This window comes from Bactrocera tryoni, unplaced genomic scaffold (assembly GCF_016617805.1).
Source record: "Bactrocera tryoni isolate S06 unplaced genomic scaffold, CSIRO_BtryS06_freeze2 scaffold_7, whole genome shotgun sequence".
In the NCBI taxonomy this organism is placed as follows: domain Eukaryota; kingdom Metazoa; phylum Arthropoda; class Insecta; order Diptera; family Tephritidae; genus Bactrocera; species Bactrocera tryoni.
In genome coordinates this window covers 1624059-1768237 of record NW_024396366.1, presented here as the reverse complement: position 1 = coordinate 1768237, position 144179 = coordinate 1624059, and the positions used below count along the sequence as shown (strand labels likewise).

At 36.0% G+C, this 144179-nt stretch overlaps 2 protein-coding genes and 2 long non-coding RNA genes across 7 annotated transcripts; 2 read left to right on the top strand and 2 right to left on the bottom strand.

Moving 5' to 3' along the window:
- Window positions 1-16987: 16987 nt before the first annotated feature.
- LOC120781500 (cytoplasmic tRNA 2-thiolation protein 2) lies at window positions 16988-18298 on the top strand. The gene is given in 2 exon segments (XM_040113723.1): window positions 16988-17558; window positions 17561-18298. Coding segments are annotated over 2 exon segments (963 nt in total). The 3' UTR covers window positions 17953-18298.
- A 1648-nt stretch (window positions 18299-19946) lies between these two features.
- Window positions 19947-30960, top strand: LOC120781477. 3 transcript variants are annotated; one of them, XR_005706082.1, is made up of 5 exons: window positions 28381-28507; window positions 28662-28761; window positions 28818-28982; window positions 29047-29125; window positions 29203-30960. It is a non-coding gene; the product is annotated as an uncharacterized LOC120781477 (long non-coding RNA). The 3 variants fall into 3 exon arrangements; XR_005706081.1 differs by lacking the exon at window positions 28381-28507 and adding an exon at window positions 19947-19972 and having other exon boundaries at window positions 29047-30960; XR_005706080.1 differs by having other exon boundaries at window positions 29047-30960.
- LOC120781476 lies at window positions 23524-24739 on the bottom strand. 2 transcript variants are annotated; one of them, XR_005706078.1, is made up of 2 exons: window positions 24339-24739; window positions 23524-24208 (listed from the first exon to the last, which is right to left on the bottom strand). It is a non-coding gene; the product is annotated as an uncharacterized LOC120781476 (long non-coding RNA). The 2 variants fall into 2 exon arrangements; XR_005706079.1 differs by having other exon boundaries at window positions 24396-24717.
- Window positions 30961-53627: 22667 nt separating the features above from the next.
- On the bottom strand, window positions 53628-128362 carry LOC120781499 (nucleoside diphosphate-linked moiety X motif 19-like; the record flags this gene model as incomplete). Its single annotated transcript, XM_040113722.1, has 4 exons — window positions 53628-54044; window positions 54100-54307; window positions 109252-109333; window positions 127863-128362. Coding segments are annotated over 4 exons (978 nt in total), but the record flags the coding sequence as incomplete, so codon positions are not given.
- Window positions 128363-144179: the final 15817 nt, after the last annotated feature.

Here is a 144179-nt window from a genome sequence, read left to right as displayed (position 1 = left end):
GTGCTTTTACTATCAAGCGAGTCCCATTGACCAATATGTATTAAGATTGCGGATTAACATCACAACTGTTCCAACCTTAAGCCTTAACTCACGAGGCGCTACTCCACTGAAATTATGGGAGTTTAGAAATTCTGTAGGGAATCTGACATGCTCTTGAGGATCTTCAGAAACGACAGTATCCACGCTATAATATACCCTTTCTTCCCCGGGCAACATATTTACTATTTCGCTATTTATTATCGTACAGTGATCATTTTTTGGACACAAAATTGCCCGATCCTTCAGATGGTTTTGACTAATAACACCAGACTGAGGCTGAAATACCCAATCCACTAAATTTTCATTTAGCAAAATTATCTCTTCTGGTATATTGATTTTCGACTCTGGAGAGAGCTCTCGACCTCGAGCTCTGAGCACCGTTTCAAACAATTACCAACTATAGCGGCGCGTGAGCTATTGGGCACCACAGGAAGAACTTGCCTGAAATCACCACCTAATAAAATAACCTTTCAACCAAAAGGTATTTCATTTTGGTGAATATCACGTAATAATCGATCTAAGCATAGTAATGTAGTCCCAGGAACCATGCTATCTTCATCCCATATTATTGCTGTAGAACATTTGATTGCTTTTCCGAGGGTGCTATCTGGCTTAATTAGAGAAACAGAAGATTCAGTCGAAGGTATTGGAAATTTGAATATATTATGTGCCGTTCTTCCGCCAGGAAGCAAAATAGAGGTAATCCCACTCCAAGCCACGGATATCACCTCCTATCTGAGGCTACGAATATGGTGAATAATACTCTTATAAAAAAAGTTTGGCCAGAGCCGCCAGGACCATCAACAAAGAATGCCTTTACGATATCGTTGCTACTGGAAATTGCATGCGTTATTTGGTCGAATATCATCTGTTGCTCATAGTTAAGCTGTTCCTTTAGTGTTTGCGCCTGTGTCTTCAGTGGTAAGATCATCTGCAGGTAACCCGAAGTCTTTTAAAGATGTGTTATGTGATTGGAAAATGTGGCTAATATTTCTCAATGTTAAAAGCTCGCTGGTGTTTTCTGAATTATTTCTTAAAAAATTTCACAAAGATGCAATTTAAATTTTCTCCAGAGCTCTATTGGTGAGGTTGGTCCCCAAATATGCAAATCATTGCAAACATACGTCTCAGTTGCACAGGCATTTTAAAGACAGATGCTTCTTCAAGTGCAGCGGTCCACTCTGTGTCATCCGCTAGCAACTTTCTCTTTACTGCTGATTCCCAATAAGAAGAGAGATGTTCCCTGTTCACGGTTAATATATCTGAATACGACCTCGGTCCTTTTAACGAAGTAAGTAATAAACGTAAAGCAAAGAGTTCCCGATTTTTTGGATCGACCGTCTACATTCTACCAATTGCATTACTCGGTCGTTTTCTTCTTTGCCATGAGCGCGACGCATATTGCCAAGTATAGTACTCAGGAATTTGATAATACAACAAAGTATTCGCAAATGGATCTATCGCATTCAATTTAAAATATGCGGTTAAAGTGGTATCGCGGCATCGAGCAAGGGTATCAGAAATCGCAGCATTATCATCACGAAAATAAATATTTTGTGAGTCTGGAAGGTGAACGGCTAGAGCTTTTACCATGTGCGACTTTTCTTGCATTGAAAATTCCAAAAGCCTCCAACAGGCTTCAGGCGCACTAACATATCGAGCGTCTATAAATGTAGATATTTCATCATGATTATCCACGCGATCAATTGGGTGTTCAATAATTTGAACTGTTGCGCAATCATATCCTTTGTAAATATATTTGTGGAGGTATTTAACGCTTTTTATCGATGAACATATTTCGACATTAATATGGGCACTGTATTTTTTGGTCAGATATTTGTTGTATGGGGCTATCCATCGGATGTCTATTTCAATTAAATGTTTATTGGCACGAACAACTATTTTATTTCCATCATTGCGGCGGCGATATTGAGGATAGCCGTTAACGTTTGAAAGCGTATTATTGAGACAAATAATAAATTCTGCATATTAGATTTCCGTGAAAATATTCGCAAATTTCGATTTCCAGGTGGTTCACCATCCTCTGTTGTGAAAACGGCCTCAATTTCTGAGCAGTTTGGCAAATTATAACGTCGATCAGTGCTGTTAAAAAGAAGCATGCTAATTCGGCGAGCATTGCGATTTTCTTCTCTGGCCCTCTGTTCCTCTTCGCGTTCAACCTGCGCCATATGCTTATACTCATTTGCCAAGGGGTTAATATTTGAAAGCATTTCGTGGATTTCTCTCAGCAGATACCTATCGCAGTTTGAATTATGTTGTGCCCTTGTATCAGTTGCTTGATCCGTGTCAACAATAAACAGCTGGGCGTAGGAGGATTCCGAAGGATGATCTGCATGCAATGGACCTACCCTATGATATATTGATCCATGTATTCGGAAGCAATATGGTTCGCGCCCTGTACGCTCCGCAATTTTCGCTTTGAATGGTGCAAAAGCAAACGAACTGTTTAGCTGCCGAATATTCTCCAAATAGTGTCCCCGCCAAGAGCTCAAATCATTTTCTAACACAGCTTTCAAAAACTCAGGTACACGTAATTCTTGAAGTTTAACTTTTCCGCCATGACAACAAGTCCTAAAGCCATTTCTTACCTAGTAACAATTTCAACCAAATATTAAGACAATAAGTATGTATATACATTAGGGTGATTATAGGTTCCTAGACACCTCTAAGAAAGCCTCTCCAAATATGAGTTTTTAATTGTAACGGGAAGGTTCTCCGCCTAACGGTTTTCTATAAGCAACTTATTATCAGATAGAAAAATTTATATCTCGCTTCCAACTACTTGACCCTGTATCATGTTAATTAGGTTTTGTAGGAAATTGAATGCTCTAAAAACATGGTCTCTCATAATTTTTTCGTAAACCCAACCGTTTAAAAGATATTAACGGTTGAAATTTGACTATTTTTGGAAAAATTCTTTATTTCTTATTAATTTTATAACTCAATGAAAAAAAATTATTATGAATGATAAAACACATAGTTTTGTAGGAAATTTACTGCTCTATAAAAATGGTCTACTATGATTTTTCGATTAAGTTAAGCGTTTACGAGATATTCATCGTCAAACATCAATGCATATTAAGGTGGATCAAAAAAAAAAATATTTTTTTTTTTCGTTTGTTACTCTGAAAAATAGGTTCCTAGACACCTCTAAGAATACCTCTCCAAAAATCTATTCATAATAATTTTTTTTCATTGAGTTATAAAATTAATAAGAAATAAAGAATTTTTCCAAAAATAATCAAACTTTAACTGTTAATATCTTTTAAACGGTTGGGTTTGCGAAAAAGTCATAAGAGACCATATTTTAGAGCATTCAATTTCCTACAAAACCTAATTAACAAGATATTTTTTGAAGTAGTTGGAAGCGAGATATAAATTTTTCTATCTGATAATAAGAAAAAATAGAAAACCGTTAGGCGGAGGACCTTCCCGTTACAATTAAAAACTCATATTTGGAGAGGCTTTCTTAGAGGTGTCTAGGAACCTATTTTTCCGAGTACCAAACGAAAAAAAAATTTTTTTTTGAATCACTGTAATGTATATACATATATTACGAATATAAAACAATGAAAAGTACAGGTACCTTTTCACTTCCGAAATGTTTTGCTTTACAGTGTAAACATATATTAGTCAAACCCCCAAGAACTATACTCCAGAAGAACTACGGAGTTTAGGGCAGCTTTGAAATAACTTGCCATAGATCCTGCATGACTACGGCTCTAATAAAACAGGTCAATTCATATACATACATACATTAACAATTAAAAATTCCTTTTTATCTATAACATTCACCTCTTCTCTTCGACCTGTTGAACTCCTTTTTCGTCTAATTCGCCTTTGGGTTGGCATTTTATTTTTAATAACTAATGTGAATCTGAACTGAAATTCGATGTAGTATGTATGTATTCGCTGGTAATAGCCGCCTTGACTTTTGGAAGAAAACTGAACTGACTCAAAGCTTACCTAACGCAATAACACTTCTCTAATCAAAATAACGCCGACAACAATATTTCTGGTTAGGTTTTGCACTTGCGTCTTCGCCCATACGCTATGTATATACATACATATGTTTGTAAGGCATGTATGTGTGAATATAAAAAACAAAGTAGAGTGCGCATGTCAAAACATAGCAGTGTTCACTTACGGGCATCTCGACAGGATAAAAAATCTATGTCTTGCCACGGAACTGTATTGCCGTGCCTATTGCCTGTGGAAACTCCACATTGCTTATATCTTACAATATATCGTAAACTAATTCGTATGCCATATATCGTAAGTTATAAGCTGTCACTTCAGCAGTTTGACAGCGCAGTTTTCATTTCTATGAAAATTTCGAAGATGCAACATATCCCATTTGCACATATGCCGACGTCATTTTCATTTCGGTAATATGAAAATTAGAAGAGCGAGTATTGAGACGGTTGTGTTATATTACAAAAATAAAGTACATTTTTAAAATAATATTTTTTCAAAAAATTATTATTTAGTTTAATATTGTTAATTTACAGAAAAATTATGCAAATTGGTTTGGGAATAAGCGAAATCTTAAATTTAATAAACTTATACTAGCGAAAATCAAAATATCATTGCTCATTTTAAATTTATTGTTTTAATTGGTATATAAAATGTATGCCACAATTATGACATAGTAGTCCAAAAATATGAATTCTTATTTTTCCCAGAAATACGTTTGTAAAAAAGGATCTTTTTCTTATTATCTTATTTTTCCCAGAAAAATACATTTGTAAAAAAAAGGATCTTTATCCTTTGTTATTATTTCATTTTTCCCAGAAATACATTTGTAAACAAAAGGATCTTTATCCTTTTTTTATTTTCCACATAAAAGATTTAAACAGTTCAAGGGCTCAAAACATGCGCTACATCAGCTACCTACCCAAATGCTACCTTCGCAAATGATAAAATAAATTTTTCAAGAGCTCAAAGCATGCGCTACATCAACTCGAACCTACACCACTGCCCTACGCCTTTGCGCAAATGATTATCTTATGATAACAAATGCCCACATACAGTTTTAGCAATGGCAATAGTAATAGATTTGACAGTTCGCAAGACATAGAATTTACAAGTATGGTACAAGTTGGTATATAAAAGAAAGTCGTTTATAACAACTCAAGAACGGCTGAACCGATTTGGCTTAAAATTGGTGGGGAGGTAGTTTAGAAGCAGGGTAAGGACATAGGATACATTTTATCTTTTTATACTAAATTTCAATACAGCTTTTCATAAATACAAAAAATTATATTTCAAATCATAAACATTTGTTCAAAATTTATGTATGAATCATTTGAAAATTTTAGTAATTCAAAAATAGAAAGAAATAAGTAAAAATTTTCATTTTCAAACATGCTTAGTATATGGGTTATACTGATTTTAGCTTCTTAACCAGGTAGTTTTTTTTTAAGACGAGCCCGTCCGATATATTTAATATCACAACAAAAAATGGCATTGGAATTTTCATCGTCAAGGCACTGCAGATACTTTGCTAGATTATTGGTCAAGGACACAAAATGCATTCATAACAAACCAAACGCGATATCTAACGTAAAGATAAAGCGGAATAATTGAGTGTTGATAAAAAGGTTTATTATAATTTTAGATATACAGAAATCTTTTCGATTCTTTGCAATATACATTGAAGTATGTACATATATGCGTACAATTTCAAACTGATTCTTCCTAAAAAATTATAAAATTACTAAATATTGGGAATTTTAGAATAGAACTGCAAATACACAGTGCAATGGATTAACACATTCGCGTAAATTGCGGGAATTCCCGTCATTCATGTTTCCTTCAATAAAACAATTGCGGGAATTCCCGCGCTATATTCCCGCAATTTCTTCCGCACATATAAAAATGCCAGAAAATACCTCTCATCTGTAGGAATTTAAAGATAAAAATCAGGATTGTAGTGTATTTTCTATGGAAAATTTTTACATGCCTCGGTCCAGTTCTTAATGTAAATATTTAGGGCTAAAATTTTCAGGGAATTTTTTTTTGGGGTATTTCCAAGGAAATTTCGTGACGGGACTGAAAAAAATTAATAGTTCAAAAAAAAAAACACTCTAATGTATATAAAAAGGGGGAAAGTATATGTACATAGTTAAAATTAATTTCGAAAATTCATAGTAATTGAGTATTGTAATACATTTGGAATAGATGATGTTTTTGGTAATATAAAATTGGTAAATATTTTCACATAATAAAAAAATTTATAATTTATTCAATTATTATCTAATTCACTTTATTAATATATTTCTTAAAATATTTGATTTTAGATTTTATAAAGGCACTTGACGCAACAAGTGCCAAAATGATTTGCATAACATTGTTTTGTTTGAATTATTCAATTATTCAAATATTATGCCAGAAAATAGCAAAAAAGAAAAAAAAACAACAAACACATTCGGGAGCTGTAGCACATGAAAATTTTCATTTGCTCCGCTGTGCTACCGCTCCCAATTTTTTGCTACCGCTACGCCAGAGCATAGCGCAGAATTTAATTTTTTGCTCCCGCTCCAGCTATAGTTTTTTACCTAACAAAACTCGGAGCAGAGTAGAGCATATACTTTACATTGCTAAGGCTTTATTATGCTAAGGCTATGCTGCGGCTCCCGGCAAAGTGAGAGCGGTAGCGATAGCATAGCAATAATTTTAGAAATTTTGCTGCTACGGAGTAGTAAATGAGAACCCTGGTTGTGTGAAATCGGTAGCATTTATACAAATTAGTGAAGAAATATTCAAATCTTGCTTAGGTGAGTGCCAGCTGGAGCGCAACAAACATTCGAGACAATAAATAATAATTTTGTAGAATTAACCGTTTAACTCCCTAAGCTGTAACCATAACTTTTTCTATTTCTTTGTAAAGAGATTTCTCTATATTAATTTGAAATATTTTGTTTGATTAGGAAATGTTAACAACTGAAATTCTAATATTTTGTTTGGTTACCTTAACATAGGTAACCAATGTTAATATTTGTTTGGTTACCAAACAAATGTTAAGGTTACCAAACTAAATGTTACGGGAAGTAAACAAAATATTTTAGGAACAATTTTTGACGTTCCTTAACATGATATCCATGGTAACCATGATATATGATCGTATCATGATAAATATTGTATTTTATAACAAATAGGTGCACACTTATATAGTATAGTATTAGTAGTTTTAGCATTAATTTTTTTAATTTAATGTAGATACCTTAACAAATACCAAAAAATATATATTTTTTTTTTATTTTTATTTTATAAAAGCTTACATAATAATACAATTATTATACAAACTTAAGAAAATACGCAGCACTAGCATCATGGGCTATCGGCCGACTGGTTATGTTATATGCGTCGAAGAAGGTCGCTGTCTTTCAAAAAGTTGTAGATTTTCGAAATGTTGTTGCTTGAGGGATCCATCAATAAAATTATTGGATCAGTATTATTGAAGTTTGACAGTCTATGAGTTTGAAGTGCTGGACAATGTTGCAGAAATGCAATAGATTTAAATCTGAATCACAAAATGGGCATTGGTTGATCTGAGTGCCATTTAGTATGTGAGCGTGTGTGATAATGGAGTGGCCAATGCGAAGTCTGATATATGGAATGATATAATTAGATGAAAGCGATGACGGAAAGGATGGTTTGATACGATTTGAATTTATTCTAGAGTAGTGGTGTCTGTAATTCATCCAATCAAGCGCCAATTTAGTGGATCTTTGTTGAATAATAAGCCGTTTTATATCACTCTTAACAAACAAGGCAGATGTAGTTGTTGGAGTGATGCACACCTCGCTTAGCCACCGAGTCCGCAAAAGTATTTCCAATGATTCCAGAGTGACCGGGTATCCACATTATTTTTAGTCTATGTGCTAACGAAAACAACAGCGATCTAATGCCAATAATGACGTCATTGTAGTTACTGCGGTTTTTTAAAGCTTGAAAACACGATAGACTATCTGTACAGATGATGAATTTACCAAGGTTTTGTTGGGCATACTGGACAGCTTTGAGAATACCCGTAGCTTCAGCGGTAAAAATTGAACAAAATGGAAATAATAAACCATACGATATTCTTTTTTTAATGGTTATCATCAACTACAGCAAAAGATGTATAAGACGATTTGGAATACCATCAGTATATATAAACTGCCAACCAAAAGATTTGAAGTGCGCATGATAATTCCAAAAATCGAGATTTATACACAGTGCTTGGAGTGATGGATTTGCGAAGAAAAGTAAGATCACTAATGAAAGAAGATTCATTTACTTTCCACGGTGGAATATATTTACTGCAAGGCAGCAATATTTTAAGCGGCAACTCATTGGTTTTAGGCAAAACAAAGCACTTTTAAAAATAGAAGACAGTATTTTAGGAGACCTCTTTCTGCAAAGTGATGATTGAAAGTCCTTTTTTATAGTAAAGTTCGTGCTGAGTATGAGTTTTGAATAAAGCTTATTTAAGCTATCTTCCACTGCATCTTTTAGAGAAGGTAGGCCAGCTTCCGTCAGTATGTTTTTAATTGGCGATGTTGGAAACACTCGAAGAGAACAACGAACTGAAGAATGATAGGGCGCAGCAAGCATCTTTAGATGATTCTTAGAATGATGTCCATAAATTTCCAAACCATAATTAATTACAGATGAGATGAGGGCTTTAGTGACGTTGACCAGTAAAGCCGAACCGATGAGTGAGCGCTTACATGAGAGGTATTTAATAATATTTAAATTAACAAAAAGTCTTTTTCTTATATACTGACAATGTTTCTTAAATGTATACTTAAAGTCTAATACAATACCAAGGAACTTAATACTATCTGTACACAAAATGTTTGTATTATCAAATGTGAGCGTTGGGATAGTACATTGATGTTTTTTACAAATATGAAAAAGTTTCGATTTAGGAAAAGATATTGATGTGCCTGAAGTAGAGGACCAACGAGAAAGACGCAATAAAATTTCAGAGAAAGTAATTGTTACTGAAGTCAAATTTGAAGTTTTTGAGAATAAAATTAAATCATCAGCATAAATCTGATGCCGGATAGTAACAAAATCTGATAGAATGGTACTGACTGATTTCATCAAATGCAATAGTAAATAGGATCACCGAGAGCGGTGACCCTTGTGGGGTACCATTATCTAATGGTAGAACAGAGGATGAAAACATTGATATGATAACACTTAATTTACGGTTGGATAGGAAAGATTTGACAAAGTTAAAAATACGAGAACCCACTCTCCACCTACTAAGCTGTCTTAACACTACATGAATCCCAATCCTGTCAAATGCTTTTAGGAAATCTAAAGAAAGAATAGAAACATGATTTTTGTGGGACAGAGTATCAGAGATAAAGTGATCAAGGTGCAGGAGAGCATCCAACGTACCCTGCCCCCTCTTGAACGCAACTTGGTTGTGCGAAATGAGATTATTAGATTGAGCATACCAGGCGAGTCTAGTAGCAATAATCTTTTCAATCAATTTACCAAGGCAAGGAAGAAGGGAAATGGGACGATAACTGCTGACCACACCAGGAGGTTTACCAGGTTTTAAAATAGGAATAATCGCGCTAGTCTTCCAGAGGACAGGGTAGTTGCCACTGCGAAAAATACTATTGTAAAGTTTGACTAGACGGGATATAAGGAATGGAGGAAGGTGCTTGATGATAAGGTAAGAGATTTTATCAATGCCAGGAGTTTTGCCCTTGACTGACGAGAGGGCTAAATTAAAATCAAGTTCAGATATATCGGCATCTAAATATTCAGCTGATTAGAGATAAGGTGGAAGGAGGAAGGTAAGGAGAGCAAAGAGAAGAAAGTTTACTAGAGGAAAAATCAGAAGAGAAATTGGAGTCCAAAGAAATATTGGAAAAAGTGGGTGGCAAACTCTAAGGCTATATCTTTGGGATATAGTAGAGTGCCCCGAGGAGTATTTAAATAAGTGATAGGAGAAGAAGGTGATAAACCAGCCAGTCTTTTCATATCAGTCCAGATTTTTCTAGAATCCGAAGAAGAAGTGATATTATTCGTAAATTCTTGGAAACAATGAACCTGTAGAATATCTTAGCTTTATGGCGAAAAAGTGCATTGGATTTTTTGTAGCTATTAAGTTTGCACTAGAACGCAAACGTTTAAATTGATGCCATGCGATTCTGTTTCAGATTTCTTAGTGCAGAAAGCTCATTATTCCACCAAAGAGGAGCAAGCTTGACTGGTTTAGAAGAAGAAAGGTGAAAAGAATAGTTAGAAGCAGAACGTATAATTTTTTGGATTCTAGAAGCCTCTTGATTTATATTGGAAGAAAAGGGGAAATAACGTGAATGCGATAAACAGGCTTCTTAAAACCTATCCCAATCAGCCGAATCAGTTTTAAACCGAATCCTGGGCTTAAAAAATGAATGAGGGCGAGAAGTAGATATTTTGGAAAGGATGGGAAAATGATCACTGCCATGGAGATCATCAATACAACACCAGGATATTTTTGAGGAGGAAGGCAGAACATATGGAAAGATCAATATTAGTGAAGGTAAAGAGTGAGTGGAAAACGGGTGGGGAACCATCATTTAAAACAATGCAGTTGGATCTTAGTAAGGCATCCTCAATGCTACGTCCCTTGGAGTTAGCCGAAGCAGAGCCCCCAAAGGGGACTCTAAGCATTGAAGTCACCACACAAGATAAAAGGATTTGAACCGGAAGGAATAAGATTTAAAAATTCAGTAGTAGAAAATGATTGATCAGGAGGGGAATAAGCACAGATGATTGAAATTTTATAGGGGGCGAGGATCTCAATAGCTACAGAAGAAAAAATTGAAAGGGGTATGGGAAGTAATACGTGAGGTAGATTTCTTTTAACTAGGATGGCAACTCCCTGCTTGTTGGTGGTGTTATGTGGGAGATTAATAAAAATATCCCACATAAGCCCCTAGGGGTAAAAGCCTTTGAGACATTATATAGATAGGTGAGTTTCATTCAACAGGATAATAGATGGATTGTACGATCCCATAAGTAACTCTAAGTTAATATAATTATTAACATAACTGTTAATGTTCCATTGAAGAAGTGTGATCATATCATATGTAAACTTATAAAAGAAAAAAGTTAAGCTACGAATATTTTATTTAAACTAAATGTCTTCATTGTAAGAAGGAAAATTGGGTAATGCAAGAGGATCTTGCGAGCAGGAGAGGGTGGGGAGGGTGTGATAGGACAGGAGGAAAGGATATTGAGAGGAGAGTCAGAGATGGATAAAGGGGAAAAGAGAGGGGAAGGAGAAGTGACAGAAGAGGAGGTAGGATGGGTTGGAAGGGATTGTTTAGATGAATTGATGTCTGTAGTTGTTGTTAGATTAGTTTTGGTAGGATTGTTGGATTTGTTATTAGGTGTTGTTTCATTATTGATTTGATTAGTATTGTTAGAAATTTTAGCTATAGAGGCAAAAGAGTTTGCATTAGAAGTTGTATGAGAAAATTGAATTTTATACTTGGTAACAGCTTCACGCATACTACATTTATAAATAGTTTTAATTTTTAATATTTCTTTGGATTGTTGATATTTAGGGCAAGTATTAGATGATGCCGGGTGGTCGCCCGAGCAATTTGCACACATTATTCTCTTACATTCAGTAGGTGGGGTATGATCGGAAGGGAGGTTGCATGAGACACAAGAAGGTGAATTACGGCAGTATTTTGCTGTGTGGCCAATTAATTGACATTGCTTACAACGCATAGGATTAGGGTAATACGGACGGACAGGCAACATCAATTCTTTCAGGAAGTTTGTATTTATCAAAAGTTAATAAAACTACACCCGTAGGATTACGGGAGCCGTCAGCAATTCGTGAAAACTTATGTACAGCAGAAACACCCTGCTCCTTTAGACCATCAACAATATCTTCTTCTGATAAGTTATTCAGGAATGGGGCGTATATGGTGCCTTTAACCGTATTCAAAGTATTATGAAGCTTGACATTGATATGACCTCCGCCAGGTAAAATTTTTGCAGAAAGAAATTTGCTAGCTGTTTTGTTGTTATTTACAAAGAGCAGTAGGCTACCATCACGTAGCTCAGTAACTTTACTTACTTCCTTACTGATTGCTTGAATACCTTTATACGTAGCGAAGCATGATGACGAATTAAGTGGCTTGTTGTCGTCCAGCGATGACATGACCAAAAATTTTGGATCATCCGTGTTTGAGACTGGTAATTCTGGAAATTGGTCGAACGGGATCGGATTTGGTTTTTTTCTTTTCTTTTTCATTATTGGAGATAATAGGGAAAACCTATTATCCCCTAATTTGGTGGCCCCAGGGGCCATAGTAAACGCGAATTTTAGTTTAACAAATTAAGAAATTAAGTGATTGAAAAGATATAAAACGATAAAAAATTAATTCACAAACAAAGCACGAGCGTAATATAAACGCAGAACAAACCGTTATACCGTTTTCTTATCAATTAACCCCTCGACGAAAATTGAGAGAATTTTTTCTTAACTTTTCAAATCGCTTCTTAAGGATAGAAAGTGATCATTGAAGTTGTTTTTACAGTTTTCACCATAGATTCTTGTTTTGTTGATTCATTTTTTTGCTTTTGCGTTTTTGTTGTATATGCGTATGCGTATGCGTTTTTTATGTTTGCTTATTCAAAGTATACATTTGTCACAATTGAGGGATGTGACCAACCTTTTCAACTGGGAGGATCTGAACCGCCAAAAATATATATATAATAACTAAATTCTTTCTATTCATTTTAGATATTTGCAAATTTTCGGGGAAAAATCTCAAGCCGGACCCAGTCATTGTTATTTGTTTGATTTGTAAGATCAAACGATTAAAACTCAATAAAGATTTCTTAAATTCTTACCGGAGGTGGAGGCAAAGTAAGGACCTAATTACGTTGAGAAATATTTCATTTGTTAGAAGTACATGCGTACTGCATATAAATGCATATAAATATAGGCGTGTTGCATATGTATCTATATTTTCATGTTCAATTTATTTGAATATACATATTTACAATTAGGGGACTGTATGTTTTTGTTCCATATTTCTTACCTTATCTTATCTTATTTAGTATTCTTAATTTGGCGAATATATAAAAAAGGACTAAATATATTGCTGCAATCCGCCCTATTGAACATTATTATTATTATATTTAAATTACGCAACACTAATAGTTCCGATACCAAAAGTTTATTCAACGAGCTGAACTACCATAAATAAGTTCTGTTACAAAAACTTGCAAAATTCGGTTTGCAATGTATGTATGTATGTATATATAAATAAATATAGAAGGACGGCGCAAATTATTTCTCTACTCCCTTTTTCAGTTTGTACAATTTGGTAACAAAATGTTTAGCTTCACAGAAGCCTCAACATTATTTAACTACATTTTAGGGTTCTGTTGAGCTTAATTTTTGTGAAATCGCCACATCTAATTCGTATTTCAGTACGCCTCATATTGAAATTTATGTAAATTATCTAATTATCCGCGCGTTTATCACAAATGTAACGGGAAATCCATGTGAAGTGCCAATTCAGTGCGTACAGATGTCAAAATATGTAAACAAAGAGGAGCATGTTTCACTTGGTATTGTAGATTTTGCTCGAACCTTTTAGAAATTATTCGCGCTTATACATAAGTGTGTTGCAGCTTAGCTAAATGTTAAATAAAATTGTCTGCCTAAATTTGACATTCTCTGTTATAACTAAGTAATGATTTTTTTTTGCATCGACGCTCGTGAGTTGCTTATAAATTAACATTTTCTGATTTTTGATTTTGAACCATCTTCATTGGATTCCCTTCAAAGTGGTTAGTCAGCTATAGCGAACGACAAAAACCCAACTTATTTTTATATATATGTAAGAATAATTGGATTACAACGAAAGTTCAATAAGGATTTAAAGTGATGTTTGCACTATTTAATAGAAAAAAGTGTAGAACCGAATTAGTGAAGTTTTAGTGGATATAAAATTAAAAAATATATTTGTAAAAATACATTAAAATTGGAGAAACACGCATTTCAAATAGTTGAATTTTTGAACTTTAAATGCAAATATCTCAAAAGCCATAAGTCAGCGGCTATCGTATATATATATATATATATATATATATATATATAAATATATTCTTGATCTGGAGAACGTCCTCTATCCGTACATACCCATTTCAAACCCGAAATCGGGGGATGCTATTCCAAGTCCCAGCCGAGAAATTAAACGTCGCAAATGCGTTTAGTTTAAATTTAAAAAGCCAATTTTACTTTCCATTTGGCACATCAATAGCGGGGTTCTCTTGCTTTTGCAAAACCTTTGAATGGTGCATGTATTTCAAGAATTTTAGAATTTTCCAATTGTTGCAACGAGACAACAACCAAACCCACGCAGACAAATATTTGCAAGGACTGTAAAATATATCAGACCAAGATCCATGTTTATTTTTGTGCAAAAACACTTAAAAAAATAATTACAACCTTGTGCCAGCTGTTATTTCACATAAAGATATACTTCGTTGTTAAATTTTTTGCAGACAAAAAAGAGAAAGGATGAAATGCCTGAGTACGAAGAGCCGACAAGGGTAATGCAGGGGTAATGCTCGAAAATGCGGCGACTAACAGAAGGCTTTCAAGACCAGAGTAATACTCTTCTAGAACTCTCAGAGGTGATCTAGTGACTGATGCCCAGAGCATACTGAAATTATGGAGGGAACACTTCTGCAGCCTGCTTTATGGCAGTGAAAGTATAACGCCAGGAGAAGGCAAACCAGATTGCCCAATCGATGACGATGGATGCAAACGTTCCATTGCCCGACCATGAAGAAGCTCGAATAGCAAATACCCGTCTGAAGAACAACAAAGCGGCGGGGGCCAATGGATTACCGACCGAGCTATTCAAACACCGCGGCGAAGAACTGATAAGGAGCATGCATCAGCTTCTTTGTAAAATATGGTCGGACGAATCGTTGGGCAGATTGGAGTGCTAAGTGTGCTCCATATAAAAGAGGACCCCACAATCTGCGCCAACTACCGTGGGATAAGCCTCCTCAGCATCGCATATAAGGTTCTATCGAGCGTATTGTGTGAAAGATTAAAACCCACCGTCAACAAACTGATTGGACCTTATCAGTGTGACTTTAGACCTGGCAAATCAACAACTGACCAGATATTCACCGAGCGCCAAATCTTGGAAAAGTTCAGTGAAAGGAGAATCGACACGCACCACCTCATCGTCGATTTCAAAGCTGCCTTTGACTGCAGGAAAAGGAGCTGCCTATATGCCGCGAGAGAAAGTACTGCGAAAGATTTATGGTCCTTTGCGCGTTGACAACCGCGAATATCGCATTCAATGGATTGATGAGCTGAATGAAATATACGACAACATTGACATAGTTCAACGAAAACCTGGCTTTGCTTCGAATTTCCAATTGAGCGCCGCCTTGCGAAAAACAGAAACGACTGGCGCGCTGTTGTTATTTCGGCTATAACCGTGTAAGCGGTTTCTACCTTCAGTAAAGGATAAATATAAACTGTTAAGGAAGGTAGGCTTTAAATAGATTTATAATTTTAATTAAATCTTAAGATTTGTCACTGTTTTTTTGTTAAGAATGCATGCAGAAAGTGCGCCAATTCATAATTGTCATGCGCAATAGTCATTTACAAAGCATTGACCGAACCAGCTGTTCATATATGACTAAATACTGCAATGGGTGCTTTCATGGAATTGCATATTTCGGTATAGGATTTTTGCATTTTTATGTCATCGTGCAATCTTGCAGAGCAAAAGAATCCTCCCAGTCTGCAAAAATTGTTAATACAATAAGACATATTTTTCCCTCCAACTGTACATCGATATCTATGTTACCGTTTGTCACACAGCGTAACCCCACATCACGACAGGCTAACTGTGAAATCTATTGCCATTGCCGTTGCTAAATCTCGCCCTGCAAGACGGGTAGCTGTTAGCAAACTTGTAAGCGACTTGTTATTGTTCACTTTTGCCATCGTTAAAATATTTGTTACTTCTGTTCAGAGAGTGGGGAAAAAAGCAACACATTTCATATTTTTGAGCTATAACAACTGTAACATTAATTTTATATGTATATCAATTGAAATAACAAGTTTAATATGAGGAAAAATATTTTGATATATGCTTACATAAGTTTATTAAATTTATGACTTTGCTCAATCGGCACAAGCATTTTGTATAATTTTTTCTGCAAATAAATAATATTAAACTAAATATTTATTTGTTCGAAAAATGTATTAAATTATATTACTTTATTTTTATAATTTAACACAACTATATTAATACTCGCTCTACTGAGTTTAATCCTACCGAAATGAAACCGCCGTCAGTATATGTGTAAATGGGATGTGTTACCTCTTCGCAATTTTCATAAAAAAGAAAATTGATCTGTCAAACTGCTGAAGTGACAGCTTATTCCATAAGCAATAGCAAATTGCCTTGTCTCCACAGGCAATAGGCACGGCAATACAGTTAGTATGCCATAAAATTTATCCTGTCGAGATGCCCCGTAAGGTTAATGTTATTGAATTAGAAAAACGATAAATTTGAGAATTTTAACCCAAAGTGCATAAAGTGTGTGCTAAAGCTAGTGATATTGGTATATATGAAATATGTGTAGTATAGGAGATGACGATGTTCTTGATGATGGCATCAGCAGCCTCATGACACCACAAGAACAAATAGTACACTATTTGCCAAAAGGAACTTGTTATAAATGCGGTCAAAACGGACAATTGTATAAAATACATTTTCGCGAAGCTGAATGTAAGAATTGTTTTCTCATTTTTGTGAACCATAAATTTCGAGCAACAGTTGGATCTTCTAAAGCTCTTCCAAGAAATGCGGATATTCTTTTAGTGTTTGATGGAAGTGCTGAGTCTGTAGTCTTGCTAGATATGTTACAAACGGCGCAATCGGGATCAAATTTTAAGAGACTGCATTGCTACCTCAAAGTTCTATTTATTGATGATTACGAAGCCTACAAAGGCACTTGTGAAATAAATGATTATAAATTGTATATACAGCAAGTAAAAGATCTTTTATTAAGCTACGATAATATAAAATGTTATGTTACTAATTTAAGATCTGGCATACATCAAAAGCCATTTGATATTAAAGATATGGACCTATATTTGAACAGAGAAATTAAAAAAGAAAAAGTATTTTCCAACGACATCAATAACATTCAAACGTCAACAAGTCGTAACGAATTTATAAAACTTTATCGAAAAGAACTTAATAGCTTCTATGGCTACGATCTTAAGTTGCAAATACGCTTTTATACCTACAATAAGTACATAAGTATAGCTACCGATCTGCTCTCAGCCATTGCACTTGGACAGGGAAATAACGTCGCATATGATGTTGCCTTCAAAGATGATCGTTTGGTTAATGGGATCAAAATCATGCGTCCAATTAAAGATCTAAGTGAAACAGAGGTCTTGCTCTATATACGTGCACAGAAAATATAAAATGGTGGGATAGACGAGATCATGTCATAAATGCTTCAAGCAGTATACAACGAATAACTGGGTCATTTATACGTAATCTACAAAAAAACTACAGCTCCACCGTTTCAACTATAATTTGTACAGGAAATAAAATCACCTCAAATAATGACCGTTATGAAGAATTTAAGGAAAAATGCTGTTTGTGTAATTCTTCAATAGTTAACTCGGAAACTCTTTCAGCTGTTAGGTATTCTCGATATGTGTCTGAAAGAACGTCAAGTGATTTTGATTTAGACACAAACTTCAAAAAATTCTTGAACTTAACCCAAAACCAAGATCAAAAAGTATGCCACAGTTGTCAAAATATAGGACGGGATAGCGATATTAATTTAATAAAGCATTATTTATAAAATAATGATTTAAATTCATTCAATATAAAACTTTTAAAATTTGTTAATTATAGGTGTTATTAATTTGTATGATGTATTCACAGCCAAAATTACGATAGAGGAACACCTATACACACATTTACTCTCCTCAGACTTGAAGTTTTCGTGTTATTTATATTTAAAGTTAAACATTTTTATAAAGTAATTTAAGCTATTTCACTATGTTTTTGCACACATGCACACATTTCCAATTATTATTTTTAATAACATTGTAGATACTGAAATAAATCTAAAATTTCCATTTGTTGTGTATTTTAATAAAAATAAATATCCTTAAACTATTTTGCGCACCTACAGATACAAGAAATTGTGTGTTTTATTTATGACAAAAAAACTGGGTTACATATTTTGTGTCGTGAAAAAATAAAAAAAAAAATGTTTCGTTTATAATCTTTATTATTATTTAGTGCAAAAAGCTCGACACATGAACTATGAACACCCCGGTGTTGGACCGGCCAGGGTTACTTTCTTTTTTTGAAATACTCTAAAAAAAATTGTCGGCTTCAAAGAACTATGAACACCGGACTAGTGTCATTCTTTTGAAGAGCGGCCAAAGACCGCCAGGGCGGAAAGGGCGTTACAAAAGAACCATGAATTTATTTTTGGACCAACCTTGGTTAGTTTTTGGAAGCGCAGCCGAAGCCACGATTCCGATTACTTTGGTGGTCGGATAAAAAGCACGAATTTCGGTATAAGTGGAGTTTCTGCTGATAGGGAAGCTTCTCCAGATAATGAATATGCAAAAATAATGTTGCATACATTTACTCTTTTTAAAATATGCTCGATTAAAAATTCAAAAATTTGTATCAATAACAGGCACAATTCCGATTTCTTTGGCGCCGCGATTTGAAGGTCCCGTTGGAAAGAGGAAGACCTGATTAAAAAATATTTAGGGTTATAGCTACCGCAAACGCTTAGTTTACGAGATATTAGACCTTAAAGTTAAAAAATTTCCAAAATTCGAATATCAAGAAGCTATTCCACCACATTGGCACAATTCCGATTTCTTTGGCGCCGCGATTTGAAGGTACCGTTGGAAAGAGGAAAACCTGATTAAAAAATATTTAGGGTTATAGCTACCGCAAACGCTTAGTTCACGAGATATTCGACCTTAAAGTTCAAAAATTCCCAAAATTCGAACATTTCAACAAGCTATTTTACCATATTAAACACACTTTACTCACATGTTTCACTTCAAATTAATTAAATTTAACTATAAACTTTTAAATAAATCCACATTTTACACTTTTAACAGTTTTTTTTACCGAAGAAATCTTTATTTTACATTTTACACTCGTAGTGAACACCATGTGTGCTAAAATTGACGACGAAATGGAGCGCTGCCATGTGATAATAAGGAAATTCGCTGAAATGCCATCTTTCCCAAAAATTCCTCTATCCATTCATGTGGATATGTTCTTTATTTAATTTAATAAACAAATAAGTAATATTATATAGTAATATTATTAATATTATTATTGTCACCTAATACACAAAACAACGTATTATTAAATATAAATGGAAAGCGCTGACAGATATAATAACCAAAATTTAACCATTTTATAACGAAAACTCAAATTTTGTTTCAATATGATAACCAAAAAATATAACCACTTTATAACGAAACTCAAATATATTTTTTTATTTTAACGCAGAAAGGAGTACTTCGCGAAAGTACTTCAGTCACATATTACACATATACATATGTATGTGGAAAGTATTTTTTTTATAGTTAGTAATAGAAAAAAGAATCATGCGATAAAACAAACAAAGAAAAATTGTTAAAAATCCCACATATTTGCTGTTTAAGATGTGGCATGGCTCGTTTTCCTCATAAATGTAAACAATCTAACCTTTTCAACGATGAGTGTGCTAAATGATTTTAAATTAATAAATTTAGGTAAAATATGGTAAACTAAAAGTGAAATGTGAACTTGTTTCAAGGTTTAGAGTGTATATTTAAATATACAGAGTGAAAAAGGTGAAAAAATTTAGTGAAACATAGAGATATACCATGTGTTATTAGTGCAAATTTGTAAACTTTAATCGTGAATATTTTAAAAAATAAAAGTTACTTTTATATTATTTTTGGATATTTCTTCTGTGGAGAAGCTCCCCTATCCGCACATACACAATTTATACGGAAATTCGGTTTTTTTTACCCCTCCGCCAAAGTAATCGGAATCGTGCCATCACATTAAACACGTTTTACTCACATTTTTCACTTAAAATTAATTAAATTAAACTATAAATTTTTAATCCTGGTCGAGACCAACCATCTGATACACTTAGTCGAGATCAATGGTGCTTGGCTAGGCCAAGTGGTGTTTTTACGCTCAAATATGTACAATATAGATACATTTTTGAAATTTCTTACCTCTCGATTTGGTTGAAATCAAATTGACTGCCTTGTTCACGCTTGGCGTGGCAATAGCGTTCACAAAAAATGTAACATTTTGAGAAAAATTATATTTTTTCTTAACCTTTTAAAACGCTCTAGCGGCTAAAGTATTTGACCTAGGTAGGTCAATTGCACCGGTTAGGTAATTTAAAGAGCCTTCAGGAAATGTATAATTCGCCCCACCGGCCCCATCGCGGGCGTGGCAATAGGCGAAAATGGGTTTTCACCATATCCCCCCTTTTGTTTCACTACAGTTGGGGGGTATGGGGCCGGGGGGATCAAAACCATTTTGCGAGTTAGTTCACCCCTGGGGCTTTCAGGAAAGCCCTCAACCTTTTTTCTATCCCTACCAGGGGCGTGGCAATAGCGTTCACAAAAAATGTAACATTACATTTTTCTTAACCTTTATAACGCTCTAGCGGGTAAAGTATTTGACCTAGATAAACATAGAAACCAATTTGGACATGTAACGAACATGAAAACAGATAAATCAACCGTGCGAAGTGATAGAAACATACCAAAGTTCATATATTTTCATACTAAATATATGGGGTCTAGCCAAGCATCATTGGTGCACTAAGGTGTAATATTATAATATCCTTTTTTCGTCCTTTTCTATACGATATCCTCGAATTTTTTTTTCTGAATTAGACATAGAATATAGACAATAAAATTCTAGGAAGCTACCTGGAAGCGCAAGTCGTTTGCTACACTCTAAATATATTTAAATAACATTTAAAAACAAAATATGCTTGGCCAGACCCGAGGGTCTCGATGAGGGTTAAATAAATCCACATTTTACACTTTTAGCAGATTTTTTACCTAAGAAAAATTACATTTTACACTCGTAGAGAATATCAATCGTGTGCTAAAAATGACGACGAAATGGAGTGCTGCCATGTGATAATAAGAAAATTTGCTGAAATTCCTTTTATCCCAAAAATTCCTCTATCCATTCATAGGGATATGTTCTTTATTTAATTTAATAAATATTATATAATAATATTATATATACGAGTATTGTCACCTAAAATACAAAACGTATTATCAAAAATAAATGGAAATCGCTGACAGATATAATAACAAAAATTTAACCATTTTATAACGAAAACTCAAATTTTGTTTCAATATGATAACCAAAAAATATAACCACTTTATAATCAAAACTCAACGCACAAAGGAGCACTACGCGAAAGTACTTCAGTCACCCCGGGATTTTTACTTATTTGTGTTTATTACATATATATCACATATTATACATATACATATGTAGATGGAAAAAGTGTTCACAACTCAATTATAACTTGAAAAATGTTGGAAAGTATTTTTTATTATAGTCAATATAGAAAAAGAATCACGCGAAAAAACTTTTTGCCGCCCTAGGCAGTTACAATTTTGCCGCCCCAGACAGCAGCCTAATTTTTGCCATTTCAGTTATTGATGCACTGACCTCGAGTTTTTTGAATGCGTTCATGAATTTGTACATTAGAAAAATATGTACAATTAAAAAAGTTGGGAGTGATGAATTAGGATATGTCAATTCTATCATTTTTCATAATATTTATTGACAGTTGTACATAATGCTTTTGTAGCTCAGTCCGTTTGTCTATTGCCTAAATGGTAGTCGGTTCATGTTCACATATTCTTACGTCGTGCTTTACGAATCGCAAAATCACGAATCTATGTCACGTAAAATTTCCGCTTCTAAAGTCAACAAAGCCAAAGAATTCAAGCGATTTTGTCCGATAGTTGATCTAAAATAATTTTTAACTCGTTTCAAACAAGAAAACGATCTCTCACCGCTGCAGTTTGTGGCAGCTAAGGAAAGGAAAATTCTGTAAGCAATGCCAACATTTGGAAAAACTGCGTTAAGATCTTCACTTCTGAAAAACTTGAAAGTTTCAATAGGCTTGATTGTTTTCAAATTCTGATCACATTCAAGATATGCTTTGAAATGAATCAATTCATCATCTAATGAACTCTCCAAATCTTCATTAAATGCTTTTTGCAAAATTTTTGCTTTTTCCCGGATGTCAGCATTATTCAAGTTCCCCAAACCAATCAAAACAGAGAATTTTTCGTTAATTCCTTCATATTTTCGGCACCTTTCCCGTAATTCAAGTAATATATTAACTGAAGTCATCTTTCCCAAGCAATGTTACCTTCTCTGTTTTCGTTTCATCGTGATAAATTTTCCGACGCTTTACCCTACCCTGAATTGTTTTGTATTCTTGGTTGACTGACAAATCGAATGCTCTACCCTCAAAAAAGTCAAAATCTTCACGTGCATCATCCACACTTTTATAAGACTTTGATACAATTGAACTACTTCATTCAGGTTAGTCTGCGTTGATTGTAATTTTTTACTTACAGCATTGAATTTGAAAGTAAAAAACTCCACAAAGATTGCATAAAAGCTGTTTCTAGTAATTCAAAACGTTTTCGAATACCTTTGGCTTCACTTTGTGTGACAGCTTTTTGTGAAAGATCGTGTTCTATGCAATACAAAAATTATAGTATTTCAGTGTAATACTGATCAAGAGTGCAAACGGCATCGTTGCGAGCGGACCAGCGTGTTAGTGAAAGGGATTTTACAGTAATTTTCTCAGATTTCTTGCAGTAAGATTGTAGAATATCCCAACGACTCGTAGATGCTGAGAAAAAGTTATACAAACTTTGAAGATCATTAAAAAAAGCAGCAGCTGTCGAACTGCTTTCAACTGCGTGATTTCCTACTAAATTGAGAGAATGAGCTGCACAAGGCACGTATTCAGCGTATTCATTACGATTTTTAATCAACTGTTGCAGTCCTGCATAAATCCCTGACATATTTCGTGCAGTGTCGTACGACTGACCTCGACAATTTTTAATGTCAACTTGTAAATCACCTAAGGTAGAAACTACAACGTTATCCATTTCTACAGCCTTGTGGCCTGCATTTGGTAGAAATTTCACAAAACGCTCTACCGGCATACCGTCTTTCTTCACGTATCGCAGTAAAAAACACAGCTGATCTACATGTGAAATGTCAGGTGTGGAATCAACAATGATAGAATATTTTGTACTTTTGACTTCTTGAATAATAACCTGTAATACTTTATCAGCTAGTATTTGAATAAACTCTTCGCAAATCGTTTTTGACAGATAACTGGTACTACCGATACCTTTATTTCCGAATTTCGAAATATGCTCAGCTAAAAATGGATCAAATTCAGATATCAATTCAAAAAGCATCAAATAGTTTCCGTTGTGAAGAGAACCAACTTTTCATCATGCCTTCTAAAAGGCAGTCCACGTGAAGCTAAACTCTTAATGACAGCGACGACTCGTTTTAAAACATTTTTCCAGTAAACTACTTCTTTGTCATATTCAGCGAGCAAAGTTTTGTCGATTCGACCAAAAGCACTGGCTCTATCTTTTTAGAAGTTTCAAGCAACTTTGATGCTTTTCAGAATTTTCATGCTGATTTATTCTTATTGCCGCATTTTTCCAATCACTATAGCCATCTTTTTTAGAAAAAGTAGAATCGCCGCCAAAAAGAAGGCATGGAGCACAACATATCGATCCTTTGCTCAGAGAATATACTAACCAATCACGGGGAGTTTTTTCACCATTTAAAAGTCTTCTTTCGAACGTAGATGAATTCAAATACCGGCTTGAATTTTGGCTGCGAAAAATCAAGATGGTCATTTCTTTTATAATTATGTTTAGCGATATAATCACGTAATGCGTCATTTATGAGCCATTCCGCAGGGTCGTCACTGAATGTGAAATTGAAGTTGTCGGATATGTTTGACTATATTTGTTTCGTAGATTCTGTAAAAAAATTGTATACCTGAATTTCATATTCTTGTAAATATGTGTACAAATTTTCGAAACAAAAAATATAGAAAAATAGAAATAGTAGGTTAGAAAAAAACGAAAATACATGAAATTCAGTCTTTACTTGCGAAGTCTATTGTTTCTCTAGAAATTTCGCTTTTTTCGGTAACTGATGGATTACCCGTGTCACTTTGATTTCCTTGAAGCACAAAATAAGAAGAGAGTTTTTTTGTTTTTGCCATAACCTCGTCATCTTTGATTTTTCTCTTCGCAGCTTGCTTGCGATATTCAGAACCGCTCAATCGATTCCGCCCGTCACTCATTTTATTGAAAAAATGACGCTCCAGTTAATGTATATAAATCTTCCAGTTAGAATACTTTAATACTCAAAATAAATCTTCAGTACATTGTCAACAATTCATCAACTCCAATCGCGGTGGCAGCCATGTATCGAATCAACGTTTCGAGAGTTATCGATTTTATAGTAACTGCGGTTGCCCGATTGTGGTAGCCCTGCATGTATTCGAATTTGAACTGCGCATTTGTGAGAATACAATAAAGGAGGCTAAATTTCATTTGACAAGATTGTTAGAAAAGTAAATTCAACAATATGGTAGACTTGTACACTTTTGGGTGAAAAATCTTATGGTTTTCATTTGAAAGTAGCATTTTATCTAGTGTAAACGGTCAGAATTTGCCGCCCCTAAAAATTTGCCGCCCTAGGCAGCTGCCTATGTTGCCTGTTCGGTAAATCCGCCCCTGGTGAAATGTTAACTTATTTCAATGTTTAGAGTACATATTTAAATATACAGAGTGAAAAACGTGAACAAATTTAGTGAAACATAGAGAAATACCATGTGTTATTAGTGCAAATTTTTGAACATTTAAACGTGAATATTTAAAAAAATATAAGTTATTTTTATATTATTTTTGGATATTCCTCCTCTGGATAAGTTCCCCTATACGCACATACCCCATTTATACGGAAATTCGGTTTTTTTACCCCTCCGCCAAAGTAATCGGAATCATGGCCAATAACACATAATATTTCACAATGTTTCACTAAACTTTTTACATTTTTCAATTTGTATTTTTAAATATACACTCTAAAGATAAAAATAAGTTCATATTTAACTTTTATTTTGTTATTTTTTAGCTAACTTCAATAATTTAAAAATCACTTAGCACACTCATCTTTGAAAAAGTAAGATTGCTTACAATTATGAGGAAAACGAGAATTGCCATATCTTAAACACCAATTATGAAGGATTAAACGATAGCGTTTTCTTTTTTTACATTTTCGCGTGATTTTTTTTCTTTATTAACTACAAACAAATTCTTTCCAACATTTTTTCAGCTTCAACTGGGTAGGTAAAGTACTCCTTTCAGCGTTGGCGGCCTTCGGTCTTGCTCTAACAAAATAACCCTTTTCGAGCCAATACCCTGTGTGACTGAAATACTTTCGCGTAGTACTTCTTTCTGTGTTGGCAGCCTTCGGCCGCGCTTTAAAAAAATAACCCTAGTAGAGCCAATAAAGATTGTTTATACTCATTTTAATTTGAAATATAATTGAGCGAATTGCTCATATTTGCTTATTATCATATGGAAGCGCTTCATTTCCTCATAATTGTTAGCACATAAATGATATTCTGTACGAGTGTAAAATTTAATTTTTAATCTATATATTTTTTTACTTATAAGACCTGCAAAAAGTGTAAACTGTGAATTTGTTTAAATGTTTACAGTTTAAGTAAATTCATTTGACGTGAAAAATTTGCATAAAGTGTGTTAAATCAGAGAACATAAAACATAGAGAAGGTGCAAATTGAATTCTGTATGATGTTCGATTGGACGGCTAACAGAGCTTATAAGATTGAAGTAAGGAATTCACCATTCTCGCTGCTATTTAGCAGATATGAGCACGTTCAATGGCGGAAATAATTGTAAAACGACTGAATTCTTGCGAGAATGAGTAAAGAGAAATGCTTTGAAGAAAAATATACAAGCTCACACAAAGAATGTAAAAAAACATTCTCTGAGTAACATATGCATGTATTATATGAACCATTGTCACATAAGTATGCGTGATTATTTTGTGTTATAAGAACCATTGTTTTCCGAAAAATGGTAAAAATTTTATGTTATAAAATTTAACAAAAAATAGTTTTCTATAAATTGTTATTTCAAAAATGATATTAATGTCGACTATTATAAAATGAACTTAAATGTGCTCATATAAACACTTTATTCCTTTCATTACTTCAAAAAGATTAATGACCTTCATGAAATATGTATGCATATTCGCATTAATTCGTTATCATTTCCATGTTTGTACCAAATAGAATTTCTATGAGACATGCATATGTACATATGTATGTATATTATTTCTTTGGCACATTTGTCTGTATGTTTACGAAATCAAATGCGAGCCACATACATACATACATATGTACATATGTACATTCATAATAACAAGTGTCGCACGCATCTTTCGCATCTTCGTTGTCACGGTCAACCAATGGCCGAAACTGGCGTTTTGTCAAAGAGTCAAGTGCTGAACACATTAAGCGCGAATACACACGTTCTTATGGACACAGTTATATAGTTCTTAGGGACACAGTTATTGAGGCAGCTTCACAACTACATAACTGTGTCCCTGAGAACGTGTGTATTCTAATATTTTACAAATGTCGCTCGCAGTCTGTTGCACTCATTGTGTTCAGCACTTGTGTGATGATAGAAAATCCAAGCTGTGCCGTAAAAAATAAACGAATGGCCGCCAATAGTCACCGCTTCCCTTGCCGCTATACAGGTCCGCCTACAAACCAGAGTAAATATGTATGAAGATGTATGAGCGTGCATACATATCGACGCAGATTTTGCGAGTCACGGAAAAATATTTTAGACAAATATTGTAAATCGACAACGGCTATGTTGCCACTTTTGTCACTTCTTTCTGTGAAGAAGCATCAGAAAGTTGTTCAATTTATGATTTTTAGCTTTTGCCATCGTCGCGAAAAGACGCTTGTAGGCGAAGGCATGCTCGGGGAGATGTTACGGCGTCTGTTTTTATGAATAAAGCGAGGTCGCTGGTGGAATTTGCGCCTGCGTTTATGAATGAAATCGTTTTTGTTGTAAAATTTACTACATTTGAGCTTCGCCAATTTGGCTGCCATATTGACTTGTGGTGCTTATGCTATTTAGGCAATTGTTGTTTTTGTAGAACAATGCTTCAATTTTTTGTTGGTGACATATTCACATGTGTACGCATATGTATGTTTGTATGCTTATGCATTAGTTGTTCGGAAGTGTATACAAATATATGTACATATGAATATATATGAATGCATGAACATGCAAATTAATGCGCGCGCATGTAATATACATATGTATGTATTGATAAGTGATAAAATCATGATTTGAATTTCTGAATGCGCACATGCGTATACATACATACATGCAATCATATGGGTAGATAATAAGATTAATATGATAGACGATATGTTTATATATTGTGATAAATTCAATTTCTATTACTAAGAAACATAATACAAAAATATTTATTAGTATAGTATATTATGTAAAAATCAAATAAAATTATTGAATATACAAGTCTAAATAGTACTATGCATGCATTCATACAAAACTATACTCATATCATAATTATTACATGCCAATATGGAAATGCCGACGGCAAAACGCAAAAGCATACATACATATTTGCATACATTGCGAAAGCAAAAATTGAAGCATGGAAATATCACAACGCTGTTGTAGGGAGTATCATAAGGAGCATGCATACATATGTATATTTATGTCTCTTCATATTCATGAGTATGTGAGAGAGCTGTATTTGTACACATTTTTCGCTGTTAAAAATGGAATATCAAAGAACTTATTTTTCTTCGATATTCCCTGATTGCGCATATGTATATGCTATGGCATCATAAGCCGTACGTATATTATTTCTCTTCATATTCTCTGTTTGAGTACGTGGAAAACTGTTAAAAATGTTAACATTTCACATCGTGAATTCTGAAGTTGTGAGGTGAATTCCTTACTCCAATCTTACTTGCACCTTCTCTATGTTTTATGTTCTCTGGTTAAATGTAGTGAAATAGCTTGTTGAAATGTTCGAATTTTGGGAATTTTTGAACTTTAAAATCGAATATCTCGTACACTAAGCGTTTGCGGTACCTATAACCCTATATAATTTTTAATCAGGAGGACTTCCTCTTTGTAACGGTAGCTTCTGATCACGGCGCCAAAGAAATCGGAATTGTGCCAAATGTTGTATGTATAATACTAACCAATCATAAACCACATTCCTTAAATCGCAATGAAAATATTTATAAACTTACACGTATATTTTCTTTGTTTATTTTCTCTTGCTCTTCTAATGTATATACATCATTCACAATGCGTAACCTGCTGTCAAAATTTCTAGACTACAGCTCAAGAAATAAGGAATTTTTTTTCTTGAGCATGTACTTGAGTGCTGGAAACTAACATTTATATACAAATATCTCGAAAACTATAGGTCTGAGGTGAGTACATGCGCATACATTTTTTAATCCTCATATATTCTTCTTTCTAACCATAGATTGAAATAATTGAAACCGTTTTCAATACGTTTTCGATGCAGCTGAATTTACTTGCCGACTAGATAAAATACATTCCGTGGCTAATAGATGGCGCTACTTTCGAAATCATTGAATCACAAAATCGAAAATATTTTTCGAAATCTATCCGCATCTATCGAGCATTTGTAAGTATTTATGTACAAAAAGAGCTGAGGACGCATTATATTATGTTTAAAATGTGTGATTTAGCGGAAATAAATGCTTTTTGAGAAGACACTTTAGAAAACTTGAGCGCTCAAATGTCAAAGACAAGACTGGATCGAAAAAGGTATAAAAAACATTACGCATTTATAGTACTAGTTAAAAGGAAAATGGTTGAAACTACAAAGCAAATTTCTGGAACAGGAGGTGGGCCCTTCAACCAAGTAAATTTAAGTTCCCTCGAAAAGGAGGTAAGTGCTATACTTTCCTCTAATACATCAGTAGAGGGATTGAAAGGTATACAAAGTCTTGGAACATCAACACACATTTGAAATGACATCCCTGGTACAAGTAAGAAGACACCAATCGACGACATTTCTTCCCAGCCCCAAATGCAAAATGAAATCAAATTTGTCGTCTGACCAGCTGTACACCGCACAAGAAACAGAAAATAAACAAAATAGGTCTACTTGAGGAGAAAATAAATATCCAAAAAAATATGCAGGACAATGTATCAAAAGTTCTAAACACGCTTATGAAGCAACTAGCGAACATGCACAAGAACAGTCTGAAACAAAAAGATGGATTAGAAAACTCTATGAAATTGCAAAAGATAAATTTAAGGAAATGAAGCGACATAATGCTGTGAGGGAAAAAATATCCATTGATAAATTAGAAACCAAAAAAAAATTAGAACTTGAATTATTTTTTTATTGTAACGTAACAAAGATATACAGACATGTAGTAACAATATCATAGTAAAGGTATCATATTATTCTGTATACTGCGTTGGTGACCCACATGACAATGTAGTAAACTCAAATACTAGCTTTGTTTCATAGGCATTAAATATTTCTAAAAAATTTTAAACAATAAATATGTTGTGTGTTATGGAGAAAATAAGTTCAATTATTTAAAATACTCTAAAGTTAATCTATTTTCAAGGCAAAAAAGCGATTTGGTTAAGTTTCTCTAGAATCCTAACATAAAATGAGGCATTTCCTGCTTTTCCGGAAGAAAAATTGTGAAAAATGTTTTGTTTTCCATTTCTTTAATTAAATTTTTAAGCCATTTTGACAGAATATTTCGAAGATCTTTTGTGTAAAAGCTTTTAGCAAAGTTTGTTATCTGTACTAGGGTAAACCTCCTACAACGCGTTTTCGCTCCAACGCAGTTCCCAAATGCGGACATTTTTTTACAACGCGATTTTTACGAAAAAATTTTCAAATATTTACTAATTTAATTTGAAAAAGGTTTTCTTGCCCAAATAAAATTCTTTGCATTTTGTCCATACTTTGATTCCGTTGAAATTGTTGATGCGTCACTTAAAGTTATTCGTCTTTCAACACTAAAAGCTTGCTGAAAAGCACTATAACCGGAAAAAGACGTTCAGGGCACTGTTTCAACACCAATAGAAGATGAATATAGGAACATAGTGAAATTGGCGCATGCAGTAGAAGGTGATGGATTTGATAAAATAACAATGGCTGATATTCAAGAATTAATTGCGGACGACGAAATAAACAACGCAGATTTAGTGACAATGACAAATGAAGAATCAGTTGGAGGTAGCTCTGGCGATCTTTAGGATGTTGAAAATAAAAACTTTTTGCCAAAAAATATCGAGAAAGTTTCAAATATGGCAAAGCAGTTGGAAGAATACATTTTGGAGAACGACCCTTTAAGTGACAGAGCAGAAATATTTAAACGAAATTTTCAAAACAATTTAGCTCCCTATCAAAAAATTTATAAAGATTTGCGAAATAAGAGCAAAAAAACTTTAATGCACGATTTTGTCAAATCAATAATAGTCGAAAATCTAATTGTGGATCAAGCTCAGATTTTGAACTAGTACGAACAAAACGTTCGAAACAAATCATACTAAGTGATGAGAAGGAGTAGAAAGTTATCGTTCTATTTTGGCTCTAATTTATTAAATCTTTTAACTTGAATATTTTACGTAGAATTGAAATTTAATTTTATTTTGTTTTGTTTTTGTTTAAGTAAATGGAATGTTATTAAATTACATAATATGTATGTTCTTATGACTCACCAAATAAATACACAAAATTATATTATATTTGCTATACAAATTCCAATATTTTATTGAAATTTTTTTTCCTTTGGAACCAAACTCTGATTTTTGTATGGAGTTAGAGTCTCCTATAACGCGGAGTTTTTCAGGAACCTATTCACCGCGTTGTAGGAGGTTTACCTGTATTTGGTGACACACACTACTACATGTCTGTCTCGGGTATTAAGGTACACTCAGTCCTTTTTTTACGCGATTTTCGGTTCTGCCACTAATCGCGTAAAAAAAAATCGTGTAAAAATGGTTAGTTTTCCAATATTAAATGATGAATTGGATCCGAATATAAAAAATATTGCCTATAACAAAATATACGCGCAAAAAAATATTCAAAAACAATACAATAAGTTTCAGATTTCAGACTTATGATTTATTCATTCATAACAAAATAAAAAATACAAAACAAAAACCATATATAAAAGAGAAGAAAATAGAAAATAGGTGGATTTATTGAAAAAACCGTTGAATGCTGTTTAATCACTGTCATTATCCGTAGTTTAAATTATTTTTAGCCGCTTATTTTGATGGCCGGCACTGATATCACTAGAATTTGTATCAGAATCAATAGTAAGAACTATGGAATGATGTTCTGATTGACTTAGCGTCTCCGACTGAGTTTGCACCATAAATTCAGTTAATTTTGTTTGAATGCTTCTTTTTGGACCCAATAAATTCTGATGTAGTTCTTAACATGCAGACACTCAATTCTTTTTCAAAAATTCGTGCACGTTCGGCATCAGTATCACTTGCTACAAAATAATTTTCCAAGTCTGCTGCAAGTTTAAGACCAAGCAAAAAACGAAAAAAAGCAATCGCGTTAAAGTGAGAAATTCGCGTAAAAAAAGGAATTTGCGATGCAAAAATAACCGCGTTAAAGTGAAATAGCGTAAAAAGAGGTCGCGTAAAAAAAGGACTGAGTGTACAACAATAAAAGCTCCATTAACAAACTTTTTTCAAAAGCTAAACTTTGTTTTAAGAAATAATACTAAAATAATTTTTATTTGCTTAGAGGGTCATGAAACGTTCTTTTCAATCTGCACCTGCTATTTCTAGTTTCTCCTAGTTGTCGGGCTTCAGCATTTACGTGATTTTGTAACCTTGTCCCATGTTCCGATGCTGTTTCGCGAATGATTTCCTGAACCATTTTTATGTGAAGATCATGATGTAGATCTGAATTTCGTATGTACCACGGGCATTTACAATTTCTCGCAGAATTTTATTTTGGAATCTTTGCACCGCTTCGATGTACAACGGTGCAGCGCATCCCCATAGTTGGATTCCGTGTTTCCAAATTTGCTTTAACGTTTGATTGTAGACTAGGATTTTATTTGAGGTTGTTAGGGATGATTTATTGCCGATTAACCAGTTTATTTTGTTGTATTTTAGTTTTAGTTCTGCAAATTTTCTTTGTATTTGCTCCTTCCACTTTAACTTTGCATCCAACGTCAAACCAAGATATTTCGCCGAGGTGGAGTACGGGATTACTTCATTCCCAATATTTAAGGGTATATACATAGCACTTTTGTTAGTGAAGTTTATATGTATAGATTTCAACTCCTTTAGAGTAATGTTCCATTTTTGTGTCCATTCTATAATTAGGCTGATTGAAGACTGTAGGCATATCGCTAGTAAATAAAATGTATAAGAGTGGTCCCGGGACACTTCCTTGGGGTACACCTGTTTTCATTGGCTGCAACGTAGTATATGATTGTCCCTGCTTGATCCTGAAGTAACGGTTGCTCAGGGAAGAGGCAAGTAGTTCAGTTAGATGCTGTGGAAAGAGAAGTCTTAATTTATGAAGTAAGCCATCCCCTGCATAGGGTTGTGCGCTGGGTTTGGGATCTCCAATGAAAAAGCAACAACAGCCTCGGATGAGAAACCCCCCTTTTGATGATTAGTAACCTATGTGCAGAGCATACTAAAATTATGGAGGGAACACTTCTCCAGCATGCTAAATGCGAAGTGAAAGCTTAACGCCAGGAGAAGGCGTACCCGATTTCCCAATCGATGACGATGGAGCAGACGTTCCATTGCCCGACCATGAAGAAATTCGAATAGCAATAACCCACCTGATTACCGGCCGAGCTATTCAAACACGGCAGCGAAGAACTGATAAGGAGCATGCATTAGCTTCTTTGTAAAATATGGTCGGACGAAATCATGTCCAATGATTGGAATTTAAGTGTGCTATGCCCAATCCATAAAAAAGGAGACCCCCCAATCTGCGCCAACTACCGTGGGATTAGCCTCCTCAACATCGCATATAAGGTTCTATCGAGCGTATTGTGTAAAATATTAAAGCCCACCGTCAACAAACTGATTGGACCTTATCAGTGTGGTTTTAGACCTGGAAAATCAACAACCGACCAGATATTCACCATGCGCCAAATCTTGGAAAAGACCCGTGAAAGAAGAATCGACACACACCACCTCTTTGTCGATTTCAAAGCTGCTTTCGACAGCACGAAAAGGAGCTGCCTTTATGCCGCGATGTCTGAATTTAGTATCCCCGCAAAACTAATTCGGCGAGGTTTCAGACAAGGTGATTCCCTATCGTGCGATTTCTTCAACCTGCTTCTGGAGAAAACAGTTCGAGCTGCAGAACTAAATAGAGAAGGTACCATCTTCTATAAGAGTGTACAGCTGCTGGCATATGCCGATGATATTGATATCATCGGCCTCAACACCCGCGCCGTTAGTTCTGCTTTCGCCAGGCTGGACAAAGAAGCACAGAAAATGGGTCTGGCAGTGAACAAGGGCAAGACGAAATATTTCCTGTCATCAAACAAACTGTCGTCGCACTCGCGACTTGGCTCTCATGTCACTGTTGACAGTCATAACTTTGAAGTTGTAGATAATTTCGTCTATTTAGGAACCAGTATTAACACCACCAACAATGTCAGCCTGAAAATCCAACGCAGGATAACTCTGTCTGTCTACGTCAATTCAGAAGAAGAAGAAGAAGCCATGGTGCCATACTCTATCGAACGCTTGGGATAAGTCAAGAAACAGCTGTGCAATTTTGCTTTTTTCCATCGCATCTTCTATTATATCTGTTGTTCGATGAACTTGATCGATTGTTGAATGATGCAATCTTCCCGGGTTTTTGTGCCATAATGATATTAGATACCTTCCATGGCAATGGGACGTATCTGAAATTTAAGCAAGTGTTTATTATCGATGTATGTTTTTCTAATGCTTTTCGCGATAGTTTTTTTAGCAATCTACTTTTAATGATATTTTCCACTTCTTTAATTGTTGCTGGTTGGATTTCTTCTACGTATTGCGATTCTTCCAGCTGTGGTAAAGTTCCAGGGAACACAAAGTGGCTAAACGGTTTAGTTAGTTCCTCTGAAAAAACTTCCGCTTTTTCTTCGTCGCTTTTGGCTTTCTGAGGGGTGCATTCGACAATATTGGTTTCCTAGCATTTTTTATAGCTTTCCAAAGGGAATAATCCGTATGTTTGTTCGGCGTTAATTTCTCAATAAAATTATAAATATTTTGATTTGTAAATAACTTTATTTTTGTGCTGAGAATCTTAGTTAAATTGTTTAGTTTTGTTTTATATTGAGGAAATTGCGTGATTTGCCTTTTTTACGTAGTTTTCTCTTTTTCTTTATGAAATCTAAAAAGTCTGGAACAGGAGTACTTTCCCAAGCCGATTCTTGAATAGTTTTCGTAAATGTATGAACTTCAAATTCTGACATATCTTGAGTAGTTATATTTACTTTAAAATCTATATTTTTGTCGAACATAACTTTGAAATACTTCCAATCCGTATGTCTATTAGAAAGATAAGGCGATATATCGATTTTTTTTAGATGACCATTTAAGATAAGATATGCTGGCGAGTGGCCGAATTTAATCCCAATCCATTTTCCATGGTAATAAAGGTCTTGGATATTTGTCGAGTGATGAAAAAGTCAATCAAGTCAGGTAATTTCTTGTGTCGGAAGGCCAGTAAGTCGGCTTGCCAGTAGACATGAAGTCGCATTCAGTGACCAAACCAGCTTTAAATAGCTCTCTCCCCTTCGGTGTCGTAACTCTTGAACCCCATTGGGAGTGTTTTGCGTTAAAATCACCACCCATGATGAATTTCCCAAATCTCTGATAATTATGGCATTCCCCCCTTTCGCATTGTTATTTGGGTGGTTCGAGCAATACGTCTTGTAGTTTTTGTAAAATGAGTTTCTGATATAAGACAAATATCAATTTTTTCAACATGGAGTAATGTCTCTAATTCTTTATTAAGTTTGAGCATTTGCATTCCAGGTCATAATTTTTATCGGTTTCATTTTTGCGCCTTTCGTTTTAAGACGTTCGTGGGTAAGTGGTATTTTGCTCTTCTAGCTTATTAAGCTTGTTGAGGATTAACGAAACATTACCGGTAATATCACCAATGTCATTCGTATTTGTTGCCTTTAGTTATGCTGGCAAATGAGGGCTTTCCAGATGATTTACATTAGTGTCTTCCTTCTGAGGATCAGTGGAATGGTTTTGGTTCATACTTATGCTCTTTATTTTTCTCAGTCGCGTTTTTGATTTTTTGAAGTTGCTTTGCCACTTCGCATCCCCTGTAGTTTGCAGGGCGATTTTGACTACATTTTGGCGGTAGTTCGGCAGGTTTTGTGCAGCTTAGAGTTGTATGATTTCCGGCGCACTTCACACACCTCGGCGGTTTACAACAATAGTTGCTAGTGTGTCCGAACGCTTGACAGGATTTACACTGCGGCACAAGATTCGATGGCTTGATGGGCTCGAGTTTAACAACAGAATTTAAAATATGCTTGATTTCGTAGATTTTCTTAATGTTCTGTGTAGATTCGAAGCAAACAATAAACATATTTATCGGATTTTTTATTTTATATTAAAGTTTGCTTAAGACCTTCGTAACTTTAAAACCTTGCTTTTGAAGGTCTGTGACAATACTTTCAGGCTCACATGAGTGATGAAGGTTACGCGTATATCACGCGAATGCTTGTCCTCGAACGAGTACCAAGGAATTTTCGATTCATTTAATTTTCTTGCAAGTACTCTATCTGAAAGATTTATTTTACAAGAACTTGGGCCAGTGAGTTTGAGTGTGTAAGATTTTTTTAAATCTGCGTTTATTAAGGAACGCATCAAGGGTTGGTTAAAATTTTCCGATATTATAATTGGCGGAGGGCGATGACTTGCTTTTGTAGCGTTTCACTTGTAGCGATTTCTTAAAGTTTTCATTTTGAAGTTTAAGTGTCGCATTTTAATTTTTCAATTCACTGTTCAGTGTTTCTATTTTCTTAATGCGTACCTATTTGGTTACATTGTGTTAACCCTCCAGGAGGCGGTGTTTGTATGTACATCACGATATTATTAAATTGTGGTTACGTTAAGTAAAAGAAATTGCCTTATAAAATGCTTTACCGACTATACGTGCAGATAATGTAGTGTCCCTGGCCACCTACAACTCTGCGTAGACAGCGGGTTTGCCGTAAGACAGAAATAGCTGATAACCACTTTAGATGTTCGGAGCAGAATTTTTGCGCGAAAATCAATTGAGTTTTTTTTTAATTTGGTATTATTTTTTGTTATTGTTTAAAATTTCCGAATGTTTATGTGATAAATTATTTATGTTTTTAAAATATTATTGTGGATAATTTCGAATATATTGATATACCTCGTGGTGCCAACGATGTTCAGGTGCTCCGGTAAATCTGCTTACGAATTTCCACAGCCTGAATTTCAAGTACATACATATGTATATTAAAAGAAATTAAGGAGCACACTTGACAGTTGACCAAACACCCGAACATGTCACTATCTTTACTTGAACTGCAACATATAAAAAAGCCATAAGTTTTTATTTTAAATTTCTAATAATTCGTTTAATAAATGTTTATGTTTGTTAAAATAATTTTAATATTAATACATATTATGAACTTATATTAAAATCAAGTCTAAAAAACTATCTTTGATTCTACATATTTGTTTCGTCGGTAGGCATATCATTTATATCATTATCATCTTTGTTGGAATATGCATTTTCAGTTGTAACAAGGTTTAACTCATTTATGTTTTCATTTGAATTAAAATGCAAATAAATATTATGCAATGCCCAGCATAAATTAACAATTATATGGTGCAGTATGTAGGGGTCGTTCACTACACGAAATACCGATTTTAATAAACCTATTGTTTTCTCAATAACAATTCGGCTTTTAGCATGATATGTGTGGAATCTCCTTTTTCAGACGCTTGTTATTGGTTCCCTAAACCGAGTTATGAGCCACGCATTTTTAGAAAATTATTCTAATCTAGTATTAACAGCCCTATTCTCATGCCCTCACAAAAGTCACCAACCTCACTACAGTGGTGTTTCTCACTATAGTGAGGGTTACCTTTTTCTGGCGAAAATTCAAAAGCTCAAATGCTCACTATTATCACAAATATCTGTGACGTGTGAAAGCAGCCATCATAATAGAAAACATCTGTGTTTGTTTTGTTTTACATCAATATTTGACATTTTTTAATAAATAGTTATAACTAGCATGTAGGAACAGTTCTTTGTGTATGCGGCAATTGTTGAGGAGGAGAAATCGGGGAGTAGGAGGAAAATTTTGAAGGGTTTACGAGACAAAAGCGATCCTTTTACTATGCAAGACACAACATTTATAAGTACATTTCGATTCCTAAAATCGCTATGTAAAGTACTTATAGGTGAATTGGTGCCGCATGATGTGCAGAAGTCGAGTCTTTTGATCTGCGTTTCCTGGCGTGTTTGTGTTTTCACGGGCATGGCTCTTACAAAAAATGCGTTGGTAATAGTTATATTCTTTGGGATCAAGGGCACAATCGGCGCAATCGATTGTACCCATATTGGGATTGTTTCACCCTCAAGCACAGACGCCACTACTCCTCTCTCACTTTTCATGAACCGGAAAGGATTTTATAAGTTAATGAGAAGTTAATTAGAACAGCGTGTGAAATATAATATCAAACTCTGCCTAATTAAAGCAAAAATATTTAAATTTTAGAAAGCATTTTCAAATCTACTGCATCTGGTAATTGAACAAATATTAAATGAAATATTTCATTAGGCACCAGAGTTCAATTTTATGATTTTCTACTATCGCTTATATTGTTTGCAACAATTATTTCCATCTATTTTTATGAATGCATAAACAAATATTGGATTTATTTTTGATTTATTGGTTATCAGCGATATGCATATGTAGATGATAAGCAATGTACGTAGTAGGTGGATTTTTCTTTGCTTATTTTTATTAAAACAGCTGTTTGACAGCGAAAAGCTTTTAACCTCACGTGGTGACTTTTTTAAGCTTTTTTCTTATGAGGTTTGAGCAAGCACAGCCTCACAAGAAATCTCTCACATTTTTCCTCTCAACTCAGTTGAGAGGTTTTTTCAGAATAGTACTGTAAATATGCTTGTTCTCTTTGATAATTTGATGCGCTAATGATTTTCAAATGACTCACATCCCATATGAGATCAGACTACTACTTGGATACTTAGCACAAACGTGTCGTATTTGCATATTGTGGTCGCACGTCTACTGAGTGAAAAGTTAATTTTGAAAAAAGCCTAACCACCATAACATTCAGACTTGAGAATCCTTTGCGGTTAAAATAAACATGTTTGTCTCTTGACGGCGACATCTTTTGCGTGAGTTCCATCAGCTGCCATTGCCATACAAGGAATTTTTGATTTGCCAAAAAAATAGCTTTTTGCTTCCAATTTCTCGCTGGCAGTCATGTCAACGGAAATCCACCTTGAACTCCTAGTCTGTACTCAAGAATGTTGAGTACTTCATCTAATACAATATATAATGTCGATTGGGCCAAATTTATATTGAAGTCCTTTCCAATACAATGTTGATAACTGCCTGTGGCTAAGAAGCGTAGACATACAGCAAGTTTAATTTTGAAGAAAGATAACCTTGTCTTTTGGCATTTCCAATTTCATTTTCGCATTCCCCTCTAAATGTATATATTATTTTTTGTTGATCCAAAAAATTTTGATGAAACTGCGTATATATGTACATACATACATATGTAAATAATTTTTTTTTTGTTTTTAGCTTAAATAGTTCAACTCACTTACAGTCATCCATTTCCAAAACGTCTTTTGAAATATTCCTCAAATTTCTGCGCTCACGACGAATGTTTACACTATTTTCATCATCACTATCATTTAAATATAATGCAATTGTATCCATTTTAAATATTTGTAAAAACGAACTAAACAGCTAATACTATGTTCGGACCGACATGGAAAACATCTTTTTTTTAGTAGGAGAAAGCATCGAAAGCCGGAGTGTGGGACATTAATCCGCTAAACCTAACCTACTCCCAACTCAAAACTATACAAATGCAGCTGTCACTTGATATTCTAATATTAGGGGCATTCCCCTGCTCTTGCAAAACCTTGCACGGTGCAGAAATTGCAGCATTTTCTTCTTGGTGCAACTGCACAACAACAAACACACGCAGAAAATTATTTGCAATGGCTATAAATATGTCAGACCAAAACCCACGTTTATTTTCGTGCCGTCATATATCACTAGATTCTGCAACGTGTGCACTCTTGGCCTTACATATTTCGGTATAGGATTTTTGCATTTTGTGTCATCGTGCAATCTTGCAAGAGCAAGAGAATGCCGCTATTGATAGTTGTCATTGAAAACTCATCGAAAACACACATTGTCGGTCCGAACGACTTAGATTCCACAACATACAAATTTGTTTTCAAAATGTTTTCAATGTCAGTCCGAACATGGTATAACACAATTTACTTATGGTATGGTAAAGCAGGTTATCGACGGTATCAATGATCGCATGAACATTTTCGATCGAATTCTTTCCGCAACGAAGTCGATATGTGAGAATCATTACTTCTGTCAGGATACTTAGCACAAACGTATAGTTTTTTTGCATCTTGTGGTCGCAAGCCTACAAATGAAAAACATATATGTGTATGTATAGAATACCGAGTGAAAAGTTAATTTCGAAAAAGCCTAACCACCATAACATTCAGGTCACGATTCCGATTACTTTGGCGGAGGGGTAAAAAAAACCGAATTTCCGTATAAATGGGGTATTTACGGATAGGGGAGCTTCTCCAGAGCAGGAATATCCAAAAATAATGTATATATAACTAATATTTTTTAAAATACTCACGTTTCAAAATTCCAAAATTTGCACTAAGAAAACATGTTATTTCTGTATGTTTCACTAAATTTTTTCACATTTTTTACTCTGTATATTTAAAAACACACTCTAAGCTTTGAAATAAGCTCACATTTCACATTTATTTTGCAGTTTTTCAGCTAAATTTAGTAATTTAAAAATCACATGTCAAATTCATGGCTGAAAAGTTTAGAGTGTTTATATTTACGAGGGCATGATTCCGATTACTTTGGCGGAGGGGTAAAAAAAACGAATTTCCGTATAAATGGGGTATCTACGGATAGGGGAGCTCCTCCAGAGGAGGAATATCCAAAAATAATTTAAAAATTACTAATATTTTTTAAAATATTCACGATTAAAAGTTCAAAAATTTGCACTAAGAAAACATAATATTACTCTATGTTTCACTAAATTTTTTCACATTTTTTACTTTGTATATTTAAATACACACTCTAAGCTTTGAAATAAGCTCACATTTCACATTTATTTTTCAATTTTTAAGCTAAATTTTGTTATTTAAAAATCACTTAGCACACTCATCGTTGAAAAGGTCAGATTGTTTACAATTATGAGGAAAACGAGCCTTGGCACATCTTAAACAGTAAATATGTAGGATTTTTAACAATTTTTCTTTGTTTGTTTTATCGCGTGATTCTTTTTTCCATATTAACCATAAAAAAATACTTTCTACCTATGTATATGTGTAATACGTAATTTATGTGACTGAAGTACTTTCGCGAAGTACTCCTTTATGCATTGGCGGCCTTCGGCCGCGCTTTAAAAAAATATCCCTGGTCGAGCGAATACCCGGGGTGACTGAAGTACTTTCACGTAGTACTCCTTTCTGCGTTGGCGGCCTTCGGCCGCGCTCTAAAAAAATAACCCTGGCCGAGCGAATACCCGGGGTGACTGAAGTACTATCGCGTAGTACTCCTTTCTGCGTTGGCGGACTTCGGCCACGCTCTAAAAAAATTACCCTGGCCGATCGAATACCCGGGGTGACTGTAGTACTTCTTTCTGCGTTAAAAATAAAAAACATATTAACTTTTTGCTGACAGATATAATAACCAAAAAATATAACCACTTTATATCCGAAACTCATATTTTAAATATAATATATATATCGTCACCTAAAATACAAACCAATGTATCATAAAAAATAAATGAAAATCGCTAACAGATATAATAACCAAAATATATAACTACTTTATATCCAAAACTCAAATTTTGTTTCAATATGAGTGCATGATAACCGAAAAATATAACCACTTTATATCCAATATTCAAACAATATTTAAGTTTTCGTTATAAAATTGATACATTTTGGTTATTATATCTGTCAGCGATTTCGATTTATTTTTTATGATACACTGGTTTGTATTTTAAGTGACGATATATATATTATTATATTTAAAATATGAGTTTCGGATATAAAGTGGTTATATTTTTCGGTTATCATGCACTCATATTGAAACAAAATTTGAGTTTTCGTACTATACTGTACACCTTACACTTTATTACGTAATATTATTATATAATATTACTTATACAAATGTATATAATATTATTATATAATATTACTAATACATGTATATAATATTACTTATTTGCTTAATAAATTTAAAAAAGAAAATATCCATATGCATGAATAGAGGAATTTCAGCGAATTGCCTTGTCATCACATGGCAGCGCTCCATTTCTTCGTAATTTTTGGTAAACAAATGAGGTTCAAAAGAGTGTAAAATGTAATTTTTAAAATAAAGATTTTTTATATAAAAAACCTGCTAAAAGTGTAAAATGTAGATTTATTTAAAAGATTATAGTGTAATTTAATTAATTTGAAGAGAAAAATGTGAATAAAGGGTGTTTAACGTGGTGAAATAGCTTCTTGAAATGTTCGAATTTTGCGAATTTTTGAACTTTAAGGTCGAATATCTCCTAAACTAAGCGTTTGCGGTACCTATATTTTTTATCAGGAGGACTTCCTCTTTCCAACGGTACCTTCGGCGCCAAAGAAATCGGAATTGTGCCTTTACGAGGAAAATCAGCTTTTCCACACCTTAAAAACCAAAAGCGAAGGATTTTCAGCATTTTCTTTGTTTGTACTTTCGAGGGATTCTTTTTTCTTTATTAACTATAAAAAACTATAAAGAAGATTTTTCAAGCTAAAATTGAATATGTGAACACTTTTCCATATACATATGTACATACATATACTGAAATAATTGAGTCAAATAAATGTCCCGTCGAAAGACTAAGGACAACGCTAAGATCCGTTTTTTTAATAAATTAAATACAAATGTTTAAAATGTTTTATTATTTATTAAAATTGTACGCGACGAAAGAAAGGTTTCGTGTGTGTCAATTGGATTTCAGCTTAAGACTAATTTACAAAGAGAATGAAAATCTTGGTTTTGGCTATTGGCTATTGTTTACATTAAAATGAGTGTGCAGTTGGTCGCTTGATTCATTGGATGAGAGCTTATAGATTATTTGGTTTGTATAAGCGAAGACGCTTAAGGCGCGATCGCCACTGAATATCGGTCATTTGTTTACATTAAATTCTCTGCACAGCAAAAATGATGCGCAGCTCTTGTTATTTGTTTACTTGACTTTAATGGATGGGTGTGAGAATGAATATGTCACCAAAATACTGATGCTGCAGTAATTGGATATTAGTAGATGGATGTGAGAGTGAATATGTCACTATATACATATGTATAATAAGTAATTTATGATTAATTAGCACAGATAAGTAAAATCGTGTGATAATATTATAATATTATATATGTATATGATAATACAATATAATATAATATAACATTTTTATATACATATTATTATTGGTTTCACATTTTTAAGACTTTTCTATTTCTATTATTAGCAAAATAGGCATATTATAATGTAGTATCATATATTACACTATCACCTAGAACTTATTATGAAATTGGCGGCCTTTGGTCTCTCTCTAAAAAAATAACTCTGGCCGAGCGAATACCCGGGGTGACTGTAGTACTTAATAAGTAATATTATATACATGTATTAGTAATATTATATAATAATATTATATCTACATATGTATAAGTAATTTTATATAATAATATTACGTAATTAAGTGTAAAGTATACAGTACAGGACGAAAATTCAAATTTTGTTTCAATATGAGTGCATGATAACCGAAAAATAACCACTTTATACCCAAAACTCATATTTTAAATATAATAATATATATATCGTCACTAAAATACAGTCATATACGTAATATATAAGTATATTAATATAAATAATAAAGTGTAAAGTATACAGTACAGTTTTGTCTTTTTCATTGGTACTGATTTTTACGTGGCGGGTCCCAAACCCAGCGCACAACCCTATGTAAGGGATGTTTCGCCTTCACACTTTAGCTCGCCTTCGAACGGATGTTCTTAGGCTACCCAGAGGATACTTGGTCAAAGACCGGAAGTAGTGAGCTGCTTGAGCCATGTGTAAAAGAATCGTTTCTGGCCATCAGAGAACTTTCCTCACTTGCGGGAACTTCTACCTATGACTCCATCCTCCAGCATGCATCAGCTTCTTTGTAAAATATGGTCAGACGAAAGCATGACCAACGATTGGAATTTAAGTGTGCTATGCCCAATCCATAAAAAAGGTGACCCCACAATCTGCGCCAACTACCGTGGGAATAGCCTCCTCAACATCGCATATAAGGTTCTATTGAGTGTATTGTGTGAAAAATTAAAGCCCACCGTCAACAAACTGATTGGACCTTATCAGTGTGGCTTCCGACCTGGAAAATCAACAACCGACCAGATATTCACCATGCGCCAAATCTTGGAAAAGATCCGTGAAAGAAGAATCGACACACACCACCTCTTTGTCGATTTCAAAGCTGCTTTCGACAGCACGAAAAGGAGCTGCCTTTATGCCGCGATGTCTGAATTTGGTATCCCCGCAAAATGAATACGGCTGTGTAAACTGATGTTGAGTAACACCAAAAGCTCCGTCAGGATCGGGAAGGACCTCTCCGAGCCGTTCGATACCAAACGAGGTTTCAGACAAGGCGACTCCCTATCGTGCGACTTCTTCAACCTGCTTCTGGAGAAAATAGTTCGAGCTGCAGAACTAAATAGAGAAGGTACCATCTTCTATAAGAGTGTACAGTCTGTCGTATGCCGATGATATTGATATCATCGGCCTCAACACCCGCGCCGTTAGTTCTGCTTTCTGGACAAGGAAGCACAGAAAATGGCTCTGGCAGTGAACAAGGGCAAAACGAAATACCTCCTGTCATCAAACAAACAGTCGTCGCACTCGCGACTTGGCTCTCATGTCACTGTTGACAGTCATAACTTTGAAGTTGTAGATAATTTCGTCTATTTAGGAACCAGTATTAACACCATCAACAATGTCAGCATGGAAATCCAACGCAGGATTGCTCTTGCCAACAGGTGCTACTTCGGACTGAGCAGGCAATTGAAAAGTAAAATCCTTTCTCGACGAACAAAAGCTAAACTCTATAAGTCGCTCATAATTCCCGTCCTGCTATATGGTGCAGAGGCTTGGGCGATGACAACAACGGATGAGTCGACGTTACGAGTTTTCGACAGAAAACTTCTGCGAAAGATTTATGGTCCTTTGCTCATTGACCACGGCGAATATCGCATTCGATGGAACGATGAGCTGTACGAGATATACGACGACATTGACATAGTTCAGCGAATTAAAAGACAGCGGCTACACTGGCTAGGTCATGTTGTCCGGATGGATGAAAACACTCCAGTTCTGAAAGTATTCGACGCAGTACCCGCTGGGGGAAGCAGAGGAAGAGGAAGACCTCCACTCCGTTGGAAGGACCAAGTGGAGAAGGACCTGGATTCGCTTGGAATATCCAATTGGCGCCACGTAGCGCCACGTGGCGCGCTGTTGTTAACTCGGCTATAATCGCGTAAGCGGTGTCTACGCCAATTAAGAAGAAGATGCAGTACAGTAAGAAAACTCAAATTTTGTTTCAATATGAGTGCATGATAACCAAATAATATAACCACATTATATCCAATATTGAAACAAAATTTAAGTTTTCGTTACAAAATGGATAAATTTTGGTTGTTATATCTGTCAGCGATTTCCATTTATTTTTTATGATACATTGGTTTGTATTTTAGGTGACGATATATATATTATTATATTTAAAATATGAGTTTTGGATATAAAGGAGTTATATTTTTTGGTTATTATGCACTCAAACTCATACTTTAAATATAATATATGTATATATGTATATTGTCACCTAAAATGCAAACCAATGTTTCATAAAAAATAAATGGAAATCGCTGACAGATATAATGATCAAAATTTATTAATTTTATAACGAAAACTTAAATTTTGTTTGAATATTAGTGCATAATAACCAAAAAATATAACCACTTTAACTACTTTATAGCAAAAAGTCAATATATTTTTTTAGTTTTAACGCAGAAAAGAGTACTACGCGAAAGTACTACAGTCACCCCGGGTATTCGCTTGGCCAGAGTTATTTTTTTAGAGCGCGGCCGAAGACCGCTAACGCAGAAAAGAGTACAACGCGAAAGTACTTCAGTCACCCCGGATATTTGCTCGGCCAGGGTTATTTGTTTAGAGCGCGGTCGAAGGCCGCTAACGCAGAAAGGAGTACTACACGAAAGTACTTCAGTCATCCCGGGTATTTGCTCGGCCAGAGTAATTTGTTTAGAGCGCGGCCGAAGGAGTTTTTTTACTCGACCGCCAAAGTAATCGGAATCATGCCGTACAACTGTATTCATTTTAAATATTTCAAAAACGAACCAAGAAGCTAGGACAAGTTGTTTAACTTTTTAAACTTGTAAAATTTGTTGATCAATGATCGCATGAACATTTTCGATCGAAAATTCTTTCCGCAACGAATTCGATTTCGATGTGGATTTAATAATTTGATCCACTATTAGGCGATTATTTTGCCTTATCCGAAGGTAATACCATGTTCAGACCGACACTTAATCACACGATTTCGGCTGTTGAGTTGTTTATCCCACTAATCTTATAAATTTATCAAGATTATCAAGATTTTGCCATACTAAATCTCTCTGTGTGACCCTGATTTAGCGCCACCTACTTGGCAGCATTGGAAATCTATTAGATTATCACAGCTGATTTAGACACTACAAAAAGGAAAAAATGTAAACAAACAAATTTTTATTAGAGCAATGAATCTAATTTCTGCTGAAAATCGACTTCCCAAATGAAAAAATTTGTCCATTATTTCCATTTTATGGAATATATTTAAAAGAATACGGCTTTTATTACAAAACACTATATGACAATGTTTTCTTTTGATAAATATTGAGCGATGTAAATTCTTGAATGGCAAAAACAGATGTTTTTAATGTTTTCAACGGTAGTGAGAACACTGTTGGGTTATGAAATGCTTAAATGTAATCTAATCTTTTAAATTTTCGGTCTGAACATGGTAGAAGGTGTTCTTTTTGGTTATGTATTAAAAATGATTTTACTACCCTTTAGTTCTGGGCACTAGCTCGATGCTTGTGAAACGACCTTACTGTACCAGGCCCTAGTTCGAAGCTGGTGAAATAAAAGCTTACTAGGGATCACCTCTACTTACTTTACTACCCCAAAGCAATGAATTTTTTCATTCCATTTATGAAATATCCGCAAATAGAGTCAATCGCCTCCACTTCCTTTAGCCGGTAAATGATGAGATAGTATATCATATTAGGGTTTCTAATATAATTTTAGGGTCGCTAAAAAGAGTACTTACATAAGAACCCATGTAAGAGTTGGTAAATGGGATAAGGGCAATTTTGGACGAGAAATCACGAATCATAAATTAAATAATAATAACCGTTCAATCATTTTGTGCTTTAATTTAAATGTTTTATTGTTGTTTCTAATTTATTCCCAAACATTTTTTCGCGATCTATTTCGATTTCCTTGTAGCTGCAATTTTGAAGTAGCACTTCTTCTGGAGCTGCGCTTTTCTTTTCCTCAGAGGGTTCAATTCCAAGGACTAAATTTATAGCATTTGGGAATACGAAAGATTAGAAAAGTTCTATCAGTTTAAAATTAATGATCTTGATGAAAATATGTGCATTTGAATTGCAGTTAAATTCATTACACTTACTACTGACCAATCGATTAAAATAATATATATTTTATGTATTAATGCTGTATAAGGAATTTGAGCAACATGCTAGTACACTCGAGTGGACCAAGAAGGTGCTGAGCGAGGACGATAGGGCAGGACCGGAAGCTAGCAGAACAGAACCGGCGGTCAAGCGGCAGAGGTCGTACGAGGGAGAAACATCTCTTGGTAAGAAACCGGAAACGCGAAGGGCGCCAAGCTTTAGCGAAATCGCTAAAGGCGCTGGTGCTATGGTACTTGGGGTGCTCGATCACATTAGGGAGGACAGTGCCATCTCCTATGATGAATGGAAGAGGGTAGCGGCGGCTATCTCGTCGGTCTTCCTGGGGGTGGTCAAGGAAAACCCTGGGCCACCCCCAAAATGTGTGAATGCCGGTTGGCACCAGGGGCTGCACAAGCTCACAAGTTGTGCTGACGAGAGATCGGCCATCTTATATTAGAAGGCAGTAACTCAGGTGGGGGAGGTTTGGAAGGGAGCCAGACCTGAGGTCGTGGCCAAAGCGGATCTCCTCTTCGACCTCACTTCCAACGCAGGATTGGAGAGTGTTAAGGCTAGAGAGAATCGATGAACCATATCGGCAAGCGCTGATAATGCTAAGCGCAGAATACACCGGTCCTCTCAGCAAAACAAGGGAGCCATAAGCTGTGGTTTTGAAATGGTGGTGCTGAAAGTACTTCCATCAGACGCCAGAGCTGATGGCACCCAAGCTGCGGCTGCGGTGGATGTGACAGAGGGCACTGACGGTAAAACGACCGTGGAAATCGACCCGAATCTCTCGGACGTGGCAAGTACTGGGGGCGGTTCGTCGATCGGCGACTCCGTCTTCAGCCTCGAACAACTGTTTGAGGAGGTGCGGGTCGATCACGACTTGGGCGCTGAACTAGCACTCCTGGAGAAGAGTCTGAAGGTTGAAATCCAGATTAACCTCCAGCATGCGAAGGCGGCCTCCGCCAACCTATTGCTTCGTCTGGAACAAGACGGAGCTGATGTCTTCCTGATCCAGGAACCGTGGCTGACTGGCAACGGGATATCTGGATTGAGGACAAAGAGCCATAGGCTCCTGACGGCCAAGGCTGCAGGTAGGAACAGAGCCTATATGTTGGTAAGGAATGAATTAACGGTATTTCTTTTAACCTTACGTAGTGACGGCGAAACTGGAGTGTGACACCGGAGATTTCTGGCTTATCTCCGCGTACATGCCACACGATGATGTGGTGGAGCCACTTCCCTTACTGCTAAGGAGGACCTTAGCCGAAGCGTCTAAGAATGGTACCGGCGTCATCATCGAGTCCGACGCTAACTCGCGACACCAAATCTGGGGTAGCTCGGATACCAATAATAGAGGTGAGTCGGTTTTTGATTTTATTGTTAGCGAAAATCTTCGCATCTGTAACAGAGGAAACTTTGTGACCGCAGGCAAGGAGGAGGTTCTTGACCTCACCCCAACCTCACAAGTGATTGCCCCGGTGATCTCGAACTGGAGGATCCTCGACGATTACTCCTTTTCAGATCACAGGGTTTAGCGGAGAAGGTCCGCCTAGGAAATCTTTCAGAAACCCTAGGAACATGGATTGGGAAGGTTACCGCAGGAGGCTTCGGCAAACTCTCCCACGCGCAACGGGGGTGGACTCGTTTGCCACTACCGATGCGGTGGAGGAGTGTGTAGAAGTCTTCAGATCGACGTGCAATGCTGCGCTGGAGAGGTCCTGTCCACTGAAAACACCGAAGGGCAAAGGGAAACCTCTATGGTGGAATACGGAGCTCTCAGATATCAGGGCGTCATGTAGACGTTTATTCAACAGCGCCCGCAAAAGTGGGTTATCTGATGACTGGGCTTTATATAAAACAGGACTTTCAATATACAAGTCCGAGTTAAGAAAGGCTGAGAGGATCTCGTGGAAGAGCTTCTGGGAAAAAGTGGAAGGCTGTCACGAGTCCTTTAGATTCAGGCGTATTCTCGCAAAAAATCCAGTGTCCCTTGGGTATCCCAAGGGCGCTAATGGGAAGTGGGCCCTCAGCAGTGAAGAAACACTTCAGATGCTTCTCGACGCTCACTTCCCGAGTAACACGTCCTCTGTAAGGGGAACTCTCGGGGCGCTGCATGACGATTATGCGGCCCTTGTCGGCATTCTGGATGAGTGACACTTGCCGTGGGCGATTAATTCGTTCAAACCGTTCGAGTCCCCGGGACCAAACGACATCATGCCAGCGCAGATGTAACAGGCTGTTAAGGTATCATGCAGCTGGGTGGCGCATATCTATGCGAACTGCATCAGATTATTCTACATCGCGGGGGCCTGGAGACGAGTCAAGGTTACGTTCATGCCGAAGGCTGGCAGGGGCTCCCATGTCACGGCCAAGGATTTCAGGCCAAACAGCCTCTCCTCCTTTCTGCTAAAAACTCTAGAGAGGCTGATGGACTGGTATATAAGGAGGCGCATTCCGAGAGACTATCTGTCAGGAGCAAAACATGCTTATCGTAAAGGCAGGTCAGAGAATACTGCCTTGCATACTATCGTGTCATGGCTTGAGTAAGCCATTGAAGCCAAGGACTTCGCTGTTGGGACCTTCCTTGATATCGAGGGAGCTTTCAAAAATGTCCTGCCTGAGGCAGTAGCAACTGCTCTTGACGGTCTTGGGGTTGAATCGAACCTCAAACACCTCATTCTCAATCTTCTGTGCAACAGAGTGATCTGAACAGAATGGGGCAGCGCGCGTGCGAAGCGTTAGTAGGGGAACACCACAAGGTGGGGTTCTCTCTCCTCTTCTATGGATCCTAGTCGTTAACGAATTGCTCAAAAAACTAAAGGATCGCGACTGTCTGGTGATTGCCTATGCAGACGATGTAGCACATATGGTCAAAGGAAAGTTCCTTAGCACCGTGTACGAGTTTACGCAGGGATATCTCAGCGAGGTAACGAAATGGGCGGTCGGAAGTGGACTCGCCAATAATCCAAATAAAACGGAAATGGTTTTATTCAGCAGAAAATATAAGATCCCGTTGGCACCGTTGCCGCAAATGGGAGGTATTTGCCTGCAACCGGCGGACATAGTGAAATATTTAGAGCTCATCCTGGATAAGAAGCTTTCATGGAAGCCGAATATCGAGGAGACAGCAAAAAAGGCATCTATTGCCTTATGCTGCTGTAGAGGAGCTATTGGCAAAAGATGGGGCCTCTCACCGAAAGTGGTCCTCTGGCTCTATGACTCCATAGTCAAGCCCATCTTGTTCTATGGTGTCTTTATGTGGTGGAAGGCTTTAGGGAAGACCACACTTGCCAAGAAACTCGAAACCGTTCAACGGGCTGCGCTAATTAGCATATGCGGTGCATTAAGATCCACCCCAACCATGGCACTTAATGCAATTTTGAACATAACGGGCAAAGCTTGGAGGGAAGGTCGGTGGAGGGGTCTACTGTAGGGAGCTCTCCATAAATTCCTGTTTCAGGCTTCCCGACTACAGCAGTGTATTCCAGGCTGAGGTCGCAGCCATCAAGGTAGCAGCAGATTTGCTGCTACGGAGTGCATCCACCTTCAGAGAGTGACCATTCACTCTGATAGCACAGCGGCAATACTAGCCTTGAACTTATTCACAGTGCGTTCAGGGTTGGTCGAAGAATGTCTAACGTCTCTATCTCTAGTAGCTACAGTTTTTGTGATTAGACTGGTATGGGTGCCGGGCCACAGCGGAATTGCAGGTAACTGCAAAGCTGATGAGTAAACAAGAAAGGGCACCCTAGAATCATTATCGGTAGAATGGGAATGGATCGGTGCTCCTGTATCCTCTTGTGTTCTACTATTAAATAGCTTGGCCACGAGGATGCTTGTCCAACGCTGGGCTTGTGCGGTTGCAAAAGCCTTTTGGCCCAAGATAGATCGCAGGAGATCTAGTGATCTCTTAGCCCTCAGTAAGGCTAACTTCTCATTAGTGGTGGGACTCTTGACAGGCCACTGTCCTATTGGCATACATGCGGTAAGAATGGGTATCTTACCGGATGCCGACTGTAGAAGCTGTTGGAAGAAGATGCGATAGAAACAACACTTGGGGGCGCATACCTTCGGACATCAACCCGAACTGGCTGGTGTTGAAGTTAAGCGTCTGTGTAATTATGCATTAGCTAAAAGGCGCTTCGCCAATCTGTAAGTCCAAACACGGGAGTTCTTTTCAATGGCATCACAAAGGACTACATTATTAATCTACGTGTGATCTCTGATCAGCCATCTAACCTAACCTATATAATTATTTAAGTATGGAAATTTAAATTCCCTACACTTCAATTAATTGCTTTAGAAATTAATCATTCGATTAAAATAATATATATTTATTTATGTAAGAAGTCCAACAAAAAAACAAAAACATTTTTTTTTTTTTAATTTTTTAAGGCAGCTTTCCCTTGAACCCCATCGATATTATACGTTTATATGATTATATTTTCTATTGCATCGATCTGTGAAGAAAATAAATAAGAATTTTAATTAAAGGAAACATTGCTACATTCGACTGGTAACTGGCGAATGACACGTGTGATGCTTTGCCCCAAAGCCTGAATGGAAGCGGGATTGTCCGTATAGGCTTTAGACTGTACATATTCCCACACGAAAAAGTTTAACGGTGATCTTGGTGGCCAATCGACCGGCCAAAAAGGTAAAATTATCTACAGACCGAAATGGTTTCTCAATAAATCCATTGATTAATGCCATGTGTGGGAACTGGCGCCGTTTCACCGAGATCACGAGCTTCAATTTCAGGCATCAAATAGTTGGTTATCATGGCGATATAACAGTCGTCATTGACGATAACGTTCTTACCTGCATCATTTTTGTAGAAATATGGACCGACGATTCAACAGTTCACAAACCACACCAAACTTTTTTTTTTTGATGAAATGGTAGTCAATGAATCTCCTCAACCTGCTCTTCGTCTAAAATGCGGCAAATTTTGCTTGTTTACGTACACGTTGAGCTAGAAATGTGCCTCATCGCTGACCCAAATTTGGCTCGAAATTGTGGGATCTTCTTGGAACTTTTCAAGAGCCCATAGAGCGAAGCGATGTCGCTTGAAGACGTCAGGCGGCGCTAGTCCTTTCACAAGCTGTATTTTGAACGCTTTCAATTTAATATTTCGACGTAAAATATGCCAAATCGTTCCTTACGTTAGTCCGAGTTGTTGCGAACGGCGCTGAATCGACTCTCAACTGCGTACAAGGTGTGTTCCGAATAGTACGCTTAGTAGGTAGGCTGTGTTGACTATGAGTTGAGCGAAGCGCTCGAAACACATTCTTTACAGAAAGTGAATTTTCGTAATAAACTGAATAATTTGTAAACGTATAAAACTGAACAAAAATAACGTGAGGGCAATAAAAAAACATAAAAAAAGGCTATTAAAAAAATTACCTCTACTTGGATCACCCGTTATGAATTAATAAATTTAAACGAAAGTTATATATTGAATTCAAGTTAGTTTTACACTATTTTATACCACCAAATGAATAAATAAACTTTTTTAATAAGTTGTTTCCCACAAATGTATAGAAAGGTGAAAATTTGTTTGGCTCGTGGACAAAAATGTCGAAATTGGAAGAGGCAAGCTACAACTTGGAAACAGTAAAAAGAAACTATGGAAGTGTTTCGAACAAAAAATACAGTACTCATTGCCTGGTAATGAAATTACATTTAAATTAATTAATTTAATTTAAATTCACTAGACTTACCTGGAATGCCACCACTATAATTCTGCTTCGAAATTTAAATGCCCCTGAAATTTTGTAATGGCACGAGATTAGTTCTAAAAAAATCATGGGCAACATTCTTGAAGCCACTATTTTGAGTGGAAAATTTCAAGGTGAAGTTGGATACCAATGATTCCTTCAGATTCACCTATACCATTCAAACGTTTAACATTCAACTATGCCTATAGTGGGGGCCAAACTATGACAATTTGTGGCTTTGATTTAGAAAATCCGTGTTTCTCTCACGGTCAATTATATCTTGCATGTTTGTTTACACGCCTCAAGGATTAACTAAAAATATTGGACATAAAATGGCATTACGATAAACTAAATTTATGTAAATTATAAAATCTATATGTTATAATATTATATAAAATAGTGTGAGTGTAAGTTTCTTCACCTTTAATAAAAACGACTTCAAAGTTTTACTAAACACAGCTTTTATTATATATTTCATATTTTATTTTATATTTCATTTCACTCATACAGTATACACATGACAGATATATGTACATTATACTACATTGCAATAACTTTTTAATAATAAATTTTATCAAAACGGTCCAGATTGTTACAGCTTATTGAAATTCGGATTAAAGAAGTGTGTACAAGACAACGTCTGTCGGGTCCGCTAGTACATATAGTATGTATATATGTATGTGCCCAAAAAAATATATACTTGTTAAAGCTTAGATTTGTCGAATATATCTAATCGGCTATTGCTTGACGAAAAATTTTTTTGAATAACGGTTTCGTGCATATTAAAACTAACTATTCGATGCAGATTATTTGCCATACATTTTAGTTGATTGCTGGAGTAGTTTAGTGTATTTGATGGACTATTCTGTTCGGAGGGGTACAGATCGTCACCTTATTAAAAAACTATTATTATTAATAATGAATTTTTGAATAAAAAATTTCTCACCGGGCAGGACTCCAATCATAGCATCTGAACATTTATAATAAAACGGTGCAAGTAGTTCTTTTCCTTGTCTGCTACGATAACTAGCGTAATTTGTTAAGTTTTGCAGCTGTGTAAATTTGGAAAGCCGTGAAAGTTCATACATTTGGGGAGGTGGCAACCATATTTTTTGGTATTTGTGAAGATCCAAATATTCTGAAGCAGTTTTCCACTACGAAATGAAAATAACATCATATTAATAGAAATATAATGTGGTATTGTTAAATAAGTGGGATAAATTTTAAAATAAAGTCCCCAGAATTGGGGGTTAAAAGGATATCCATATTAAGAAAATATGTATATATATACAGTGCTTGTCCGAAAAGTAATAAGACTGATTTTCTTTCGGTGCGACTGTACTTCGGAGCGTGCGCGTACCGACTGGATTCGGTAGAGGGAGTTCCTAGCTAACGAACAAGCGACTGGTCAGTTATTTCCGAGCACCTGAAGAGTCAGTCCTCAAGAGACTCAAACGAAGAGTCAATCGAGTCCGACAAGACATCGCAGCCGATTGGAAGTTGCCCCACGACAACGCCCCGGCTCACACCGCCTTTCTTGTGAACAGCTCCCTAACTAAGGCCGGCATCGCAGCGCTTCCGCAGCCGCCCTACAGCCCAGATGTGGCCCCGGACTTTTTTTGTTTCCTTGCCTGAAAAGGCTGATGAAATGCAAGCATTTTGAGACGACAGAAAGGATCCAAGCAGCATGCATCTCGGCTCTCAAGGCCAAGAATGCCTTCCGTGATGCCTTTAATGCTTTTTTTTAAAGATTTGTAACGAATTTTTAAATCGACTCAGTCCTATTACTTTCCAGACAAACCCTGTATATAGTTGAGCTATCTACTCTTAAAGTCCAAATTTTCAACTATTTAAAGAGCGTGTTTCTTTGATTTATAATGAATTTTACACTTATAATGGGTATATTCGTCGAAAAAGTTTTTTCGTATTTCTAATCAAACTTCAACTTATTTTTTTTTTTTCGACAGAAGAGCGCATCTATGGTAGCTGCCCCCGCCATGGTGCCAAAATCGCGCTTGGTGACTTTATCCCCAGGGTAGGAAAAGAAGGTATCTTTGGCATAACGGTCGGTAAGTTCAGGCTTCATGATAAAACATCCCCAAAATGGGTTGAGACTGGAGCCTCCAACCTCCAGAAGTGCTCTCGTGACTGATGCCCAGAGGATACTAAAATTGTGAAAAGAACACTTCTCAAAAATGCTAAATGGCAGTATAAACCTAACACCAGAAGATGGTGAACCCGATTCCCCAGTCGATGACGATGGAGCAGACGTTCCATTACCCGACCTTGAAGAAGTTCGAATAGCAATTACCCGTCTGAAAAACTACAAATGAGCAGGTCCGATTGCTTGCCGGCTGTGCTTTTCAAATACGGCAGCGAAGAATTGATAAGGAGCATTCATCAACTTCCTTGTAGAATATGGTCGGACGAGAGCATAGCTGACGATTGGAATTTAAGTGTGCTCTGTGAAAAGGGAATCGAGACACACCACCCCGTCGTCAATTTCGAAGCAGTTTTTGATATCACGAAAAGGAGCTGTCTTTATACCGCGATGTTTGATTTTGCAAAAACTAATTCGGCTGTGTAAACTGACGTTGAGCAATACCAAAAGCTTCATCAGGATCGGGAAGGACCTCTCCGAGCAGTTCGATACCAAATGAGGTTTCAGACAAGGCGACTCTCTATCATGCGACTTCTGTAATCTACTTCTGGAGAAAATAATTCGAGCTACATAACTAAATAGAGAAGATTCCATTTTCTATAAGAGTGTAAATCTGCTGGCGCACGCCCATGATATTGACACCCGCCAGTTCGATGAGATGACTGAAGGTGTGCGTACCCAAGTATTTAAGTCTTGACTTCCACCATGAATTTGTTTCTCCTGGACAAACCGTCAACGCCAAGTTGAAACCCTCAGGAGGCTAAAACAAAGGGTCAATCAGGTCCGACAAGATATCGCAGTCAATTGGAAGTTACACCACGACAACGCACCGGCTCACACAACCTTTCCTGTGAACACATACCTAACCAAGGCCGGCATCCCAAAACTTCCGCAGCCGCCCTACAGCTCAGTTGTGGCCGCCGGACTTTGAAAAGCCGATAAAAGGCAAGCATTTTGAGGCGACAGAGGGGATCCAAGCAAAATAAGCCTTTTTTGAAAGTTTTTAAAGAATTCTAACGATTAGTTTAATAAACTTTTTAAATCGTCTCAGTCCTACTACTTTCCGTACAAACCCTGTAATGGGCTTGACTATAGTGTCATAGAGCTAGAGAACCACTTTCGGAGAGAGACCCCATTTTTTGCCAATGGCTTCTTCGACGAATTTATTAAAATTGACTACCTAAATTCGGAGTCAGTGGCCTCAACTTTAAGAGCGCTACGTCCAAATTATGGTCGTCATAATCGTCCTGTGAGATAAACAATTGAGCGTATAGTAGAAAAATTTGAATTCACAGGCACAGTACAAATAGCGCATAAATTGAGGAAGATCCAAATCGGTCTGTCACACGTCGTTCTCAAACGTTGGGCATATCTATCATGTCGTTGTGGCGCATTTTGCCAATAGATCTTGGACTACATCCTGCAAACTGACGCAAGAACTGACGCCACTTGATCACCAGAATCGTCATATGTTCTTTAATTGGGCTGAGCAACAACTTGAAAATGATTCGGATTTTCATCGGAAAATCATCTTCAGGGATCAGGCTCATTTCTGGCTGAATGGCTTCGTCAATAAGCAAAATATGAGTTATTGGTCAGTCAGCAATCCACATGTACTCCATGAGCCACCATTGCATCCCGAAAAACCTACAGTTTGGTGCGGTTTATGTTCCGCAAACGTGCCCGTAGTGGCCATGCAAAAGAAGTCGAGTTCCATACATAATGTCCATAATAATCCAAACCGTTCTTGTTTTATTAAAACAAATTTTTGTGGCGCTCTTATTAAAAAAATAAAAAAAATATCGCTTACTTCGAGAAGAACAAATAAAAGTCAAATTTTAACACTTTTGACACATTTGCATAGTCCTCAAAAAATCAAAAATTTCTATAAAATATGTATATCAGACCCTTCCTTCACAGTGATATTTTTAGGCAAATATTATGCATAACTTTTATTTTCTGTCCTTGGTAAAAAAGGATGGAGTCATGTGTAGAAGTTCACGAAAGTGAGGAAAGTTCTATCATTGCCACTCACATGGGAGTGCCACAAACGATTCATTTACATATGGCTCAAGCCGCTCACGACTTCCGGTTTCAGACCAAATATCCTCTGAGTAGCCACAAAACATCCGTTTGAAGGCAAGCTAAAGCAAGAAGGCGAAACATTCCCTCCACAGGGTTGTGCGATTCCTTACTTGGGAAGGTGTCGCTACCCAGCTGCTTGATGTCCTCACTAAAGTAAAGGCTGACATCACCTCCGTCCAAGAAATGCGATAGACGGGCCAGGACTGAGGCGAGTAGGCGTTTACTACATTGGCCATATAAAGATGCGCGAATTCGGTGTGACACTCGTGGTGCTCAATCCGCATCAAAGCGAAGTTCTTCTACATAGCGCTGATTTGCGCCCACGCCCCGACGGAAGAGAAGGACCATGGGACTAAAGATGGCTTCTATGAGCGTTTGGAGCCTATCTATGGGAGCTGCCCCCGCCACGATGTCAAAATCGTGCTTGGCGACTTTAACGCCAAGATGGGTAAAGAAACTATCTTTGGCAAAATTCACCAAGCTACCTGGCTGTCTCCGGATTGAAAGACCACAACTAGATCGAACATGTTGTGATAGACGGACAGCTCCAGTGCTTTAGACGTGTATTCGCTTCGAGGTCCTAACATCGACTCGAACCACGTCAACAAACACAAGGAAGGTTCGACGTCGAGAAGCTGCAATCATAACAGACAGCCGAACGATTTTATACTCGACTTGAGCTCTTGTGGGACGGTATTTCAAGCTCCTTACGTACAGCTGCAACCAAAAATTCGGAAAATGCAAAAGAACATCTGGTACCATGAGGAGTGCCGCGTCGCAGTGGAGAGAACCTCAATCAACCAAATGCTCAAAAATTTTGCAAAAAAATGCTGTGACTAACAGTAGGTTTCAAGACCAGAGCATACTAAAATTATGGAGGGCAAACTTCTCCAGCCTGCTGAATGGCAGTGAAAGTATAACGCCAAGAGAATACGAACCGGATTCCTCAATCGATTACGATGGAGCAGACATTCCATTGTCCGACCATTTAGAAATTCGAATAGCAATTACCTGTCTGAAGAACAACAAAGAGACCGGCCGAGCTCTTCAAACACGGCGGTGAAGAACTGATAAAGAGTATGCATCAGCTTCTTTGTTAAATATTTTCAGATGAAAGTATGCCCAACGATTGGAATTTAAGTGTGCTCTGCCTAATCCACAAAAATGAAAACCCCACAATCTGCGCCCACTTCCGTGGGATAAGTCTCCTCAACATCGCATATAAGGTTCTATCGAGCGTATTGTGTAAAAGATTAAAGCCCACCGTCAACAAACTGATTGGACCTTATCAGTGAGGCTTTAGATCTGGAAAATCTACAACCGACTAGATATTCACCATGCGCCAAATCTTGGAAAAGACCCGTGAAAAGAGAGTCTACACTAGGGTGCTTCAAAAAAATTTTTTGAATTTTTTTTTCAACTCTTACCCACTTAAATGTTAGTGATTGACAAACAAAAAAAATTGTCCCTCAAGCCGGGCACTGTAGCTTAACTCTAAGGGGACGCTATTTTTTTTTAGGTTCGCATACATTTAACATAGGAATTTTCGTTTTTTCATTCAAACTAAAATTTTACCAACAAATTTTCGTTTCTCAAAAATAACCATCACACACACAAGACACATTCTTCATATTGATTTATACTTCACCGAAAGAAACCTTGTATTAACAGTTATTGATAAATTTTCAAAGTATGTTCAGACTAAAATTTTAAAATCCAGAGCAATAGAAAATGTAAAGGAACCTCTTCGTAACCTTTAATCCAATTTGACGTCCTAGAAGCAATAGTTATCAACAGTAAAACAAGTCTCAATTCCGCATCATTTAGCTTCATACTCGAAGATATTCTTAGTACTCAAAAATTAAAATTAAGCTCCGTTAACGGACCAATCGAACGATTCCATTCCACATTGACATAAATAATACTCTACCTAAAAGCCGAATGTAGCCTATTATCATTCCCTGAAATCCTAGACAGATCAGTTTACGAACATAATTTTACGATACACTTAACAACAGGTAGGGAAACGATAGAAGTATTTTTGGAAAAATGTTAGTACAGACCCCAGTCAATTTGAACAAGCTAGACAAGGAAATATTGACAAATTGAAAGAAAACAAAAATAAAGACATAATCCAATATATGTAATAAAAAACACACAGCTCTGAGGACATATGCAAATACCAGGAGATGTTGTATTTATAAAAATTAGTGAACGTTTAGGTTCAAAGATATCACCAAAATACTCGTATAAAAAAGAAATAGTTCAAGAAAATAGAAACACAACAATTCTGACAGTATTCGGTAAAATAGTTGGTTTTTCAATCATATAATTCAGCAACTCCTTAAAGGATGTTACCCATATCCCATCCTCAGACACGAAACCAACCATAAAAATAATAAAGAATAACAACAAAAATGTCATAAAAGACTTGCAAAGAAAAATAAGTAAAATTAAAAACAAATTTTTAACGCTATATAAAAAGGAAGGTAAAATAGCTTTAGAGAAAAGAAATAAAGTAAAAAAATTATTATTAATTAAATGGTAAAAATTCCACCAACAACTAATGTAACACTTAAGAAAATATTATTGTCACCAATTAGTAAGAAAACACCATTGTAATAAATATTGAATTTAATGAAACTTTTAAAATAAATAATTTAATATAGGAAATCCGAAAATCTGATGAGTCGACGTTGCGAGTTTTCGAGAGAAAAGTTCTGCGAAAGATTTATGGTCCTTTACGCATTGGCCACGGCGAATATCGCATTGACATAGTTCAGCGAATTAAGAGACAGCGGCTACGCTGGCTAGGTCATGTCATCCGAATGGACGAAAACACTCCACCTCTGAAAGTATTCGACGCAGAACCCGCCGGTGGTGAAGAACCTGGCCCAATTGGAATATCCAATTGGCGACACGTAGCGAAAGAGACTGGCGCGCTGTTGTTAACTCGGCTATAATCGCGTAAGCTGTGTCCACGCCAATAAAGAAGAAGAAATTCGAAAATCACATAACAAGTAATAAGGAATCTATATGTAATATAAATAATTTGATAGACCAATGGGAAGATAAATGCACAACCAGATTAATAAATAGTTTAAATCCAAGTCGTCCGATGACGACAGGTCACAACATATCCAACATACAAGGAATAAAACCATGAGTAACCTTCTTTAATAACCAAAAATTTTACGGTGCAATGCAAAGCCATACCTCCAGTTTAGCAGTTAAAGCTTAGTACGCAGCTCTCAAGAAATGTAAAAACTTCATATAAAAAAACGCTTAAGAAACGGTCAAGAAACTTTCCTGCGATAAATTTACTTGTGCTAGTACGCAGCTCTCAAGAAATCTAGTACTAATTTTTGATACTTTTTTCAGTAAAATGTGAATATGGCAAACCTGGTTTTGCGAAGAAACATCAAATCAACAATTGTTTCTTGAAGGAAATTCGAAGTAATCGTCAAATTCATCCTAAATTAGTTGAAATCATTATTATGAAGTATATTCCATTTTGAAATGTTGTATAAAACCTACCAATCATCAACAACATTTCTTAAATCTCAATGAAAATATTTATGTTACCATACACATACACACATACATATTACGCACAAAGTTTGTTTTCTTTGTTTATTCTCTCTTGCTCTTCTAATGTAGATCATTCACAATGCGTAACCAGCTGTCAAAATTACTTGAGAAATAATGTATTTTTTTTCTTGAGCAATTACTTGAGAGCTGCGTACCAACCTTAAATTCAGAAGGAGAAACACGGAACTATATGTCGATCAATCAGGGTTATGAGGTTAATACGGATCATTCTCCAATCTATTCAACCTATAGCGAAACAGTCTCCTTTAAAGAAAAACAACGGCCTTGTGCAATAATCTAAATTTTGTCCTACCGTGTTTTTGGATTTTGCAAAATCGTTCGCTTAAGTTTGTTACATACGACTGCTTACGAAATTGAAACTGATTTTACCGAAACAGCATTATGATATCATAAAATCATATTTATCATGTCGCTACTTCCGCGTTAAACAAGGAGACATGTATTCTATTCTTAGGGAAAAATAAGCAGGAGTTCCACAAGGTAGTGTTTTGGGCCCTCTTTTATTCGCGGTCATGCGTTAGTAGACTGCAATTATAAGAAAGCCACATTTGTAGACGATACCGCGTTGCTTGCGGTTGGTATTGGTGAACACGGGTCAACTATTAATTTCTAAAAGGCTGTAGTTAAAGTTCTACAAAAGTTCATGTAGAAAACAAATGGAAACAGCAAGACATTCGATTAAAAAATATTTATTGGTTAATTGGTAACAAATACTCCGACCGATATGGAGCTGTGGTGACCAACTCTAAGGATGTTCTAACGCAAATAACACAGTACAACAGCTAATCTGGGGGGTGAGAAATTCCAAGTCAGGGTGATGGTACTAGGTCAGCATAGTAAAACCCTCAAAGGGTTTGGCGTTCGTATGTGTCAGTTTTTTTTATGACCTTTTAAATTTCACAGTACAACAGCTAATCTGGGGGATGAGAAATTCCAAGTCAGGGTGATGGTACTAGGTCAGTATAGTAAAACCCTCAAAGGGTTTGGCGTTCGTATTTGTCAGTTTTTTTTATGACCATCACCCTGACTAGGAATTTCTCACCCCCCAGACAATAATCCCAAAAATGTTCCACAGGGTAATAAGAAAGTCATTCAACAATTTCAAAACAAAGTACTAAGACAAACTGTTAAAGCGCCTTGGTATTGTAGATCTGCTGATATAGAGCATGTTGTAGGCTTAAGCTCGGTTAACGCTGTATATTATTGTATATAAAGTAATAATAATTATTAAAAATTCCTTTTGCTCAATATCTCAAAATTGTATTTATTCCAAACTACCAAAATGGCGGCTATGTGGAATAAAATAATTAGGCAACCAACACACAAAAAAGAGAACATATCCTGTTCATAAAGATATGAACATGAAAGTTTTGTAACCTTAAGATAGAATTATATATACAAAATTATATTTTTGACACAACTACATTAATAAATAAAAATATACATGTAAACAATAAATTAAATAAAAAGTATATACAGTCCACTAAATGTCAAGTGCAATGGTAAGCAACAAAATTGTAATATGAGACTTGCTCATAAAAATGTGAAAATCATTGCACATAAAAGAAAACTCATAAATTAGAGTATACATAATACTAATATTAAAATACAAAATATACATACTCGAAATATTAATGCACACATGCAACAGATAAGAAAGTATCAAGCGTGTGTACGTATGTGTATAAGTGCGTTAGATGCACTAATCTAAAAAACTATAAAATACCAATGCGTTGGTATCTCAAAAATGCAATAAAAATATAATACATATTTACACATGTGTATGCACACTAAGCATACACACATATACATATATACATAGTTAAGAAATTAGAATTAAGAAATGTATTGAGGGAAGAAATTTTAATAAAGAAAACCAGAGTCAAAAGTGAACTCTCACAGTACAGACTTAAGCAAGGACTGTCTTAATCTGTACATTTGGTCCTTCGATCCTCTTTTTGAAAAAGAATCGAGCAAGTGCAAGTACTAGAAGCCTCTTAAAAGAAAAAGAGCATTACTTAGCCACGTAAAAATAAATGTAAGCCGGAATAGCAAAGACTACCCGCTTTTATAAAAATTACTTTTAGTAAAAGTTAAAAAAATTTTTTAAAAGCGTCCTTGTGGCTATAACAACAAGAACAGTGCAAAAAAAAAAATATATATATATGTATACAAAACCATCTATAAAGAAGCAAATATGAAGTATTTGCTAACACGACAGAAGGAGTTGGGAGATCTAGCTGCGTTGGAGGAGCAGAAAATCCTGAGCGGAAAAATAAGAAAGGCTTCATGTCTGGAATATATGGATCATATTCAGACTGTTATGAAAGAGTTTAATGCAAATCATAATAAAATAATGGCTAAGAAGAGTCAAGAAGCTGAGGAATACATTGCGAAGAACTACTTCGAGCATGTAATGCAAACAATGGAGAATTCTATTCAGAATTTAAGAATTCAAAGTACTGCCGAAGGTGTTTCAGCAGTAAGCAGCATGTGGCAAATAGAATCTACGCCACAAACTATTCAGGTCGCACCACCTGAAGCCGCGTCTGGCGTTGAAAGAAAATATCAACGTCGAGCAAAAATGCTCAAAAGCACGATGGATGAAATACGAAGAAATGCATTGGATTCTCTCGAGCAAATGAGAGAATTCAAAACCAAGCTTCAAATACAATTTGAAAATGTTGAAGAATCATATTTTGAAACTCAAAATATCAAATTAGTTGAAACAACTAAAGAATCTATAGAGGAACAAATAGATGTATTTCGTCAAGAATACAAAATCATCATCGAAAGGATAACGGAGAAATTAAATAATTATAATTCACCAAAAACAATGTATTCCAATATAAAACTGCAGGAAATTAAAATTCCGATGTTTTACGGTGAAATGAAACAATGGTCGTCATTCCACGATCTTTTTAAAAGTTTGGTGCATGATTCGAAGCACTTTACAGAAGTGGAAAAGATGTTCCGATTGAAGACATCATTAGGTAGAGAAGCTGGTAGATTAATTCAACATCTATCAGTAACAGCAACAAATTATGAAGCTGCTTGGCAAATTCTCAAGGAAAGGTATGAGAATAGAAGGCTACAATTTACAGCACAAGTAGACAGACTACTTGATCAACCGACAGCAAATGGAGAAAGTGCACAAAGCATGAAGCAGCTGTTAGATACCACCAAAGAATGCATTTATGCTTTAAAAGGGCTAAATCTAAATTTAAATGACGAACAAGCCATCATAGCTCGGATAGTGGTTCGAAAACTAGACAAAGAAAGTCTACGTTTATACGAGCAAAACGTAAAAAAGTAGGGATATACAAAGCCTAGATGACGTCTTCAGTTTTCTGGAACAGCAATATCAAGCTCTAGAAGCAATACGCGACAGAAAACCAACTAAATGGAACAATTAAAAGCAGCCACAGCGAACACCTACATTTTATACAGCGGCACAAAATAATTGTGTATACTGCAAGGTTCCTGGGCATCAAATTGGTGAATGCAGAAAGTTTCAGACATTGACTACGATGAATCGAAGAAGATTCATAACAAACAACAAGTTATGCTACATTTGCCTTGATCACGTATATGAAGGAAAATGTAATAATAAAAGAAGTGCAATAAGTGTGAAAGAAATCATCATAATTTATTGCACTTCAATGAATTCCAAAAAGGAAAAGGAGGAAGTGAAGAAAATGTCACAAAAACATCTTCCACAATGATGACGAAACATTCGGAAATGGCGATACTCCTAGCAACAGCACAGATAAGGGTGAAGGCAGCAAATGGAGAGTATGTGACATTGCGAGCTTCTAATCGATCAAGGATCCCAAAAACTACTATTTCCGAAGAAGCATCTCAAATACTTCATTTACCAAGAAGAAGAGAAGTAACTGAACTGCAAGGTTTAGGAAATACCACAGTGGGAGTGTCCAAATTTAAAATCAACATTAAAATCAAGCCGAGATTCCTAAGCAACGAGGCGTACAATGTCGAAGCACTAATTTTGCCGAAATTAGCGAGTGCTCAACCAGACAAAACGTTTAAATGGGATATAGAACAATTGAAAAACTACACTTTAGCTGATCCCAATTTCAATAAATCAGATCGAATCGATATTGTCATTGGAAGTGACATATATGCCGACATACTAGAAGAAGGTATATTTAAAAAGGATCGAATACTAGGTCAAGCTACGAAATTGGGCTGGATATTGTCGGGAGTTTTACAACAACCGAGAAAAAACAATACAATTTTAGCAGCGGTTACTACAACATTGGAGAAGTTTTGGGAAATAGAAGACACTACAACTCCAGCAGATACAGCAGATGATGATGAATGCCTAAGAATTTTTGAAAAAACAACGGTAAGAAATGGAAATAATCGATTTGTCGTCAATCTACCTTTTAAACAAAAAAAAAGAATTAGGCGATTCTCGCAAACAAACTATGGCGAGGTTTCTTAAACTTGAGAAAAGGTTCGCTACGAATAACGAGTTAAAACAACAATATGTGCAATTTATGAAAGAATATTCAAAAATGGGCCCCATGGAAAAAGCAAGTGAAAATAAATGCGGAAAATATTATTTGCCACATCAAGCAGTGATTCGAGAAGACAGTAGAACGACTAAATTACGAGTAGTTTTCGATGCGTCTGCAAAAACTACAAATGGAAGTAGTTTAAATGACATCCTCTTCATAGGACCGAGACTTCAAAGAGATATATTTGACATTATAATCAAATGGAGACTTTGGCAATATGTATTAACTAGTGATATTGAAAAGATGTTTCGACAAATTAAAATAACAGATAGTGATCAAGATTACCAACGTATATTGTGGAGAGAAACAAAAGGAGAGCCGATAGAAGAATACAAACTACAAACAGTTACATATGGGACAGCATCAGCTCCTTTTTGGCAACGAGAACTTTACAAGAAATTGCCAAACTATGCGAGCCCCACAACTATTTGCTTTCAAACATCATTAAAAACGACTTCTACATGGACGATTTAATGACAGGAGCAGATTCAATAGATGAATGTAAGGCCATTCAGTATGAAATATCGAAACAACTACAAAAATATGGATTTCACTTAAGGAAGTGGATGTCAAACAACAGTGAAATCATAGCAACAATTCCGGTAAATAACGCGAATGAAGTAATAAAATAGCAGAAGACGAAACAATAAAGACATTGGGTATTCAATGGGATCCTACCAAAGACATGTTTGGATTTAATACGAATCTTTCAACGCAAAAGCTGGTTACAAAAAGACAAGCTTTGTCTGATTTAGCGCGAATTTTCGACCCAATGGGATGGCTTTCACCAACAACCGTTATAGCAAAGTTATTTATACAGAAACTTTGGTTGATGAAACTCAACTGGGACGAGTTACTTGACGAGAATTTAACAAAAGAATGGCAAGAGTTTATGCAGCATATACCAGAGATAAAACGAATAAAAATTCCTAGATGGTTTGAAACTAAAAACAACTTTAAATTTGAACTACATGGATTTGTAGATGCTTCAGAGAAAGCTTATGCAGCAGTTGTATATACTAAAGTTGGATCAGTTATAACAATTGTTGCTGGTAAAACTAAAGTGAATCCAATTAAAAATAAGAAAACGTTACCAAAACTGGAACCATGCGCGGCTCACCTACTTGCTAAATTGCTGCAAAGGATAAAAACAGTCATCAACAGAGAAATGAAAATATTTGCTTGGAGCGATTCAACTATAACGTTAGCATGGATAAATAATTGCCAAAGTAAAGACAGATTTATTAGAACACGAATAGAAGAAATCAAATTACTTGTTTCCAATGCGAAATGGCAACACGTTGGAACAAAGGACAATCCAGCTGATGTAGCAACCAGAGGGTACTGGCGAACAAACTAATAGAACACGATCTATGGTGGAAGGGACCAAAATGGTTGCGAGAAGAGGAACATCATTGGCCAATAAAGAAGATTATTCAAATCGATGCAACGTATGTGACAACCTCAGAGGAATTACATTTCTTGGATAAGGTAATACTTAAATATTCTAGTTTAAGCAAATTAATAAGGGTAGTAGCTTATATTTTGCGATTTGTAAAAAGAATAAGAGGGAAAAAATGCCCTGAATACTTAGTTAAATCGAAAATGAAGGAAGCTGAAGAAATGTTAATAAGATATCAGCAAAAATTACAATTTAGAGAGGAAATTCAGAGTTTAGAAATAAAAAAAGAAATTAATCATAAAAGTAGCATTGCAAGCTTAAATCCAATTTTGGATAATAAGGGAATCCTTCGTGTAGGAGGTAGATTGGGTAATTCAAATCTTCAATTTAATCAAAAGCACCCAATAATATTAAATAAGTCACATTTGTCATCATTGATAATTGAAAATATTCATAAAATAACTTTACATGGAGGAAACAAGTTAATGGAATCAATGATTAGAAGGAATTACTGGATTGTTGGATTGAAGAATTCTATAAAAAAGACAATTCGAACTTGTAGTAGATGCGTACGTTACCGCAAAGAAATAGCAAAACAATTAATGGGAAATCTTCCAGAATTCCGAGTATCTATGTCAATTCCATTTACACACGTTGGTATAGACTATGCAGGACCGATTCATATGAAATGTTCAAAAGGACGAGGACAAAAACATTTAAAGGATATATAGCTGTATTTGTTTGTATGGCAACAAAAGCTATTCATTTAGAAGCAGTAAGTGATTTAACAACCGAAGCGTTCCTAGCTGCTTTGAAAAGATTTTTGCTAGAAGAGGTAAAAGTCAACATATATATTCGGACAATGGAACAAATTTTGTCGGAGCTTGTAGAAGATTAGACCGAGATTTTAAAATGGCAATCAAAAATAATTCAGCCGTAGCTCCCATATTAGAAGCAGATAAAATTCAATGGCATTTCGGGCCCCTGGCAGCTCCTCACTTCGGAGGAATTTGGGAGGCAGGAGTGAAGTCGGTGAAATATCATTTAAAAAGAGTGATAGGCGAAACTAAATTGACATTTGAAGAAATGATTACTTTGCTATCACAGATTGAAGCAATACTGAATTCACGACCTTTATGTGCGATAGATAGTGAAAGCGATATAGACGTTTTAACGCCTGGCCATTTTTAATAGGATGTCCAATAATAGATTGTCCTGAAGCAATTAATGATAACCAAATAGGTTCATTAGATAGATGGAAATTAATACAAAAACTTAAAAAGACTTTTGGAAACGATGGGAAAGCGAATATGTTGTAATGTTGCAACAACGCATGAAATGGAAAACCAAACAAGCTAATCTCGTACAAGGACAAATAGTTATTATTAAAGATGAAGAAACTCATCCAGCCAAATGGCCATTAGGAAAAATTATTGAAACTCATCCGGGAAAGGATGGAAATATAAGAGTTGTAACTCTAAAATTACAAAATGGCATACTTAAACGGCCCGTTCACAAATTATGCCCACTGGAGGTAACAAACAGCAGTAGAGCAGAGGAAGCAAATCATGTGACAAGTTTGCTGACTTCGAGAATAACAAAAATACTGCAACCTCAGAACGACCGAGTAAATCAAGCAAATTGATGATGTGGTTCTTAACGATACTCATGCTAGCAACACAAACTAAGTCATTATACATTAATGATACATCTAAATCAGGAGCTTCAGTGACTAAACTAAAAATAATACAGCAATATATTTGGAACCGATTAGTAAAATGGACATAATAAATTCAAAATGGAATTTAATAGTCTATTACGAATTAGGTACTTATTATGATCGGATGCATAAAATACAAGAATTTATTAACAGACTTGAAAATCAATGCAAAATATTGACCTATTACGAAGATGCCTGCATAATGATTACTGCAACTTTAAATGACAAATATAATAGTCTTAAAGCAAATAATGAATTGTTTATGAAAAAACAAAATAGAAAAAGCGAGCACCATTCGAATTCGTTGGTTCAATTTACCATATATTATTCGGAATTATGGATGCTGATGACCGAGAAAATATGGAATCAAATATTAGAAATATTTTCGACAACCAAAAAGATATAGCAAAATTGTTTAAAAGGCAGACATCGGTAGTTGATTCTACCATAAATATATTAAAAAAGACAACAGATGAAGTTAACCGTAATTTTGAGAAAATGAATCAACAACTTAATAAATTTTATAACGAACTAATAAAAGATCAAAATGCTGAACGAATGACCTTGATGTTTCAAATATTAACCATTTCAATAGGAATAGTTATGGACGAATGTGAAGAAATCCAAACTTCAATAATTAATCTTCTAATTGACATAAATCATGGTCGCATAAATCCAAAACTATTAAAGCCTTCGCAACTTAATAAAGAAATTGAATTTATTAGAAACAAACTACCACACAAATTAATACTACCTGGAAGACAATCGGGTAACAAATTAAAAGAAATTTGTAAATCGATGACTGCTAAAGGTTTAATTGTTGATTCACGGCTAGTCATAAACCTAGAAATTCCTTAATATCGTATGAACCGTCAAACGTATATAAATTAAATCCACTTCCAATAAATTACAAAGGGAATATGATTATTCCAGAAATAAAGGCAGAATATTTAATATACAAGTTTGATTTGAATCAATATTCACTTATAAACCAAGTAGATCTAGATAAATGTTCTACTAACTCAGAGAATCATTACCAATGTCCTGGAAATTTAGCTTGGAAATCAGCAACGGATAATTCATGTGAAGTAGCAGCTTTAAAACAATTAGAAAATGAAGCATGTGATTTCAAACCTTCTACAAATGAAAACGTTTGGATAAAATTATCTTCTCAAAATCGGTGGCTTTACAAATTATTTAGCAAAGCAATGATATATCTATAATGTGATAATAATCAACAAATGCATATAGAAATCCCTAGTCAAGGCATTATGACAATAAGAGAGGATGCACAGTCCGGCATGAAGGAGTAACTGTAACAGCATCTCATCACATACAATCTGAAATTAAAAAAGAATTGCTATCCTCTTCTTGGGTTAAAGATATTGAAGATATTCCAGAACTACAAATAAAACCTTTTGATTCAACATTAATAAACAATACCAAAGATATCGCACATCTTAAACAACAAATATAACTCCTCAAAACAGAAAATATAAAATTAAAAGGTATAAATTTTCATCACGTAAGTGGTCACGTTTCGCTAACATTAGTTTTGATAATAGCATTAATCATTACTATTTTATATATAAGATCCAAATGTGTAACAAGAACTGTGACTGTTCCATTTGAACTTCCAGTTAGACATAATTAAAAAATATTAATAATAAAACATAATACACAAGTAAAGTTAAGATACAACTTTGGCCCCTGGCAGAATGTTCATAAAGATATGAACATGAAAGTTTTGTAACCTTAAGATAGAATTATATATACAAAATTATATTTTTGACACAACTACATTAATACATAAAAATATACATGTAAACAATAAATTAAATAAAAAGTATATACAGCCCACTAAATGTCAAGTGCAATGGTAAGCAACAAAATTGTAATATGAGACTTGCTCATAAAAATGTGAAAATCATTGCACATAAAAGAAAACTCATAAATTAGAGTATACATAATACTAATATTAAAATACAAAATATACATACTGAAATATTAATGCACACAAGCAACAGATAAGAAAGTATCAAGCGTGTGTACGTATGTGTATAAGTGCGTTAGATGCACTAATCTAAAAACTGTAAAATATCAATGCGTTGGTATCTCAAAAATGCAATAAAAATATAATACATATTTACACATGTCTATGCACACTAAGCATACACACATATACATATATACATAGTTAAGAAATTAGAATTAAGAAATGTATTGAGGGAAGAAATTTTAATAAAGAAAACCAGAGTCAAAAGTGAACTCCCATAAGTAAGGAAGGGCTAAGTTCGGGTGTAACCAAACCATTTTATACTCTTACGACATGCAAGAATCAAATCAAAAATTCCTTCAGGTGCTTACGAAACTCTTAAAACTTGCAACACTCTTAGAACGTCAACCAGAAGATCGAGATCCAAGCATTTTTATATACACATATGCTTACACTATATACAAATAACTTATACATTAACGGCGTGTTCTACTCTAGAATTTTGAAAAATTCGTTTTTTTTTCATATATTTAAAGTTTAGACCCTTAAGAACATAGCATCCAAAAGATTTTTAAAAATTAAAATTACTTTTCAGGAGCTACAGTTACTTTAGTGACGCAGTACCCAGCCGTTTCGGCCGTATCGAATTTTTTTAACGCGTTTTTCTCGAAACTACTTTTTTCCACACGGTACTGGCATTATCTCAAGTTCTATTCAACCGATTTACTTGAAACTTTGTGTAAACCTTCTTTATATAATCCTTTATCGTTCCTACCAGCATCGTGTCAAAATTTTTGTTTTTAACATTTTAAAAAAATTCAGGAATTTCAAAAAAAAAGCGTAAAAATGATTTTTATTTTCAGGCAGTCGCCATTTTTCAAAAAAAAAAAATTCGTGTTCCCTGAAATAGGGACTATAACAGCATCCTTACTGATTAAGAATTTCTTTTGATTTTTTTTTCAGACCACCAGCTGAGTCAGGATCAATGTCACCAGGGTGCGCCAGTTTTTTTACACCTGTCTCTCAGACCACCCCCCCCTCCCTCTAATTTTTTTAATTTTTAATATTATTTTGTAAAATTTTTTTTCTGTGTTCTTAAGATATCAATAAAAACACCATACAAAAATTGATAGTAAAAATATGAATTGCCTTTTTTTACGACACTTCACAAATTACTTAAAAGACACATAAAAGTTTGTTAGAAAAACGAAAATCATTATATGCCGTATATGGGAGTTTGGGTAGAACCGACCCGAATCCATTTATTTTTCCCAATACCACATACTATTAACGTGTCGCATACTAAACAACCAATGAAATACATAGAAAGAAAATAAAGTCAGCCGGAAGTTGGAAAATCCTAATATTAGTTATATAGGGGACAGGTCAAGTTTTCGCTCAAATTTATCTGTTTTAGGGACAAAGATACACTGTTATGAGTTAAATACGATCTTTCATTTTCATTGAGATAACTCACATATTCGCCGATATATGAGGTACAAAGTTACTCGGAAGTTCCAAAATCTTTATATTAGGTGTATGGGGGCCGATTCAACCCATTTTTGACATACAGACATACCATTGTTAAAGGATTATCCCCGAATTAAATTATATACATATATCACACATTAACCGATATTTTCGATCAAAAGTTAGCTAAGTATGTACTAGGGTCCAAATATTCGGTACTTAGGGGCTTGAACATTTTTTTTTTGTATTTGAACAATTTTTGTTCATAAGGTGGCATATACTACACGCATTATTCGTGCAAAGTTTTATCCATATATATTAAGGGGTTACATGGGTTTGTATTGTCCTAAAGTTCGAAGTTGATCTGAGTAATAGTTTTGTAGATACTGCCTTGAGAACTTTACATGAACCGCTCACCTAACGAACTTTGACAGTTGACTAGTTTGGGTAGGTTTTGACGTTTTGCAATTGGAATGACTGGAACGGCCAGATTGAAATTATACCAAAAATATATGTGAACGGAGGAATTTGTTTCCGCCTTTCAAGATCACTAATAAAAAATGTGAAACAATGAATATCATAAAAATGCGAAATTTACATATATTTCACGAAATGTTTTGCAATTTGATGCATAGTAGCATTAATTTTCAGTTGCCAATGATTAAAAATATTTAATAATTGAGAACTAACAGGCTTAATTCACCTTATTAAGTATTGAAAGATCAAAAGTCAGTTGTTTTTATATACTATAAAAGCATAAAACAGGACTTAAGTAGTTTCGCCATATATTAAAAAAACCGCATATAATAATTTCGTTTTTTAGGAAAAAAAATGTAGTTTTTTTTAATGCAAAATTGACAATTTTCAACCAATCAAAAAGATCGTAGACCATTGTATAGCAAATGTATTCAACTATACCCAGTTTTAATTTGAAGTCGATCGGTCAATTTCTCGTTGAGTTATGATGTCAGCAATTTTGAAAAATTTCGTTTCGAGAAAAAGCAAAAAGAAAAAATTTTTTTTTGAAAGTGTCACACTGGTATGTCCCCTTAAACGCGAGTTATAATAATGCTTAAATCAAACACGATTTTATATTTTACCAATATATATGTATATGTAGGTATATTATTACAAAATTGATTGACACTGTTTAAATTTAGGTCTTCCTCCTTTCAAGATCGAAACAAGAATGAGAATATGAGTAATGAATAAGAATGGAAATATATAACCGTAAATAAATTAAAAATGAGAGTACTTAATTCTAAATGACTTGAAAGGAGAGATAAAAGTAAGGAACAAAAAGTAATGTAAAAAATAATAGGGTGAATATTACAATATGTAACTTCTCCATCGCTAGAATTGAAGATATATCTTAAATTCTAATAGAATTTTAAAATTTCAGTTTTCTCTTAATATTAGAATTATGAATATTTTCCAAATTAGAATATTTATATTTCGGTTGTTCTTTGTCTTAAAGATTTATAATTTTTAATGTATCCATTACACCTTTGTTCTTTGTAAAATTCTCTCTTTTCATTTCTTTTATTTATACAATTATTTTTTCTTATTAAAAGGTTTTCATAAATTTTTCTTTTATTAGAATTTCTTGTTCAATATTTATAGGTTTTTCTTTCGCAACTGAATGATAAGAATTGTTATAATATTCTATTGCTTTGTTAATTTTTTCTTTTATACTAAGAGATTTTGGTTCAATTATTAAAACTCAAATTTTTTCAGAAATAGTGTTATGCAATCTCTCAATATCGGCATTGCCAGTGTGGTTGTTAGGCTTCACTAGATGAAGACTTATATTTTCGGTTTTTAATAATCTTTAATGTTTACACTTTTGAATTCATTATCGCAAATTAATTTATTAAAACGTGCCTTTTGAGATTTATAAAGTCTAAGTTTTTCTATTATAGTTTGATTGGTTATGTCTTCAAGATCATAAGCAACAGCAAATTTTGAAAAGCGATCAATAAATGTAAGAAAATTTTATTTTGTATATGTGTATACATCCATATGTATTATTTGTTTTATGTCTGTTGGAGTTTCAGTTAAATGGAATTTGGCTTTAATTGGATTTCTATCAAATTTAGATTTAGTACAAGTGGAGCAATTATTAATGTATTTTTGGATTAGAAATTTCAAATTAGGAATATAAATTATCTTTTTTAGACCAAAGTAATTTTCGTCAATACCGGTATGACCAGTTTAATTTTTATGGTAATTATTGATTAGTTTAAAAGCTTCTTCTTCTGTTTCAACATCTTTTGCATGATATGAACAACGAACGAATGATATTTCTAAATCCTAAAAATAATTCTATTAATTTATTTTGTAAAATATTATATTGATTGTCATCTAACTCTGTACATATTCCAACTTTTTCTTTTGTTAAATGGTCTTTTAGAATTGGTTCTCGAAAAGGTTAATATCAATCTTTTTATTCTTATGTTTTAATTCCATATCCTTAGTTTTATGTTGTGTTAAAATAATTTGAGTTTTAAATCTATTTACAACGGTTTCCAAAATAGGAATGTGGTCATGAAAATCTTCAGACTGTGAGTGAACGGTATCTAAATTGTTACATTATTATATAAAGAACCAGTAGATGCATTTATCATGTTAATTTCGTTAGTGTCTGCATTAATTCTGCTAAGAAAGTCCGCTACTGAGTTGTCTTTATCTTTAATGTAGGAAATATTTATGTTGAATTCGCTTAACTTGATTAACCAACGATGTAACCTTGGACTCATTTTCCCCTGCGATTTAATGAAAAGCCATTTTAAGAACTGATGATCTGATAGAATATCAAATTTGACATCGTACAAGTATGGTGTAAAATAATTAGTAACCCAAACAATAGCAAGCAGTTCTCGCTCAGTAACCAAATAATTTTTTTCGTGATCGTTTAACGTTCTACCCGCATAACATAGTGGATGATTATCCTGTTGCAAAACAGCGTCGAGAGCATCTGAACTTGCATCTGTGACGAGCTGAAACTGTTTTTCAAAATCTGGGTACTTAAGTACCGGGACTCGGTTATTACTCTCTTAAGCTTTTCAAATGAATTAACATAATTTGTGTCATTTACGTTTAATTTAACACCTCAAGTATCTAATCATTGGGTAAGCTACTTTTGAAAAATCTGTTATAAATTTTCGGTAATAACCAGTAACACTATGAAACGACTTAATCTGTTTCCCAGATTATCTCAATTCCAATTTCAAAATTTTAACGATTTTACTAGTATTTGGCCTAACTCCTTCAGGGGTTAATATATGACCTAAGAACAAAATTTCTTTTGAAAAGAACTTGCATTTATTTATTTGGATCTTTAAATTTGCCTCACGAAGTTACGTTAGAACTCGGTTTATATCATTAAATATCAAAATATCGTCTAAATAGTCTACACATATTTTATTAATAAAATCTTTCAGTAGTTTGTTGATAAATCTTTGAAATGTGGCAGGCGCATTTTTTAGTCCAAATGGCATTCGGTTGAACTCGAAATGTCCATATAGAGTAGAAAAGGCAGTTTTCGACCGGTCTCCTTGTCTAACAAGAATTTGGTGAAACACTTTTGCCAAATCAATTGTAGTGAAATATTGCGCTCGACCTAGTTTATCCCAAATATTTTCAATATTTGGTATGGGGAATTTATCAATGATTGTAATATTGTTTAATGCCCTGTAGTCGACAACAAGCCTTCACCATCTTTTCACCTAAGCTGTCTAATTTCCTAGGAACGACCCATAAGGGACTATTGTATGGTGAATTACTTTCTCGGATTATACCTTGTTTAAGCATGTCGTCAATTTGCCTACATATTTCTTGTTCGTGTATCTGGGGATAACGATATAGTTTCAAATATACCGGCCTGTCTGATACAGTTTTAATTTCATGATTTATTTAGTATTTGTTAGAGTCTGTCCTTCTATGTAAATTAGGTCTCTAAACTTATTTAGAATTTTTTTAAAACTGATTTTTCTTGTTTGTGTAAGCCGCGAAATAAATTGTCAAGAACTTGCTTATCTACATTGATTTCTTCTAAGGTATGAATTTCACTAAAAATTAATGGTTGAAAAAAATTTATTTTATTACCATTCAATGTAATGGTTCGATTGTACGTATCAATAACACTAAGCATTGGAGTCAGTATATTCTGTCCAATAATTGCATTGAAATATTTAACCTTAAAATCGAATAGTTTCCAAGTCATAGTTGCGTTTTCACTAAATGCATAAGGAACATTTGTGATTATTTCCTCTGTAATATAAGTACTATTATTCAATGAATTAAGGCAAATGTTTTGCATAAGTTGTATTCTTTTATATTTGAAAGGGTTTTTTAAGATATTCGGACACTTTAATGTTCACAGGATGGCATTTTATTTAAATGTATATTAAAAATGAGTAATTATAATGACACAGAGTTTAGTTAAACAAATCATATTGTAACGCACGGGAGGCTGCGTTCACTTTGGCGGTTGAAAATCGAGTGTTGCTTTTGATGTGCCGGTGATGCCACACAGATGATAATTAATATCTTGCATAGGGTTACCTTACAGTCGGCTATCCTGGCAATATATAGCGCCCTCGCTATGCTCGTCGCTTTCGTCATCGGCTTCATCGCTGTTGTCTTCAAAACTGGGAGGAAGTTGACACCATGTCTTCATCTTATCGGATGCGTAAATTGAAGTATAGTGACGTGACGTTCGGTCTGCTCCTGGCAAGTCTTCAAGTAAATAACGATCTTTACCAAGCACTTGCTTAATTATGAAGGGGCCTTTGTAACGTGGCTTCAATTTTCTCGACGTTCCAGTACTAGAAGGTTCATTTTCGACTAGCACTAAGACATTAACGTGAAATTCTGTTGGTTTTGAATGATGATCATCGTATCGTTTCTTAGCTTGTTGTCGTTTCTGGTTTATTGCTTCACAAGTTGCTTCTCGTAGATTTTGTAGATCTTCTTCGCTTGTTATTTATTGTTTGTTGATTATTGTCGTGATTATTGTCGTGTAATGCCGTAGTTTTGTTTTTCATCGTGTTCATTTAAGTTGTTTGCAAAAATATTTCTAGTGTCGTTTATAATTTTCATTAACGTTGTTTTTACAGATTTATCATTTATTTCACATATAATTTCGTTTTCGCTAACGTAACGTTTTATTTCTTCAACTTCTTGTTCGTGTACGCCTTCGCGTTCGCGTTCGCGTTCGCGTTCTATTTTTATTTTTCCGTATTGAATATTTAACCGCACATTGTTTATAAAGTTTTCTTGACCTAATAAAATGTCACTAGGTAATAATTGATCGTCTACCAAATACAAGGTAACTGGTATGGTAATGCCATCGATTGTTAAAATTGCTTTCACTGATTCTTTCGCATGTCGACTACCACCACATAGACCTCTGATTTGTATATCACACTTTATGTATTTGCAATTAAGCTTCTCACATAACGATTTCCGAATCATGCTACACTGAGCACCCGTATCAATAAATGCTTTTAATTTCTGACCGTTTAATAATGCGTCAACTTTAAAAAGTTCATCGTTTACACAAAATGTATTTCGTATTTTAGCTTACAACAAAGTTGCTAAGGAGAGTATTATAGTTTTGTTCACATAACGGTTGTTTGTAAGTCCTAAAACTAAAAGAGTCAGATATAGGGTTATATACACCAAAGTGATCAGGGTGACGAGTAGAGTTGAAATCCGGATGTCTGTCTGTCCGTCCGTCCGTGCAAGCTGTAACTTGAGTAAAAATTGAGATATCATGATGAAACTTGGTACACCTATTTCTTGGCTCCATAAGAAGGTTAAGATGGGCAAAATCGGCCCACTGCCACGCCCACAAAATGGCGGAAACCGAAAACCTATAAAGTGTCATAACTAAGCCATAAATAAAGATATTAAAGTAAAATTTGGCACAAAGAATCGCATTAGGGAGGGGCATATTTGGACGTAATTTTTTTGGAAAAGTGGGAGTGGCCCCGCCTCCTACTAAGTTTTTTGTACATATCTCGGAAACTACTATAGTTATGTCAACCAAACTCTATAGAGTCGTTTCCTTCAGGCATTTCCATATACAATGGAAGAAATCGGATAATAACCACGCCCACCTCCCATTTAAAGGTTATGTTGAAAATCACTAAAAGGGCGTTAACCGACTGACAAAAAACGTCAGAAACATTAAATTTTACGGAAGAAATGGCAGAAGGAAGCTGCACCCAGGCTTTATTTAAAAATTGAAAATGGGCGTGGCGTCGCCCAGTTATGGACCAAAAACCATATCTCAGGAACTACTTTACCGATTTCAATGAAATTCGGTATATAATATTTTCTTAACACCCTGATGACATGTACGAAATATGGGTGAAATCGGTTAACAACCACGCCTTCTTCCAATATAACGCTATTTTGAATTCCATCTGATGCCTTCTCTGTATAATATATAGTACATTAGGAACCAATGATGACAGCGGAATAAAACTTTACACAAATACGGTATTTGAGCTGAGGTATCCCTTGTGGAAAAATTGTCGTGATCGGACTATAGCTTTTCAAGGTCCCTGATATCGAACACGAAGAATTCAGTGCCTAACATAACCTAACCTAATTTTTCACCGAAAATATCGTTAAATCTGTCAGATATTTTCATGTAATTCAGAGGGCATCATTTTTATATTCTCGCAATAAAGTTGCTAATAACGGTATCTCGATTATCACTTTATCATGCGAGAGTATGAAATGTTCGGTGACACCCGAACTTAGCACTTCCTTACTTGTTCATTTTGTCTACGTACGGCACTTTGCATTTCGAAATGTATTTCTGCTTCATCGGGATAGTTACCAAATTCATTTTTTAAGTCTTTCGCGAAATCGTTCCAATTGGAATGCAGTCTTTCTGTCGCATCGAGCTACAACCTTGCTGCTCCTTTCATTTTACTATACACGGCAAGCAATAAACACTTTTCGTCCCATTCATACGCACGGATAACACTATTTACTCGTTCAACGAACTGTTCTGATGACAACGTACTGTCATTTGTTGGATCAAAGTCTGGTATTGTTTCTGCTATTTCACGCACCGAATAATTGTTTCGCGTTACAGTTGCATTCGAATTTGCAAAAGGGGAAATATTTTTGACGTTTCTATTTTCAATGTTGCTTGTATTTTCAATTGGCACACTTCGAGGTTGGGAATTATTTTGCATATATGACAACACATTTTCTAAAATTCCGCGCATTTCGTCCATTTGTCTTTGTAACGATTTTTGTGTTCCGTCATCACACTCTTCACTATCATCACCGGTAACTTGTTCGTTTTCGTCCTTCGATTTCATCCGACCCGATCGTTTCACTCAAACGACTTATGAGTGTTGCCTTCGTACCTGACTTTGAGCAATTTCGATCTGACAACTGCCGTTTTAGTTGCACTACACTCAATGATGCAGTAGCTCTCATTTTTATAAACTCAACAATTATGTACTTCGTTATATATTATATATTTCGTTTTTGCATATACACACGCGCCGTTAAATCGAATGTTCAAGATGATGCACCGTTATGTCGAATGATCGGGATGATGCTCACTTTTACACGTTTAAATTGTAGGTTAAGTTATATCTTAAAATTTGATTTTTTTTTTGTAATACACTTTAGGTTTATGAAATCTGCAGGTTAACGTTTTGCAGTATTCCATACGTATGTAAGTATGCAAATGCGTTTCACTAAGAACCGTGTGTTCTTTTCGTTATACAAGTATGGTAGAAATAATGTCGTTTGAAAATGTACAGTTTAACGTTTAGCACATTTTCCGTTTATTAATTTCCACACATACATATTTGATCACTATATCATCGCGAAACCGTTTTCAAAATTGTGTACAGGTAAACGTATTAGTAAACATTTTGACGTTTTGTACGCGTGAAGTAATCCTACTTCTGATTTGAAAGGGTATTTTAAGATATTCGGACACTTTAATGTTTACAAGATGGTATTTTATTTAAATGTATATTAAAAAAGAGTAATTATAATGACACAGAGTTTAGTTAAAAAAATCATATTGTATCGCACGGGAGGCTGCGTTTACCTTGGCGGTTGAAAATCGAGTGTTGCTTTTGATGTGCCGGTGATGCCACACAGATGATAATTAATGTCTTGCATAGAGTTACCTTACATATTTTACTAATTTATTTGTATCAAGTAGCGATGTTGTTGCACCAGTATCTATCAATGCTAAAATTTTTTCGTTGTCAATAGTTAATTCTACTAACGGTAATGATTTCTTGAGGCTGTTGTAAAAAATTCAAATTGTCATCATTATCGGGAACCCAAGATCCACACTGAGCATCTGCTTGTAAATAATCTACTTCCATAGGTGACATGTTATTCACGTCATTGCTTCTGTTGTGAAATTGAGCGGAGAGAAATTGTGCATTATTATTCCGAAAATTAGCATTATTTCTCGTTTGAGAGGGTTTGTTTAAAAAAGCATTATTGTTGTGAGAGTTAGAAAATCTTCGAAAATTTTTATACCTATTCGAATTTTGATTATTAAATGATTGAGAAGGTTGTTTATAACAAACCTGATTTTGTGTTGGAAAATTGCAAGGAAACATTGAAATAGGATATTGCAAATTTTGATTAGAATTAAACTTATCAGAATTTTTTAATTTAGTTTTACTTTCAGTACGAATTAAATCATTTTCTTCTAATATCTGAAAACCATCCCTATTATTTGTAACTTTAGAATTAATTATAAACGAAGCTAAGTTTATATCAATATTATTTAAGGGGGTATTCTCATGTAATCTTTTCCAAAAATCGATTTTTTTTATGTATATTTTGACAGTAAAACCTATTGAAAACATGCTGTGAAAAATTCAGACCGAAATTCATAGTATTTGAGAAGTTACAGCTCATAGTCGCCGACGTGTCGTAAGAGACTGTCTACCAGGCGCCATGACAAGTCTGCAGCTGCCACGTTTCTAAACGCATTTTTCTCGAATCGTCATTTTGTGAAACTGTTATGGTCCTAAAAAAAAGTATTCAACCGATTGCTTTAAAATTTACATATGTTCTTCTACTCATTTATAGTTATCGTCCCTACCAGAATTGTTTATTTTCGAAAATAATTACATATTTTTTTTAAACGATTTTTAACGAAAAAACAAAATTTTCATGACTTTTTTTTTAAGTTCGACATTTTTTTTAAATGAAATTGATAATATTTAGTAGGGACGATAGCTGCGGAACTACTGAATAATAATCCATTCGATTTTTTTATTTCAGACAACATGAACAGCCGCTATCACCATGACCAGCGAACAACTGTTTTTGTTGTTTTTATTATTATTAAAAACGAAAAAAAAAAATTTTTTTCTACATTTCAAACTACAAATAAAAATATATTAAAAAATTAAAATGATTGAATTTTGTTTTCGCATAAAAAAAATGTTCCTAAAAAGTGGTAAAATGTATGCGTTCACATGAGAGTACCCCCTTAAAAAAGTTCGTAAAATAAAGTTATCAATACGTTGTGGTTCATACTCCACTGGCTTCTCATCGTCAAATTCAAATTTTTCGTTGATTTTACAACAAATATTACAAAGCTGTGTATAATAACTTACAATATTGTTGTTGATAATTGTATGTGCACATTTAAATGGCTCGTCATATGTCTCCTTCACTCCAAAGTTTTTTATTAGCGCTCGTTTCACACACTCCCACGTAGGCGATTCACCCAGCGTTCGTAAAATGTGAAGAGCCAGGACCTTGTAATTTATTGAGAATTACACGTTCATATATGTACGTTTGGAGAGTAGGTTGCTCTCTCACTAGAGTTTGTATTGACTCCACTTCTCTTATAAATGATAATAGTTTTGTTTGTAAGTCCTAAAACTAAAAGAGTCAGATGTAGAGTTATATATACCAAAGTGATCAGGGTGACGAGTAGAGTTGAAATCCGGAAGTCTGTCTGTCCGCCCGTCCGTGCAAGCTGTAACTTGAGTAAAAATTGAGATATCATGATGAAACTTGGTACACGTATTTCTTGGCTCCATAAGAAGGTTAAGTTCGAAGATGGGCAAAATCGGCCAACTGCCACGCCCACAAAATGCGAAAACCGATTCTTTATCGACTTCGACTACTGAAGATCGATTCCGAAAAATCGATTATTTCACGAGAAAACTCGATTCTCGAGTAGAATCGGAATCGAGTTTACCATCCCTACTGGCAGCCATCGCGTGCACATATAATAACCTCCGCACAATAACCACCACAAAAAAAAATTATTTTTTTTTTCATGTTATTTATACGGAAAACCGAAAATTTGAAACAGGCACCTCTTAATATTAATATTAAGAGCTCATCTTTTGAGTGACTTTCTTTTTCACATTTTCGAAAATTTTTGGCCTGTTTTTCAGTTGAAAAAAAGGTTGACTCAGAATGACACACCCTAATATACATATATATACTTACTTATGCCACAAAACTGTACAATAGTTTTTTATTTCAATTTAACTTTGGTTCAATTATTTACTAATGTCGAATTTTAGTTAGTTGAGTTAATTTACTTTTGAATACACATAGGTTCTTTTTTAAGAGGCTGCGCCAGTTACAATAATGTTTAAATCAAACACGATTTTAGATTTTACCAATATACTATATGTAAATATATACCTACATATTAAGAATTTACAAAATTGATTGACACTGTTCAAATTTAGGTCTTCCTCCTTCCAAGATCGAAACAAGAATGAGAATATGAGTAATGAATAAGAATAGAAATATATAACCGTAAATAAATTAAAAATGAGAGTACTTAATTCTAGAGGTCATTTTAAAGTTAAGCTTAGTACGCAGCTCTCAAGAAGCGTAAAAACTTCATATAAAAACGTTTAAGAAACGGTCAAGAAACTTTCCTGCGATAAATTTACTTGTGATGGTACGCAGCTCTCAAGAAATCTAGTACTAATTTTTAATACTTTTTTCAGTAAAATGTGAATATGGCAAACCTGATTTTGCGAAGAAACATCAAATCAACAATTGTTTCTTGAAGGAAATTCGAAGTAATCGTCAAATTCATCCTAAATTAGTTGAAATCATTATTATGAAGTATATTCCATTTTGAAATGTTGTATAAAACCTACCAATCATCAACAACATTTCTTAAATCTCAATGAAAATATTTATGTTACCATACACATACACACATACATATTACGCACAAAGTTTGTTTTCTTTGTTTATTCTCTCTTGCTCTTCTAATGTAGATCATTCACAATGCGTAACCAGCTGTCAAAATTACTTGAGAAATAATGTTTTTTTTTTTTCTTGAGCAATTACTTGAGAGCTGCGTACCAACCTTTACATATATTAAAGAAAAGGATGACTTGAAAGGAGAGATAAAAGTAAGGTACAAAAAGAAATGTAAAAAATAATAGGGTGAATATTACAATATGTAACTCGCGTTTTTTTTCGAAAATATGTTTTTGAAGTCGGTTGGCAAGATTTCCCGAGAGCTACTCAACCGATCTTTATGAAATTTTACACAGGTCTTTGAGATACAATTCTCGAAGACTTGGATTGTTGGATTTTTTCTTTGCTTTTCAGTTATTTTTGCGTCGCAATGGGCGAGTTTAAACTATTTTTTTCCAACAATTTCAGAATTTCTTTGCTAATAAATAGTGTATGTTTGTAACAAAAACAAAATTTCTAATAAAATATTTAATTTTTTTATGAGAAAAACATTGCTGAAAATGTAACCCCATAACCTAATGTAGTTTAGCATTTTATATTAATTATAATAACTTGATATGTACATATATATTATATGTAAGCCTCCATATCGCCTATATAATCTATATATTATTCTAAGACAAGGCGCTTATTTCCAGAGATCTACAAAACGTACAGTGACAAATAATACATCAAATTAAAGTGTGCGATCTGAAACTTTGCACAAATTTTACAGATTTTAAATTCATTGAACCACTTTTGATATATTTGCGTTTAAAGTTCTTCAATTTTTACATTAAGCTAATATAAGCAGCGCTTCTACAGAAAAGAGCATATATGTAAGAGAATGAATAATTACAAATGTTTCTGTAATTTGCTTTCGTTACATAGATACCCACATACGCGAAGGCGCAAGTGCTCGGTAGCAAAATGACAATAAGCATAGATAACTTGATACGAGACTCTCTGGTTCGAGAGAGCTGTCAAAACTCGCATTTTTTATAACATTTGCCAATGATGCCACTGCTGAAAAATATTAACTTGGGTATTTAATAAATTATAGAAAACACTAAATTAAACACTTTGAAAATGCATACATACATATATATGTAAATGCTAAAATGCAAAATCATTAATTAATTTACATAAACATTTATTTTGCCAAAATATGTTCGCACAGTTTCATTTCACACTAATTTCGTCAAGTAATTATAGCGCTGCTTTTCTGGCATCCCGCCTTTTTCACTAACTGCTGGTTGACGGCACCCTGATTGTGTTTTGTTGCCAGCTCAGAAAACAGATCAGCTGCAAGCGAGAGAGCAAGAAAAGAGATTCTAATCAAGTTATCTATGACAATAAAAGAATGACGAATATTACACATTACAAATGTTTGCTTTGGCATGTGCACTGGTACATACATACATATGCATGCGCTAAGGCGCTATCTACGATTTGACATGCGCTCTCTTCTATGTTGCACGAATATGTATGTACGAGCTAAGACATGCGCACTCTACTTTGTTTTATATTCACACATACATACTTACAAACATATGTATGTATATACATATGTATGGGCGAAGACGCAAGTGCAAAATCTAACAGAAATATTGTTGTCGGCGTTATTTTGATTAGAAGTGTTATTGCGTTAGGTAAGCTTTGAGTCAGTTCAGTTTTCTTCCAAAAGTCAAGGCGGCTATTACCAGCGAATACATACATACTACATCGAATTTCAGTTCAGATTTAGATTAATTATTAAAAATAAAATGCCAAATCAAAGGCGAATTAGACGAAAAAGGAGTTTAACAGGTCGAAGAGAAGAGGTGAATGTTATAGATAAAAGGGAATTTTTAATTGTTAATGTATGTGTGTATGAATTGACCTGTTTTATTAGAGCCGTAGTCATGCAGGATCTATGGCAAGTTATTTCAAAGCTGCCCTAAACTCCGTAGTTCTTCCGGAGTATAGTTCGCTTGGGGGTTTGACTAATATATGTTTACACTGTAAAGCAAAACATTTCGGAAGTGAAAAGGTACCTGTACTTTTAATTGTTTTATATTCATAATATATGTATATTAGGGTGGTTCAAAAATTTTTTTTTTTTTTTTCAATTGGTACTCGCAAAAATAGGTTCCTAGACACCTCTAAGAAAGCCTCTCCAAATATGAGTTTTTAATTGTAACGGGAAGGTCCTCCGCCTAACGGTTTTCTATTTTTCTTATTATCAGATAGAAGAATTTATATCTCGCTTCCAACTACTTGAAAAAATATCTTGTTAATTAGGTTTTGTAGGAAATTGAATGCTCTAAAATATGGTCTCTTATGATTTTTTCGTAAACCCAACCGTTTAAAAGATATTAACAGTTAAAGTTTGATTATTTTTGAGAAAATTTTTTATTTCTTATTAATTTTATAACTCAATAAAAAAAATTATTATGAATAGATTTTTGGAGAGGTATTCTTAGAGGTGTCTAGGAACCTATTTTTCAGAGTATCAAACGAAAAAAAAAATTTTTTTTTTTGATCCACCTTAATATGCATTGATGTTTGACGATGAATATCTCGTAAACGCTTAACTTAATCGAAAAATCATAGTAAACCATTTTTATAGAGCAGTAAATTTCCTACAAAACTATGTGTTTTATCATTCATAATAATTTTTTTCATTGAGTTATAAAATTAATAAGAAATAAAGAATTTTTCCAAAAATAGTCAAATTTCAACCGTTAATATCTTTTAAACGGTTGGGTTTACAAAAAATTATGAGAGACCATATTTTAGAGCATTCAATTTCCTACAAAACCTAATTAACAAGATATTTTTTCAAGTAGTTGGAAGCGAGATATAAATTTTTCTATCTGATAATAAGAAAAAATAGAAAACCGTTAGGCGGAGAACCTTCCCGTTACAATTAAAAACTCATATTTGGAGAGGCTTTCTTAGAGGTGTCTAGGAACCTATAATCACCCTAATGTATATACATACTTATTGTCTAAATATTTGGTTGAAATTGTTACTAGGTAAGAAATGGCTTTACGACATGTTGTCATGGCGGAAAAGTTAAACTTCAAGAATTACGTGTACCTGAGTTTTTGAAAGCTGTGTTAGAAAATGATTTGAGCTCTTGGCGGGGACACTATTTGGAGAATATTCGGCAGCTAAACAGTTCGTTTGCTTTTGCATCATTCGAAGCGAGAATTGCGGAGCCTACATGGCGCGGACCATATTGCTTCCGAATACATGGATCAATATATCATAGGGTAGGTCCATTGCATGCAGATCATCCTTCAGAATCCTCCTACGCCCAGCTGTTTATTATTGACACGGATCAAGCAACTGATACAAGGGCACAACATAATTCAAACTGCGATAGGTATTTGCTGAGAGAAATCCACGAAATGCTTTCAAATATTAACCCCTTGGCAAATGAGTATAAGCATATGGCGCAGGTTGAACGCGAAGAGGAACAGAGGGCCAGAGAAGAAAATCGCAATGCTCGCCGAATTAGCATGCTTCTTTTTAACAGCACTGATCGACGTTATAATTTGCCAAACTGCTCAGAAATTGAGGCCGTTTTCACAACAGAGGATGGTGAACCACCTGGAAATCGAAATTTGCGAATATTTTCACGGAAATCTAATATGCAGAATTTATTATTTGTCTCAATAATACGCTTTCAAACGTTAACGGCTATCCTCAATATCGCCGCCGCAATGATGGAAATAAAATAGTTGTTCGTGCCAATAAACATTTAATTGAAATAGACATCCGATGGATAGCCCCATACAACAAATATCTGACCAAAAAATACAGTGCCCATATTAATGTCGAAATATGTTCATCGATAAAAAGCGTTAAATACCTCCACAAATATATTTACAAAGGATATGATTGCGCAACAGTTCAAATTATTGAACACCCAATTGATCGCGTGGATAATCATGATGAAATATCTACATTTATAGACGCTCGATATGTTAGTGCGCCTGAAGCCTGTTGGAGGCTTTTGGAATTTTCAATGCAAGAAAAATCGCACATGGTAAAAGCTCTAGCCGTTCACCTTCCAGACTCACAAACTATTTATTTTCGTGATGATAATGCTGCGATTTCTGATACCCTTGCTCGATGCCGCGATACCACTTTAACCGCATATTTTAAATTGAATGCGATAGATCCATTTGCGAATACTTTGTTGTATTATCAAATTCCTGAGTACTATACTTGGCAATATGCGTCGCGCTCATGGCAAAGAAGAAAACGACCGAGTAATGCAATTGGTAGAATGTAGACGGTCGATCCAAAAAATCGGGAACTCTTTGCTTTACGTTTATTACTTACTTCGTTAAAAGGACCGAGGTCGTATTCAGATATATTAACCGTGAACAGGGAACATCTCTCTTCTTATTGGGAATCAGCAGTAAAGAGAAAGTTGCTAGCGGATGACACAGAGTGGATCGCTGCACTTGAAGAAGCATCTGTCTTTAAAATGCCTGTGCAACTGAGACGTATGTTTGCAATGATTTGCATATTTGGAGAACCAACCTCACCAATAGAGCTCTGGAGAAAATTTAAATTGCATCTTTGTGAAGATTTTTTAAGAAATTATTCAGAAAACACCAGCGAGCTTTTAGCATTGAGAAATATTTGTCACATTTTCCAATCACATAACACATCTTTAAAAGACTTCGGGTTACCTGCAAATGATCTTACCACTGAAGACACAGGAATTGAGAATTATAATATAGATGATGAAGTATTATACGCGCAAACACTAAAGAACAGCTTAATCATGAGCAAAATATTATATTCGACCAAATAACCCATGCAATTTCCAGCAGCAACGATGTCGTAAAGGCATTCTTTGTTGATGGTCCTGGCGGCTCTAGCAAAACTTTTTTTATAAGAGTATTATTCACCATATTCGTAGCCTCAGACAAAAGGTGATATCCGTGGCTTGGACAGGGATTGCCTCTATTTTGCTTCCTGGCGGAAGAACGGCACATAATATATTCAAATTTCCAATACCTTTGACTGAATCTCTTTTCTCTAATTAAGCCAGATAGCACCCTCGGAAAAGCAATCAAATGTTCTACAGCAATAATATGGGACGAAGCTAGCATGGTTCCTGGGACTGCATTACTATGCTTAGATCGATTATTACGTGATATTCACCAAAATGAAATACCTTTTGGTTGAAAGGTTATTTTATTAGGTGGTGATTTCAGGCAAGTTCTTCCTGTGGTGCCCAATAGCTCACGCGCCGCTATAGTTGGTAATTGTTTGAAACGGTGCTCACTTTGGAAATTTTTTAGGTGTCTCAAACTCTCAACGGATATGCGTTCTAAAGAATCCTTATACAACAGTTTTCTTTTGCGTGTTGGAGAAGGTCGAGAGCTCTCTCCAGAGTCGAAAATCAATATACCAGAAGAGATAATTTTGCTAAATGAAAATTTAGTGGATTGGGTATTTCAGCCTCAGTCTGGTGTTATTAGTCAAAACCATTTGAAGGATCGGGCAATTTTGTGTCCAAAAAATGATCACTGTACGATAATAAATAGCGAAATAGTAAATATGTTGCCCGGTGAAGAAAGGGTATCTTATAGCGTGGATACTGTCGTTTCTGAAGATCCTCAAGAGCATGTCAGATTCCCTACAGAATTTCTAAACTCCCTTAATTTCAGTAGAGTAGCGCCTCGTGAGTTAAGGCTTAAGGTTGGAACAGTTGTGATGTTAATCCGCAATCTTAATACATATTGGTCAATGGGACTCGCTTGATAGTAAAAGCACTACATTGTAATTGTTTGGAGGTCGAAATTTTAACCGGTGAATCACAAGGGAAACAAATTTTATTGCCCCGTATAAATTTACAGCCCAGCGAATCAACACTTCCTTTTATTTTAAAGCGTCGCCAATTTCCAATAATTGTAGCATTCGCAATAACAATAAACAAATCTCAAGGGCAGACTCTAGAAAGAGTCAAGATATCAAAGTTAAGACTTACGACCAAAATAATATCGGGGGTTATTACTAGTATATAATAATGTAAGAACCCATTTACATATCCATTTACATATTTACATTACCATATTATAACTAATACTACCTTAGTTTTAAGAGAAATTAGCGTAAGAGAAAAAGAAGATATTAGAAGAGTAATTAGTACTAAGCTTTAAAATAAGATAGGATAAGTGTAAATGATACAAAAATAAAAAAGGCAGTTCTTTAACAGACACCAACGAAAGCGTTGTTCAATTCCGAGAACGTGATTGCCGACGAGGAAAAAGTACCACTGAAGAAAATTCTGAAAAAGTACCACGTGGTCGATTTTTTTTTGTAAAAACGCAACATCTTAAAATAATTAAAAACAAAAAATATATGTGAGAAACATTTTTAATTAGCCGCTGAGAAAAAATTTAGTTCTTTAAATCAAACAATCTTTTCGTAAATCGTTCTGAGCAAAACAATTATAGCACTAAATAAGCACAGGAGTAGTATATTATAAAAGAATAGCAATTACAAAATAAAAAACGTATAATAATAAAATAAATATAAAAAAAGCCGAACTAAATAAAGAAAAGTATAAAACGCGCACATTCGAAAATAAGAGGATTAGAGGAACTCATCGAAAACCACAAACAACTAGCTGGCTGCAACGGTCATTGTGTCCTCTACGAAGGTGAAATAGTCGCGGTTAGAAGCGGATGACTATGAATTTGCGACCTCTGTGAAGGTGAAAGGAACTTTAAATCTCTTTGAAATGGTGCCTTTATTATCTAAGACGTTTCAAACGGGACACACAACGACAAAACTTTTCAGTGCAGCAGAGAAAACATAAAACAAAAGAGAAGTCAAAAACAAAAACAATAATTGTGCATTTATATTTGGCGAAACTAAAATAACAACAACTATTCTATATTCCTATAAGCAATTAACTGGAGCTTAATGCAGCAGCAACAAACGGCCAGCCAGGCAGCAAGAGTAACAGCAAGAACACAGGATTTACAAACCTATGCATAAGTATACACACACATACATATATATATATATATATGTATATATATATGTAAATATTATTTATTTTATTTATTAGTACCTTCTCTCGTTTCTTCTTTTAACAATATATTAGTTTCCCTTTTACACACACTTAGGTTGAATTAAACATTTTGCTATGGAAGTACAAATAAGTAGATTTAACCTAGTTTTAACTTGCATAAAAATATTGAAAGTTTTGGCGGCAATGACGGCAAATAGTTCGAGCTGCAGAACTTAGTAGAGAAGGTACCATCTTTTATAAGAGTGTACAGCTGCTGGCGTATGCTGATGATATTGATATCATCGGCCTTAACACCCGCGCCGTTAGTTCTGCTTTCTCCAGACTGGACAAGGAAGCACAGAAAATGGGTCTGGCAGTGAACGAGGGCAAGACGAAATATCTCCTGTCATCAAACAAACAGTCGTCGCACTCGCGACTTAGCACTCACGTCACTGTTGACAGTCATAACTTTGAAGTTGTAGATAATTTCGTCTATTTAGGAACCAGTATTAACACCACCAACAATGTCAGCCTGGAAATCCAACGCAGGATTGCTCTTGCCAGCAGGTGCTACTTCGGACTGAGTAGGCAATTGAAAAGTAAAGTCCTCTCTCGACGAACAAAAGCCAAACTCCCTATAAGTCGCTCATAATTCCCGTCCTGCTATATGGTGCAGAGGCTTGGACGATGTCAACAACTGATGAGTCGACGTTGCGAGTTTTCGAGAGAAAAGTTCTGCGAAAGATTTATGGTCCTTTGCGCGTTGGCCACGGCGAATATCGCATTCGATGGAACGATGAGCTGTACGAGATATACGACGACATTGACATAGTTCAGCGAATTAAAAGACAGCGGCTACGCTGGCTAGGTCATGTTGTCCGAATGGACAAAAACACTCCAGCTCTGAAAGTATTCGACGCAGTACCCGCCGGGGGAAGCAGAGGAAGAGGAAGACCTCCACTCCGTTGGAAGGACCAAGTGGAGAAGGACCTGGCTACGCTTGGAATATCCAATTGGCGCCACGTAGCGAAAAGGAGAAACGACTGGCGCGCTGTTGTTAACTCGGCTATAATCGCGTAAGCGGTGTCTACGCCAATTAAGAAGAAGAAGAATCAAAATATACTTTTTGGGTATATTAAAAACAAATGTGTTGGCAAAACTAGGGAAGCCATTCACAAGCACTCTAACGTAAATTCGTGGCATATTTTGAAACAACTTTAAACAAAAACTTTTGGCGAAAAAGACAGTAGTATGGATTTAATGGACGAATTAAAAACTTGCAGATTACATGGAACAATTGAAAATTATTATTTTAAAATACATAAACTGGCAAACAGAATACATAATGGAAATTTAACTCATGGCGACACTACTTATACGACTGAAGAAGTAAACAGAATTTCACTTAAAACTTTTAGAGACCATCTTCCTGAACCAACACGTACTATGATAGAAGACGAATTTAAAATAGTTTGGACCTGCAAAAAGAGACTATTTGAATACAAATATAAGAACTAACTTTAGCAATAATTCTAATAACCAAAACAATTCCTTTCAAAGGAAATCGTTTAATTTTACAAATATGAGTAATAAACATAATCAGCATTTTGAGACCCAACAAAATTTGCCATATCAAAATCCAGATTATTCTAATACAAATTATAATCCATGTAATGATAACCTAGGAAATTCAAATTTTACTAGTCAAACGAAGCGGACAAATTACTCACAAAACACAAATAGAAATAAACCAAATTCCAATAATAATAATTATGTTTACCAATTTAGACAGCCGATGTTAGGAAGTCAAAATGCACATAATATGAGAAACAATAATCAACAAGATGAACCAATGGAAATAGGAAATTCGAACGTAAATTTTCCAATAGCAGGCAAACAAAACTTCCATATATAATAATTAATAATCCAATAAAAAATTTAAAATTTAAAATTAATACTGGTGCTGAATTCAGTATAATTAACCCGGGTATATGTCATCCGAATTTGAAGCAAAATGTAAAAGTAGTAGCAAAAGCATTAGATCGCCGAGACCCCCGCCGATAGGTGCAGTGGGTCGGCCTCGGGCGAGTCGCATCAGGCAGAGCCTGACGGCACAAGAAGGAGGAGGAGAAGGCGCAGAAGAGGTGGGCAACGGCCCCTCCCAGAAGCTGGCCAACCCGGCGGGTGCGATGATCCTCATAGGAAAGGGATGAGTGGTTCCACCATGAAGTGGTACCTACGGCACCTCTGTGATGGGAAAACCCCGGAGGCAGCGGGGCAAAGGCAGCCGGGGGCCAACCATCTGGACCGGTGGAGGAGGGGCGGCGTAGATATGCGGATGCTGTCAAGAGGCATCCGTATGGCTGTTCTGCCTCTCAAATACCCGGCGGAGTCGCTGAAACCGGATGAGCTCACCGTGCTTCAGGACATTCTGATGGACGAGGTGTCTAAAGGAGAGGTCTACACGGCGTCCTTCCTGGGCATCGACTTCATGGGAGGTATGATGCAGGTAGACTGCCTGAACGAGTCGTCCGCCGACTGGCTGAGGGAAAACGCTCCAAAGCTGGGAAGCTGGACGGGCCCTGTCCTCTGCGCGAAGAGGGTGGAAGATGTGCCAATCATGCACAGCATGACAATGTTAATCCCTCGGAGCGGGAAGAGGACCTACGAGTATGCCTTGAGCCTGGTGAGGAACCAGAACCGGGGACTCAGTATCTCGGCCTGGTGTGTTGCCGGCAGAAAAAAGGATAAGCTAGGTGACATGGAAGGATGGAGGTTACACTTATACATAGACGACGAGTCGTATAAGTATGTCCGGGCCGCGAGCTTCCGCCTGATCTACAGGTACAGCACGGTCGTCATGCGGCCTTACAAGCCTGCTGACACCGGGAGCAAGGAAGCCAAAACGCCTGCGACTCCACAGGACAAGGGCGTCGATAACCAGGCAGTGCCGGAGTCCGCCCCGGAGGAAACAAGGATGGAGGGGGACGAGTTGTCGGAGCAGCCCTGCGGGAGCAGGTCTGAACAGGCAGTGCCAGCAACGACCACGGACGTCCCCGAAGATGGCCGGAACACGGAGCTACCCTCAACGCAGGAGCTCCTAGACGGACTTGGAGACCCAATGGACAGCAGTGCGGTTGTCGGCGGGGTAGAGGATCTCTCTTTCCTCGAGCCCATTTTATGATGGCCGACAACATGGAAATTGCCCAAGTGAACCTGCATCATGCGGCAGCAGCCTCAGCTGTCATAACAAGCAGGTTCACAGCGGAGAAACTGGGCACACTGCTGATCCAAGAGCTTGGGTCTATAAAGGAGAGGTAAAGGGCCTCAAGACGGAAGCAAACAAGGTAATCTGGGACCTCTCTAGCGAGAGGCCTAGGACGTGTATAGTTGTCAGAAGCAATATTGATTTCTTTTGCAGAGTTTCTGACGCAGGATTTGGTGCCGGTGCAGGCTAGGGATACTGCAGGCAAAGGCTTCGTCCTGGCCTCAGCATACTTTCCGGGAGAGGCAGCAACGGCACCCCCGGAGGCGGTGGAAAGGCTGGTAGAGCATTGCAGACTGCACAAGCTCCCCCTTATCATCGGTTGCGATGCGAACGCTCACCATACGGAGTGGGGCAGCACTGACTGCAACGCGAGAGGTGAGTCCCTGTTAGAATATGTAGTAGGCAGTAATTTAGCGATAGAGAATGTAGGGTGTGAACCCACATTCATAACTATAAGCAGGAGGGAAGTGTTGGACATCACCCTCAGTAATGAACCTGCAACCAGACTGGTCTCGCAGTGGAGAGTCTCAACGGAGCCCTCCCTGTCGGACCATGGAATTGTAAGGTTTGCGCTGAGGGCAGGGGTCAAGCTATTCCCTCCTAGACGCAACCCTCGAAGGACCAATTGGAGTGCCTTCAGGGAGAGGCTATGGGAGGCTACTTCCCGGAGACTATTCCGGTTTACCGGTGTCTGCCCGTAACTGAACACAGGCCATCCCCGCTGATTGGGCTATCGCTAAAGAATTGTTCACTGCAGACTCGATCAGGTGGGCAATGGCCTCGTTTGAAAGGTTCAAATCTCCGGGAGTGGACGGCATCTTCCCAGCGCTTCTACAACAGGGTGAGCAGATCCTGATGCCACACATCTGATTAGGCTGCTGAGGGAGAGCCTAGCCTTGGCCTACATCCCTGAATCATGGAGAACAGCTAAGGTAATCTTCATACTAAAAATAGGATGGAAGGACTACTCTTTGGCTAAATCCTTCAGGCCAATTAGCCTATCCTCCTTCCTACTGAAAACTATGGAGAAGATAATAGATCATCATTTAAGGTCAAAGGAGCTGAAGACTGTACCCCTGCATGCCGCTCAGCATGCATACAGATCTGGCAGATCAACAAACACGGCTCTGTACCAGTTGACCTCCGAGATAGAGAGTTCACTGGAGAAAGGGGAAGTTATGCTATGTGCCTTTTTGGATATCGAGGGAGCTTTTGACAACACATCTCATAGAAGTGTAGCCATGGCACTGGAGGGTAGGAATGTGGCAGCACCGTTGAGCAGATGGATAGAGGCAGTACTGCGCACCAGGGTTGCTGAGACCACAGCAAGGGGTACTAAGATTCGCCTCGGCACAACAAGAGGCTGTCCGCAGGGTGGTGTACTATAGCCCCTGCTATGGAGCCTTGTTGTGGACGACCTGTTAGCACTGCTAACCGACAACGGTATCCGCTGCCAAGGATATGCGGACGATATAGTGATCATAGCGAGAGGCAAGTTCGAGGACACTCTCTGTGACCTAGTGCAACGAGGTCTAAACCTGGAAAAGGAGTGGTGCAGGGGAGTTGAACTGAGTATCAACCCCTCGAAGACTACCATCGTCCCGTTCACGAGGCGAAGATCCCTACCCGGGCTTAGGAACCTCACACTTGGGGGTAGAGAGATCGAGATGACCAGCAAGGTAAAATATCTTGGTCTCACGCTGGATTCCACTTTGCGGTGGAAGCAGCATGTGAACCAAACCTTGGTCAAGGCGACAAAGGCATTAATGGTGTGCAATCGGCTGGCAGGAAAATCCTGGGGTTGCAAGCCAAGGATTGTCAGGTGCAACTTTTTGTTTTGAGATCGGATTGCATCTTCAACCCCAACTCCGGCCTTGAAATTTCGGAAATTCGCCTAAAATCGTGAAATTGTCTACCTAGCACCTGAAATACGCATCTCATGGCAAAATGTATAAAACAAAAGTTATTTGTCACGTCATTTGCTACCGAAATGGTACATGTGATCGTGGCCGCAAGACGAACCGTTCCCGAGATACGAGCGAAAATGCGATGCGCCACAGCGCAAGGTGAAAATTGTTGCAGCTCTCAGCTAACCTGTATTGGTCACCTAGAACCCACCGCGTGGAGGTGGCTACTCTTCGGGTTACTCCCAATCCCAACCCAACCAACCAACCATATGTCAGGCTTGTTTTAGTCTGAATCTGTGTCAAATTTATTGATAAAATCAGATTTTGTACTAAACTTTGGCACTTGTTGCCTAGATTTTAGTGTAGAGCGGATAAAACGATCACGATATTGGGAGCCAATAAGTTTAGAAGATGCCTCTGTCACCAGTTTGACGGTTCTCTCGACTGCCACGGTGTGAGAGGGGAATTCACTAAATTTCCATACCTCTGCAGTGTCTCCCGACAGCCCTTTTATGAGTTCTTCGTTAGAAAGTGAACAAAGATCTGGTGGAACAGTCAAAGTAATAGTCTTCCAGTTAATCATATCGTAATAATTATTAGCTTTGAAATTCAGCTTTGGCACTTTATTACATCTAACCCTTCCATTTACAGTGTCAGACTCTGGTAACAGGATGGAAAACTTTAAAATTTGACAACAGGCAACTTCTCACAATCAGGGAGCAGTTTACCTATGTCGCCAGAGAATGTAATTGGACTCTTTGAGACACCATCTATGTGTTCGGAAAGAGCACGAAATGGAAGTTCGTTGAAATGTAGAAGACAAACAACCCACTGTAATGGCCTACCTATTCCTTCTTCTAGTTTCCGAATGATTCCACCTTTCCAACCTGTGTTCGTTTTGGTGCCATCAGCACCGACAACTTCTAGATGTTCCACATCAACTGAATTGTCTTGTAAATGTTGCCATATAGCTTGCGTCTCATCCTCAGCTGACCCGGAAGGAGAGGTGACGTGGCCAAAGTAATGACAACCAGGTTCCGCTATAAGAGAAATATGTTCCTCTTTGACAGTGTCGAGGTAGTACTTTTCACCTTCGCTGACTTGTGTAAGTGTATTGTCTTTGCGGCCGTCAAAATACAGCCCATATACAGAGTCAATACTTTTTTTTGTACGACTAATCTTGCATTTGTCAGTGACAAAGCTAGCCTGATCCTGTGTTATCAAACCTGCTTTTTTGGCATCCAGAAAAGCAGATGAAACAATCAAGGCCGCTGCTCTATCACTTACTCCAAATCTTTGGGCAGCTAAAGCAGTGTGTTCTAATACTAGTGTGTTTTGCTTGGTTTTAGGGGATGGAAGAGAAAATTCATCATAAGCTTCGTTTTTGGAAGAATCCATGTGCGACGCACCTACATTGTTGTCGTCTGTATGAGAGTCTGGCTGATCTGAATGGTCACGTGTTCTAGCTGATACTTTTCTGGTAAGTATTGATGTTGAATGACGTTTTGAAAGCTTTTCTTTACGTTCATTTTTCTTTGTAATCTTTTTTGTTTCAGGTAGATCAACACTTCCAAAGCGACCATTTCTTCTGGTACTCTGGTCCAAGAGAAATGGTTGTTCATTGATAGAAACTTTCCTTTCCTTTGGACAAGTGCAAGAAGAAAAATAAATGCATTTACAAGCAGCGATGTCAAATAATTTTCCGGCAGAAGAGACAAAGTCGTCTCTTTTAGAGCTCAAACCTATTGGGTTCCTTAAAAATATTTGTTTAAGAGTCAGAAATTTCTTATGGTATGTGGTGAGCATTTGTACAACTCTGGTGAGTGAAACTATCGGAATAGATGACTTGTTGAAAGTATTTTCAACCTTTTTTGCAACTATTTCTGTAACCTCTTTACTCCTAGGTTCATAGTTTTCGCCTCGGAGTCGCCCTATACGAAATCTTTCAAACTGATAACACTAAAGAACAACTGGGACTCAGAGAGATTGTACGGATATATGCTAAACACAGGACATTTCTGTCTAAATTTAAATTTAGATACAGACATTTTGAGTTCTGTGTTCTGTTGAGAGAATATAAGTGATAGCACTCGGCGAAATCAACGTCAAGAAGTGTGGCCGCAAGCCGATTTGCACCTTGCGCTGTGGCGCGCTGCCTTTTCGCTCGTATCTCGGGAACGTATCGTCCTACGGCCATGATCACATATACCATTTCGGTAGCAAATGACGTGACAAATAACTTTTTTTTTATACATTTTGCCATGAGATGCGTATTTCAGGCGCTAGGTTGACAATTTCACGATTTTAGGCGAATTTCCGAAATTTCAAGGCCGGAGTTGGGGTTGAAGATGCAATCCGATCTCTAAACAAAAAGTTGCATTGGAATCAGGAAGTACTAAGGCAACTTTTACGCACTATTAGAAATCCCGAATCGAAAAAAGTCCCGAATCGACCCACCCTAACGCACAAGGCTATCCATACGGATGGGCAGATTCCCCAGTATCTTCCAGGCCGAAGTCTTGGCCATAAGTCGGTGTATAGAGATAAACCTCCATCGCGGCTATCAAAACGAGCGAATAACCATATTCAGCGATAGCCAAGCGGCACTAAAAGCGATCTCCCCTTACGAGATCAAATCGCTGCAAGTGCAGGAGTGTAGAGAACGGCTAAACAGCCTATCTAAATTGAACCAAGTACACCTAATTTGGGTACCTGGTCATAGAGGCATAGCCGGCAATGAACTGGCTGACGAGCTCGCCCGCTCCGCAGCCTCCACAAATATGGTAGGGCCCGAACCGTTCACTGGGGTGGGCCCCCACACTATAAAGGAGCTGCTCCGCAAGGAAGAGAGAGTGGGTAGAGAAGGTCATTGGCAACGGGCACATGGTATGCGGCATGCCAAGTTCCTAATAGGGGGGTACAATCTTAAAAGGTTTAGATCAATAATCAACCTCCCAAGGATTAAACTTAGGCTCTTGGTCGCATTCTATACCGGCCACTGCAAGTTGAAAAGGCACCTATTCAACCTAGGACTTGCCTCTTGCGCTAACTGCCGGTTCTGCGACAAGGAACCTGAAACCCCGGAGCACCTACTAATCGACTGTATCGCAGTCTGCAGACGAAGGTCTAAGGCCCTTGGAACCATGTTTCCGGATAGGGATCACATCAACTCACTTGCTCCCAGCAAAATACTAGAATTTATCGATTTTCTGGGGCTTGGTGAGTCCCTGTGAGTTAGGAGAGGGCACAATAGACCCAAGGTCGCAGTGGATACCTCAATTAAATTCTATTCTATTCTAAAAGCATTAGGTAGAGAGATAATAATTACAAAACTTTGCAAATTTCCCATATTTCGTGAATTTAATATAAAAGATTATAATTGCGAATTTTTAGAATACGCGTTCAATGAAAACTTTGATGGGCTTATAGGTAATAATATCTTACAAAATTTAAACTACATAATAAATATACCTTGTAGACAATTAATTACAAGTAATGCTGCAATAACAATGTGTTTATCTAAAGAGGAAGAAGATTATAATGAATTAGCTTATAAACAGAGCTGCTTTTCTAATTGCGAAATAGAAAAACCTGATATATTATCTCAAATCCAAACAGATCATCTCGAAAAATATGAAAAGGAAAAATTATCTAATAATTAAAAAGTATAAACATGTATTTTACAACAAGAACGATAATTTAACTTTTACCAATGAAATAAAGCATAGAATTCCAACGAAGCATGACATGCCAGTGTATTCCAAATTATATAGGTACTCTGAGGTACATAAAGCAGAAGTTAATGACCAGATTGAAAATATGCTAAAACAAAACATAATTAGGCATTCAAATAGTCCATATAATAGCCCAATATGGATCGTTCCAAAAAAAATTAGATTCTTCCAATGAACAAAAATGGAGTATAGTAATTGACTATCGAAAGTTAAACGATATTACAAACTAAGGAAAGTGTTTATATTTTTCTACTCTTGATGACATTTCAAAACCAGCTTTTTCTACAGCCACTGGGCATTATGAGTTTGTGCGTATGCCATTTGGCCTTCGTAATGCGCCGGCTACTTTCCAACGTCTGATTAACCATGTATTGAAAGAATACATTGGTTCAATCTGCTTAGTTTATTTAGATGACGTTCTGATTTTTTCGACTAGTATAGAAGAACATTTAGAAGCAATAGACAAAATTTTGAAACGTTTGGGTCAAGCCAATTTGAAATTACAAGTTGACAAGTGCAAATTCCTCTCAAAAGAAACTGAGTTTTTGGGCCATTTAGTAACTGCTGAAGGCATTAAACCAAACCCTAAGAAACTTGAAACCATAGGAAAAATACTATTACCTAAAACACAAAAAGAAATAAAATCATTTTTGGGTATAACTGGGTTTTACAGACGTTTTATTAAGGATTACTCCAAAATAGCTCACCATCTCATTAAATACCTCAAACAAGGAATAAAAGTTAATACTTTTGATAAAGATTATATAGCGGCTTTTGAAAAATTAAAAATGTTGCTTAAAAATGATCCTATTCTTATTCATCCTAATTTTAATAAAACTTTTACGCTTGTTACTGATGCGAGGTATTTTGCATTAGGAGCCGCACTTATGCAAGGAAATAAAGCTGTTTCTTTTGCCAGCCGTACTTAAAACGGTCACGAAAAAAATTACAATTAGAAAAGGAGTTATTAGCCATAGTGTGGGTCGTAGGTTTGTAATCAAAACAGACCACCGTCCATTAGTTTGGCTTCACAATATAAAAGAACCAAATACTAAAATCCAAAGATGGAAAATTAAGCTAAATGAGTTCGATTTTTATATTATTTATATAAAAGGAAAAGAAAACGTAATCGCAGACGGCCTAAGCAGGTTAAATTATGAATCATTAAATAGTGAAATAGTAATGAATCTAAATGAATTGCGAAATTTGATAGGACCCCAAAAAAGCATAGCTTTAACATTACATCTACACCAGAAAGGAACAATGATAACGTTCATTTTGATATATGGTATCCACAACGCGGCACGATATATCTTACAGGCATAGATAAACTTACGAAATACGCAACTGCTTACAACCTGGAAGACAGGACCTGGGTATCGATACTGAAGGCACTCAAGCAGAGAATACAATATTTAGGTAAACCAAAGTTAGTAGTTTTCGGCAATGAGCTAGATACTGCTGTAGTTAGGGAATTTTTAAAGGACCAACAGATAAACTCCCACACAACAACAGCTTATTTGAAAACTGGTAAAGCGGACGTAGAAAAATTACATGGTACTCTAAACGAACACATTCGACTTTTCAAAGCAGATCCTAATAATAAAGACTAGTAATAACCCTCGATAATCGGGGGACTCCGTTATTTAAAATGAAAAAAGTAAAAAATTTGTTTTTTATAAAAACTCAATTTATTCAAGTACTTCATGGAAAACTACATTCGTAGTGGTTTTATTTTGGTCGTAAGTCTTAACTTTGATATCTTGAGAAGATCGTACTCGACTCAATGCGACATACAGCTGGCCGTGCGTAAAACAATCCTCCTTGAGGAAAACACCAACTCTTTCTAGAGTCTGCCCTTGAGATTTGTTTATTGTTATTGCGAATGCTACAATTATTGGAAATTGGCGACACTTTAAAATAAAAGGAAGTGGTGATTCGCTGGGCTGTAAATTTATACGGGGCAATAAAATTTGTTTCCCTTGTGATTCACCGGTTAAAATTTCGACCTCCAAACAATTACAATGTAGTGCTTTTACTATCAAGCGAGTCCCATTGACCAATATGTATTAAGATTGCGGATTAACATCACAACTGTTCCAACCTTAAGCCTTAACTCACGAGGCGCTACTCCACTGATATTAAGGGAGTTTAGAAATTCTGTAGGGAATCTGACATGCTTTTGAGGATCTTCAGAAACGACAGTATCCACGCTATAATATACCCTTTCTTCACCGGGCAACATATTTACTATTTCGCTATGTATTATCGTACAGTGATCATTTTTTGGACACAAAATTGCCCGATCCTTCAAATGGTTTTGACTAATAACACCAGACTGAGGCTGAAATACCCAATCCACTAAATTTTCATTTAGCAAAATTATCTCTTCTGGTATATTGATTTTCGACTCTGGAGAGAGCTCTCGACCTTCTCAACACGCAAAAAGAAAACTGTTGTATAAGGATTCTTTAGAACGCATATCCGTTGAGAGTTTGAGACACCTAAAAAATTTCCAAAGTGAGCACCGTTTCAAACAATTACCAACTATAGCGGCGCGTGAGCTATTGGGCACCACAGGAAGAACTTGCCTGAAATCACCACCTAATAAAATAACCTTTCAACCAAAAGGTATTTCATTTTGGTGAATATCACGTAATAATCGATCTAAGCATAGTAATGCAGTCCCAGGAACCATGCTAGCTTCGTCCCATATTATTGCTGTAGAACATTTGATTGCTTTTCCGAGGTGCTATCTGGCTTAATTAGAGAAACAGAAGATTCATTCAAAGGTATTGGAAATTTAAATATATTATGTGCCGTTCTTCCGCCAGGAAGCAAAATAGAGGCAATCCCTGTCCAAGCCACGGATATCACCTTCTGTCTGAGGCTACGAATATGGTGAATAATACTCTTATAAAAAAAGTTTTGCCAGAGCCGCCAGGACCATCAACAAAGAATGCCTTTACGACATCGTTGCTACTGGAAATTGCATGGGTTATTTGGTCGAATATAATCTTTTGCTCATGATTAAGCTGTTCCTTTAGTGTTTGCGCGTATAATACTTCATCATCTATATTATATATTCTCAATTCCTGTGTCTTCAGTGGTAAGATCATTTGCAGGTAACCCGAAGTCTTTTAAAGATGTGTTATGTGATTGGAAAATGTGACAAATGTTTCTCAATGCTAAAAGCTCGCTGGTGTTTTCTGAATTATTTCTTCAAAAATCTTCACAAAGATGCAATTTAAATTTTCTCCAGAGCTCTATTTGTGAGGTTGGTTCTCCAAATATGCAAATCATTGCAAACATACGTCTCAGTTGCACAGGCATTTCAAAGACAGATGCTTCTTCAAGTGCAGCGGTCCACTCTGTGTCATCCGCTAGCAACTTTCTCTTTACTGCTGATTCCCAATAAGAAGAGAGATGTTCCCTGTTCACGGTTAATATATCTGAATACGACCTCGGTCCTTTTAACGAAGTAAGTAATAAACGTAAAGCAAAGAGTTCCCGATTTTTGGATCGACCGTCTACATTCTACCAATTGCATTACTCGGTCGTTTTCTTCTTTGCCATGAGCGCGACGCATATTGCCAAGTATAGTACTCAGAATTTGATAATACAACAAAGTATTCGCAAATGGATCTATCGCATTCAATTTAAAATATGCGGTTAAAGTGGTATCGCGGCATCGAGCAAGGGTATCAGAAATCGCAGCATTATCATCACGAAAATAAATATTTTGTGAGTCTGGAAGGTGAACGGCTAGAGCTTTTTACCATGTGCGACTTTTCTTGCATTGAAAATTCCAAAAGCCTCCAACAGGCTTCAGGCGCACTAACATATCGAGCGTCTATAAATGTAGATATTTCATCATGATTATCCACGCGATCAATTGGGTGTTCAATAATTTGAACTGTTGCGCAATCATATCCTTTGTAAATATATTTGTGGAGGTATTTAACGCTTTTTATTGATGAACATATTTCGACATTAATATGGGCACTGTATTTTTTGGTCAGATATTTGTTGTATGGGACTATCCATCGGATGTCTATTTCAATTAAATGTTTATTGGCACGAACAACTATTTTATTTCCATCATTGTGGCGGCGATATTGAGGATAGCCGTTAACGTTTGAAAGCGTATTAGCATGAAAAGTTTTCGGATAGTTTTTGGAGCAAATTCCCGTATCAGTCATGCAAGGCGATGATGGATTAAGTAATCCACATGGGCCATGAATCATACATTTTGAGACTATTTCATACAACTCAGGCTCTGCCTCCTTATTAGGAATCTCAGCGCAAACAACCAGGTCAATTTCAGAAGGGTCGCGAATAACATCTTCTTCGTGAAGTGCTACTAAGATGTGGGGATGTGGTAGACCCCGTTTTTGAAACTCAATGACATTTAGGTAGTATTTCACCTTTCCAAACACATTCCTCTCGGGAAATATATTTCATAAGCTCATTGAGCTTCTGCTTAAAAACCCGGCTATCAGTTCTGGACACATTTCCGGTCCCTGGTATCTCTCAATATTCTGAATGACTTCTGGCCATTTTGGGTTGCATGTAAAAGTTATGAAAAGCGACAGTTTTCCATATTTTCTAACCATAGCCATAGCATACTGGTAATGCATGTTCATATTTCGAGGAGAGCCAACAAAACTTGAAGGAAGTACAACTATACGACCAGGACGAACACTTTCCATATTTGCACCACGCATTAAGTAGTCATGCAAACCAGCATATGTTTCAACACGTAGCTCTTTCTGATGAGTTCGCAGAAATGCCAGACGTGCTCCTTCAATTCTGACATATTGGTCAACTAAATACTGTTGCCAAAGTTTACCTGACGCATGAAGCAAGCTGAAACCTTCTCTTATCGCCATAAGGTAAGCAACAAACTGCAGTTGGGTTAATTTAAATCTACATTCCGTACGATGACCCTGTTCATGCAGAAGAGTTTCATCATATCCTCACTCGCCATAAGGAAACAAAAGCGGATATACTAATGGATCACACAACCTATGTAGCGTTGAGACAAATAATAAATTCTGCATATTAGATTTCCATGAAAATATTCGCAAATTTCGATTTCCAGGTGGTTCACCATCCTCTGTTGTGAAAACGGCCTCAATTTCTGAGCAGTTTGGCAAAATATAACGTCGATCAGTGCTGTTAAAAAGAAGCATGCTAATTCGGCGAGCATTGCGATTTTCTTCTCTGGCCCTCTGTTCCTCTTCGCGTTCAACCTGCGCCATATGCTTATACTCATTTGCCAAGGGGTTAATATTTGAAAGCATTTCGTGGATTTCTCTCAGCAAATACCTATCGCAGTTTGAATTATGTTGTGCCCTTATATCAGTTGCTTGATCCGTGTCAACAATAAACAGCTGGGCGTAGGAGAATTCCGAAGGATGATCTGCATGCAATGGACCTACCCTATGATATATTGATCCATGTATTCGGAAGCAATATGGTCCGCGCCCTGTACGCTCCGCAAATTTCGCTTCGAATGGTGCAAAAGCAAACGAACTGTTTAGCTGCCGAATATTCTCCAAATAGTGTCTCCGCCAAGAGCTCAAATCATTTTCTTACACAGCTTTCAAAAACTCAGGTACACGTAATTCTTGAAGTTTAACTTTTCCGCCATGACAACATGTCGTAAAGCCATTTCTTACCTAGTAACAATTTCAACCAAATATTAAGACAATAAGTATGTATATACATATATTACGAATATAAAACAATTAAAAGTACAGGTACCTTTTCACTTCCGAAATGTTTTGCTTTACAGTGTAAACATATATTAGTCAAACCCCCAAGCGAACTATACTCCGAAAGACTACGGAGTTTAGGGCAGCTTTGAAATAACTTGCCATAGATCCTGCATGACCATGGCTCTAATAAAACAGGTCAATTCATATACATACATACATTAACAATTAAAAATTCCTTTTTATCTATAACATTCACCTCTTCTCTTCGACCTGTTAAACTCCTTTTTCGTCTAATTCGCCTTTGGTTTGGCATTTTATTTTTAATAATTAATCTGAATCTGAACTGAAATTCGATGTAGTATGTATGTATTCGTTGGTAATAGCCGCCTTGACTTTTGGAAGAAAACTGAACTGACTCAAAGCTTACCTAAAGCAATAACACTTCTAATCAAAATAACGCCGACAACAATATTTCTGTTAGATTTTGCACTTGCGTCTTCGCCCATACATATGTATATACATACATATGTTTGTAAGTATGTATGTGTGAATATAAAACAAAGTAGAGTGCGCATGTCTTAGCTCGTACATACATATTCGTGCAACATAGAAGAGAGCGCATGTCAAATCGTAGATAGCGCCTTAGCGCATGCATATGTATGTATGTACCAGTGCACATGCCAAAGCAAACATTTGTAATTTGTAATATTCGTCATTCTCTTATTGTCATAGATAACTTGATTAGAATCTCTTTTCTTGCTCTCTCGCTTGCAGCTGATCTGTTTTCTGAGCTGGCAACAAAACACAATCAGGGTGCCGTCAACCAGCAGTTAGTGAAAAAGGCGGGATGCCAGAAAAGCAGCGCTATAATTACTTGACGAAATTAGTGTGAAATGAAACTGTGCGAACATATTTTGGCAAAATAAATGTTTATAAATTAATTAATGATTTTGCATTTTAGCATTTACATATATATGTATGTATGCATTTTCAAAGTGTTTAATTTAGTGTTTTGTATAATTTATTAAATACCCAAGTTAATATTTTTCAGCAGTGGCATCATTGGCAAATGTTATAAAAAATGCGAATTTTGACAGCTCTCTCTCGAACCAAAGAGTCTCGTATCAAGTTATCTATGCTTATTGTCATTTTACTACCGAGCAGACAACATTGTTGTCGTTAGATTTCGCACTTGCGCCTTCGCGTATGTGGGTATGTATGTAACGAAAGCAAATTACAGAAACATTTGTAATTATTCATTCTCTTACATATATGCTGTTTTCTGTAGAAGCGCTGCTTATATTAGCTTAATGTAAAAATTGAAGAACTTTAAACGCAAATATGTCAAAAGTGGTTCAATGAATTTAAAATCTGTAAAATTTGTGCAAAGTTTCAGATCGCACACTTTAATTTGATGTATTATTTGTCACTGTACGTTTTGTAGATCTCTGGAAATAAGCGCCTTGTCTTAGAATAATATATAGATTATATAGGCGATATGGAGGCTTACATATAATATATATGTACAAATCAAGTTATTATAATTAATATAAAATGCTAAACTACATTAGGTTATGGGGTTACATTTTCAGCAATGTTTTTCTCATAAAAAAATTAAATATTTTATTAGAATTTTTTTTTTTTGGTCACAAACATACACTATTTATTAGCAAAGAAATACTGAAATTGTTGGAAAAAAATAGTTTAAACTCGGCCATTGCGACGCAATTTCCGGTGATTCCTCGAAAAAAGAGGATACCGAGTTGGCTGTATAGCTCCTTATAGAATTATCTAAAGTGAAAAAATACATATTTTAATTAAATTCTTAACTTAGAACTTGAACGAAGGAAAAAATAACTGAAAAGCAAAGAAAAAATCCAACAATCCAAGTCTTCAAGAATTGTATCTCAAAGACCTGTGTAAAATTTCATAAAGATCTTGCCAACCGACTTCAAAAACATATTTTCGAAAAAAACGCGAGTTACATATTGTAATATTCACCCTATTATTTTTTACATTTCATTTTGTACCTTACTTTTATCTCTCCTTTCAAGTCATCCTTTTCTTTAATATATGTAAAGGTTGGTACGCAGCTCTCAAGTAATTGCTCAAGAAAAAAAAAACATTATTTCTCAAGTAATTTTGACAGCTGGTTACGCATTGTGAATGATCTACATTAGAAGAGCAAGAGAGAATAAACAAAGAAAACAAACTTTGTGCGTAATATGTATGTGCGTATGTGTATGGTAACATAAATATTTTCATTGAGATTTAAGAAATGTTGTTGATGATTGGTAGGTTTTATACAACATTTCAAAATGGTATATACTTCATAATAATGATTTCAACTAATTTAGGATGAATTTGACGATTACTTCGAATTTCCTTCAAGAAACAATTGTTGATTTGATTTGATGGCCTCAACACCCGCGCCGTTAGTTTTACTGGATAAGGAAGCAAAGACCTCTCTCAGCGAACCAAAAACCAAACTTTATAAGTCTCTCATTATTCCCGCCCTGCTATATGGTGCAGAGGCATGCACGATAATAAGATATGATGAGTTGACGTTCCGAGTTTTCGCTGCGCTGGCTAGGTCATTTCGTACGTATGGACGAAACCACTCCAGCTCTGAAAGTATTCGACGCAAAACCCGCCGGGGGAAGCACAGGAAGAAGAAGACCTCCACTCCGTTGGAAAGACTAGGTGGGGAAGGACATGGATTCGTTTGGAATCTCTAATAGGCGCCACGTTGCGAAAAGAATCTCGTATGCGGTGACTACGCCAATAAAGAAGAAGAAGGTAAAGTCTGGTAATTGGAAAGTATAGAAAGAAAAATAAAGGAAAGCCTATTCACTTAGTATATAGATACCATAGATTGAACTTCCGGTTATCTTTATAACATACAATTTACAAATTTTCCCGGACTAGCAAAAAAGAACTTCATTTTCATCAGAGGCAAAACAAGCATGACAACTTTTAATCCAATTTTCTATACAACGATTTTATTCCTTTTCCGGCCTTCAGTAATTTTTTTCTTCCGGTTTCGGCTTATTTTTGGAGCACTATTTGCTAGATTGTTGGACAGTTTTGACGTCATATGCATAACTCAACGTCTTGTCGTCAGAGGATAATTTGCTATTTGCTATTTGCTACCTCTAATCTACGACGCTTTTTTAAAAGATTGAAGTCTTGTGGTAAGAGTTTAGAACTAAAACGGTTCATATTCAAAATATTACCAAAATTTAATGAATCGATCCCTAAGGGATGTTGAAATTCTCTGCTATCCTTATAATGCTAACACGAAGATTTTCAAGTTTCTTTTACTTTGTCGATGACGATAAATCATTAACAGTGGTGGGTTCTGAACTTGTATGAGGCAAGTTTTCGACGACTTCATGACTCTCACTGAATGGTTTGTGCCAACACACGTTCAATTATTTTTCTTTTTGTGTCTCATAAATAAATAGCCAAAACAATATAGGAGTCGTTTTCTCAATGTCTCGTTAGCAACCATATGTCGGTAAAATTAACCAGAACCTTCTTTCGGTAAAATTAACCAGAAAAGAACCAAATGGTTGCTAACCAGACCAGTTTGTAGATGTTACAGAGATTCTGGGTATCGATATCGTCTCGGCTTTAGTCCCTCCAGTAAGAATGGTGGCCTGGAAGATGTGCCGCTTTAGCTCTGTTATACGTAACCTAGTCCCGTTGCACAGTTTGGACGCGTTCAAGTAACGCATGAGTATGACAGTCACATTAACTTTGGGTTCCAACTTGTGGGAGGGTATCCCTGACAGGTCGAGGAAATTTAAGAATTCTACAGGGTATATAGATGCGTCGTCAGTTATCGTCACCGTGACTATTGACATGTAGGTTATCACCAATTGATCGAAGAGTGCACAAACAAATTATATCGTGTTTTAATTGAAAAAGTTAAGTTTAGTTCCCCCTTACATTATCGCGAATTCATTTTCATCGATTTTCACATAGAAATAAGATATTTTCTCGCAAAAAAATGTACCCTATGTACTAATTCAGCGTGTCAGCTAATTCCATACCAAATTTAATTAAAATCGCTGCAGCCATTTAGTCGCGAAGAAGTAACAAACATACACACTCACAGACTTTCGCCTTTATAATAGTATGTAATGAACAATTGTGAACATACATAGCATATATTATTCTCAAAAACTAACCATAGCTCTTTTGACTTCACTGTGTTCCAGAAGTAATGCCGGCTTTTTTGTAGAACTTACGAAGTAGAACACGGTGTCATATCTGTAAATATATTTATAAAAAAATTTGTTACATCGACAAACTAATATTCATGGTGAAGCACTACTATATACATATGTATATTTATGGTAGGTAAATAAATTGAATAAATATAACGAGGAAAGAACAAGAAGCTTTCCATAAAAAAGTCTGATGATGTCAAAGTGTCGTTTTGGCAATTTTTAATATGTCATAATCTGTATTTTTTAATGTATGTATTAAGTACTGTTTACTATTTCTTCACAGAAAGATATACGAAAGAAAAACGTTTATAAATAGTTCAATTTTATTATCAAAATCCCCAGTTGCAACTTGCTCTCATTCAAGAATAGAAGCCATTGGACCATCGAGAACGACGTGAATTTGTTGATTTTGCTTCGGAACAACTTGAAAACTATGACGATTTTTTTAAGAAAATCATCTCCTTAACTCACTGTCATCTGAGTAAATAAACAAAACTATCGATTCTGATGCGAAGAAAATCGACAAATTATTCATGAGCAACCATTACATTTGTCCAAATTAAAATTTTGGTATGATTTTTGGCCTCGTGGAATCGCCGGTCCGTACTTCTTTTCATAGGAAGCAATCAGTGGAGAGCGGTATAGATTAATGATATTAAATTTTTTATGGCACAAAACAAGGCTACGTTCCACACGGCACGAGAAAAAAACTAATTATTGCTAAAAACATATGGAGATTCGATTACTTCAAGAACCATTAGACATGTTCTTGTGAACCAGACTCTCTTCAAGCTTTAGAAGTCAATATTTAACGTGTTATTCATGACATACGGCATGATTTAGTGTAAAAAGTACGCGAGAATTGGGTTCATCGAATTCGTTCCTGCAAACGAAGTCGAGTATTTGAATTTCCTTCTTCTTCCTTTACTGACGTAGACACCGCTTACGCCTATAGCCGAGTTAACAACAGCGCGCCAGTCGTATATTCTTTTCGCAGCGTGGCGCCAATTCTCCACCTTGTCTTTCCAACGGAGAGGAGATCTTCCTCTTCCTGTGCTTCACCCGGCGGGTTTTGCGTCGAATACTTTCAGAGCTGGAGTGTTTACGTCCATATGTACAATATGATCAATTCGCTGTCTTTTAATTCGCTGAACTATGTCAATGTCGTCGTATATCTCATACAGCTCATCGTTCTATCGAATGCGTTATTTGCCGTAGCCAACGCGCAAAGGACCATAAATCTTTCGCAGAACATTTCTTTCGAAAAACGAACAACGTTAAAGAAAAATCGTCAAAAGAACTTTATCTTGGAACAATAGAAGTGCACTATCAGTACAACAAACAATAACAACCCAAATAGTTATTTACTATTAAACAACCAGCATCTCAATAGTATAAGCAGCACTAAGATTTATATAAACCACTGGAACAATAGCCTCTAAGTCACTTTATCATTATCGAAATGTATTAATAGAATTATGATAACAGCCTTGAGCAGCGATAAGCATAGCCTATATAAACCACTGGAACAATAGCCTCTAAGTCAATTTATCATTGTCGACTGTTGAGTAACAAGTTCTGTATACCACTTGTAAAGGTAAAGTTTGAGTTTAATATATTCAATACTTAAGTACATGTGTATGCTGTGAATTATTATACGAATAAAGGATCAGTCAATACCAATCTCATAGGCTGACTTAAAATTATATTTATTTTATTCCTAACCCGAGTAAATAAATTAACTGGCGCCCAACGTGGGGCACCCACAAAAAAATAATCATCAATAATATCCTTAGTCAGTCTGCCTGAAAGGGAAGAATCTAGTCCCTGGAAACGAATAAAGGATTAATTTAAACCATCCAAGAAGTTTACCAGTGCATCATCCCACACAACGTCAATGAAAAGGGATTCACATAAAAGTCCTAATACGACAATAAATTGCAAGTAAAGGATCAATATACCATCCTTGGAAAACAACACGCTTTCATAGAAAGAATACCATATCAAGCAGAGCTCCAAGAATACAACTGGAGACCGATCTTTGATAAAATAAATCAACAAATAAATCAGCAAGATGACTGAAGCAGCAAATTTAGTTGCATTAACCAACGCAGTCGCCGATCTGCAACGACAGTTATCCGAATTACAATTAGGAAGAAGTGCAACCATTCCACAACGAACAGAGCAAATATGTTGCTACACCAGACCAGAAGAAGTGGATCTGAATATGTTTAAATCAATAACACAATTTAATGGTGATTACAACGAGAATCAGCAACAACCACCACGAAATCCGCAGCCTCAACAGAATTATCAAAATCCATTTAAGAAAGTAGCAGGAGCATTGGGATACAACCGAGAACGAGACAATACAAGTTATGCTTATATACGAGTACAACCGAAAAATCAACGGATCAATCAAATTACACACGATCAGCAATCAAATACAGAATATGAAAATAATATTTTTTATTCTAAGGCATGGGCTACCAACGCTTGTAAGGACCTCAGAAGAAGGTAACTCAGTGTATATTTTAATTGATAGTGGTGCAGAAGAAAGTTAAGTAAATCTAAAAATCCCTCACGCAAAAAGGATAGAAGTAGAAAGTAAAAAACAAGGCGCTACTTTACACGGCAAATCATTAATTAAATATAAAAAGAAGTGAACATAATAGGATTCAGTATGGAATTTTTAGAACTCGATACTTTACAAGATTTTGATTTCTTGATAGGAATTAAAGGTTTTAAGCAAATGAAAGCATTGATAGATACAGAAAGAAATGTATTAATTGTGAAAAAGAATAAATTAACTAGAATAAACTATATGATAGGAGAAGAAATGTATAAAAAAGAAATAAATGAACTACAGTAGAGGCAGAAATCAGAACAGAAACAAATAATCCGATTTGGGTCAGCATTTGTAGAAACTAAAATAAAAAAATTATTAGATAATGAAATAATACAGCCAAGCAAAAGCCCGTACAATTCACCCATATGGACAGCTTCTAAAAAAGGGAATGACGAGCAAGGCAATCCAAAAAGACGCATGGTTATTGACTTCCAGAAGTTAAATGCGCAAACAATCGCTGACAGATATCCCATTCCGGACATCACCACTATGCTCCAAAACTTAGGAGAAGCACAGTACTTCACGACGTTAGATTTGGAATCAGGATTTCATCAAATTAAAATAAAAAAGAAGACAGGGAAAACAGTATTTTCAATAAATAATGCTAAATATGAATTTCTACGACTACCATTTGGACCGCCGATCTTTCAAAGATGCGTTGACGATATTCTTAGACCATTTATAGGAGTATGCGCATACGTAAATATAGATGATGTCCTAATATATTCAGCTAACCCTGAACAACATATGAAAGATATCACCAATATAATACACACTTTACACGCAGCCAACATGAAAATCTCGGGTGAAAAGTCAACATTTTTTCAAAAACAAACAGACTTTTTAGGGCATATAATTAAAAATGGTAGAATTACAGTATATCCAGAAAAATTGAAGCTATAGATAGGTACAGAACCCCTACAAATTTGAAAGACTTAAGATCTTTCTTGGGAATGACCTCATATTATAGAAAATTTATAAAAGGATTTGCATCCATAACGAAATCATTAACACTCTACCTACGAGGAGAGAATTGTAATATTTCAAAGAATAAAAAATACCACCGTACATATAAAATTAGATGACGAAGCGCTTAAAGCAGTTGAAACACCAAAAAATAAACTAAACGAACAAACAGAATTATTCGAAGCAAATTTTGGAAAAGGATTTGATTTGACTACAGACGCAAGCAATCATTGGCCATTGGAGCTGTATTGTCACAAGGCAAGAAATCTATAGCATTCATTTCACATCCATTAACGCGAACTAAACAAAATTACTCAACAAACGAAAAAGAAATGTTAGCAATCGTTTGGGCACTCAAGAAACTTAGGAATTATCTGTATGGTCTCACTAGTAATTAGTAACTATTTACACCGATCATCAATCCCTAATTTTCTCAATATCAGAGGACAACCCAAATTCAAAATTAAAACGATGTAAAAATTTTATAGAAGAATACGGAGCAAAAATTAAATATATTAAAGGAGATTTAAATGTAGTAGCCGACGCACTCAGGCGTCAAGTAAACGTAACCACGAACGAGTCAATACTCGGAGGAATCATCCTCACCAATCAGAATTAAGGATGTCAGCGCTCCACTGAACCAATTTAAAACACAAACTGTGATAAAAAAAATGTGAACAAAATGCATTAGAAAGAGCATGTTAATTATGTCACACCACAAGACTTGATAGATACACTAACGAAAATTATCAAACCTAAGATCACGGCCGCATTTTACACTACACTAGAAACCTGGTATGAAATTCATGATATTATAAACTCTTCATTCAATATAGAGAAAAAAGTTTTTTGTCAAAATCTATTAAAGGACATTACAAGTGAAGAGGATAGAGAAAATATACATTAATTAAACGTACGCATGAAAGAGCACATAGAAACGCAAAAAATAATACATTAGAGATACTAGAAACTTGCTATTGGCCAAATACATATAAAAAATGATGCAACCCGACTAACTAGAAATTGTAGCATTTGTAAAGAGAACAAATACGAACGCCACCCGACAAAACAAGTTTATGCAAAAACACCCATATCCGAAGGTATAGGCACACAAATACATATGGATATATTTGAAATCGATGGAACGATGTATCTCTCATGCATAGATAGATACTCAAAATACGCATATATGAGAAAATTAAACGACATATGAGAAAATACTAGAGGAGGTACTCACACAAATATTCCAATTTTGTAATAAACTTCTTACAGATAATGAGACTATATTTAATAGCATAGCAGTAAAAGCTCTATCACAACGGCTATATATTGAACATTCGATGACCGCAGCAAACCATTCAACATCTAACGCTCAAGTCTAACGCTCAAGTTCAACCATTCTGGAAATTACTAGAATTCGAATTAAACAACCTAAAGCAACCGCGACTGAAGAACTAATCAACGCAATCAAGCAATACAATAGGACAATACATTCTGTCACAAAAAGGAAACCTATTGAATTATTTTTTGAAAGGAGCAAGACTGAAGGAATATAAGAGTTGATTGAAAACAAGCAGTAGTATGCCATACCACAATAAAAAACGAACACAAAAGGAATATAAAGCAGGGCAAACAGTTTATGTGAAACAAAACCGACGAAATAAAACAAATCCACGCAATTTGAAGAAAATAGTAGAAGAGAATCGTGAGGACACAATTTTACACAAGGACTACCTCAGAAACAATGATGAATATAACGCTAACATTAATCCTAGCAACATTCTTAGCTCAGGAAATAACCGACTTACAAGATCGCAAGTACGTGCTAACCGAGACTTTTGTATCAAGATCATGAATACCTATTCCATATGACGAACTTAAGCAAAATACTGAAACCATACTGCGAGATCGCCGAAAATAAAGGAGAGATGCGTAGTGAAGACGCAACAGAAATAACATTGTTCCACAGAATAGAAATCCTCAGAAAACAACTACTGAATAATAGACGAGCCAGACGCTCAAGACGATCACTTGATTTCTAAGAATTGATTTTGAAATTTATCACAGGAGTCCCAGACCACGACGACCTCATTGAAATTAAAACAATACTCAACGACATAATTGAAAATAATAATAAACAAAGTCAAATTAATTCCAACTTTGAAATAATGATGAAAACATTTGATATTAGGACGATTAAACAAACAGTTATATTGCAAAAATTATACAAGGAGTTATTTGACTTAACTACGACAATTAATTTCGTGAAGAACGGAGATTTTTATTCAGCAGCAATAAATACAGACGAGATTGAAAGGATATTAGAAAAGGAACAAACTAGTATACCGGTTATTAACATACTCGAATATGCAGACACGCATGTAGGTAGATTAGACGACACTTTCATTGTAATTTATAAATATCCAGTCTTTAAAACGAAATGCACAACATATAAAGTTACTCCATTATCATATCGTCAAGGCATTTTGGATATGACAAAAATCGTAAGTAAGTGTGAAGATAAAATAATATTAACATCTAAATGTAAAAATAATTTAAGTAAATACATTTGTAAACAAGAACCTGATGACAATTATACAATACCAATAATCGAAGGTTATGAAGCCCATTGTAATGTTATCCAAGAAAATAATGCGACTACTATAGATTTAGGACATGGTAATGTCGTATTACAAGGAAAACATATTTTAAACGAAAAATCAATTGAAGGATTGAATTTAATCCAATTTAATGAAACAATTATTATTGACTCAGAAGTATTCCACAACCAGGAACAAGAAATTAAAGATTATAATGGGTTGTCAAAAAAGTCTTGCGGTATTTTTATTGAATTTCTTTTTTATTGAAATTGAAATTAATTTTTGATAACTCATGCCCAGCTCTTAACCGATGCTACGGCTGCTACTATGCCGGTCTCTTTCGACCAATTCAGAGATTTTATCGCAATTTTCGACGACAGGCCTTCCGGAGCGTGGCGCATCTTCGACCACCTCTACATCAGAACGAAAACGTTGAAACCATCGTTGTGCGGTGGAAATGGAAACTGTATCGGGTCCATAAACTGCACAAATTTTATTAGCGGCTTGAGATGCATTTTTGCCTTTATCGTAGTAGTACTGTAAAATATGCCGTATTTTCTCTTTATTTTGCTCCATGTTTGCGACGCTATAACTCCGGAACGACTTAAAAGAAACGACAATCAATCAAACACGGATTAGCGCGTAAAATGAGCTTTCCAAAAAGGTATAGCATGACTCGATGCGAAAAAAAGCTAGAACTACGCGCTTTCATCGCCAACTAGCGAAAATACCGCAAGACTTTTTTGACAATTATTAAAGCTAATGGAAACGAAAGAATTCACATACTTGAAATATTGGAATCAGAAATCGAATATCAATTTGACAACATTAAAAAATTAAATAAGTTTTTAATACCATTTGAGGAACACCCAATCAAGAATATGTTCATAACGATAGGAGTACTTGTAGTCCTAGGATTAAGTACATTTGTAATATTCAAACTATATATGTATAATTTATCAAAACACTGTATATCTGAGAAACTACAACCCTCCCATAGAACTTGTAGGAATGACTGATCTACTCAAGACTCCAGTATAGATCAGGAGATCTATTTTTCACAAGAGAGGGGAGAGTTAACACTTTAACATTTAACACGCCTTTGCTCAACTCAGCATAGCAACAGCTAACCACAAGTATAGCATGATATCACTACAACAAACAATCCCAAACAAATAAACATCAAAACAGCCTTATGTTTTAGTAAACGAACAACATTAAAGAAAAATCGTCAAAAGAACTTTATCTTGGAACAATAGGAGTGCACTATCAGTACAACAAACAATAAAAACCCAAATAGTTATTAACTAGTAAACAGTCAGCATCTCAATAGCATAAGTACCACTAAGATTTATATAAACCACTGGACCAATAGCCTCTAGGTCACTTTATCATTATCGAAATGTATTAATAGAATTATGAGAACAGCCTTGAGCAGCGATAAGCATAGCCTATATAAACCACTGGAACAATAGCCTCTAGGTCACTTTATCATTATCGACTGCCGAGTAACAAGTTTTCTATACCACTTGTAAAGGTACAGTTTAAGTTTAATATATTCAATACTTAAGTACATGTGTATACTGTGAATTATTATACGAATAAAGGATCAGTCAGTACCAATCTCATAGGCTGACTTAAAATTATATTTATTTTATTCCTAACCCGAGTAAATAAATTAACTGGCGCGACGACTGTTTGTTTGACGACAGGAGATACATATTTCGTCTTGCCCTTGTTCACTGCCAGACTCATTTGCTTTGCTTCCTTATCCAGTTTGGAGAAGGCAGAACCACTACGCCACTACGCCAGCAGCTGTACACTCTTATAGAAGATTGTACCTGCTCGATAAGTCCTGCAGGTCGAATTATTTTATCCAATAGCAGGTTGAAGAAGTCACACGATAGGCCGCCGATTTTGTTGTTCTTCAGGCGGGTAATTGCTATTCGAACTTCTTTATGGTCGGGCAATGGAACATCTACTCCATCGGCATCGATTGGGGAATCGGATTCGCCTTTTCCTAGCGTTATGCATTCACTGCCATTCAGCAGGTTGGAGAATTGTGCCCTCCATAATTTTAGTATGCTCTGGGCATCAGTCACTACATCACCTCTGGGGGTTCTATAAGAGTATGCTCCGGTCTTGGTCGCCGCATTTTTGCGTAGAAATTTCGAGTAATAACCCTGTCAGCCAGCTTATCAAGCTCTTCATATTCACTGATTTCGGCCTCTCTCTTTTTCTGTCTGCAAATTCGTCCCGCTTCCCTCTTTAACTCTCGGTTTCTATTCCATACCGTTCGTGTTGTGATTGATCGTAACGTTGCGAGGTAGGCAGTCTGTTTTGTCTCCACTGCGACACGGCACTCCTCGTCCTTCCAATTATACAGAGTTGTTGACGAGTGCTTATAAAAACACCTACCGTCAGTGCGAAAATGGTCTAAATGGGGAGATAACTCTCCATATAACCATACTGTAAAAAAGTACTAAATAACTAAATACATACGTCAGAGACACTAAATTTTATGAGAGCAGGTGTTAAAATTGGACTATGGCACCGCCCACATTCGCTAACCGACCGACTGATTTCGACAAAACGTGGCATTCTTCTCCTATTCATATGTCACAGTACGAAAGTGGATGAAATCGGACAAGAACCTACTTTCCATATAGCACAATTTTAAATTCCATTTGATTCTTTCACTTTCCAGTACATAAATCAAGAAGTAATTAATATAATGGGATACTAATAACTCTTTTAAAGTATACCACCTAATCAATACTTCCCTGAGCCCCCATATACCTAACATGAAGATTTTTCGAACTTTCAGGTGACTTAATACTGCATATTTCGGCCAATATTTCAGTTATCTCAATGAAAATGGGAGAGCGTATTTTACTCATAACAATGTACCTTTGTGCCTGAAATAGATAAAATTGGGCGAAAACCTGACCTATGTGAGGTACCTTAATGGAACCCTGAAACATTTGTTTAGAATGTGGCATGATAATAGTTAAAACAATTAATATTAAAAATGGCCGAAACGATAATTAGAAATCATATTACCACCATTAAAATTATAATACAGTGGGCGTCCAATATAACGAAACTTATTTTGCAAACCTTATTTGTATAATTTAAATCGAATGGTTTTTTTACCTGAGCAACATCCCATCAAGCGGACCTCCCATTGTCCATTTCATCACAAAAATTAAGTAAATGTATATTTTTCATAAATACGACTTTTGAAAATTAAATTTTTTACTATATTTTTTTTAATGAAAATTTTAGTTACTTTTACTTAAAAAATTGTTTTTAAATCAACCGTTAAAGAAATTTTCAGGATTTGTCGGAAAACATTTATTTTTTAATATTGTGGCGCAAACGATCTTAGTTCCCGGAATGTGTGAGTGTCGAAGTTTTGTTACCGATCTAGCACATATGTATGTATGTAAGGGCTGCCGGATTGTGCAGCAGAGACAGTTGTAATTACAGTGTTGCTTAGTAAAGAGCTATAAGTACGAGGTATAAGCATTAAGTTGTTTGAGTAATAAATAAAGATAAGAGCATAGCCATTAAGTTGGGACTTTTATTTTACAATACATTTCAATCCATCCGATTTCATCCATTTTTACAGCGTCATTAGGGGTGCTTCTGGTCTAGAGTCTTTAGCGTATCTAGTTATTGTTGCTTAAGTGGTTGTTTGGAATTTTAGTGCCAATGTCGGTATGTGGGAAGTGTACGCGGTTATCTTTAGATTTCGTCCATATTTACATTAGGGGTTCTTAAGTTCTACATCTTGAGCGAATTTGGTTATTGTAGCTTAAGTCATAGATAACTTGACTCGTTGGTTCGAGATAGAGCTGTCAAAACTCGCAGTTTTTATAACATTTGCCAATGCCACTGCTGAAAAATATTAGCTTGGGTATTTAATAAATTATACAAAACACTAAATTAAACACTTTGAAAATGCATACATATATAAATGCTAAAATGCAAAATCATTAATTAATTTACATAAGCATTTATTTTGCCAAAATATGTATGTTCGCACAGTTCAATGAAATTTCATTTCACACTAATTTCGTCAAGTAATTATAGCGCTGCTCTTCTGGCATCCCGCCTTGCCAGCTCAGAAAACAGATCAGGGTGCCCTGCCAGCTGACAAGCGAGAGAGTAAGAAAAGAGATTCTGATCAAGTTATCTATGGCTTAAGTGGTTAAGCAGATATGTACAATAACCCAATTAGAGGTCGGGCCACGACCGTTAAATTTTAGCCCAAAGGTATCTTTTTTTACTGCGATTACAGTTCTTAGTTATAGCTATTTATATGTTTGGCGTTTGGTGGGCGTAGCAGTAGTCCGATTCATTAATCAGGATATCTCAATTTTTACTCAAGGTGCAGCTTGCACAGATAGAAGGACGGACGGGTAGACAAACACGCGGATTTCAACTCGGTTACGATTTTCAAAGGTTATTATCGTCTACTCGTAAATAACAAAAGAAAATTAACAGTAAATTTAATTTAATCGTTAAATAAGTTTATTTATTAATTTGTTAATATTAATTTTATTTATATAAATAATAATAATTGTGCTTTAAAATGAGCCAAGTAGTAAGTGCTAAAATCCATTAAATAAAAAGAGTCATAAGCCTGTTATTAAAAATTTAGTACTAGTAACATTCAATTGAGCCTAAAGTTTTAAACCTTTTGTCCGCTGAGAATTGCGTAAGTATTATAAAGCGTAAACTTGAGAAAACTTGCTAAAAAATATAAATAGCAAGCTAAATATCGACGCGATTGATTCAAAAGTTGATAAAATCAAAGATTGTTGATCGTAAGTATTGTAGGACAGCAATTTATTTAGGCCTACAAATAATCCGACATGTTAGCAAATTTATACTATCAATTTCGGTTTTAGCAACGAAAAATTAGAACGCTACAGTCTCTAACATCACAGTCGCAAAATAACTGTAAACTAGTGTAATCAATTAAAATTAAAAAACTACTATTGGAGCGGGCGGAACCGCTCCAGACAAGTTACGAGCAGAGATAAAGAGATGTCCAACTCCTCTCTCACTGGAAGTGAGATAGCAATTGCTAAACGTCAAAACCTACTGAACTTTGACAGCTAATCGAGTTCAGTAGGTTTTGACGTTTATCAATTGGAAACGAGCGATGGTCAGATTGAAATCTTACCAAAAATATATGTAAACGGAGGGATTTGTTGCATCGTTCAAGACCACTTATAAAAAATGTAAAATAATGAAAATTAAATAAATTTGTGAAATTTAAATTTTTGATGAAACGTTTTGTAATTTGAAGCATCGTAGTATTATTTTCAATGGAAAATGATTAAAAACATTTAATGATTGAGAGCTAACAAGCTTAAATCCTTTTATTGGGTATTGAAAGCTCAAAAGTCAGTTGTTCTAATATACTTTAAAAAGATTTAAATAGTTTCTCCATATAATATATAACCACTATATAGTAATTTTTATTCGTACTAAATGTTGGGTATTGGGTTGATAAATGCCCAAAAATTGTTATTTTGTTCAATCTGGCAATAATGGAAAATGTTATAAAAAAAAACGCTAATTTTGAGGCGCTCTCACACTGGAATAAGTTTAACATCCCTTTATTCCTGTTACGAGTTTATAAGCGTTAAAAACATTGAGTAACGCTGGTATTAATCATAACAATACAAATGACATTCTTTTGAATAATATTAAGTATTATTTTAAACAAACAGATATTAGATCCGAAAAAATCCTGAGTACTCAAAGTCCCGAAAAGTATTGAATAATCTTCTAAAGATATTGGGATCAGGATTTACTTCACAGTAATAAAAATAATATTAATAGATTAAGAAATAAATTTATTTAAAGAAGAAAGTGAAATTACTATTAATATTCATTTGATATTTACAAGGAGACGATAATAATGATTGAAAATTGTAACAGAGCGATATATTTTTTCTCATAAAATAAACGCTTGGCGTTCGGAACACTGCGAGAAATAAAAGCTATTTGCGAGCAGTGAAATCTTCTTCTGGAATCTTAAACTTTGTTAAATAGCGCATCATACCTTAAAAGTTAGCAAAAAATATTTATAGCTATTTTTATTATATTAAAAAAGTATTTTCCGACAAATCCTGAAAATTTCACTAATTTATCATTAACGGTTAGTTAAAAAAAAAGCCGACAGTGAGTACATATAGGGTAGCAAATTGCTTTTGAAAGGTCTCGGGTTCTAAGATTTTCCACTACTAAGAGTGGTAATTTCTTCTTTCCCGAAGTATTGGCAGACGCTAAAAATGTTAACCTTTCTTTGGTGTTTTTTTCTGGTGCAGATAGTACTTCCAAAGAAGGTATTTTTTCAGGAAGCTATTTCCAACAAAATTAGGCTGGAGGAAAAACAAAGGTCATATTTAATCTTAATCCCCTTAAGTGGACACAACTTTTTATTTTTCAAAATCAAAACTTATATAAAGACATTTTTGGTTTCATGACTCTCTTCCACACCGATATTGAGTTATATATTGTATAGTATTACAGAGTTCATAGACCTTTCATTTGAATTTACTCGTTATATATAGTGTACCATGAATACAAACTGAGTGTATTGCACTAAATCTTCCTCTCTTGCACCGTAGCTCAAATATATAAGGGGTATTCTCTTGCTCTTGCAAAACCCGGTGCACGGTGCAAGAATTGCAGATTTACAACGGAACAACAACAAACACACGCAGAAAAATATTTGCAAGGGCTTTAAAATATGTCAGACCAAAACCTATGTATATTTGCGTGCAATGTCACGCAAAAATATAATTGCAACCCTGTTGTAGTTGCCATTTTACATAAAGACATATTACGTCGTTAAATTGTTGAGGAAGATAAGTTTTAAATGGATTTTATTATTTCTATTTAAATTTTAAAGATTTGTTACAGTTTTTTTTCTTAAAAACGTATGCAGAAGGTGCGCCAATTCACAATAGCCATGCTTAATAGTCATTCACAACAAATTGACCGAATTAGCCATTCATATATCACTAGATTCTGCAATGGGTGCTCTCGTGCTCTTGTATATTTCGGTATAGTATTTTTGCAATCTGCAATCTTGCAAGAGCAAGAGAATACCCCTATAGAAATAACTGCATTTACTCTAGTGAAATATTTAAAGAACTGCTTTAAATTAGTAAATTTGCCAAAGTTGTAAATACGGTACGTAAAAATAGTTAAAAATGTATGCTGCAGCTGGTGGCGGTTTTTTGGCTTCACGCCAGGCTCGTCAACAGAAGAAAATTCAGCAATTGCAAGCAAAACCACATCCACCGAAATTGTCAGCGTTATCAGGTAGTGAACATGGCGCTTCAACACTAACGCGCACCTAATCCCGTCAGTTCCACCAGCTGCCGACCAACTATCTGCGCACGCTACAAATACAGAGTACGAAATTAACTGCGAGCTATACAACACAATCAAAGCTTCTACTGCCTATCGAAGAAGGTGATAATCAGCCGGTGCTACAAATGCGCGTACAGTATGTACATACTCAAATGCAGCATTCTCATAGCCATGCTCATCCTATTCAAGCACATCCACATCCTCACTATCAGTTCGCGCATCAGCAGCATCATTCTCATCGAGGCATTTTACCGAAGTTGGTTCATCGGCATTCAGGCAGTGGTGCTAGTAGCTTTCATCAAACAAAGCTCCCAAAGTCGCCTAGAGGGACACTACCACTTGTCTCACAAATGGAAGCTACGCCATCTACGACGCCATTGGCTGCGCCCGAAGGTGCAATTACCACCTCAGAAAAGGTGGGAACTTTATCTGTAGATAAAGCTTCCATTAATGTACCTCACCATGATGCAAAGCACTGTTCAACCCGTTTAGTAAGATTGAGAGTAGTAATATATCAGGAGGAATTATTAACGACGAAGAGCACATGAAAGAACCACCGACTGCTCCATTAGAACGCAAGTGCAGTGTACATATATCGTATGCGACGAAATTACCGCTATGAATATCAGAACACAAACTTAGTTGGCGGTGTGGGCAGCAGGGTTAGGCGGCAGTTGAAGGACCTGCAATTTAATCAACAACTACAACACGAACCATTGCTCAGCAACGAGTCTCATCTTTGTTATAAGGGGCTAACGAATACACGTAAATGGCAAGTGTGTGCCTACTGTGAGGAAGGAATTTGCGTCTGTGAACATATCGAGGTAATACCTAATGCAAGTTATATAGCTGATTATGCTAAACGAGAAATGGATCATGCTTTTGCTTTAATCATTTAATGCTTTTTATTTAAAAATGTTCATATAATTGTACAAATTATTGCACATATACATATATTTATATATGTATCTATATCCTTATTTTATATATTTAGTGCATGAACTATGTATGTATGTATGTTTATTGCTTGGAACACAACGACGACTGCAAGGGAGCGAAATTTTCTTGTCTGCAAATACCAATTTTTTGAACATTTTCAAAACGGAAGCGCATATTAAGCAGCTGATGTACACAACTTCCTTGTAGCCGTACTAACACTGTTCACTCGATTGAGATTTAGATGTTTTATTAAAAAAGAAATTCTTTTGTGCAAAAAAAAAGTCCATTTATTTGTTTTAAATTATCAGTTGTTATTACAAATGATATATCAGATATATGCTTCTGTTGATAAAATAACTTTAGACTTCGAGCTCTGAATAATTTTACATTTCATATATTAAAGTCAACACTACAGCTACCAATCGTCGTCAAAATTAGAAATATTTTCAAATTAGCGACAGCGAAAACTTGACCTAAAATACTATAGGATTGAAACCAGTTTCGGCACCACTAATATTCTTTTTTGCCCATTTCACCCTTACCTATGATTGTACGACGATTAGACAATACTATTTTCTTCAATTTATTAATGTTTTCGTCTTTTCTTGGGCTTGGGCTCTTCTTTGTTCACATCTTCTCGACCCTCTGCGAACCGATAAACGTTACTTTTGTCCAAGGTAGCTTCACCATATGTCACAGTCAACATTCGGAGTTGCCCCCGCCACGATGTCAAAATCGTGCTTGGCGACTTTAACGCCAGGGTGGGTAAGGAAAGTATCTTCGGCACAGCAGTCGGAAAATTCAGCATCCACGAGGTAACATCCTCAAATGGGTTGAGCTTGATCGACTTCGCCCCCGCCCGAAATATGTTTACTAGATTCCAGCATAAGAAAATTCATCAAGCCACCTGGCTGTCTCCGGATCGAAAAACCACCAGCCAGATCGATTATGTTGTGATAGACGGAAGACACGTCTCCAGTGTTCTAAACGTGCGGACGATCCTAGATCCTAACATCGACTCGGACCAATATCTTGTTGCAGCCAGGATTCGCACCCGCCTCGGTGCAGCAAAAAACGCTCGTCAACAAACACAAGAAAGGTTCGACAGCCGAACGATTTTTTACTCGGCTCGCACTCCTGCTCTCTGAGAGCACTCGTCAACAACTCGGTATAAGGGAACTGTGGGACGGCATTTCAAACTCCTTACGTACATCTGCAACCGAAACCATTGGTTTTCAGAAAATGCAAAAGTACAGCTGGTACGACGAGGAGTGCCGTGTCGCAGCGGAGAGAAAACAGACTGCCTACCTCGCAACGTTACGATCGATCACAACACGTGCGGGATAGGATAGCTACGGAGAGTTGAAGAGGGAAGCGAGACGCATTTGTAGACGGAAAAAGAAAGAGGTCGAAATGCGTGAGTATGAAGAGCTTGACAAGCTGGCCGACAAGGGTAATGCTCGAAATTCTTAAACAAGATGCGGAGACTATCAGAAGGGGGATGTTCGAGTCTCAATCACTGCGGCAATATTGCAAAGCATCATGTTCGACGCAAAAATGTAGCGACTTTTGCAAATGTCAAACGTTCGAGCAACTCAAATTTTGATATTTCTTGCGCGCAAAAGTGACAAAATCGGCATCAACAAAATTTATGATGGAAAAAATGAGGCAAGCGAAATCGCTCTTTATTTTTGTCTATAACTAATTATTATCATTAATTGCGTTTCACGAGACATTCGAAAATGTGATAAATATATATCTGGAGGATAAAATTGAATCGACGGTGGGCTTTAATCTTTCACACAATACGCTCGATAGAACCTTATATGCGATGTTGAGGAGGCTTATCACACGGTAGTTGGCGCAGATTGTGGGTTCTTCCTTTTTGTGGATAGGGCAGAGCACACTTAAATTCAAATCGTTGGGCATGCTTTCATCCGACTATATTTTACAAAGCCGCCGCCACTTTGTTGTTCTTAAGACGGGTGATTGCTTTTCGAACTACTTCATGGTCGGGCAATAGAACGTCTGCTCCATCGTCATCGATTGGGGAATCGGGTTCGCCTTCTCCTGACGTTATGCATTCAGTGCCATTCAGCATGCTGGATAAGTGTTCCCTCCATAATTTTAGTATGCTGTGGGCATCGGTTACTTGGCTTGTACAAGAGTGTGCTCCGGTCTTGAAACCTTCTGTTAGCCGCTACGTTTTTGGTAGATTTTTCGAGCATTACCCCTGTCGGCCAGCTTGTCAAGCTCTTCATACTACGTATTTCGGCGTCTCTCTTTTTCTGTCTACAAATGCGTTTCGGTTCTCTCTTCGACTCTTGGTATCTATCCCATCCCGCACATGTTGTGGTCGATCGTAACGTTGCGAGGTAGGCAGTCTGATTTCTCTCCGCTGCGGCACGGCACTCCTCGTCCTCCCAATTATACAGGGTTGTTGACGAGTGCTTTCAGAGAGCAGAAGTGCAAGTCGAGTAGAAAATCGTTCAGCTGTCTGTTGTGATTGCAACTTCTCTACGTCGAACCTTCCTTGTGTTTGTTGACGTTAGTTTTTTTACTGCGCAGAGGCGGGTGCGAGTCTTCGCAGCAACGAGATATTAGTCCGAGTCGATGTTAGGACTTTGGAGCGTACGCACGTCTAGAACACTGGAGACTTGTCTGCAACTCTCATAGGTCCGCTCCAAGCGCTCATAGAAGGCATTGGTATTTGATCAAATCGACCTTCTTTTCCGTCAGGGCGTGGGGGCAAATCAGCGATATGTTGAAGTACCTCGCTTTGATGCGGATTGTGGCTTTATGTTCATCCACCGGAGTGAATGATAGTACTCGGCGACGGAGTCTCTCTCCCACCACGAATCCCACACCAAACTTGTGCTCCTTTATATGGCCACTGTAGTAAATGACACATGGACCTACTCGCCTCAGTCCTTGTCCCGTCCATCGCATTTCTTGGACGGCGGTGATGTCACCCTTCACTCTAACGAGGACATCAACCAGCTGGGCAGCGACACCTTCCAAATTAGGGGAAATTAATAATTAATAGAAATGAACCATATAAAAAATTTGCTTACGAGGTTTGTTCAAAAAGTATTGCGAATTTCTTAAAAAAGTGTTTATTTATTCATGAATATCTATAATTTCTCTTCAGTTTTGGAATCAAAAACGACACAGGGGCATATCTAGGGAATACACAACTAATGTATTGTTTTTGGCCAAATATTCGCGCACAAACAACGCCGCATGAGCAGGGGCGTTATCATGGTGCAATAGCCAATTTTAATTTTTCTACAAATCCGGTCATTTTCTGCAGATTACTTCACGCAAAGTACGCATAACTTGCAGGTAATAATCATTATTGATCGTATGACCGTTTGCCAACACCTCATGCTGCACAACTCCTTTGCAATCGAAGAAAACTGTTAGCAAAACCTTCACATTCGAACTAACTTGGCATGATTTTTCAGTCTTGGCTTTTGCGGAAGCTTCCATTGGGATAATTGAGCTTTGATTTACAACATGCTTCTTGATCAATATTTGCTGAATTATGTCAATGAAACGCTGTTTTTGGTCGGAAGTGAGCAATTTTGGCGCAGAAAGCGAAGACGAATCAAAACGCATTCAAGTAAAACGAAGTCAAATATCCAGGAGTGTTGTTTAATCTAAGACAACATAGATAACATTTATCGAATGACTAAATACGTATTAAGTTAATTACGTTTTGTAAAGAATGCGCAGTTCAAGATAAAAATATAGCACTGTTCGCAATATCGAATAAGCAAAATTCTTTTCGTTCGTAATATGGAAACATCAATAAGATAATTTTGATAGTCGTTAATCAGACGACCACTGTAATTATAAATTCAGCTAAGGAGTCCTCGCATAGCTGCATATTTATGTACATATATATTTAAATCTCGTCATTACTGAGGAATTTCTGGGATAAAGATAAAATAATGAATTTGTTCTATTTAATTACAGATGCTATGGGTAAAATATTGTATTGAGTAATTAAACCGATTTCAACAAACCTCTTTTCCGCAGTGAATGGTGAACGCCATAAAGACCATTCGTACAGGGACCATAGGTCCGGCACTACATGCAGACTCCGGCATAAATTAAGAAATTGTTTCGCGTCTTTATGAACGGCAAACTGCCATCGGACTCGATCAAAATTGACGTCTTCAAAATCTTCCCCAAAAGTAGGTGTTGAACTTAATTTTTTAAGTGTTTTATGGTTCCGAAAGAATAAAATTCCAACTTCCTCAAATGTTTCACGACAAGCAGTTATACGCAAAGAAATTTCACGTGAGAAATTTTTACCAGTGCTTAAAAGTGGATTTCTTCTTTTAGTAGTTGGCTCTTTGACAATAAGTCTATCTAATTGATTCGAGCTTACGCCGTACTCTTCGAAGTAATCCATCCATTCTTGACATTCATCTGATGCCTCCTCGAAAGTTCCTCCAGGAAAGACGCAGTGTCCAGGAGCAAAAGCCGTGTTCGTGGATCGTTCAAAAAGTAGAATCTGGAAATGTATTTATAGAAAAATACCTTTAAGTAGTTCCTTATATTAATTTATAATATTGCGAAATTTGGACTACAAAGAAAATATGTAGACTTAATTATTAATTTATTATGAATAATTTTTTGAAAAAAAATCGTGGTACTTTCTACAGTTAATGAATTTGTAAAATATCTTTAATTAAACACTTTTTGTAATTGTTCAGTGAGCGGCTTTTCTGAAAACATGGTACAATTTTGTTGGGAAATATCTTAAAATTTTGGTTCTTGAATTTACTTCAACAATAAATGATGCAGTTAAAAAAACATTTGTTTTTTAGTTTTAATGAAAAAATGACATTTTTCGCTGGTTAAATATATTCATTCCATTATTCTTCTTATTTTTTAGTGGAGGTCTTCCTCTTCTTCTGATTACCCCGACGAGTAATGAGTTGAATACTTTCAGAGCTGGAGTGTTTTCGTCCATACGTAGAATATGACGCGAATATTTGCCGTGGCCAACGCAAAAAGCACCATAAATCTTTCGCAGAACTTTTCTCTCGAAAACTCGTAACCTCGATTCATCAGATGTTGTCATCGCCCGTGCCTCTACGCCATATAGAAGGACGGGAATAATGAGTGAGTTATACGAGTTTTGTTTTTGTTCGTCGAGAGAGGACTTTACTTCTCAATTGCCTACTCAGTCCAGTCTGTCATTGTTGTTGCTGTTAATTCTGGTTCCAAGATAAATCTACAACTTCGACACTGTCAACAGTGACGTGGGAGCCAAGTCGCGAGTTCGACGACGATAGGGAGTCGCCTATTTGGTTCCAAACGACTCGAAGAGGTCCTTTCTGATCCTGGCAGAGTTTTTGGTATCGCTCAACGTCAGTTTACACAGCAGTATTAGTTTTGCGGGAATACCAAATTCAGACATCGAGGCATAAAGGCAATTATTTTTCGAGCTGTTAAAAACAACTTTGAAATCGACGAAGTGGTGTGTGTCTATTTTCTTTTCACGGCTCTTTTCCAAGATTTGGGACAAGGTGAATATCTGGTCGGTTATTGATTTTCCAGGCCTAAAGCCACACTTTCGCACACTACGCTCGATAGAACCTTTTATGCGATGTTGAGGAGACTTATCCCACGGTAGTTGTCGCAGATTCTGGGGTCTCCCTTTTTGTGACATAGCTCACTTAAAATCAAATGGTCCGACCACATTCTACAAAGAAGCTGAGGTATGATCCTTATCAAGTTTTCACCGCAGTAATTGAATAGCTCTGTATGCAAACCATCGCTCCGCTGCCGCTTTCTAGTACTTCAGGCGGGTAATTGCTATTCGAACTTCATCATTGTCTGTATACTCTCACTGTTATTTAGCAGGTTGAAAAGGTGTTTCCTCCATAAAAGCGGTAAACTTTAGGCATCAGTCAGTAGATCAACTGTGGGGGTGCTACAAGAGTATGCACTGGTCTTTAAACCTTCCGTTAGTTGCCGCATTTTTTCGTAGAATTTTCGATATTGACCCTTTCGGCCAGTTTGTTAAACTCTTCGTAATCACGCAATTTGGCCTCTCCCTTTTTATGTCTGCATAATACATCTCGCTTCCCACTTCTACTCTCGGTATCTATCCCATCCCGCACGTGTTGTTTCTGATTGTTCGTTGCCAAGTAGGTAGTTCTCTTTTACCGATTTGCTAATGAATGCGTTTTTTTCTGTACAGGGGTGAGTGCCTATATTTTTTCTCTCAATATTTCTTTATTTGGGTTTGGATGCTGTCGGAGCTTAGATGTATATTTCATTCAGCTGTCTTCTACTTCTTTCCTTACAATAGGAATACCAAGATCTCTATGGATATTTTCAATACGCATGTACCATGGCAAACATTTGGAACCTTAACCTCAATTTTAGTTGCACAGATCGTACCCCACAGTTGAATGCCATACATCCAAATCGGTTTAATGACCGCATTGTATAAAAGCACTTTGTTGCCTACGCAAAGTTTCTTCTCCTTTACTGGCGTGGAAACCGCTTACGCGGTTATAGCCGAGATAACAACAGCGGGCCAGTCGTTTCTTCTTTTCGCAAGATGTCGCCAATTGGAGATTCCAAGCAGAGCCAGGCCTTTCTCCACCTGGTCCTTTCAACGGAGTGGAGGTCCTTCCTCTGCTTCCCCCGGCGGATACTGCGCTGAATACTTCCAGAGCTGAAGTCTTTTCGTCCATTCGGACGATATGCCCTAGCCACCGTAGCCGCTGTCTTTTAATTCGCTGAACTATGTCAACGTCGTCGTATATCTCATACAGCTCAGAACTCGCAGAACTTTTCTCTCGAAAACTCTCAACGTCGACTCATCAGATGTTGTCATAGTCCACGCCTCTTCACCATATAGCAGGACGGGAATAATGAGTGACTTATATAGTTTTGTTTTTGTTCGTCGAGAGAGGACTTTACCTCTCAATTGCCTACTTAGTCCGAAGTAGCACCTGTTGGTAAGAGATATCCTGCGTTGGATTTCGAGGCTGACGTTGATGTTGGTGATGATGTTGGTTCCTGAATAGACGAAATTATCTACAACTTCGATGTTAGGACTGCCAACAGTGGCATGGGAGCCTCGTTCACCACCAGACCCATTTGCTTCGCTGCCTTATCCATTCTGGAGAAAGCAGAACTAAAGGCGCGGTTGTTAAGGCCAATTATGTCAATATCAGCAGCATACGCCAGAAGCTGTATACTCATTTAGAAGATTGTACCTTCTCAGTTTAGTTCCGCAGCTCGAATTATTTTCTGCAGAAGAAGGTTGAAGAAGTCACACCAAAGAGAGTCGCCTTGTCTGAAACCTCGTTTGGCATCGATCCTGACGGAGCTTTTCGTGTTGCTCAACGTCAGTTTATACAGCCTTTTCCAGGCCTAAAGCCACACTGAAAAGGTCCAATCAGTTTGTTGACGGTGGGCTTCAATCTTTCGTACACTACGCTCGATAGAACCTTTTAAGCGATGTTGAGGAGACTTATCCCGCGGTAGTTGCCGCAGATTGTGGGGTCTCCCTTTTTGTGACATAGCTTACTTAAAATCAAATGGTCCAACCATATTCTACAAAGAAGCTGAGGTATGATCCTTATCATGTTTTCACCGCAGTATTTGAATAGATCGGTCGGCAAACCATCGCCCCCCTGCCGCTTTCTAGTACTTCCGGCGGGTAATTGCTATTCGAACTTCTTCATGGTTGGGGCAATGAAACGTCTGCACCAAATTAGGGATCAGGTTCACCATCTCCTGGTGGTATACTTTCACTGTTATTTAGCTGTCTGAAGAGGTGTTTCCTCCATAAAAGTGGTAAACTTTAAGCGTCAGTCATTGTGGAGGTGCTACAAGAGTATGCTCTGGTTTTGAAACCTTCTGTTAGAGGCTACGTTTTTTCGTAGAATTTTCGAGCATTACCCATGTCGGCCAGCTTGTCAAGCTCTTTATACTCACGCATTTCGGCTTCTCTATTTTTCTGATTGCAAATGCATTTCGGTCCTCACTCCGACTCTTGGTATCTATCCCATTCCGCACGTGTTATGGTCGATCGTAACGTTGCGAGGTAGGCAGTCTGTTTTATCTCCGCTGCGACACGGCACTCCTCGTCCCACCATCTGTTCTTTTGAATTTTCCGAAAACCAATGGTTTCGGTTGCAGATGTACGTAAGGAGTTTGAAATGCCGTCCCACAGTTCCCTTATACCGAGTTGTTGACGAGTGCTCTCAGAGAGCAGAAATGCAAGTCGAGTAAAAAATCGTTCGGCTGTCTGTTTTGACTGCAGCTTTGCGACGTTGAACCTTGCTTGTGTTTGTTGACGAGCGTTTTTTGCTGCACAGAGGCGGGTGCGAATCTTGGCTGCAACAAGATATTGGTCCGAGTCGATGTTAGAACCTTGGAGCGTACGCATGTCTAGAAGACTGGAGACGTGTCTTCCGTATATAACAACACGGTCGATCTGGTTTGTGGCTTTTCGATCCTGAGACAGCCAGGAATGGAATCTAAATACAGATAGTCGTATTTCGGGCCCCGGCGAAGTCTATCAGTCTCAACCCATTTGTGGATGTTTTTTTTGCTCGTGGAGTCTGAATGAATTTAAATTTGAGGTCCCTCACCAAACTTGCGCTCCTATATATGGCCACTGTAGTAAATGCCACAAGGACCTACTCGCCTCACTCGTTGTCCCGTCCATCGCATTTCTTGGACGGCGGTGATGTCAGCCATAGTCCTTAATTCGTTCCCATGGTCGTCATCAATAGGGGAGTCTCTCATCCGAAGCAGTTGTTTAGTTTTCATTGGTATTGTTTTTTACGTGGCGAGTCCCAAACACAGCGCACAACCCTGAGAAAGGGATGTTTCGCCTTTTCACTTTAGCTCGCCTTCGAACGGATATTCTAAGGCTACCCAGAGGATACTAAAACCGGAAGTCGTGAGCTGCTTGAGCCATATGTAAAAGAATCGTTTCTGGCCACTCCTAAGTGAATGGCGATCAGAGAACTTTCCTCACTTGCGTGAACTTCTACACATGACTCCATCTTCCAAGTCGTTAAGTTTAGAGTATTTATTTAAAAGCCCATTTAAATTTCGGTTCTTATCTTCATGCAAGTTATTTTACTAGAGATATGTTTTCTTTACATGAGCCGTCTATCTAGGTGAATACCAAGATAAGTTGTTTCGTTTGCTTGGGGTACTAAAATATTGTTCACTTTTACTTCCGGCCACATTGCTCGTCTTACCGAAAATGTAGCTTTTGTTACACTTTTGTTCATTCACATTTATATGTCATGTGGCTAGCCATTCTTCGACAGAACTTAAGTGCTTCGCTAATATACTTGATGCTATTGTGTGTCATTTCTTACGGCTCACTAAAGCTGTGTCATCCACAAAAGTTAAAGTCAATACATTATTAGCTGTTGGAAGATATTATGTATAGAGTTGGGCCTAAAACACTACCCTGTACACCAGCCTTTATTTGTGGTTTATTAGATATAAAATAACATACTATTACCATAAATTGTCTGTTATTCAAATAAGGCTCTAATGTTTTATACAATACTAGAGGTAGAGCCTGAGCTACGTCTAGAAATATTGCTGAACAGTACTCTCTGCTTACTTGTTCTATAGTGCCATATTTCGTACGAACCCCGAATTGGTGGGTTGGTATTATATTATTTTCGTGGAGGAAAGGAGACATCTTTAATAGTAACACTTTTTAAAGTATTTTAGAAAGACGGGGTAGAAAACTGATTGGTCTGTATGAGAACGGCTGTATTTTCCCAGGTTTATCTATTAAGATAATTTCCGACTTTTTCTATAAAATTTAATAGTATCTGAAACTAGGAAATGCATTGAAGAGCAAAGAGCGCATCTCCACATCAATATTAGCATTTTTGGGGTAATGTTATCCTGTCCAGGCGACTTTTTTGGATTAAGTTCTTTTACGAATCTAATAATTTAGCTACGTCGTGTAAGATTGACAGCTTAAAATTGTTCTTTTAACAAATAGGTTGAAATAACTTTTCCTTTTATTCGTAAGATGAGTTTTGGACAATAGCATACCATTTATATTATTTTCATTGAGAAATCTAATAAGCTCCAATTTATGCTGGCTAACACCGTTAGCATTCCGTATATAAATGTTCAATACCCTCATTGTTTTGCTTTAAAAAGTTTGTAACATTTGGTCTTGCGATTTGATTATCTCTTGAATCATATTTTGCATTGTAGACATAAATTGTGTCATACATTGTATAGGGTTGAAAATCATAGTTTCAATGCTTCCAATTAGTTGGTTTTGAGGCAATTGCCTTAATGCAGTGTTACCTTTCACCACATTTGCAAAGCTCCCTTGGGTAGCTTTGGTTTTAATATTACCCGGTTTTGACACATAGAGAAATATTTATTACTAGCTGACCCGAACTTCGCACCGCCTAATTATTGGAGGCATATTTAGTAAGTCACAAACACACGACACAATACTTTTTTAATTTTATTGAAATTTGCTGCTTTTAGATTTTTAGGAATATTAAAGAATTATAGTATAGATGCACAGCAAAGAGACGTTAACATTTTAAGTGACATTTTACCATAGACAATTTTTTTTGAGTGAATACTGACAAATATTTACACCATTACTATCAAACTACATCTGTCGTTTTTTTTTGACGATGGCCATGGTTAGGAAAAGAAGAAGAACTACATCTGTCATCGAGAAAATAAAGAATTCAAACAACTATAATATAGTTACAGTGAAGCTATATATCCCTCAACTCCTTAAAATCCATTGTCCGTTTTGTAAAAAGCGGATGGAACGGCAGAAAAAAATAATAATTGTCCAGATTGTATTAAATTATTATTAAGATGCGACGAATGCTACAACATAATCGCTGTTACCTTCAAATTTTGTACCAAGTGTGGTAAGAATGTAGAACGAATAATACGCGTGAACAGGGCAAAAGTACAAAAAAATATGTTAAAGCAAAAGCTGCTATCTTAACAAAACACGTTTCTACAATGCCATCTTCATCATCTGAGGAGACATTCTGTGAATTAAATTTATCGGCCGAAGACATACAGGACATTCAAGTTATTGAAGACAGCCAAAAGCCCAACATCAAGAATGTTCTGGTAGATATTGATGTTATTGAAGACAGCCAGCAGCTCAACATTGATAATGTTCTGATCGAATCAGATTTGTCCGAGTCGCCTAGTACTTCCACCATATTATCATGTCCTGGCGAGCCAAGTAGTTCCCAAGTAGATGGAGCCAAGTTGATGGAAATAAAGAGTTACTAATACACGTTGACATTAAGGATCCAAATGCACATATTATATACATATTAAGTCATTTATTTATATTTATACACTTCATATACAAAAATTTAAAACTTTCTTGAATGTGCTCGTTTCTGGACTGTGAACATGATAAACAAATCTTTGCTTAAATTAAATACAACACAGTTATGATCATATACAGTTAATTAATATAGTGCTTTCTGGTAGACAATATTTTTAGCTTTTTTTTGCGGTGCGTAAATAAATAACGATGTTGGTTTTCCGACACGCGAACACGCAACGTATAATTGTCCATGTGCGAAACAGGGAAACTCTAAGTTTATTCCGCAAACTTGCAACGATTGACCTTGCGATTTATTTATGGTCATCGCAAACGCCAGACGCACGGGAAATTGCAACCTCTTAAAATCAAATGGCAAATCCGTTGGAATCATAGGTATTCGTGGGATTAAGACATACTCTCCTTTGTATTTTCCTTTGATTATTTTAGCTTCGATGATGTTATTCATGAGTTTCTTCATAACCAATCTCGTTCCATTGCAAAGTCGAGGTTGATTAATATTACGCAGCATGATGACAACTGACCCTACTTTTAATTTCAAATTATATGGTGGTAGTCCAGGCAAGTCCAATGAATTTAAAAATTCTGTACGTGTCAACTGATTTGTACGTAAACAACTCTCCTGGAAGGAAATTCTGAATGGTAGCATTGAGATCATCGACATCTTTGTTTTTTGCTGCCAATATTGCTCGTTCACTTAGCCAATCGTGGTTATTATATTGTTGTTTAATGTCCGGAAAAACACGCTGAATAAGCTCCTTTTTCGATTCTGTGAAGTGACAGAAATCTGTGGGAAAAGTCTTTAATCCGGTCGAGCTGTCAACTGCGACCTTACCATTGCCAATGTCCAGCAACTGCTTCGAAAACACAGTCTCATTTTGATCTTGTTGCAAAAACACTCGCATGTTAGTAGTTAATTGTAGTGTCTTTACGTGCCGCCACAAATTTGATGATTTTAGACATGCGTTTATTTCGTCAGCAGCAGTCGATCGAGGAATTACTGGAAGAGTCTGACGAAAATCACCTGAAAACAGTATCATAGCTCCACCAAAAATGTTTTGGTTATCACGTAAATCTTTTAACGTCCTATCTAGTGCCTCCAGCGACCTCTTGTGGGCCATTGTGCATTCGTCCCAAGTTATCAATTTGCATATTTGGAGAGTCTTCGCCATAGCGCTATTTTTGGCAATGTTGCAAGCTGGCGTTTCGTTGATATGCATGTTTAATGGTAATTTTAAGGCTGAATGTGCAGTTCGTCCGCCTTCTAATAAAGTTGCTGCTATTCCAGATGAAGCCAACGCTAGGGCTACCTCATTTTGCGATCGGATCTTTGCTAATAGCAATGAAATTAGGAACGTTTTCCCAGTACCCCCAGTACCCCCAGAATCAAGAAAGTAAATCCCCCTAGACCCACTGTTTACAGCTTGTGTTAAACGATCGTACGCAATCCTTTGTTCTTCGTTCAATTGCGGAACAGTTGTGCTAACTGCTTCGGTCATAGCTTGAGTATCGTACTGGAGTTCTCTTTGCAACTCATGGTTTAATGCATCTTGTATAGCACGATTGGGTGCTGTCAGGCCCAAACACGACAATACTTTATTTGCCATCAACAAACACATATCTTCTATAATGATCAATGTGTCATTGTAAATCTCTGCCGTAATTTCCAATGTAGGATTCAAAGTTTCATCCACAAATCATTCGGATTTGAGGGGAAACATGTCGATATTATAATCGCAAACAGTGTGCGAATTTGATGCGGCGATGAAGATACCACGGAAACCTTGAGCGTATCATCCCAATGCGAATCGTTTTCAAGCAACCGTAATAATTGACACGACTCACGGTAAGTCGCACACAGATGTCCATCAACTATTCGCAATTGTTGAAAAGATGTCGGACCAGGAACATTCACCAATAACAATCTAAGATAATAACATTCATCGTTATTAGGATGTACTGTATATATACGGCCTATAGCATCTGTGGCAAATACATTTTCATATCCTTCAAGTGGTGTTCCTTGTTTACGACGCTGAAAAGACTTTGATGATGCGTTCCATGTGTAGTAGCACGGCATATCAGCATACAACAAAGTGCGAGCGAATTGATCAGTTGCACAAATTGAGAAGAAACCTGTCAATGTGGTCACAGGTGGACGTGCCGCTCTATCCACAGCGTTGTTTGGCTTGAAATACACTCGTTGTCCATTTTCTAAATGAACTGCCAAATGCAATACAGTGGGATGTCTTTCATGAATTGCAAACGAAAATATGCGCCAAATAGCCTCATTGCTGCTTACATAGCGACCCATCTAATAGTGAGACACTTCATCATTTGTGTTTGTTACTGCGATCATGGCCATGTCGCTACCTTTCTTAACATATTTACATATGTACTTTATGGATTTCACAGAGTTACACGTTGATGTGAGCTTCAAATGTTTTGGACAATATGGGCGAGAACGGCACAATCCAACGATTGTCTACATGAAAATCTTGTCCTTTTATTTTGACATCTACAGATCGTCCACCGTCCTCAACTGATCGCCGACGATACAATGGGTAACCATCGATTCCCGAGAGGGTTTCAGCAAGGAAGTTTCTCGGGTACCGTTTGGAGCACTTGCCGTCGATCATACAGGGTGAGCTGTTGTTGAAAACTCCGCAAGGTCCATGTATCATGATGTTAGTTACTATCGTATGCAATTTTGGGTCAACCGTTTCATCGGGAATTTCGGCTGAAATAATGGAATCAATTTCTTCTGGCCTTATTTTGTCAAACCAACCAGACTAATATACACCGCATTTGTATGAAACACTATTAGCAAGAAATAGAATATTAATTGGTCAAATATCGAACTTGATACTTATAATCACATAACATACATAACATATTAGCTAAAGCGAATATAATAATTCCCACTATTTTTGACCATGATGATTTGAAATCAATTATGAATGAACACCCTGTCGGAATTCCCATAGTTAGCCTAACCGAAGCATCTAAAGTTGAGGTCCTCCGGTCCAAGAATATTGTCTATATTTTAATAGCGTATCCTATGTCAATCTTTTTCACCGAAGTGATGAACAACGACAAATTAAACAACTGGAGTTGAAGGTTTAATCGATAATCAGCCTTCCGTTTTATTTTGTGCTTTCTTAAAAATACTAATATTTTGCTTTCTTGCAATAACTTAAAAATAAATGCTTGCGTAAAAATTCTTAGGAAATGTGTCTTGTGCATTTTGCAAAGTAATACAGTTAATAAAGTTATTATACATTTTGTTAACTGTTGCATTTTCGTTAGCGGAAATGCACTTGAATGAACAATAAATACAAATTATTAAAATTCTTCGGAGTTGTTGACTGTTGCATTTTCGTTAGTGGAATTAGTGGTACATTTTATTAACTGTTGCATTTTCGTTAGCGAAAATGCACTTGGACAAACAATTTTTGGAAAACTCAATTAATAAATATTCGTATTCTTTGAAAATAGTATTCTTTATAACACCCCCACTGTTAGTTTGAGGCTCTGATGAAATTATATTATCTTTGCCGGATTGTTTATAGTAGTTTCATTTTTAATTGTACATTTGGAATATATGTTTTTGTATTCTTAAAGAGGTATATAAAAATAATTAAGATACATATTGATATAATAATTGAGATATCTATACCAAAACTAAGTATTTTTGAGTTCTTATCTGTATATAGTATATTTTTCAGTGTTTCTTCGTATTCTATTTGTTTCAGATATAAAGATTCAATTTTATATGTCTGCTAGTGTTGTATTACTATTGTCTTTAATTTTTGTAATGATATTAGGTAGAATAAACTTGTCTTGTATTTTTATTTTGACATTTGTAAAAGTCTTGTTTAACGCGTTTATTTCAGTTGCAATTTTCGAATTTGATTAAGTAATTTCCTGAAATGTTTAATTTAGCTTTGTTGCAAAGTTATGGGATATTGTGCTGTTAAAATGTTTAAGAATTAGTACTCCAGGAATTATTTCTGCTTATCTCTTGTGTATTTACTGTTTGCATTTTGCAATTAGCTTCTTCAAAGTTTAGTATTTTGTTTAAACAATCATCGTTAATTTTTATAAGATTTCTTTTTAGATTATCTTTAATATATGTGCTATAAATATTGCTTTCTGAATCTATGAGAACATCAGAGTGGCTAACCGAGGAATGGGTACGAATGTCACCATGGATAGTGAATCTTGCGAATATTGTGGTTTAGAGAGAATTATTATAATGTTACCTCCGTGAACTACTTTAATATTAGTATAACTGTCGAAGTCTGTGATTAATTCGAGTTCGGTTTGGCTAAGAATATTTGTGGGGATGATTCCCAGTTTCCCGGACAAAATAATTTGTCCTATGTCGTCTACGTGATGCCGTAGGAGTGAGATGTCGTTGTTAGTCTGATATATGTGCTCTATAAATGTTATCTCGTCCTCTATGGTTGAAATTACATTCCCTATAATATTCTTGACTTTGATTAAGTAGTCCCCGATAATGTTTTGCTGATAGTTTATGTGGTTAGTTATATTCTGGATTTGGGAGTTCATGACATTGTTTATATAAGTTAGTTTGTTCATTTCGTTAGTTAAGTTTTCTTCGTTCGTATGTAGTAATTTAAGAGTTTTAGTTATTTGTTCTTCATCGTCACTGTCCATTGTACCTGCAATAATTTTTAGACCTTTTCCTATAATGTTTAAGAGAGCCCGTTTCCTTCGGAAATGTGGGTTAAGGTTTTCTATTTTTGCTCTTAATAGCATAAAGTTCTTATTTATTGTATTTATTAATTTTTTTGATTCGATGCTGGATATCTTTAGGATGTCAATGTTGGTTTTGATTATTTCCATAGTTCGTTCGTATTCTGTGGTGTTTATTATGTGTAGCACTTTTATGTAGTGTTCTACAGTTTTATAGCGGGATTCTGTAACCAGTCTCTAGTCTCTATTTGAGACATTTTGAGGAAAAGTCTCAATTTGAGACTAGTTACTATTCACTAAACAGTCTCTAGCGTTAGTCTCGAAATATTGAGACCTGGTAGTTAACAGGTCACAAAACTAAAAAGAACTCTTGTCTGCCATTTTGAATATACTGAATAGAGATCATCATAGATATTAATCGATTGTCGTTTCTTTATATTTTGTAAGCAAATCAAACACGAAAAGGTTAAAAATAAACCAATTTTATATAAATTTCGTAAATATTATGAAACAAAGTCAACATATATTTTTATTTTCATTGATAATTATGTTTTTGACTATGTTATAGAAAATTTAATATTTGTTATCGACATATTTATTTTCATTCAAGTGTAAAAACATCTCTGAATAATGAAATGTAATAGATTTTGTGACTGTCGCTTACAGAATAGCAATATCATCTCAAGTCTCAAAAATTGTCTCTAACTTAAAATCTCAAATTTAGAGACTTGAGACTGTCTCAAGTTACAGAATCGCACGGTAAAATTGACAACTGAGCGAAAAGCACCACGCGTTATCCTATATATTTAATTCAAGCACAATTCTCACCCAAAACTAATTTGCATACACAATAATGTTACAGATTTTCATGCCTAATTATTTTTCAAAACCTAAAGGTAGGCTATAACTAGCGATCTTACAATCTTTTTCTTACGGGTTATTTCCTCAAACCATTAAACAACCTGCGCCAAAAAATATGCAACAATTCAACTCCCAATAAACGTACTTAGTGCAAGCACAATTCTCACCCAAAACTAATTTGCATACACAATAATGTTACAGATTTTCAAGCATAATTATTTTGCAAAACCTAAAGGTAGGCTATAACTAGCGATCTTACAGTCTTTTTCTTACGGGTTATTTCTTACGGGTTTTTTCTTACGGTTTTACTATAACTTTTTTTTCAGTTAGGTCCAATAAGTATAATTATTTCAAATACTGTAAAGTTAATCTATTTTCATCGCAAAAAAGCGATTTGGTTAAAGTCTCTCTAGAATTCTCACATAAATGAGACATTGTCTGCTTTTCCGGAAGAAAAATTGTGAAAAATATTTTGTTTTCTATTTCAATAATTATTTTTTTAAGTCATTTTGACAGAATATTTCGAAGAGCTTTTGTGTAAAAGCTTTTAGCAAAGTTTGTTACCTGTTTTTTGGCTGTGTTTATACAAATACCACAATGAAACATCATAGTATTGTCAGAGAACGTATATTTATAGAGAAGGTTCACGGCGCGGAGAGCGTAAAAAATATTTTTGGCTAACAAAATGCGATGAGCGTGTTTCACCACAGCAATATCAGAAGGAGAAATCTTAACAGTGGCGCGTGAACAGAGTTGAGCATTCAATGAAAATTATGCTCAGAAATATACATTGCTATTACAGACGCATGTTGGCCTTTCGCTTATATATTTATACGTTTACATGCAATCATATTAATTGATATGAATATCATTTTACGAATTTTTCTGAATTCGTTCAAAATTGATAACATTATCATTAAATTATGCTATTTTCAAAGTAATATTTGTAGGTAATGTACAAATAAGAGATACCTTTTAAAAATTTCGTATGTTTGATAATATGTATGTCATAAATTCACAAATATGTATGACATACTTTCATAATATCCTAAAAAATTTAATATGTTACAAAAATATTGTCTGTAAATTACATTTCTTCATTTAAATTTTCATACGCATCTACATATTAGCACATAGTTACATACATACATATGTAAGTACAATTCAGGGCACTGAGCGTGAGCGCACTGCTCTATATGTATCGGGTGATTTTTTAAGAGCTTGATAACTTTTTTTAAAAAAAAAACGCATAAAATTTGCAAAATCTCATCGGTTCTTTATTTGAAACGTTAGATTGGTTCATGACATTTACTTTTTGAAGATAATTTCATTTAAATGTTGACCGCGGCTGCGTCTTAGGTGGTCCATTCGGAAAGTCCAATTTTGGGCAACTTTTTCGAGCATTTCGGCCGGAATAGCCCGAATTTCTTCGGAAATGTTGTCTTCCAAAGCTGGAATAGTTGCTGGCTTATTTCTGTAGACTTTAGACTTGACGTAGCCCCACAAAAATAGTCTAAAGGCGTTAAATCGCATGATCTTGGTGGCCAACTTACGGGTCCATTTCTTGAGATGAATTGTTCTCCGAAGTTTTCCTCAAAATGGCCATAGAATCGCGAGCTGTGTGGCATGTAGCGCCATCTTGTTGAAACCACATGTCAACCAAGTTCAGTTCTTCCATTTTTGGCAACAAAAAGTTTGTTAGCATCGAACGATAGCGATCGCCATTCACCGTAACGTTGCGTCCAACAGCATCTTTGAAAAATACGGTCCAATGATTCCACCAGCGTACAAACCACACCAAACAGTGCATTTTTTCGGGATGCATGGGCAGTTGGCCACCAAGATCATGCGATTTAACGCCTTTAGACTATTTTTGTGGGGCTACGTCAAGTCTAAAGTCTACAGAAATAAGCCAGCAACTATTCCAGCTTTGGAAGACAACATTTCCGAAGAAATTCGGGCTATTCCGGCCGAAATGCTCGAAAAAGTTGCCCAAAATTGGACTTTCCGAATGGACCACCTAAGACGCAGCCGCGGTCAACATTTAAATGAAATTATCTTCAAAAAGTAAATGTCATGAACCAATCTAACGTTTCAAATAAAGAACCGATGAGATTTTGCAAATTTTATGCGTTTTTTTTTAAAAAAAAGTTATCAAGCTCTTAAAAAATCACCCGATACATACATATGCATATGTGCACGACATTGCCCAACAAATAATGTATACACAAACCAACATACAAATATGCGTACACATGTAAATATGTGCGTATGACATTCCCACACAAATAATGCATACACAACATACATACTTATATGCGTTCACATATAGATATGTATGTCACCCGCAAATATTACGAATATTGTTCTACAAAAACAACAATGGGTTCAAATAGCATCAGCGGCGTCATAAGTCAATATGGCAGCCAAACAGTCGATGCCCAAATTTGTAGAAAAACACCTAACAACAATATTTTCATTCATGAACGCAAGCGCACTTTCAACAGGCAAACTTGCTTCATTCATAAAAACAGACGCCGTAACATCTCCCCGAGCATGCCTTTGCCCACAAGCGTCTTTTCGCGACGATGGCAAAAGCTAAAAATCATAAATTGAACAACTTTCTGATGCTTCTTCACAGAAAGAAGTGACAAAAGTGGCAACATAGCCGTTGTCGATTTACAATATTTGTCTAAAATATTTTTCCGTGACTCGCAAAAATCTGCGTCGATATGTATGCAAGCTCACACACAAACATATATATCTACGCTGGTTTGCTGACGAAGCTGGTACAGCGGCAAGGGAAGCAGTGGCAATTGGCGATCGTTCGTTTGTGTTTTCGGCACAGCTCGGATTTTCTACCAACAACACAATGTTGTGACGCGTAAGCTTTGGGCACATTGAAGTGCTGAACACAATGAGCGCAACCGACTGCAAGCGACATCTGTCAATTATTACAATACACACGTTCTTAGGGGACACAGTTATTGAGCCAGCTGCAGAACTACATAACTGTGTCCATAAGAACATGTGTATTCTAATATTTGGCAGATGTCTTTTGCAGTCTGTCGCGCTCATTGTGTTCAGCACAAAATATGAGCTTCGCTATTGGTTGTTCGCGTCAACGGAAATTTCGCATGAAGCATTGAATGTACATTATTATGGTTCTTATATTTGTTTACATGCACACATAATAATACATATATGGGCAGATGTGCGACCGCTTGGTCATTTAACATGATATCGAAAAGTTTATTGACGAAAGCAAATATTTATTTAAGTATATTATTATACATATGAATGTCGTACCAAACCTAAGTATATAAAATGCATAATTAGATAGTTATACAAATCTTATTGAATTGATATATTTGCAAAGATTTTATGG